This window comes from Sturnira hondurensis, unplaced genomic scaffold (assembly GCF_014824575.4).
Source record: "Sturnira hondurensis isolate 20B ecotype Veracruz unplaced genomic scaffold, ASM1482457v3 Scaffold0020119, whole genome shotgun sequence".
Classification (NCBI taxonomy): Eukaryota; Metazoa; Chordata; class Mammalia; order Chiroptera; family Phyllostomidae; genus Sturnira; species Sturnira hondurensis.
The window spans coordinates 6,384,596-6,523,027 of NW_028092750.1; the positions used below are offsets into that span (position 1 = coordinate 6,384,596).

The 138,432-nt window shown below is 52.4% G+C and overlaps 7 protein-coding genes across 15 annotated transcripts; 1 reads left to right on the forward strand and 6 right to left on the reverse strand.

Annotated features, from left to right (window-relative positions):
• Nucleotides 1–15,364: 15,364 nt before the first annotated feature.
• Nucleotides 15,365–37,788, reverse strand: AP1M1 (adaptor related protein complex 1 subunit mu 1). Its single transcript, XM_037028677.1, has 12 exons — nucleotides 37,621–37,788; nucleotides 32,124–32,280; nucleotides 31,449–31,516; nucleotides 29,689–29,819; nucleotides 28,880–29,027; nucleotides 24,378–24,504; nucleotides 23,445–23,587; nucleotides 22,837–22,908; nucleotides 22,036–22,194; nucleotides 16,886–17,011; nucleotides 16,272–16,347; nucleotides 15,365–16,148 (listed from the first exon to the last, which is right to left on the reverse strand). The coding sequence occupies exons 1-12, from the start codon at nucleotides 37,660–37,662 to the stop codon at nucleotides 16,126–16,128; spliced, it is 1,272 nt and encodes a 423-aa protein (XP_036884572.1). The 5' UTR covers nucleotides 37,663–37,788; the 3' UTR covers nucleotides 15,365–16,125.
• A 1,791-nt stretch (nucleotides 37,789–39,579) lies between these two features.
• FAM32A (family with sequence similarity 32 member A) lies at nucleotides 39,580–45,238 on the reverse strand. Of its 2 annotated transcripts, none has more exons than XM_037028812.1 (5): nucleotides 45,034–45,238; nucleotides 44,772–44,913; nucleotides 41,007–41,060; nucleotides 40,619–40,701; nucleotides 39,580–40,304 (listed from the first exon to the last, which is right to left on the reverse strand). In XM_037028812.1, the coding sequence occupies exons 1-4, from the start codon at nucleotides 45,105–45,107 to the stop codon at nucleotides 40,633–40,635; spliced, it is 339 nt and encodes a 112-aa protein (XP_036884707.1). In that variant the 5' UTR covers nucleotides 45,108–45,238; the 3' UTR covers nucleotides 39,580–40,304; nucleotides 40,619–40,632. The 2 variants fall into 2 exon arrangements, with proteins under 2 accessions (XP_036884707.1, XP_036884705.1); XM_037028810.1 differs by having other exon boundaries at nucleotides 39,580–40,308; nucleotides 45,034–45,236.
• Nucleotides 45,239–46,992: 1,754 nt separating this feature from the next.
• Nucleotides 46,993–52,905, forward strand: CIB3 (calcium and integrin binding family member 3). 2 transcript variants are annotated; one of them, XM_037028927.1, is made up of 6 exons: nucleotides 46,993–47,043; nucleotides 47,249–47,283; nucleotides 48,920–49,031; nucleotides 49,976–50,123; nucleotides 50,992–51,187; nucleotides 52,884–52,905. In XM_037028927.1, exons 1-6 carry the CDS (start codon nucleotides 46,993–46,995, stop codon nucleotides 52,903–52,905), a joined length of 564 nt encoding a protein of 187 aa, XP_036884822.1. The 2 variants fall into 2 exon arrangements, with proteins under 2 accessions (XP_036884822.1, XP_036884823.1); XM_037028928.1 differs by lacking the exons at nucleotides 47,249–47,283; nucleotides 48,920–49,031.
• Nucleotides 52,906–54,428: 1,523 nt separating this feature from the next.
• Nucleotides 54,429–63,968, reverse strand: HSH2D (hematopoietic SH2 domain containing). Of its 4 annotated transcripts, none has more exons than XM_037028877.1 (6): nucleotides 63,384–63,968; nucleotides 60,464–60,613; nucleotides 58,327–58,416; nucleotides 56,956–57,121; nucleotides 56,311–56,445; nucleotides 54,429–55,135 (listed from the first exon to the last, which is right to left on the reverse strand). In XM_037028877.1, exons 2-6 carry the CDS (start codon nucleotides 60,586–60,588, stop codon nucleotides 54,569–54,571), a joined length of 1,083 nt encoding a protein of 360 aa, XP_036884772.1. In that variant the 5' UTR covers nucleotides 60,589–60,613; nucleotides 63,384–63,968; the 3' UTR covers nucleotides 54,429–54,568. The 4 variants fall into 4 exon arrangements, with proteins under 4 accessions (XP_036884772.1, XP_036884773.1, XP_036884771.1 ...); XM_037028878.1 differs by lacking the exon at nucleotides 63,384–63,968 and adding an exon at nucleotides 60,948–60,985 and having other exon boundaries at nucleotides 56,311–56,442; XM_037028876.1 differs by lacking the exon at nucleotides 63,384–63,968 and adding an exon at nucleotides 60,948–60,985.
• A 4,071-nt stretch (nucleotides 63,969–68,039) lies between these two features.
• Nucleotides 68,040–88,958, reverse strand: RAB8A (RAB8A, member RAS oncogene family). The gene is made up of 8 exons (XM_037028698.1): nucleotides 88,789–88,958; nucleotides 84,182–84,242; nucleotides 82,282–82,342; nucleotides 78,660–78,737; nucleotides 77,210–77,299; nucleotides 76,540–76,605; nucleotides 75,009–75,059; nucleotides 68,040–69,428 (listed from the first exon to the last, which is right to left on the reverse strand). The coding sequence occupies exons 1-8, from the start codon at nucleotides 88,910–88,912 to the stop codon at nucleotides 69,336–69,338; spliced, it is 624 nt and encodes a 207-aa protein (XP_036884593.1). The 5' UTR covers nucleotides 88,913–88,958; the 3' UTR covers nucleotides 68,040–69,335.
• Nucleotides 88,959–92,149: 3,191 nt separating this feature from the next.
• On the reverse strand, nucleotides 92,150–113,629 carry TPM4 (tropomyosin 4). 4 transcript variants are annotated; one of them, XM_037028673.1, is made up of 9 exons: nucleotides 113,445–113,628; nucleotides 108,412–108,537; nucleotides 103,772–103,905; nucleotides 101,294–101,411; nucleotides 100,662–100,732; nucleotides 99,653–99,728; nucleotides 97,559–97,621; nucleotides 97,407–97,476; nucleotides 92,150–93,431 (listed from the first exon to the last, which is right to left on the reverse strand). In XM_037028673.1, the coding sequence occupies exons 1-9, from the start codon at nucleotides 113,556–113,558 to the stop codon at nucleotides 93,349–93,351; spliced, it is 855 nt and encodes a 284-aa protein (XP_036884568.1). In that variant the 5' UTR covers nucleotides 113,559–113,628; the 3' UTR covers nucleotides 92,150–93,348. The 4 variants fall into 4 exon arrangements, with proteins under 4 accessions (XP_036884568.1, XP_036884570.1, XP_036884569.1 ...); XM_037028674.1 differs by lacking the exon at nucleotides 92,150–93,431 and adding an exon at nucleotides 96,150–96,406 and having other exon boundaries at nucleotides 113,445–113,629; XM_037028675.1 differs by lacking the exons at nucleotides 108,412–108,537; nucleotides 113,445–113,628 and adding an exon at nucleotides 107,908–108,157.
• A 23,461-nt stretch (nucleotides 113,630–137,090) lies between these two features.
• Nucleotides 137,091–138,053, reverse strand: LOC118975043 (olfactory receptor 2Z1-like). Its single transcript, XM_037028667.1, has one exon. The coding sequence runs from the start codon at nucleotides 138,051–138,053 to the stop codon at nucleotides 137,091–137,093; it is 963 nt and encodes a 320-aa protein (XP_036884562.1).
• Between the last annotated feature and the right edge of the window lie 379 nt (nucleotides 138,054–138,432).

Genomic DNA, 138,432 nt, shown 5'->3' on the forward strand with positions numbered 1-138,432 from the left:
CCCTACTGACGAGAATGCTTGTCCATCTTACTCACTGCCATACCCCCAGCTGAGCCCACAGCAGCTGCATAATTAGTCCGTGTGGATAGGTGTCTGGGCCTGATGGGCAGGCATGTGGTTGGGAGGAGGCTGATTCGGGCTGGGAGGTAGGGGGACCCCCGAGCTGGCATGGAAGAGGAGGTATGAGGAGCTCACTCTCCGGAAGGGCTGGGCAGGCATGGCTCAGGCCTGGGACAGAGCCCTCGGGGACTGCAAGGCGAGGGTTTCACCAGGGCCCCAGGCCTGGTCCGGTCCTGTGTTATAGTTATTCTTTTCCTATTTGCCACCATGGGATTTGGGGAGTTGACGTGTTTTGTATCCAGGTAACTCTTTAAATAAAGACGTTCAGGGAGCTCCATATGCCTGCCCCGCAGCTTTGCAAAAGGTAAATTTTCACAGTACCTTCATCAAATCTAAGGAGCCAGTGCTGGTGCATTTATGAAACCATCACCTGAACGCCAGTTTGTTTGAACGTCACCACCTTTCCGTGATGTCCTCTGTGTGCCCCAGGATTCCACACTGCACTTGGCTCTTTTAAAAGAATGGATTTCATGTATCAGAAACCTGGTCGTGAAACCAGAAAGGCTTGTCTGTGGACCTCTGTGAGGCCGCCCACGGGCAAGAGGTCCTCCAGATCAGGGGCAGGCTGATGGGGATCCAGGGGAGAATTAAGGCCCCGTCTGAGAAGGAATCTCCTGACCCTGAGAGCTGTCTGGGGCAAGAGTCCCAACAGGCTGTCCTGTGGGTAGTGAGCACCCTGTCACTGGGGCATGTAAGGAGGCTCTGTTTGGATCCCTAGAGGAGATTCCATGGGGCTCTCAGCCTGCACAGAGAAGCGGGACAGGATGCCCTCTGACTCCGAACTTCCAGTCCAGGCCTCTGACTCCCATTCGGGGGACAGTGTTTGGAGGTCTTCTGCCGAATTTTCCCGGCAGCCCCCCCACATCCCTCTCTGCCTTCGCATCTGAGGAGCTGAGTTTTCATACTTAGCAAGCGAGTGCCCCCTGAGCCTCCGTGTTTCAGTCTGTGAGACACCGGCTTCCTCTTCACACCCAATCGGATGGCCATCTTCAAAGGGCCAAAAATGAACAAGTGTTGGCAAGGATGTGGAGCTGGAACCCGCCTGTGTTGCCAGTAAGAACGTAAAACTGGCTCAGTAGTCATGCAGAAGCACTTGGCAGTTCCTCAACAGATTCCACACAGAGTTACCCTATGACAGCATCTTCACTCCCAGGTGTAGGCACCGGGGACATTCCAACAGGCATCCGCATGACCACTGGTGCAGTGCCCGTCCGAGAAGCACCGCCATGCGCTGCAACACGGGAACCTCGGAAACTTCCTGCTGGGTGCAGGGATCCTGAACAGGCACATCCACAGAATCCAGGGACGGGAAGCAGACTGCTCGTTTTTGGGGGGGGCGGGGAGGGTGGAGCTGGGGAGTCACTGCCCATGGGGACAAGGTCTCCTTGTGGGGGATAAAATTGTTCTGGAACCAGATAGAGGTGCTGGTTGCACCACACTGCGAGTGTACTAGGTGCCGCTGAATTGTATACTCTAGAATGGTTAAAATGGTAAATTTTATGTTGTGTAAACTTTATCTCAACTTTTAAAAAGTCAGAGCTAGCCTCTGTGATCACATCCTAAGGTAGGGGACTGGAGGTGCACAAATGGTCCCCTCCCCACCCTCTGGCCCAGCGACCAGGGCAAATCCGAGGCCCGGCCCCTCACAGCAGTTCAGAGGAGGGTGGGTGCTGGAAGCCCGTCCAGTCAGGGCAGCTGGGTGTCCATCTGCCTTCCTACCCCACACCCCGATGGGTCTGCCACCCAGGCCAGGGCAGTAAAGGGGGAAGTGGGGCCTTCTGTGGTTCCTAGGCCCCTGGATTTGCATCGACCACTTTTACATAAAATCTTTCCAGGCTGGGCCCAGTGGGCCCTGAAGCCGGCCAAGGGGTAGGGCCGTGCGTGGAGGTGGGGTGGCCTTGCTGGAGGGTGCTGCAACACCCGGCCTAATGCGCTGGTTCCCCTTTTAGAGGAATGTTATCACCACTGGCTTCTTAGAAAGAACCGAAGTGGGGGAGCCTGCCAGGCCCTGTCAGCTCTGGGGGGCTGCCTCTGCCCTGTTTTCTCCTTGTAGGGGTATAGGCCAGAGCCCCATCTCAGGGGGGGCAGGGGGAGGATGGGGAGTCAGAGCGGGGAGACAACAGTGACCATCTAGATAGTGCTTTCTGTGTCCCTGGCTTTCCAAGCGGCATGGTCACCTCCTGGGACTCCCATGAGAGGATACTGGGGTCCCTGTGGTGGCCAGACTGAGGCCAGACTGGTGTCAAGCCCAGGCTGATAAAGCCCCGTTTGAGATAAGGGGAGGGTGGCCTGACATTGTTTGTTCGGGCAACAGATATTTGCTGAGCTCCTCTGGGTGTCAGGGTTGGGACTGGGAACCGAAAACTCAGTGGGGTGACCGGGTGGGCTGGCAGCAAGGTTCCAGATCCATAGGGAGGGGCCGGGCCAGGGAGGCTGGGTGGCCACCGGCCCCTGTGTGGCATGAGGTGGGTGTCCCCTGCCAGTCTCTTCCATCGCTCTCTCTTTTCTGCTTCAGTTTCACCCTTGTGGGCTTGAATTTGCATTATTGAGACATCGTTTTCTTTTTAAAACTTCCACCTTCTGCTCTCTCTGCAGTCTTTTGGTACAGGATGGGGGGGCACCCATGGTCCCCAATAGCAAAGGATTTCATCCTTGGCTTTGGGCTTCTCAGAAGAGCCACCTCTGAAATGCCCCCCGGGCTGGCTACGTGCCCTTAAGCTGCAGGAGGCCCTCTCAGCCTCCCCATTTTACAGGTGAGGACACTGTGAGTTCAGACAGGGATTCGAACGCAGGCTGCCTGCCTGCCCCTTGGACATAAAGACCCTTCCCGCCCTCCGGGCACAGGGGGCATCGGCAAAGAAAGAGCCCCGGAGAGTAAGGCCCGGCTCATGTGGTGTCTCTGCCACCACATGTGGCCCGGCAGCCGGGCCTCACTGGGCCTCACTGGGCCTCAGTTTTTCCTTCTGGCAGATGGGCCAAACGCACTTCACTCGCTCCGTCGTAAACACTGCTGCTGCGACTCCAGTCACCTTCGCATGTGTCCACCCCACGGCGTCAGCCTCTGCTCGGCGGCACCGCTTTTCAGGCTCAATGTGGCCAGTCTCTGCCTCCCCTCCTTTTCCCCTTTGTAAGTGCTTTATTCAAATATAATATATAGACATAACAGCACCTAAATCTACAGCTGGAAAGGTTTTTTGCACCCAAGTAGCCAGCACGCAGATCAAGAAACAGCACCCCGGCCTGCCTCCGTGCCGGAGCTTCCCCGTGGACTCGCTGTTCTGAGCGGACGTCTGAGGACTGATGACTGTGCCTGCGGTGAGGCTGCCGGCCCAGTCGCTGGGCCCGTGTTCACAGAGAGAAAGGTGCAGGCCGCGGAGTGAGGGGCGGTTTCCCTCCCGGTTCTAGGCTGGTCAGAGCAGGTGGGCAGCTGTCGCTGCCACTTTGAAGAGGAGCAGACGGACAGCTGCAGGTTCGGGGAAGACCACTTGGTGTCTACACGACCAGAGTAGTCGTGTGTGTGTGTGTGTGTTGTGAGAGTGTGTGTGTGTGTGTGTGCAAAGGCCAAGTGGTGCCCTGGAAGAAGGTGCTGGTGGCTTTCAGGCATTTAACCTAGAGGAGGACAGATGCAGGCCCCTGTCACCTGTTCCAGATGGCTGGACGGCAGAGCAGGGCAGGATGGGACCTGAGAGAGGCACCAACTTTCACCAGAGTTTCTAGGCAACAGACCAGGCTGCTCCGAATGCTGGTGAGCCCCTCACCAGGGGAGACATGCCAGCCTGCCGTTCCCTTGGCAGCGAGCTGAGCAGGAGCTCATGACTTCGGGCTGTCCCTCCAGGCCTTGCAGAGAGACAGCTGAAGAGGAGGACCGCAGGGGATGGTGGCGGTGCTGAGACCTTTCTCAGAAGGGGAGATGAAAGCCCAAACTGGGCACCGACCTGCCCAAGGTCATTAGGCCAAAACCAGCTTTCCAGGCACAGGCCTGGCTTGGAGCTCCAGCTTTTAGTCAAGTTCAGGTCAGGTTATATCTGGCACGGCCGTTCCCTCTCGCCGGCTGCAGCTGCCTGGGGTGGGGACTGCTGGGCATGCTCCATCACCCGCGTTGGCAAGCGCCCCGCAGGTGCTGGGACCGCCATTTACATAGCCACGCTTGGCCTGCTGTGCTCGGCCCGCTGTCCTGCCCCCGCCTCACTCACCAGGAAAAGGCCAAGGGGCTGAGAGCGGGAGCTGACTCCGAGCCCCAGTGAGCTCTTGAATATTTTTATTTCACTTCTGCGTTTCACTTTTACTGGTCCTGAGTGAAATGTGCCTGTCAGTCCGGCCCCAAGTGATAGTTATTAGGCCCTGGGGGCTCTGTGCTGTGATGACCAGGCTGGGGCAGGGGGACCAGCTGGGCCCGGCTCAAATCCCAAGCCCAGGGCTCGCTGGCCATGTGATCTCTGGAGCCCCTCAGGAGGGGACCCTGGGCCTGGATTCTAATGTGACCCTGCCCCTGGGCCTCAGTTTACCCCTCTGTAAACTGGGAATAAGCACAACCACCGCTTTATAACACCATCTCTCTGACCTAGCACCTGTGTGGGGTCTGGCCAGGTGCTGGTCTGGGGACTTGGTTGGGCTGAGGTTTCGAGGAGTCCAGGAGAGGCCTGGGCCAGTTGTATGTCTTTGAATCTGAGAAACTCGAACTTGTATGATGACCTCATCATAAGGCTGGTTTAAAATGCAGGTTCCTGGGCCCTGCCCAGGGGTGGGAGGAAGGGGAGGGTGGGCCTCTATGTGACAGTAGGTGCCACGCAAGGCCCAGAAACTTCAGGGAAGGCCCTGGGACCCAGGAGTGTGTTTGGAGTCAAGTCCGTGCCCTGGGACAGGACTGGAGAGGGGGCATGGGGAGGGAAGAACTGAGTCGCAGAAAGGTGAAGACACCTTGTCCTGCGTCGCTGCGAGCAGGCGGCTGCATAGGGATTGCGTGGGTGTCCCTCTGCCCTGCTCTGGGCTCCAGGTGCCCCTGTCCCCGCAGCTGCAGGGCCAGCGGGGCTGCAGCGGAACGTGAAGCCTAGGGCTTCCCCCGGGAACAGCTTGGAACTGAGTTGGGGTTTATATAGTGGCTCCCAAAATATCTGGCCATGGATTGGCCAAAGCTGTGGAGGGCGCGGCTGGCCAATGCTGTGGCTTCCTGTCCTGCCAAGCTGTTTCCTGCTGATAGCCAGGCCCAGTGGCCTTATCGGTGACCCTGGGGCTACCGGGAGGACAGCCCCCCTCCACCGGGGGACAGAGTGTTCTGGCCTCAGCAGGGGCTGCAGGGACCACGGTGGGGGTCAGGGTGAGCAGCCTGAGGTGGGCAGTGGGTCATTCAGTGAACATACGAGTTTGGGGAAGGAGCACCCTAGCTGGAGTCCAACTGCTCCAGAGCTCAGCTGTGGCTTTGGGGTGAAATTTCCGCATGATACTGGGGAGTCGGACCCCTCTCAAAGTCACCCTCATTCATCAAGTGGGGAGCAGTAGTGGTGTCTCTATTTCCTTCGACGCCCCCCCTGGCCCCTCAGTCCAGCCCCCGCCCCCCGGAGGCCCAGGTTTGGGGGAGACAGAGCTGGACACAGGTGACCTCTTTAATGCTCTTTAAGCCGTGTGAGCAAAATGTGGAACTTGGTTTAATAAATCAGCGCCGCCTCTCTCCGCCGGCGCCACTTGACTCCCCTGGTTGGGGGGCACAGAAGTGTGTGGTGGACAGAGACCCCTGGGTCAGCGCTCACCGCAGTGCGGCTCACGGCAGCGCGGCTCACGGCAGCCAGAAGGACCGCAGGTCAAAAGCGTGCGGACTGGTGAAGGGCTCACACGCCTGGGCCCATGCACGGGGTGGGGTGCTCCTCGTAAGGAAGGGGTGGAGCACGGACACAGGCCGCGACGTGGGCTGAGGGGAGAAGCCGGGCACAAAGGCCACGTCTGGGCCAAGGCCGTCTGGGTGGAAGGTCCAGGGCAGGCAAGCGCTCAGAGAGGGAAAGCAGACTGGCGGCCCTCGGAGGCTGGGGGACTTGGGAGGCACTGCTGACGGGGACCAGGTCTCCTGCGGGAACCACAACGTTCTGGAACGACGTGTTGGCGGTGGCCGCACGACCTTGTGAACATGCAGAACGCCCCTGAATCGTTCGTTTCAAGGTGTTTCCTATTCATTTTATGTCGTGTGAACTTTTTTAAAAAATGATTTTTTTTAAGTGTGGCGTTTCTTGGAGGTGTTTTTTTAGATTTTTCAATAATGAACGCTGCACTGTTTTCCTATTTTCCTGGCTGGGGGCGGACTGGCTCCCCCCTTACAGGCAGTCGGTGCTGAACAGAAAAGACTGGCCACTGGAGCCGCAGGGCCCCGCCCCTGCTGCAGCGATGACCAGGCTGACCGCTGCTCTAGCCCTCCCAACCTTCCAGACCCCGTCCTGCACACAGCCCCGGGCACCCCCACAGAACCCTCCCTGAGAGGCGAGGGCCATGTGAGGCCATTTCCCAGGTGACAGACACCCAGCAGGCAAGCAGCGGAGCCCAGGGTGCACCCGGCTCCGGCTCCGGCTGGCTCCGGCGCTGCAGGTTCAGAGCTGCCCAGGCCCCTCTGCTGGGTCTGGAGCTGGCGGCCCCTCCCTTCCCGAGTGTGGTAGGAGCTGCCACGTGACCTCAGGCCCCCACACACACCCACTCACGTGGCCGGGCTCCTGCCGCCCGTGGCCTTCTGGGAAGCAGTGCCAGGTGCAACCTGTTTCTCTTGGAAGGGAGCAGAGCCAGGAATGGGATGGGAAATGCTCTCAGTGTGTGAGCAGAGGTGGGGTGGGGGACCGCTATGTGGGAGCCGCGGGGGGGGTGGGGGGGCGGGTGGGAGAATTCTGGGCCAAAGGAGGGGTGGGGGAGGGCTGCAGGCCTGTGGTCTCCGAGCTGGGACAGGCCTGTCCCTGTTGGGTGACAATGGGCATGTCATTTCTGCTTCCCAACCTCGGTTTTCTTTTGTGAAATGGGCTTTATAAGTTGCTGCCTCAGAGCAAACCAGCAGGATGAATGAACCAGTTGAGGGGTTTACCTGACAGGGAGCCCCACTTGTCAGACAGAAATGGGGACAAGGGGGCTGCTTGGGTTCCAGATGGGACAGAAACACTCTGGGTTTAAAAGCAAACACCCAACAGTAGGGCAGTGCCTTAGAAACTGACACTGGGTTCCTGACAGACGAATAAAATGTGCTCCATCCATGCAGCAGAATATTATTCAGGCTTGAAGAGGAAGAATGTTCTGACACTGCTGCAACATGCATGAACCTTGAGGACACGGTGCTCAGTGAGATACAGCAGTCACAACAGGACAGACACCGTGTGATCCCACTCACAGGAGGTCCCTGGCGGGTCAGGTCCACAGAGACAGGAAGTAGATGGAGGGGGCCAGGGGCTGAGGGTGGGGGTGGGGAGTCAGTGCTCAGTGGGGACAGAGGTTCAGTTTAGGAAGGTGAGAAGGTTCTGGAGGTGGATGGTATTATGGTGGCTGCACTACAATGTGAAGGCACTTCAGGCCACTGAATTGCACACTTAAAAGTGGTTAAAAGGTACATACTGTTATCATACCTTAGCACAATAAAAAAAAAAAAAGCCACTGGCCCCGTGGTCCCTCCCAGCAGAGCTGCACTGGGTTCGGGCTGCACTGGAGGGTTTTACTGGGTGTGGCTCCCGCCCTGCCTGCCCGCCCCGCTCCAACTCATCCTACAAAACCCAGTTGTGGTGCCCCTCCTTCAGGCAGCCCTCCCTGATCTCCGGGATAGGTCCTAGCTCTGCCACTGGGCCCTCTAGTTTTCCTCCAGCTTGTCCCTGACATCTTGGAGCTGGGGCGTCCGTGCCTGGCCTCATCAGAGGGTGAGGCTGGGGTGAGGGTCGGGGAGCGGGGCAGCAGCAGGAGGAAGGAAGCCAGGAGACTGAGACCTTTTTCCTCAGTGGCCATTGTTGACTCCCCTTCCTATACCCCCATGCACCCCGAGGAGTCCCCAGTGTAGGGGACAGAGCAGGACACACATCACCATGTGGGCAGGGCTGGGAAGGGGCTCAGGGGCAGAAAGGGACATCTAGCCCTGGCTCAGTGACACTGGGCCCTGATTGGGCCCTAGGAGGGAACTAGGGGTCGGAGGGGAGAAGAGGGCCAGAAAAGCTTGTCCCTTCAAAGGTCAGGCTTCAGGGCAAGTGTGTGCTCATGTGCTGTGTGTGCGTCTCTGTGCGTGTTGGTGTGCATGAGGCACCCATGTGTGTGCACGCATGTTTGCGGCAGTTTTGAGGAACTGAATCCCCTGGTGGGATGTGTTTGTTGCCCAGAGGGTGTGGGAGGGCCCTCCACACCGCCCTCACCCCCAGGGTCACCCCACCCACAGTCCCCCTGTCCCCAAGACTTCTCAGCTCTCTCTGGACACCCCCCAAATCTGTCCTCTCCATGCCTTCCCCCCACCCCCAGTCTTCCTCTGCTCAGCTCACCCCTGTTTCACAACCCCCCCCAGGGGAAGCTGTGAAAACACAAAGCCCTCCATAGTTCCCTACCCACTTCTGGGGGGCCCTGTCTTTATCCTCTCCTACCACCCTGGTCTGGCTCTACAGCCCTCGCTGCCCCCACCCAGCACCCCTCATGCTGTGGGCATGGGCATCACCTCTCGCCCTCACCCCACTGCCCCCAAGGGGAGGGGCTTAGTTGTCCGGTTGAGTCTCTTTCCTGCATGAGAACAGGGCCCTCTAAACAGAAGGTGCATAGTAAATGCTTGCACGAACAAATGAGGACAGGGACAGGGGCTGCAGAGGTTAGAGGAGCCCAACGGGGCAGGGACTCATCTGCTGGTCTGGTCAGGAAACAAATGTGGGGAAGTCACCTAAAGCCGCCTGCTGGCCCCCGACGGTCCTCGGAACATCATGGGCGGGGGGTATGGTACGAGTTGGGTGAAGGGCCACATGCCACATGGGGAGTGGGACCTGTCAGGAGCTAGGCCCACCCAGTGCAGTGGATGAAGTGGCTTTGGTTAGGTGGGTGCAGGAGGGGAGGCACCACCTAACCAAAGCCAAGGGGGTTAGGGGAGGTGGGAGGAAGCGAGATTCAGAAGGTGGGAAGGGCAGGGGTGTCACTGGTCAAGGTGAAGGAGGGGAAGCCTCGATTCCCCTTCTGCGCAGTGGGGCAGCTGGGCCACGCTCAGCAAGGCAGGAGAGTGCCACCACCCCGGGGGAGGAAAATGGAAGGGGCTGGCTCTGTTGGGGACCTCTGGGCTCTGTGGTCATTTCCCGGGAGGCAGGAGGACCTGGAGGCATCCTCAGTTCAAGATCAAGCTGGGAAAGAGGGTTCAGCTGAGAGGATGAAGATGGAGCAAGTGGGAAGGAAACACAGAAGGAGATGGTGGTCCAAAGTCAAGGACAGAAGGCAGAGGCCTGCCAGATGGGACCCTGGTGAGGAGCTTGGCGGTGGGTGCAGTGGTGGGCACGGCGTCCAGTCTGCAGGGGGTTGGGATGTGCATGGACCACAGCCCCCGCAGGAGGGCAGGTGTGGGAGCTAAAGTGGTACCAGCACCTTGGGAGACTGTTCTGTAGAGTCTCCTGAAGCCAAACACAGGTCTCCCTTCCCCTCTAACCCAGACATTCAGCCCCTGGGCATTCACCTGTGAGAGACAAAATGTGCAGTGGGCGTGAGACTTGGGCACGTGTGCCCAGTGCAGCTTTCTCTCTAACACCTATGGACACAGCACAAACGCGCATCACCCAGAGAACTGGGCAAACGAAGGCATTGAAGGCAGCTGTGAAATAGTATACAGCAAGGAAAAAGGATGGAGCCTGTGAGTGAATTGGAAAGGCATGATGCTGAGCAAAAGCAGCCAGATCCTAAACAGAACCCACTGTGATTCTGTTTCCCTGAAGCCCTAGGACAGGAGAAATGGGCGATACTGTTAGCCAGCAGGACCCGGCTCCATCCGAGAGGTGACAGAGGGGAGCTGCCTGGGGCCCGGGGCGGTGTGATGCGTTGACCTGAGCAAGCACAGGGAGAGGACGCGTTAGCCCGCATGCACACTTCAGATCTGAGTATCCAGCTCGTCTCGTTGAATGTTATGTCTCAACCCAAAAGAGAATCTATACAGCCACTAAAACAAAATAAAAAATTTGCCAGTACTTTAAATGCATGAATTCTCTAGCATTAAAAATCTGTTGGTGATGAGGATGTAAACAGAGTGGATGCTGCTCTGAGGTGGGCTGGCAGGGGAGGCTGGGCAGGTGGGGGTCTCTGTGAGTTGGGGTCTGCAGCCGATCGGGGTGGAGCAGGCCGATGGGAGGGCAGGCTGGCAGGGGAAAGTGCTCATCAAAAAGGACGTGCCCGGATTTTGTAGGCACAGATCCTCAGCTTGGCCAAGAGCCATGGTCTTTTAGTCTTACAAAAATCAGCGAAAGCCCTCAAAAAGCTAAACATGTAATTACCATGTGGTCCAGCAATTCCCCCCTAGGTATGGACCTGAAAGGACTGGAGCAAGGCCCCCCACAGACAGGTTCACACTTGTGTTCATAGCGGCATTACTCACAATGGCCTGAAGGGTGACACAGCCCAGACGTCCCTTAATGGTGGCGGGCAATCAAAATGGGGCAATTCCACCAGGGACGTATTACTCGGCCACAGAAAGGAGTAAAGCACCACCCTGGCCGGGGGCCTCCATCGGTTGCAGCATCGTCCAGTGCACCATTGGCTGCAGGTTTTGCCCCCCGTCCAGGGCGCACGCTTGGGTTGCGGGCTTGATCCCCAGTCAGGGTGCGTATGGGAGGCAACTGATAGATGTCTCTCTCATATCAATGTTTCTCTCTGTCTCTCTGCCTTCCTCACTCTGTAAAATCAATAAACGTATTCTGGAACGAGGATTAAAAAAAAAAAAGACTGAAGCCCTGACACAGGCTACAAGGTGGGTGAACCATGAGAATGTGATGCTGAGGGAGAGAAGCCAGACACAGAGGGCCTCATGCAGTCTGGTCCCACTTGTATGAAACGTCCTGAACAGGCAAGTTCACGGGCACAGAAAGCAGACTGGAGGCCAGGGGTTGGGGTAGGGAGTAACTGCTTGTGGGCAATTTCCTCTTTGTGTGATGAAATGTTCTGGAATTAGATAGAAGTAGTGGTTGTGCAATATTGTGAATGCCCTAAACACTGTGAATTGGCTCACTGTAAAAGGTTAGCTATATGTTATGTGAATTTCACTTCATTAAAAAAACAACAGTGAATTGGCAACACCAGGGCCTCTGTATCTTCTAAAAGGATCTTAGCCCTAATTGGTTGACAACAACCTAGAACTTCCTTCTTCAAGGGATGCTTTCTTCTAATAAAATGGCATGCAGAATCCCCATGTGGTCAGAAAAATAGGCCCAGAGAGGGCAAGGAGCCTGCACAAGGTCACACAGCAGGGGGAGCCATTCTGTGGGGCTCAGCCTTGGACAGGGGCTCCCGGGTGAGCCTGGGAGGGGAATCAGCCCAGTTCCCGACTGTTGACTAGGGAGCTGAAAGGCAGTGGGTGGGGGTGCCCTGACTTCCCTTCCCACTAGGCCCCCAGCCTCACCCTGGAGGGCAGCACTAGGTGCCTTTAGCACTGCTCCAGCCTGTCTTTGGGCCTCGGTTTCCCCATGTGTATAGTGTGGGGGCTGTGGGCTCAGGCAGGGGCTGGGCAAGCTGCCATGAGCTGAGGTTCCTGAGTTTGGGAAGGACAGCCTGCCCCTCACTGGCCCTGACTTGGTGGGGATCACAGGCGCCAGCCTGAGACCAGGGTCCTCAGCGGCCCTGCCCACCCTTCATTCGTAACTTCCCTTGCTCCCTCCATGGGGCTAAGAGGGCACAACTGGATGATGGGGTGGGGGGGGGCGCAGGTTTATAACCTACGACCTTTCTAAGAGCTTTCCAGGCCTTGGTTTCCACATCTGTTGGGCGGGCTGCAGTGAGAACCCCAAGGACAGAAACCGCAGGAGTCTAGGGAGCCCCTGTGCTCAGAAAGGCCTCACTGGCCCATCTGTCCCCTGGCCTCAGTCCCTGCAGAAAGGTCCCCAAACGTCGATTTCTGACCCATTGTCACCCCCTGGTGGCCACAACTGGCAGAGCCTCGAGGGTCTATCACCAGATCCCAGTCCTGGTACGGCAGTGCCCTGGACCCTGTGCACACAGCAATAACACACCAGGCACAGGACCCTGGCCTTGTGGGGATTCGAGGCAGGCAGGGCACAGGAAAATGTGAAAGGAAGGACCATTGCATGTCGTGATAAGCTGGGGTGGCTGAGGGAAGATAACATTTGAGCAACTGCAGAGTGTTCCGGGTGAGAATACTCAGGGCAGAGGCAGGAGTGGCTGGAGCAGAGAGAAGCGGGACAAGCGTGCACACCAGAGAGGATCCAGGCCTGTGGGGCTGGGAACGAGCAGTTTACCTGGAGAGCACTGAGGGGCCGTGGTCGGACTTTGAGCGTGGCAGGGACACAATCTGAATTGCAATCTTTTTTTAAAAAGGTATTTTTAGCCCTGGCGTAGCTCATTGGATTGAGCATGGGCCTGCAAACCAAAGGATCGTGGTTTGATTCCCAATCAGGGCACATGCCTGGGTTGCAGGCCATTTCCCAGCAGGGGATGTACAAGAGGCAACCATACACTGATGTTTCTCTCCCTCTCTCCTTCCCTTCCCCTCTAAAGATAAAAAAGATATTTCTATTTATTTATTTTTAGAGAGAGAGGGGGAAGGAGGAAGAGAGAAACAGCAATTGGTTGCCTCTCTCACACGCTCAACTGGGGACCTGGCCTGCAACCCAGGCATGTGCCCTGACTGGGAATCAAACCAGTGACCCTTATGGTTCACAGGCCGGTGCTCAATCCACTGAACCACACAAGCCAGGGCCTGAATTACAATCTTAAGAGCAGTCTTACGCCATCACAAAAACATTGGTGATGATTGAACAAATGTCCCAGTATGCACAGACTGGAAGAAATTAAACTAAATTAGACACGATTAAAGCCCACACCCCCGGGTCAGGCCTGTCCCTCTCCTGCCCCAGAGGACACCACTGTCCAGAGTTTGGAGTTAGACTTTTGTTTATATGACTTTATATTTTATTGCATACTATGTGGCCATAAACAGTGAGAAGTGTTCTCTTACGTGATTTTAAATTTTGTGTAAATAACAGGACAACATCCTCCTGCACTTTGCTCATTTTGTTAACCTGGTTTCTATTTTTTTAGCCCTACTTTATTTTTTAGCTCTGAAAGCTGAGGTACCCCCCCCCCCCCACAGTGTCAAGCACCCGTCTGCAGGGTGCGGCCCCATGTGCTACCTACTGCGATCGCACAAGCCTGGGCAGCACTTCCACCTTGCAGTCCTGACAATCTTAAAAAGTGATCGCATCGATTTACACAATTGCTAGCATCACGACCATTTCCCGAAGCTCCACTGGTTCACGAATATTGGTTTTCTCAGACGTTAGTTTTCCCTGGCCAACCAGATGAGTCTGAAGCAGCATCCAACTGTGATTTTTATTTCCTTAACTATGACAATGTTAAACAGCTTTTCATGTTTACTTGCCAATTGTATTTATTTTTTACTTGCTCCTCACCAAGGGTATGTTTTACTGATTTTAGAGAGGGAGAAACATCCATTGGTTGCCTCCCGTACACGTCCTGACCGGGGATTGAACTCACCACCTTTTGGTGTTTGGGATGGCGCTCCAATCAACTGAGCCATCCAGCTGGGGCTGCTGTTTGTATTTCATCATCTCAGAATTGTTTGCTCACACATTTGGCCCATGTTCTAGAAGGTCCTTTCTTTTTCTGATTTGTAGAAGTTATCTGTATGATTTGGACGGATTTGACTTATGGCAATAGTTCTGTCTGAATGGCATTTTATTCTTTTCTAAATTTGAGTCCTTTGCCTGTCATCACTTAGAGCTTATTTACTGCGTATCACACATCTGGTCAGCCCAACACAAAGGTCTGTGGACTCTCGCCCATACTCCGTGACTTTCTGGATGTGCCCTCACGTGCAGGGCGGCTGCCCCGCGTGAGGACCTTGGAGTCACTGCCATCCAGAGTGTTTCCTAAACACAGGGCCTGGGTGCTGCAGACTGCCTGGGCCATGTGGATCTCAGCGCTCAGCTGGTCCTTTCAAGACGTCTGGGGAGACCCTGCCTCTACCAGCTCTCCAGCCCAGAGAGTAAAAAGCACGGACTCCCAGCATGAGACGGCAGGCGGCTTTCGTCAGTCCGCCTTCCTACTGTGAGTGTAACTACGTGGGGCTCTCCATGGCACTTCACCAAACTCCACAGGCCCTAAGTCCCACCCATCCTGGCCCTTAAATCCAAACTCCTCGGCTCCCAAGAGCACCAGTTCATGCTGCTGCTTTGGTGCCTTCCTTCATTTTAGGCTCCTGTGGATTTCCCCTTCCTTATAGGCTCAGCTGTGCATGTTTACCTTGTTGTATGCATTCCTGTGTATTTACTGTGTCCCTACCAGTCACAGTGCCCCAAGCCTCACTGTGAGCAGGGAGTCTGCTCTGCACTGTGGACAACCCCTCTGCCCCTCAGGGGCACTGGAAGCCGGAACGTGGCCTCTGAGGATGGCAGTGAGAATGGGAGATCAGCCGGGGGACTCTGGAGGGGCAGTCGGGCTACTGTGGGTGAGGGTGTGGGATCACAGGTGCCTGAGTTCGTGACCTGAGCCCTGAGCTGAGCAGTGTGGGGCTGGGAGAAGTGGGAGAAGGAACACAGCACTTACTGGCAAGGGGGTCGGGCCGACGGGGCTACCAGTGTTAGAGGAACAGTGAGCATGAGGGCGGTGCCCACAGAGGGAGAATGAGGCACTCCTGGCCTGTGCACCTGCCACGAGGGCCCTGTCCCAAGACCACCTTGGCAGGTCAGGGGGGCCCAGGAATCTGTCTAGTGAGCTCCCAAGGGATACTGATGCTGCTGGTATGAGGACCACACTGAGAAAGTCCATCGGGAAGGGGACAGACCGGGGGCAAGCCGTTAGCACTCTGCAGGTTGGGGGTGAGAGGAAAAGAACTTGCCTGTGTGCCCCCCAGGAGGGGATGCCCCGGTAGTCCAGTGCCACGGCCCTACTGTCCACTGACTAGTCCCTCCAGCTGGGGAGGGGAGTGGGGGAGAGCCGCTGGGAGCTGGTGACACACCCAAGGCCACACACAGGGTGGTGTGAGCCCTGCACCTGCCTCTGTCACCCTGCAGGCCTGTACCACAGTGTGTTCAAGGGAAGGCAGGCAGAGGGTTTAATTAACGAAATTTAATCTAATTATGACACAGACGCAGACAGGGCAGGGGTGACCAAGCACAGATGCAATGACCTGTGCCCTCTGAGGCCAGCGGCCCTGGCTGCACCCACCTCCGAGTGGGACAAACACTGGTGTGGCTGAGTGACAGACAGCACTGTGTGGCACAGGCTGGCCCTGGGGAGGTGCCTCACCAAAGCTTGTGGGTCCAGGCCAGGAGCCCCCAAGGGGCCAAAGTGCTGGGGTTCTTCCCCAAGTGGAGGGTGCCCACTGTGGAAGGGGGCCAAGGAGGGGGGTCCCGCCCTCACTCAGTGCTGCCTGAAACTTCAGGATGAGGAGCGAGAGCGGACAGCAGGGTTCACGTAAACAGCAACGAAAGAAGAAGACAAAGCGCCAGAGACTCAGAAGCACACGGTCGGCACAAGGGCAGCACCCGGTGAGAGTTCCCAATCTTTGTGGCACCTGGGACTGAGCGGCCTAGAGGCTGCACGAGACCTCTGGTGCGGGGAGGCGACACCTCCTTGCCCCACACTGACTGGGGGCAAAGAGACAGGACATCTGGAAGACGAGCCTCTTCTGGGAGAAGGGGCTTTGAAGACGACAGTGGTGATGGCAGAAAAGGTGTATCTGGAGAAGGGGTCTCCTGGCAGAGCAGGGGCTGTGGCCAGTGTCAGGGTGTCCTCCTTCTGGTGGGCTTGACAGGCCTTCCCATGCTTCCACCGGGTGCTCCTGCACCAGGGTGGGGCACTGAGCCCTCACTGGGTCCGGAGCTGGTAATCTAGGAGATGGGAGGGTGGCATCCATGAGCACCATGCTGGGGACACTCCCTTGGAGGCAGCCACTTGGCCACTGGGGACCCTCTCAGCATCCCACCCCTGGCCCACAGGTGAGCTGCACGTACCTCCATTCTGAGTGATGTATCGGACCCACGGCAGGGCCTGGTAGCCACTCTTTTCAATGATCTTCAGGTAGCGCACCTGGAACACAGGTGCCAGCAACCTGAGCATGCATGCTGCCCCCTCCTGGTGACCCCTAGTCATCCCTCTGGGGCCGGGCAGGGCAGGGCAGGGCAGGGCAGGCTGTGGGAGAGTGGAGCCTCTTTTAATTAAGAGATGGGGCAAAGAGGCCGGATGTGTGCCCCCAGGTGTGGCCTCTACAAGACTCCTGGAGATGCACCCAGGTTTCTCCTCCCCTGGGAGGTTTCCCATGGAGGTAGCCAGGAAGATGGGCCTCACAGGGACACGTTTGTGGACATGGACACAGAGGCTGACTTTGGTGGCTGAGTGAATCTCTGGGCTTGGAGCTGAAGCACAGGGCAGGGTCTGAGTAGATAGCACCTATGAGCCCCTTCCTGCTGGGGCGCGGGCTGCCCAGGGACAGCGCAGGGCTGTGGCAAGCCGACGAGAGCCCTTTTCCAAGCTGGCTGTACTGCTGTGTCACCTCCAACCCTCTGGGCCTGGACTGAGTCCCCGTTGTCCATGTCTGCCCAGTGCCCTAGCAGCCCCGGGCTCGTACCTGGATGCCAGAGGTAGTGAAGTAGGGGATCTCGAACTTGACACTGATTGGGGGCTTGCCCTCCTTGTCTTCAGCCTCCACACTGGGCAGGCCGAAGTGAGCCCGCATGAGGTACTCTTTGCCACCCTGGGGAAGCAGACGGGGTGGGGATGGTCAGGGAAAGGCCCCAGCCCAGGTCGACCAGCAGCTGTCCCTGAAGAACATGGGCCGCCAGCCCGGCCGCCCAGCCCGGCCGCCAAGCCCCCTCCCGTGCGGCTGGCAGAACCTGGCACCCTGCCCCTCTCACACATGTCCGCTACCCGCCAGGCCTCCGGGGCTGCCCCACCAGCCCCAACGGGCAGACTGGAGGCCGAGATGGGCAAACTGCTGAATCCTAAGGATGAAGAGTAAGTCAGTCTCACGAGCTCAGCGTGGAGAAGACTAACTGCTTCAAGACACACGAAACCAACACGCCTGGGAGAGAAGAGCACAGGTGTGGGCTGCCGGGGACAAGAGTCCCAGGGAACGCCCATGTGCCCCGTGTCAGGAGGGCGTCACTGGGCGATGACTCTAGGGGTGGGGCTCAGAGCAGGGAATCTAAGGTAAAAAATGCTACTGGGAGGTTCTAGAAGCAAATGAGTGAATTCCTTTATAACTGGGAATGGAGAAGCCTTTCAAAGCATTACTTGAAAGACACAATAAAAGAAAAAGACTAAAAAACTTGACTACGATAAACAACAATAAAACAAAGAAGCAACCCAGAAAGGTTACACAGCAAAAAAAAACACTAGAAGCAAAGTCAAAAGATAAACACACTGAGAAAAACCATTTTTAACTCACATTTTTAAAAAAGTACTGACCTTGCCCACAAACAAAGAGCCCTTGGGAACTAAGGAGACAATGAGCGAACTGCACAGGGAAACGAGCAGAGGCAGCTGCTGCTACACGAACGCCAACAGCCTGGAGGCCTGAGGAAAGGAACGTCCCCTCGTTTGCAGTGGCAAATGGCTCTGCTGGCGAGGCCTGGGCGGTGCTGACGGCGTCCAAACTGCACACGGGGAACCAGGGAGGTGCCACAAAAGCTCCGAACTGGGTCCCCTCTAAGCCAGCGATTCCATTCCTGGCACGGGCTCTGAAGCCACACTGACAAGTAAACCATGCCCTAGGCCCAGGGTCAACCGTCAGCGCGGTCTCCCTAGAGCCAGAGACGGCAAATAAGTGAAATGCCCTTCAGTGGGGGGTTGGCTGAATAAAGACGGGAAAAGGGCCACCTAGGGGAATACCATGCGGCTGAAAAAAAGAACAAGGAAGATCTTCTTATATAACCATTTCTCCTAAAAGGCTAGGAGGAAAAAAGCAAGAGACAGAACAGTATTTCTCCTCCTTTTGGTAAGAAAAGAGGAGAAATAGTAATGTTCCCATTTATATTTGTTTCTTTGTATCAAAAGACACTTCAGAAGGTTAAGGTGCAAAAGCTTTTCCACAATGGGGGGGCAGGGAAAGGAATGGAGACTTCTGGGTCTCCTCTGTTCCCCACTTTTTAATAGTTTTCACTTTCAAACCACAAAGATCTTACACATTTAAAAACCGAATTAAAAAAGCCAACCCTGAATCAAACTGTGTCAAACTGGTGATGTGGAGAACAATAAGATGGGGAAGGATGTGCGTATGGGTATGTATTCAAGATTATTTTTGCAAAACAAAAATAAAATATCTGGGAATAAACCTAACCAAGGAGGTAAAAAGACCTGTATGCAGAAAACCACACAACACTGAAGAAAGAAATCAAGGAAGACACAAACAAATGGAAACATATACCGTGTTCATGGATTGGAAGAATTAGCATCATCAAAATGTCCATACTACCCAAAGAAATTTACAGATTCAATGCAATACCTATTAAAGTACCAATGGCATATTTCACAGACATAGAACAAACACTTGAAAAATTTATATGGAACCATAAAAGACCCCGAATAGCAGCCGCAATGTTGAGAAAGAAGAACAAAGTAGGAGGGATCACAATACCTGATATCAAACTCTATTACAAGGCCACTGTAATCAAAACAGCCTGGTACTGGCATAAAAACAGGCACATAGACCAATGGAATAGAACAGAGAGCCCAGAAATAAACTCAACTCTCTACAGTCAATTAATATTCAACAAAGGGGGCAATAACATAAAATGGAGTAAAGACAGCCTCTTCAACAAATGGTGTTGGGAGAACTGGACAGCTATGTGCAAAAAAATGAAACTTGAGCACAAACTTACACCACACACCAAAATAAAGTCAAGGTGGATAAAAGACTTAAATATAAGATGTGACACCATTAAAGTCCTAGAAGAGAACACTGGCAGGAAAATCTCAGATATTCCATCCAGCAATATTTTTATTGATACGTCCCCTAGAGCAAGGGACATAAAGGAAAGAATAAACAAATGGGATCTCATGAAAATTAAAAGCTTCTGCATGGCCAAGGAAAACAGTATCAAGATAAAAAGAGAAGCAACTGTTGGGAAAACATATTTGCCAATGATACCTCAGACAAAGGTTTAATCTCCAAAATATACAAAGAACTCACACGACTCCACTCAAAGAAGACGGGCAACCCAATTAAAAAATGGGCAAAGGGCTTGAAGACACTTCTCCAAGGAGGACATACAGAGGATCCAGAGACACATGAAAAGATGCTCAATATTGCTAGCTATCAGAGAGTTGCAAATTAAAACCACAATGAGATACCACTTTACACCAGTCAGAATGGCCATCATAAACAAAGAAACAAACAAGTGTTGGAGAGGTTGTGGGGAAAGGGGGACCCTAGTTCACTGTTGGTAGGATTGCAGACTGGTACAACCACTATGGAAAACAGTATGGAATTTTCTCAGAAAACTAAAAATGGACGTGTCTTTTGACCCAGCAATTCCACTGTTAGGAGTATATCCTAAGAACCCTGAAACACCAATCCAAAAGAACCTATGCACCCCGATGTTCATTGCAGCACAATTTACGATAGCCAAGAGTTGGAAGCAACCTAGATGCCCACTGGTCAATGACTGGATCAAAAAACTATGGTACATTTACACAATGGAATTCTATGCTGCAGAAAGGAAGAAGGAGCTCCTACCCTTTGCAACATCATGGATGGAACTGGAAAGCATTATGCTGAGCGAAATAAGCCAGGAGGTGAAAGACAAATACCATATGATCTCGCCTTTAACAGGACGCTAAACAAGAGAACAAACAAGCAAGCAAAATATGACCAAAGACACTGAAATACAGAACAGGCTGACAGGGTCCAGAGGGGAGAGGGGAGAGAATCACAGGGGAAAAGGGGAAGGACTCACATGAAGAAGTATAAAGGACACATGGACAATAACTAAGGTGGGGGGCGGAAATGGGAGGGAGGCTGGGAGCACAGGGGTGGGGGCAGGGCTGGGAATATAAGACAGAAAACTGTACTTAACAATAATTAAATAAAAAAAAAAACAGTGGAAAAAAAAGATTATTTTTGCAGTTCTTTCTGTTCCTGGGGTGCACTACTTGAAGTAATTCATCTATGTGTGGTGTCCCAACTTGATACACCGGTGAATTCATCTGGCTTTTGACTTTAGGAATCAGTTTTTCCCCATTTTGATTTAATTTTGTTTTATAGTCATGAAAACCACTTTGAAGGTTTCAAAGTCAAATGAAAATTTCAAAGATTAGACTGAAACAAGCCACTGGCTACAAAATCAGGCGCAGCCCCTGCTGGTCGGCTCTGGCCCTTGGCCGCGTGCTCTTCCTCCCCGGCAGCTCACTGTGGGATCATCTCCCAGTCTCCTCTCCCGCTGTGGTTTTGAACGCAAATGCCATTTTAAACAGTGGAAACAGCCGGCAACGCAGGACGGTCATTACCGCCTCTGGGCGATGCTATACTGCTGACAAAACTGACCACTAAGACAACAGCCAGCGGCCCGGACACTGCTTCTGACGCAGGGCTGTGACAGAGAGACCGGAAGGCTTCCACTCCTTGTTCAGAGCGGCCAGCAGGGCCAGCAGAAACGCACAGGCAGGTCAGAGCGAACCGCACCAATAGGCTAACAGCAACCTCATGTNCGGCAGCTCACTGTGGGATCATCTCCCAGTCTCCTCTCCCGCTGTGGTTTTGAACGCAAATGCCATTTTAAACAGTGGAAACAGCCGGCAACGCAGGACGGTCATTACCGCCTCTGGGCGATGCTATACTGCTGACAAAACTGACCACTAAGACAACAGCCAGCGGCCCGGACACTGCTTCTGACACAGGGCTGTGACAGAGAGACCGGAAGGCTTCCACTCCTTGTTCAGAGCGGCCAGCAGGGCCAGCAGAAACGCACAGGCAGGTCAGAGCGAACCACACCAATAGGCTAACAGCAACCTCATGTGGTGGCAGGACTGCAGTCTGTTTCCTCCCCTTCCTTCCCTACATTTTCTGTAACGTAGTTAGTTGTGCGGGAAATCACTAACATAAAAAGAAGTAAGGCACTGGAAAGGCTGCACGCCTAACTTCTTTAACTCACTGGGACCGTCCCCAATCCCCGCTGAGGGCCACAGAGAGAGGAGACTGTGGGGACACAGTGACTGGCTAGGAGCCTGCGTCTCTGAAGCTGGGGAAGATGTAGTTGGTGCGGGCGCACACCCGCCTCCGAAGCTCTCTGGGCACTATCCACGGACACCCACACTGAACACAAGCCAGGCGGGCTCGCCAGTGGGCGGAGCAGGCACAGGGCACAAAGCGCTTCCGGTGCCTGGAGCCGGATTCCTGAAACCCATGCCGCTCGCTCTGGCCTCAAGGCAGCTGGCCCCTCTCTAGGGAAGCTGAGTCCCAGCTGCAGTGCCAGAGAGTGGGAAAGAAGGAAGGAGGGAGGAAGGGGAGACTGCACTGATGCTGAAAAAGTGGTGAGGGGTGCACGAAGCCAAGCCAGCCTCTGCTTGCCCAGAAGGCTCCAGCTTTCCCTCCTGGCCCAGCCAGTTCTTCAGCTCTCTATCCCCTCCCTCCTGACTCCCCAGGAAGCTGCAGGTGGAGATCCTAGCCCTGTACCCCGTCTCAAGGCATGGGGGGTATCCCACTGCTGCCAGGGCAGCACAGGGAGCTGGTGGAAAGTGGGCGGGAGTCTGGAGGGGCACCCCACTGAGAACGGTACGTACTGGGAAGGACTTGATGGACCACACAATCTCGCTGTTTTCAGGGACCCACTTGACGCTCCCCACTGTTGTCTTGAACTTGGGCGAGTCAGCATCATTGGGCACAGGGATATGAATCTCCACGTTGTTGGCTGTTGACCGCCGCTTGAATTGGCTCTTGGCCTGGAGAACAGACCCACATGGTCAAGGTTGTGAAGGGTAAGAGCAAAACGAACCAGCCTCACCCACCTTCCCATGCCCACAAGGGCTGGGTGCCCCTCGGCCCAGCCTGTGGGACACTCCCCCAAGCTGACCACTGCCCACTCTCAGACGCTACCCTCACCTTCTCTGAGCCGAGATTCTCCCTACACTTGACTTTGAAAGTTGTTTCTGCCTTCCTGTTCCCTTGGCCTTTGAGCTTCCCCTTTTCTCCCTCTGGCCCAGCCCAGGCCTGCTGGGACAAGTTTTGTGCCCTCGTGGCTGGCCTGGAACACAGGGGGCTCCCTGAGTGGCAGAGTGCTCCACTTGGCATACGGAAACCTTCCAGATGCCTGGTCAAGGCCGTTGCCAGGGTGGCCACATCCAGTACCTGGGCAGTGTGTCTTCTCTCTGTGCCCCTGGCCCTCTCCCGAATCCGAGCTCAGAGTGAGGCAGCAAGGATGACAGCCACAGGCCAGGCCAGGAGTCACTGAGTGTCATGGACACCCCAGCCTTGCATTAGAACTCTGTGCCAAAAGCCCAGGACAGGCCAAGACACAGGAACACCCCCACCAGGAAAGACTGTCTGCCCCCCAGGCTGACTCTGCCCCCAGAACAAACACGCACCTTGACCATGTACTCGATGCGGCTGTGGGAATGCTTTTCGATCACCGACTCAATCCAAATCAAGGGCTTGACCTGTCGGGAGAGCGGACGTGGCACTCACACCTGGCCATTTTACAGAGCCCCATTTCACAGAGGGGAGCCCGGGGCCCAGGCACAGGGCCGTTCGCCCAGCTGCAAGCCCAGGTGTGAGCTCAACACACTGCTGCCCGGGGCTCTCGGAGGAGCCCACAGTCACACAGGTAAGACTGGAACACAGAGGCCCAGGCAGCAGGGATATACCAAGAGTGTCTATGCCGAGGGTGAAGAAAGAAAAAGAAAAAAAATTCAGCGCACATCATGGGCCCTACTGGTCAGGCTCCTGGGAAGGGGTAGTGGTGCCAAGGGAGCCTGGATCCTCACAGAGCCTGGGCCTTCAAACCCAGGGTTCTTGGAGCCAGGGAGCCCCTGCGCCTACCCTAGGTGTCGCCTCGTGGACGTGAGACTCATCCTGGATAGCAACTGTCCCAACCACAGGCAGGAGGCAGGAACCCACCCCCACCCCGGGGCCTCCATGGCTGCTGCCTGGTGGTGAGCATCAGCCCCACGTGAGAGAAGCCTGGTGCACTCACGTGGGTGTTGAGACGGTAGGACATGAGCTCGAACTCGCCGTCCGGCGGGATGAAGGAGATGGTGCGGTCGTTCTCAAAGCGGGAGAGCCGCACGCACTGGTGGAACTTCACGTCCTCCAGCTCCACTGACTTGCTTTTGCCGCCTGAGGGGAGTTGGGGGTCAGGGCAGGATAGACCTGAGGCCTCCAGTCACTCCCAGCAACACTCCCACTGCCTGGGGCCCACGCCTGGTGGGGTAGAGCTGCCCCCAGATCTGTGAGAACATCTCAGGTCACAAACACCCCCTCCCCATTGCATCCCCTGGTGACTCCACCACCCACCCAGACATGGGGCTCATGCTGAGGGCAGGGCTGGTTGGCCTGGTTCACACTGTCACCAGGCAGGGTGGCTGCTCAGGACATGTTTGTTGAATGACTAACAAACCCAGCTGGAGATGTATGGTGCTGCCTCCGGGCTCACGACGTTGCTGGCCCTTTGTCCCTGGGCCCTCGTCCTGTCTTGGTTTCCCACCCCCACAGAGGGCTGGGCGGGCCAAATGCAGCCCTGGAGGGGAGCTGCTCTGATAGGTTAGTGTCCGAGAGGCCCTGACCTCTGCTGCTGAGGATGTGACCGTACCAGGTGGATGCCGCAGTGTGCAAACCCAAACCCCCAGGATCTGGATCCCTGAGGGCTGCTCTGGCCCTGCCACACCACAGGAGGTCCTACTTCCAGGCCAGGTCCCACCTATTAATTTCAGGTGTCATTTCTAGATACTAATTTATTTTCACCATTGCCTTACAAACGATGTAAAAATATTTCTAAGCCTGTGCTTGAGCCCCACCGTGCTCCCTCACTCAGGTGAATACTTCCTCAGCACTGATTTGAACTCCGGATGAAGTTCCCTGCAGGGTGAGACCGCCCTGTGCCCAGGGCCCCCATGGCCCAGGTACTCACGGCCCGTGTTGTCAAAGAGGACCTTGTCATTGAGGCCCAGACGCAGCTCGGGCATGCCCGAGAGGAACACCCGCATCTTGATGGAACCCACGATCTCACTGCGCAGGACGTTGCCGTTGGCACTGACCTGAGGGGAGGAGGCAGGTGTGAGGGGAGGCCACAGCTCATAGGCCACTGTCCCCCGCTCCTGGATGTTGGGTGACTCCCCCTCCCACGTCCATTTGCAACACCCTCCTCACTGTCCCCTGAGCTGAGGGGGCCGCACCTGTGCCATCCACCCTTCCTGCCTGGGTCAGCAGGGCAGACACTTGTGGGCCCCACCCTCTAGCCCCCAAATCACACAAGCACCTCCTTCAAGGACAAGCCTGGTGACTGGGCCTGGAATGCTGTCGAGGGCTCCCCCATGCACCATGCCCTTGGAGGAGCCCCGAATGCCCCAGGGCAGACCTGGAAGCTTGTCCACGTGGGGCTTGGGGAGGTGCCTGGGCTCCCACCCCTGAGGGCTTGTTGAAGACAGAGCTTCCTGAGCTCTGACCCCTCTGGGCTCCCCAGGACTGTCCTGAAGCTGGATGACCACGGATCTAAAATAGCAATGCACTTACACAGAGAGAATCGCAGCATGCACACAGACCGAAAAGCTTCTCTTGGCCGCCTCACCAGTCTGTGGGGCGGGGCTATGGGCGGAGCAACCCTGTAACTCACAGGCCAAGAAGAAGGCATCTGCGAGCGCTAGTAAAACTCCCAACAGGCTGACAGACACAGTGAGACTGCCCCAGGCGGCTGGCACTGCTCTCCCCAAGTCCGTTTTAGAGAAAAGGCCACTGAGGCAAAAAGGGTGGGGTCACGCACCACAGGAATGGAGCTGCTGGCCAGCAGACGCTGAGACCACAGTCCCAAGCACCACCCCAGAGCTCCACTCTGCACAAAGCCACGTCCACACCAGCAAGCAGTCTGGGGCTGCCTGGGCCACTCCTCAGGGACACCAGCAGCATTCACATGGCGGAAGGCCTGAGCTGCCCATCTCTGCAGCGAAGCAGGAGATTCTGTGCAGTCTTTAACCTCAGGGTCCCAACAGCACCATGTGACATGCCCACACAAAAGCCCTTTGCTCTGATGGGACCAGAGACCTGAGGTGCTGAGTAGACGGAGGCCCGGAGAAAGGCACAAGACAGAAGGCCCTGCAGATTCTGGCTCCATCACCTCCATCACTTGCTACACTCTGGCCACTGGCCTCTCGCTGTCCTCACCTCAGCAGGCAGCTCCCTAACCTCACGTGCCAGCAGTTGCCACCTCTTCTGCCTCTCGCCAGCCCTCACTGCCTGTCTCATCCCCTCTCTAGTAAGGGGCTGTGCAAGCTGCTCCCTTCTGGGCCAGCAGGGGGACAGCACCTGGGGGCAGGAGGCACACGTAGACGCAGGTCCTCACTTTGCAGACTCTGGCTGGCTGCCACTCCCACCTGCCTTACTCCAAGGGCCTTCCGTGCCCCCTGTGACTGTGACTGCCCCTCGCTCCCCTTCTCTAGGGGGCTGTTTCCTCCTTGGGGAGTTGGCACTGCAAAGCCTTCTGTAACACACGTGAAGCTGTGAATGCTGGGAAGGAGGGCCCAGGAAGTGGGGACCAAAAGCCACAGAGCCCATTAGGACAATCTTGGCCCTGTGAACAGCCGTCAGGACAGGCAGGCCTTCCCAGCTGAGGCCTGACAGCTGGCCCAAAGCTGGTGCCTTCTGCAGGGTGGGCACAGAGGAGATGTTTGCCAAGGGACTAGCTGCTTAAGTACACCACTCTGTTCAGATTTCCGGAATCCGGAGGCCGATGTTGACTCGGCAGCCAGCTCTGCAAACACACTTAGGATGAGGCGTTCTAAAGTGCCTGGATGCCTGTACCTGCCTTGTGCTACCTCCGTGCAAGGAGAAACAGGGTTCTTTGGGCACACCCCCCAAAACATCCCCAGAAACCCTCTGAACTCTTCACACTTTCCCACACAGCTGTTTATAAACTGCTCTTGGGATTTGCTTTTCCACCCAGGACACTACAGAGCCAGAGGGACCATGTTTTGGGCTCAACAAATTTAGACCAAGGTCCTCAGGCAGGACAAGAACACAGAGAGGCCACCATCTCGTCCCTTGGCTTAAAAAGTACAAAGGCAAAGAGAGTGACGTTAAGTCCACCAGCAGCATTTCCCTGGGAGGCACTCCCCACAACGCCATGTCTGGGAACTCAGCCTCCAAAACACCACCCAGTGAGGAAGATGTCCAAAACGCATGCCTGAGGACACACAGGCACGCTCACTTCTGCACTGTTTGTCACAGTGAGACTGGGCACACCTGAGTGAACCACATGCCGGGACTGGCCCGGTCCTGCCGGGACTGGCCCGGTCCTCCCGGGCCACCTGAACAGTGGAGGTGGGGCCACCTCTGACGGGGAGACAGGCAGACTGCAAGTGAGGCAGAGTCGGCTGTTCTTCCTCTGCCACCAAATTCAACCACAAAACTTGGGCGAGAGGCGCTGGCAACCACGGGAGACAGGAAAGCCTGGCAGGAGAGTCCAGGAGGAGCCAAGGAGCAGTGTCCCTCCCTCCACTGTGAAATGGACCAACTTAAAGAACTGAAATTTGGAGTTAAAACTATTCTGAGAAAGCAATCTCCAGGTTCAGATCGTTTCACTGGTGAATTCTACCAAATAAAAGGAAAAAATACAATTTGTAATAGCTTCAAAAAATGAAATATTTATGTGTAAATCTAATAGGATGGGGCAAAAACAGGTTTATAGAAAACAGAGTAAATTCTTGTATCATTTATTAATCATTGTATTATTTTCCACACTCACAACTATAAACCTACTTTCCTCCACCCGGTGTATAAAGAAACAGTGTTTCACGGGTTGTGAGACTTCATATACTGAAGATAACAATTCTCCCCCAAACTGAGTAACAATTATTTAACATAATACCAACTCCCAGCAGACTTTTTTGTAGATATAGGGAAGCTGATCCTAAAATGCTATAAAAAGGCACTGAATACTTTTTGGGAAAAGAGAGAGAATGTCGGGGGAGTCACATGATCTGATTTTCAGACTTTAAGTATAAAGTCACAGTTATCAAGATGGTTGGCAAGCAATTCAGTGGAACAGAACAGACGGTCCAGAAACAGTCCTGCACAAATATGGCCGATTGACTTTTGACAAAAATGCAAAAGGAATTCAATAGAGAAACCTTTCAAAAAATGATGTTAGAACAACTTCAAAAAACTGGGCTATGTGCAAAATAAAGAATATAAACCTCACAGCTTATGTGAAATTTAACTCAGAATTGATCACAGACTTAAATGTAAAACTGTGAAGACATAAATTTAGAATCAATATTTAAAAATCAATTAAGCCTTCCCCAAAATTAAAAACTTTTGCTCCGTGAAAAACACTGCCAAGAGAAGGAAAAGACAAGCAACAGAATGGGAGAAAACATTTGCAAATCACATATCTGACAAAAGAATTATATCCCAAACTTTCCACTCTGGAAAATAGCCTGACGGTTTCTCATAGAAGTAAGTATGCACTTACCATAAGACCCAGCAATCCCACTCCTTGGTATTTGCCCTAGAGAAATGAAAACTTCTGCATGCCTGTAAGCCCGCACACAAAACGTTTAAGGCGCTTCTATAGACAAAGGCCAAACACCGGAAACCGCACGATGCCCTTCAGTGGGTGAACGCATAAACACGCTGTGGTTCAGAAGACAAGTAGAAATAAACACAAGAAGAAACAAACTTCTGATAAACACAGCAATGTGGATGAATCTCAAAGGCTGTATGCCGAGTGAAAGAAGCCAGATTCAAAAAGTCACATCCTGTAGGGTTCCACTCATATGACCGCCTCAGAGAGAGAACTACAGTGACACAGGTCCGATCAGTGGTCACCAGGGCCGGAGACCAGCAGGAGGGCGCAACCAGCAGGGGGGCATTCAGGTGACAGCTCCTCAGTGCCCTGACAATGGTGTGAGCGCACAGTCATGTGTGCACCCTAAAATTCACAGGTCACTTCTACCTAATGATAATTTTTTAAAAAACAAAGATACACAAAACAGTAAAACAACAACCCGCCCCTGCAAAAAACCAAGGTGCTGGAGAACCACACCTCATGCTCTCAGGTGTAGAGAAAAAGAACACCTGTTTATGTATCTACAGAAAGAAGTCCTCAAGGACAATGAATTCCTAAGCGAGGCAGGCTTTCTGATTACGGAGTCCTTCACTCCCCAACTTGACATGCTCTCTAAACAAACAAACAAACAAACAAAATAACAGTGTTCCTGTGTTGGTTCTAAGTGAGAAAAGCCCATGAAGACAGAACAAGCTCACACTGCAGGGAGCGGCCAACCAAACCCCGCTGATCTACCACATGGAACCTGAACACTTCTCAGGGCTCTGCTAGTTTTGAAAGACCAGCTGCTTTTACAACAATCATGGAGAAGACATAATTTTTTTTTAAAGTAAATAAAAAAGGAAGCCCACCAAAAGGTTGACAGACTCGATGACATCCAAGAACACCTCGTTCTTCCGGTACTTGATGCCCTCGGACCGCCAGGACACTGCGTTGGTGACAGTGGCTGGGGGCCGCGGGGCCCCGGTTTCCAGCTTGTGGCCTTCCTGAGTGATGTACCTGGGGGACGATGCTCCGTGTTAAGGTGGTCAGGCACTGCCGTTCCTGAAAATAGCCCCTCACTGTAGCAGGTTCCAGAAAAGGCAGGCTCTGGTTTCACCGGTAGCTGTTTAAATTCAGGAATACCTTACAATTTTTAAAAAACCACCAAACTTGTTACAATCAGCACAGAACATCCATTTGGGGGGTCCAAAGAGACGACCGTAAGGAAGAAACCCACTGCTGGTGTGCAGAGGTGGACTGACCACTTGGGAGAGTAACCTGGTGATCCCGCTACTACCTGGGCAGCAGCAGGTATGAGATGTGGGCAAGTTGCTCGGCTTCTGCAAGAGCCCTTTGCTCCCTGTGCGAGCAGGAAACAGCACCTCGGATGGTGATTTGAGCAGATGTCATGTGCTCACACGGGGCCCCGCCCACAGGAAGTGCTTAATCCACGGAGGACACTATGTGAAGGACAGGGTTCCAGATCTCCTCTGTGACAGTGAGAACAAAGGCAGGCGACCAACTCCCTACATCAAGCATTGAGTGCATTGTCGTAGATGGAAAATAAAGATCCGGTGACAGGGAAATGCTCCTGCTACGCAGGGCTGCTGTGTGGGAAAGGATCCCAAACTGCCCACTGATGTGACCCCCACCCAGACCCCCCAGCCTGACCACTCACTCCTGCAGAATCTTGCTGTCTGTGGTCTGGGGGTAGCCGAAGTCCATGAGCTCATCCAGCAGCTCGTAGATGATGACAAAGTTGTCTCGGATGCTCTCCTCCTCCAGCTCCTTGAAGTACTCTGAAAACACCTGGGTGTCGGCAGTGGGGGGAGGCGGATGGGTGAGAGGAAGGACGGAGAAGGCGAAATGCCTGCACAAACCCATCTGCCCTTCACACCCCAAGGCCCAAAGACAACAGCCCTTTTGCCCACAAGCTGCATTTGCCCATTTCCTAGGCATGGTGACATACTATGGACTAGACCTTTGACTCGAGGGCAGCAATGTGGCTGCCTGAGAAGCAGGCAGATGCCCGTGTCCCCATCCCCGTGGTCCACTCTCCTCCCCTGCCTGACAGCAAGCTTCTCTTTAATCCCCACTGTGACTGCCACCCTTGGCCTCTGAGTCAGAGGCGACTCAAGCGAGAGCCCAGAGCCACTGGGGACAGGACAAGTGGTGTTTCTGGACATTTCCTGCCTCCCTGAGCTGCCAGTCCACATAGCTATGCAGGCATATTTATCTTCCCTGTTTCCATAGGAAATAAAAAGGCTCAAGGAAAGAATGCTAAGGGAGGACGTTTCGTCGGCACCAAACGCTAAAGGAAACTCAGCGAAGTAGCGAGAACTGCCAGACCCTCCAGAAAGGAGAACTCTCCCCTCTCCTGTCCCCAGTCCCAGGCCCTGCCTGTGATGCACCACCGCTCCACAGTGCAGGCCTTCTCCTGGCTCTCCTCCCACCCCGCGCCCCTGCCCCTCCACGTCCTCACCACCAGCCCAGGCCCTGGTCCCCAAGGTTTAGCAGAGGTGGCTCCTGAGTTAGGTGCAGAGGGTACCACTGGAGAAGTTTTCCTGGGCCCACCCTGGGCCTGCTGGGCTCGGTTCTCCACTTTCTTCAACCCCCCATTCCAGCTCCAGCCAGGGCCCTCCATTTGTCTTCTGGAAGCTGCAGCAACCTCCTCACTGGCCTCCCTGCTGCCCATTCTTTCTCTACTCAGCAGCAAGAGACGATCTTAACTCGGATCAGGTCTGAGCAGGCTTTGCTTAAAGCGGCCCCCCACCCATCTCTCATGACACTTGGACCAAAGTCTGAACTCACTAGGCCGTGTATGCCACCCCCCATGTCCAGCCCCACCAACCTTGCTGACCTCAGCCCCAAACTCCATCCCTTGCTTCCTGTGTCCTGGGCACACTGGCCTGCCTGAGGTTCTCTGACCATACCTTGTGCGCTCCTGCCCCAGGGCACTTGCATGTGCAGCTCTATCTGCCTATCTCACTGGGCCTGGCGTGTGTCAGCTCTCTCCATGGCTGGCCTCAGCAGGCCTCTACTTTGAGAGCCTCCTGGGAGATTCTGAGCAGAGCCCAGCTCTGCCCTTCTGCTTACCTCACCTCTCGGAGCCCTGACTCTGCTGGCCAGCCTCCAGCCTTCCATGGCCAGCTAGGGGGCATACTTATCCCTTCCGGGCTGGGGGCACCCCTGCCTGCCCTGAGCCCCGCCTTCTCCTGTTCACTTTCCTCTCCTCACTAGGACTTGAGGGGTGGGTGGTTGGGGCAGCTAAGGTTGTCGAATCCTGTACCTGGGACACCTGGAGCTCCCCCAGCCTACTTTCTGGGATTTTGGCCCCAGAACTCCCTGGGGCTGCTGCAGCTCTTGGGTGGCTGGTATGGGGAGGCACACGAGAGCCAGGGTGACCAACACCCTTCCGGGGCCCGTGGCTGGACTCACCTGCACCACCTTATAGAGGAAAGAGAATACCAGTGACACGCATGCATTCTTCTTGGAGGTGGCGACCACTGCATGGCAGCCGCAGTTAAGGAGTGTTCAGAGGCCTGAGCTGCCACTTCACAGACCCTGGAGCTCAGAGCCTCCCCCAGCCCTTCCCTAGCTATTCACTTCCCAACATATTTAAGGTGATATCCTATGAGACCCTGCCATGTGCACTCTAGTGACCACTTGGGCCTCATTCCCACCACACAACCCTTCTCCATGGTCCAGCCACCCACCCTGCAGCTTATGGAATGGGCCTTGCTTTTACTGGTAGAGCCTTCGCTCAGACCTAGCGCTCCTTGGGCCTGACCACTCCTCTGGCTGGCAGATGCCTTGCCTTCCTGCAGGTCTCCTCCAGAACGTCACCTCCTCAGGGAAGCCTTCCTAGATCCCCAGACCAGGTGAGGTCTCCATCACACCCCCTCTTCTTCTAACACCCATCACCCCTGTCCACCTCCCCAGGCAGCAGGGAGCTCCAGGAGAGCAGGGCAGGACTGGGCCTCATGGCCTTGCCACGCCCGGGCCAGCTGTGGGCCAGGGCAGGTGCTGGCGGCTCTCAGCTGCATGTGTGCACATGTGCACAAGTACATGCCCACCAAGGAGTCCCCCGAGGGCTCTCCCAAAAAAGGATACGATACAGATTGTTGTGCTTGATCCACATGAATCGGACGCCCCCGTGGGCCAGGATGGGCGACAGCATCCCCTCCTCCTCCTTCTCCATCAGGATGGGCATGAAGTGCTCCACTTCCGACATGTCCACGTCACCTCGGTAGTTCCGGCAGATGAGCACCTGGGCCGGGGGGGAAGGCAGGGATGGGGCTTTCATTTTGAGTGCCTGGGGGTGATGTGCCACCTTCCCTCACTCAGGGGACCCCAATCACACCTCTGTCAAAGGGCAGAGATGGAGGCCAACTGATTGCCACCCCCAGGGAGTTCCTCAGGAGAGCATTTCCCAAGTGAACTTCTGCAGGGGCCGGTGGGGTTCTTCGCACTCCTGGTGGGAGGGGATGTGGACCACGGGTCCAGGACTGAATTACTCAGGAGATGCCTGGTCCAACAATGCCCCATAGACCCTCACTACAGGCCTCCTAGGAGCCTTTCCCACGATGCCTCGCCCTGCTGTTCTGCCTGGGTCAGGGCACTTGTTTGGGGGTCTGCCAGAAACCCCCTGTGGCCTGGGGAGAAGCCCTTCTCCTGTCTCTCTCTTTCACAGGCAGGGGGTCTGGGTACACGACATCCGGAATGAAGAATGGGACAACCACTTCAGTCAAGTCTGGCAGATCCTCACAAAGCTAAACCAGCTTACAACCCAGCCATTCCTCTCTCGGGTATTTACGTAAGGGAAGTGAAACCGCACTCTCTGTGGGAAGGTTCAGACACGAACATTCATGCAACTTCACTTGCAATGGATCCAGGCTGGAGAGACGCTAATGTCCTTTGGCAGGTGAAGACAGACACAAACCATGTCCACCCACACCATGGGACAGTCCTCAGCCAGGAAAAGAAGTGACCACTGACATGCACCAGCATGAAGGACTCCCAGGGTGACTGAGCCGGTAAGGGAAATCGGACAGGGGAGAGCAGCGTACCCTACATGATTCCACTTGTATAAAATCCTGGGAAGTGGTGACACAAACACATCAGTGGCTACCTGGGGACAAGCTGGACAGAGGGCTGAACAAAGGGGTATGAGGAATATTTAGGGGGTGGCCAACGTGTGCTTATGACTTCCTGGGTACATACCATGACTGCCTCTCAATCTCTAGGCTTTAAATAAGCCAGCTTATAGATCTAAATTATACCTCCCTGAAGGAATAAAGGGTGGTTTGAGGCTTTGCCAGCCTGAGCAAGGCTCTCTTTGGAGATGCCACCTGGAGCTGGTGCCACTCCTGTGGGCCCATGAGGACAGCCAACTACGGGGCTCAGAAACACACTGGGATTGTGGCTGAGCTGACCAACCTGGAAACCGTCTGTGTCAGAGCCCGTTCCAAGCCTGGGGGGTAAGGGAGAGAAGGAGAAAGAACCTTTTCCTTTCCTAGTTTCTCTTTCCTGGCCTATAGGCAACGGACCCTGCGCCCTGTTCCTGCTGAGCCTCAAGCTTCTTAGGGACACAGCATCAGTGGGTGAGCTTTCGGGCCCCTGGACTAAGCCGAGGGACTCCCGTGTATTCCCTTATATACTCCTTGCCAGGAATACAGACTTCGCCACACACTACCCTAGCCATGAAGTAGGACTGTGGTTCTTATAGCGATGGATGTGATGTCTGGAGGTCATCACCTGCCTGAGAACACAGAATGAGCCAAGCCAAGTCAGGATTCCAGCCCCGCAGGGTCTCACCCCGCAGGGTCACTACTGCTGGCTACATACACGGTTTTCTTGGGCTTCCCAAGGCCCACCTTCCAATTTTGGGGGCTGCCACTGGCATGGATCCCTGGGGTCCTCAGAGTGCTCCAAGAGCAGAGGACAATTTTATTGTTCACTCTCACCAGGGATGCACAGAAGTCTGCTCACTTAACGAGTATGCACCACGTGTCCCTCTATGGGGGCACTGTGCTGAGTCTGGGGACACACAGGTGACAAAGGCAAATAGGGTCCCTACACTGGAACACCTGCTTGGAGGACCTAAAGACATCTCTGAAGATGTGATATTCAAACTGAGGCCTGAGGGGACATGTGGGATACAATCAGAGGGGCCAGTGTGACTGAGACCACGAGTGTGGGGGACACAGCTCATGGGGGAACCTGGGAGTACTGGTCAGGTGGGGTGAGGAAAGCCTGCAAGCTGGGTGCCCAATGAGAGGACAAAGGCAGGAGACAGGACAGATTGGCGGAGGCAGGCAACATTGAGTTGACAATCTCCCATCTCTGCTACTGCTCTTAACCCACAATTTCTTTCCCTTAGAGAGAAGTCAGACTAGGTCTTTCCCTGCTGAAACTGCTGCCTACCCCAGCCTCCCCTCACACAGAACAGTCTGCAAGTCTGCCCCCAGCTCTCTGGCTCTTCACAGCCCCTCCAACACCTCTGCATCCGTGCTCCCCCAGCTCACCCTACTCTAGCCATCCTGGCCCCCTTCCTGTTCTCTGAGCAATCCACATCTGCTCCAGCCTCAGGGCCTTTGCACATACATCCCCTCTGCCCAACATGGCCCAGCACGGCTCTTCTCATTTCTCAAGCCTCGGCTCAGATGGCACTTTCTCCAAGAAATCTTTCCTGCTTGCTCTGTCTGAGAGAGCACATTCCACCCCTCTCTACCCCCAACCCTAGTGCACCTTCACCGCCCTTACCACAGCTGCATTATACTGACTACATTTATTCATGTCCTCAATTATTGCCTGTATCTTCTAACCATCCCTGAGAACAGACACCACTTCCAACTAGTTTGCCGCTGTGTCCCACCCTCCAGAACAAGGCCTGGCCTGTGGCAGCTGCTTGGTAAGCATCTGTGCAGTACATGGGGGTGAGGAAAAGGAGGCCAGGACAACGCTCAGGTCTCCCATGTGCACAGTTCCCTGGACAGCGGTGCCACTCACTGAGAGAGAGAGAGAGAGAGAGGGCACGAACGAGCAGGTGGGGGGAGGGGACTAGCAGTTTCTTTCGGTAAATGGCGAGTTTGTGTTTGCTGGGGGACCTCCATGGTGGCCCACACAGGCTGGTGGGTGTCCAGATGAGTGCTCTGGACTACAGTACGAATTTGAGAGTCAGAGGCACACTGGCATGAATCAAAGCCAGCCCAACAAGAGGAGAGCACGAGAGGCGCACCTAGGCCCGAGTCTGAGGGGCAACATCCCAGGGGAGGGCAGGAGAGGAGGGGCCAGCAGCCAGGGAGAGAAACAGCAAAACTGAGCCCAGTGACCTGGAGGCCAGCAGGAGATTGCTGAGGAGGAAGTGGTAGTGGGGTCAGAAGCTACAGAGAAGCAAGAAAAGAGATAAGGGCAGAGAAGTGTCGTGAAGGGCTTTCTGTCAGCTAAGTATGGCCATGCCAGTCTCCTTGGTGGTCAGAGGTTCTGGGGTAGACAGATGTGCCCAGACTGGGAATCAAACCTACAACCCTGCTGGTGCACAGGACAACGTTCCAACCGAGCAACCAGGCCAGGGCCTAGTTGTGAATTTCTTGATGTGCTATGACCTTATTTTGGTTTAAATGCAGTCTACACACGAGACAAACTTTCAAAGCACACACTCTGTGGGGAGTGAAGTAATAAATGACACAATGGCTGCCTCAGGAGCTTCCCACAAGGCAGGACTGACCATGTTTCTCCTAGGCTACCATGTGCTCATGGTGGCTCCTGAGATCAAACTGGCCCTCTTTCCTGTTTGGACATCCTCAACACCCACTGTCCTCCTCATGCCGCCCTCTACTCCAGCACTACCCCAAACTTTTGGGGGCCCACTGCAGCCCATTTGAGCCTATTGTAATGCCTTCTTGCCCATTTGACCACCAGCTGGTCACCTTTCTAGCTCTTCTCAGAAGCACCATAATCATCTCTCCAGCCAAAACTGAGGCTGGGTAGTTGCATTACTCAGGGTCTTGTCCATGCCCTATGGCTAACTGGACCTGACTATCTGGACCTTTGTGATTCTCCTGCCAGATCTCCAGGCCCATGGGTGCAAGTATGGACTGTGGGCCCAGAGTGGTGACGGCACCTGCCTAAGGACACACCACTGAGCTCTGACCTCAGCCATAACTCCACAGTCACAGTGAGATGGTCAGCACGGGGTTTAGTGCATGTTAGGCACTGCTGAAATGTCTGCTGAAGAAACAAGTGAGCTGTGACAGGCAGTCTATAGAACCCCTGGGGAACCAGTTGCTAAGGTGGAAGCAAAAACACATGCTACCAGGACTTAGGGCCCCACCTAGCACTCACCCAGCCTTGGCATACCCCGTGTCTTTCCTTGCCTCTAAGAAGACTGGGGAAGGAAGCCCAGCACTGGGAATCACTGGTTGTTGATTCTGGGTGGCATCCAAGGCAGGAAACCCACTCAAGGAACTCTGGGAAAGTGCTGGGGTGGGGAGTAGGACAGGAAGCAGCAGCCACTTCGACTTCACTTTTCCCTACTTCTGAGTTAACTCCTGCCTGCCTCACCTTGGCGGGACACCCACAGTTCTCTCACTGATTGACCTGGGACTTAAAGTTTAATGTTGTTGGGCCTCTTTTTGTTGCTCCAAGATGCAAGGGGCCAGATATTCCCTTGTCTTCCAACCAGCAGAATAGACTACAGGGAAGCAGCAGACACTTCTAAAAGGATTTGAGAGCCCTCTAAGGAGCTTTCTCAGATACTCCTGGAAAAGGCACCTGGGTCTTAGTTACATCCAACTCCTCCTTCAGGTCTCAGATTTGTCACTCCCTCTAGGGAGCCTTCCCTGACCCCCGGCTGAGGCTGAGTTTCCCTGTTCTACCCTCATTGCAGCACCACTGCAATTTACATTTATTTGAGTTTTTTTGAGATCAGTGTCCCTCTCCCCCAGACTGTGAGCTCCAGAAGAACACTACCTGGCTCTGCTCACCCAAGGCGGCCCAAGGCTTAGCAGCCTGCCTGGCACCTAGGAGGTGCTCCTCAAATTATCAGCTGAATGAACAAATGGTTCTGGGTTCACTCAACTACCATTTCTCTGTGACCAGTGTGACCTTAAGTGGGTTGTGTTACTTCTCCGTGCCTCAGTTTCACCCCTTGTAAAATGGTTATCCCATCACCCACCTCGCCTAATCCCTGTAACTTAATGTCACAACGAACAGTTAATAAACTCATAGAGATTGGCACAGAGAAACAGCCAGATAAACGGAAGCTTGCAGCAGTCCCAGGGGGCGGGTCTCGCCCGAGGACACACTGGTCCCCACACGCCTCACCACCTTTGGCCCAGGGTTGCGCAGCCGCTCTGTTCAAGGTCTGGCTCCAAAGCAGGCTTCAGCTTGCCTTCCCCGCGGCCCACACGGAGGTCTGAGAGCCCGGCTCACAGGAGAAGCGAGATTGGGCAGACCGGTTATCAAGCACCAGGGTTAGACCGATCGGTTTCTTTGCTTAAGACCAGGGTGGGCCCCACTGGGCAGTTACCCAGCAACAGGTTTGGTCCCCAGGGACTAGGTCCTCGCCGGTTGCCTGGCAACGGGGAGGGTGGGGAGCCCTCCGTACCTTGCCTTTCAGGTCCAACACGTAAACGGCACTGGCGGACATGACGGCTGCGGGAAGCCTCGGCAGTGGCCGAGGGTGGTGGCGACCGCAAAAACTGCCGGGCGTTCAGGAAGGCCAGGCACTCCCCGCGACGGTTCGCCTCCACTTCCGGTCCCGGGAGCCGCGCGGGGACCGTTATGTCCGGCCTGGGGAGGGGGCTGCTAGAAATGCGCAGGCGCGGAGTGGAATATGCGCAGGCGCAATACGCCCAAGGAGCCCTTATTTCACACTCCCACCTAAATCATCCCGGAAGTGAGACGCAGAGGGGTGGGGTAGGGCGGAGCAAACTGATAAACTGGCACCTGTCAGCTTGCCTAGCTGGGCGATGAAAACTTGGCAGCTGGGAACTCCGACCTGTGAGCTTAGTTAGGTAGGTAAGAGATCCCCCTGCTGGATCCATGTTGGGCCCAGCCCTATGGAACTATTCTGGTGGGGGAGTCCAGAAAACATGCAGTCGCCAACTGTGATACATTTTACGGGGAGGGGTAAGGTTACTTAGAAAGAGGGCAAACAAATCCTGAGTGGCAATCAAGCCTAATCAACACTCACTGCCTGTCACCTCTTAGTGTCAACATTCGTCAGCGAAAAAGACTGCCTGTTTATTTTCTGCAGTGATCTGAACACCACGCCCCATTGAAGCTGAGCCAAAGGCACGTGTTTTATTTTTGTAGTTAAGTGACCCCTGATTAGTCAATTGAATTGTATCTCACTTGCTTTTATTAACATTTAGGCTGTGGAAAAGTGCCTGCATCCTGTGCCATCCTGAACCATACAGTGCCTTGGTGATCCCAATCACAGCCATTTACTCTCGCTGCCTGCCTCTCAGTCTTGGCCATTTCTCCTTATCTCCCTCTGGGGTTTTGAAAGATGGCTTTTGCAATATGTCCTCTGCTTAGGCAAGGCATTTGTCCCATCCTTGCTTGGGTGGTTGTTCTCCCTGGCCAGGTGGCTCAGGAGGCAGTCTGAAGGCCACAAAGCTACAAGTGGCTTCCCCAGGCCCTGGATGGATCATGAGCTCCCAGCTAGAGGGAGCTTGGAAGGGCAGCCCATGCGGGGCCCTGTAGGGCTCTGCACGCTGCGGCTTCTTCTAAGTACAGGAAAACCCAAGAACACTGGAATAGTTCCTAGTTTGGAAGCAGCTTTACACAAAGCAGCCCACAGAGGCTCTTCACAATCTTAAACATAGACTGGGTGACATGACCTGTGTGGGCCAATGAAAGAGTATGTGGAGAGATCTCAAGGATGAGGTGCCACCTTGAACTTTCTGGTCCCAGGAAAGTCAATGCCGCTATACAAGGGAACTAAACTACACCACATAGAGTAGGATCACCTGGCTGAGCACCAACAGAATCGGGACATCCTGTAATTTTAAGCCACTCCGTTTTGGAGAGGTTTATTGGGCAGGGGAGTTGGAATGTTAATCTTCCACATACTGACTTTTCACAGCACATCATGCTTCAGACCCCAACTTCTAGCTCATGGATAAAAAAAGACCTGCAGGTGCCCTGGCTGGTGTGGTTCAGTGGATTGAGTGCTGGCCTGCGAACCGAAGGGTCACTGGTTTGCTTCCCTGTCAGGGTATATGCCTGGGTTGCAGGCCAGACCCTCAGTAGGGGGTACACAAGAGGCAACCACACATTGGTTTCTCTCCTTCCCTTCTTCTTTCCCTAAAAATAAAGTCTGAAAAAAAATGACCTGCAAGTGCCTTTACACCAGGCAATAGGGGAGGCTGCCCAAAGGAGCCAGTGCTCATGAGTATGTCACCTCTTCGGTGGATTGTGAACCACAGGTGGAAACACGTCATCTTTCTCCAAATTGAGGGCAAGTGGTCGTTTTGCAGTATACACTTTGTATGCAATATATACCAAAGGTAGAGTTTCTAGTGATAAGACAGCCTATAATTTAAAACACTCAGACTTATATTTAATAACTGGTTTGCTTTATTCTCCAGATCACATATGATAGCCACAGTCCAACACTTGCAGATGCTCTTCTGAATCTGTTTTTTTCCATTCTATGTCAACAAAAACTGTTTCTCCCACTCTGATCCTCCTGCAGTAGGGACAAGGTGGGCCCCCAAGACCCTGGCTCTCCAGTACTGGAACCTGGGCCCTCCCCTTGGGCTGCACCCATGTGCCTGTGCTAGGTAGGGCTCTGCCTTGGTCCCATTACCCAGAGGTGTCTTTAGGCCAGGAATGCCAAACAGGTTTCCATGTATGTGCCAACTCTGAATGAACTCCGGGGGCTGCTGGGAAGGCAGGGATGAGGGTAGTGAGGCAGCTGGTATCTGGATTCCATTACAAAGAACACGATACTTGACTGGCAACACCTGCCATGACAATACCTACTAGCCATGTCTGGAATGGGGACACTGGGGGAACAGGGTGCATGCTGGCCACCATCAGCTCAGAAAGGGGCAAGGCATTTGTCCCATCCTTGCTTGGGTGGTTGTTCTCCCTGGCCAGGTGGCTCAGGAGGCAGTCTGAAGGCCACAAAGCTACAAGTGGCTTCCCCAGGCCCTGGATGGATCATGAGCTCCCAGCTAGAGGGAGCTTGGAAGGGCAGCCCATGCGGGGCCCTGTAGGGCTCTGCACGCTGCGGCTTCTTCTTTCTGGAGTCAGTTTCATCCAGGAGAGGATAGGTGGCTGCCTGTCAAAATGAGTTAGATGCAACTTGGGTGTAAAAACACTTCCGTGGCACTTACACAGAAATAACCTTAATCTCTGGATAAACTCTCAATAATTTCAAGTGAAAACTAAAGTGTTCATCTTCAATGTGCTACTGAGAAACTGAAAGAGAGTAAAAGGATGGTCTTAATTTAATCAAGTTCCAGAATGAGAGCACACCGTTCTGATAAAGCAGTCTCAGCAGAAGATTCAAAGGTATATGTAAAAGAATGCTCAAGGCACCAAACATAACCCCAGCTTGGCCTTCTGATCCCCTCAGTGCCACTCCATACCCAGGGCAGGGAGACTACTTCGTCCAGCTGACTTTGGGAATGTCATAGTGCTCCGTGAGTGTGTCCAGGTGTCTGTTGAAGTCCTGGGAAAGCCAAGGAAGAAAAGCCCATGTCATCACAGCACCAAGCAGGGCACTCAGGACATGTGGCACCATCCACCTCCACTTCCCCACATCCTGTTTCCCCTCAGTGAGCCTGTCCTCTCAAAGCCGCCCTGCCAGGCCTCACAGCTGCCTAAACCCTGCCCTCTCCCTTCAGTGACCCCAGGGAAGGTGGGTAAACCCCTCCCCATTGAGGAGCTGCCAACAAGCCCCTCTGCCAGGCTCCAGTCTCTGGGCCCAGCCAGGGCCCACGTGTCTCAACCTCCCCCACTGAGTGTGAGACTTACCTCCACTCTTTGCTTGTGAGTTTTGGACGCTTTCTTCAGGATCCTTTCCATTTGCTAGAGAGAGGAGAGAAATGCAGGTGAGTCACATGCTCGACACAGCCCAGGCCGGCACAGGACGGAAGATGGGAGCCCTGGCTGGCCTGGCTCTGACACCTAGAACAGCTGGAGGTCCCAAGCCCCTCAACTCTACTCAGGCTGGTCCAACAGGGACACTTGGCTACAATACACCCCACTAGAAACCCAGGTCAGCTGCCCTTTGGTCTGAGGGGCAGGAAATGCACCAGTGCCAACTTAGGTAAACTCAGCAAGGAGTTGTACATGTGCTTCCTGCTTCCTTGGGCAACTGACAGATTTCTAATGTTGTAGGAAAAAAAATACCAGATGGGGTTTGAGGAAGGATAAGAAATGAGCAAAGGGCCTGACACCCAGTAGGTACTTAAGTGATGCTTAAGGTATACCCCTGATGCTCAGAGCCAGGAGGGACACGAGATCCACCACCGTTGTGAGTGATTCTAGATTATGCATCCAACAGGCCATGACCTGCCCCACCACTCACTCCCGATACCCAGTGGTATGTGGTAAGGGTTGAGTGTGGGATGCAGAGCCAGGCTGACCTGGGGCTGCACCTGGCTCTACACTTGCCAGCTAGGTGACTGTGGCTGCCCCACTTTGGTGGCCTACCCCTATGCCTGTACGGCTAGGAACGGCGCTGCCTGGTATTCATGGCCTTGTGCAGTTGTCTGCCACACTGACTCTGTACTGGCCCTGTGACTCAGTTTACTTAACAGAATGTAGTGTCAAAACTAGGCTGAAGCCTTAAGAAGACCCAGCATCTTTTGCTTCCCACCCTTGGAAGCCAGCTACCCTGCAGGAAGTCTGATGACCTCATTGAAAAGCAAGGACCTGGCAGATGAAACAATGTGTAGGGAGAGAGGCCATGAGAGGAGCACTGAGACAATGAACACGTGGCAGCAAAACCATCTTGGGTGTTCTGGCCCAGGCAGGCCTCCAGCCCCAGCTGCCATCTGACTGCACCAGACTCATCTAAACAAGGTCGGCAGCCTTCAACCCACAGACCCATGAGCTGCCGCCTGGCTGTGGCTCCCTGTCCCTCCTCTTCTCCTCTGTTGCCTCGTCTTCCTCTGACTCCAGTCAGCTGCCAGCCGGCTGACGCTCCCTCTGAAGTGCCTGCCCTGTCCATCCCTGCCTCTCTTCCTGATGCTGTGAGCCCACGTGAGGCTCGTGTCTCCTCACAGGAGGCTGAACTGACTTCACCAGTTGTCACCAATGCCAGGCCCTTGGAAGGCTCTGCCTTCTCTCCCCCCAGTCCATACACCAAGTTCCAGGATGTCTTTGGTGCTATCACTATCACCATTTCACACACAGAGAAAATAAGGACCAGAGTTCACAAGGGGTGAAGGGCCTGGGGACACCAAGCCCTGACCCCTCCCAACAGGCAGGGGCTCACCCCAAGGGCCCTGCACCCAGGAGCCAGGAGCTGTCCAGCCTTTGTGCTCCCTGTGCTCAATCAAACACCCTCCACGAGGGAATCTGCGATGCCCAGCGGTACCTAGCTTTGCCCATACCTCCCTTCTCTCTCACTTGCCTCACCTCTCTCTCCTGGGTCAAACAAAACCAGCAACAGGACTTTTAGTTTTAAATGCCAACAGCAAAAATTTCCTCTTGACTTTCTACCACCTCCAGTTACAGGCCTGTTTTTCAGTTGCCTCTGACAGTAAATCTCCCAAGAGCCATTTCTAATCCTCCTCTGCCTTTCTCCACCTTCACTCGAATCCAACTTTCTCTTTATTTTGAATTATAGTTGCCATACAATATTACATTTAATGACTCTGTCTTCCTTCTCATTCCAAATGCTAACGAAGGGTTGCAGTGCTCACCGCATGAGACCTCTTGGCAGCATATGACCCCTGATCACTTCCTCCTCCTGGGAACACTTTCTCCACTCGGCTGCTACAAACACACTCTCTCCTGGTATACCTCCTTCCCATGCTCCTCTGCAGTTTCTTCTCTGCCACCCTCTAATCACCAGAGGTTAGACCTTAGGCCTCTTCTCTGCCACTGTCCCTGCTCAGAGGAGTTTGTCCAGTCCCCACAGCAATTACAAATGAACATCTGGGGCCCAGACCTCTCGACAAAACTACAGATTCAGATATCAAAGTATCCATGAGAATTCTCTACTTGAATTTCTAACAAGCACCTCAAATTTAACTTTTCTAAAACTGATGTCTTCCCCCCCCCAATTGATTTTAGACAGATAAAAGGAGAAACACCATTTGTTGTTCTACCCATTGGTTGATTACTGTACGTACCCTGACCAGGGATTGAACCCACAACCTTGGCGTAGTGAGATGATGCTCTAACCAACTGAACTACCCAGACAGGGCTAAAACTAAGGTCTTGATACCTTCCTTTAGAAATCCATTTTACCCACAGTCCTTCCTATCTAAGTGGTACCTTCGTTCACACAGCTTTTGCCAAAATTTTTGGTCATCCTTGATTCTTCTTTCCCAGCCCACATCCAATCCATCAGCTGATCATGCTGTTCTTACTTCAAAATCTATCCCAAACCTGTTATCTTTCACAGCTTCCACTATTACAGCCTGACCTTTTAGTTTGCATTAGCCTCTCCCCTATCTCCCCCCTGCTCCAAGAGTAACATCCCAGCCCAGCTTCCGCCTATGACCTGAGGGAAGGAACTTGAGCGCATTCACTTGCTAAAGCCTCACCACAAAACAATGAGCTAAGGACATCAGCCCCCATTTACAGATGAAGAAACTGAAGTTGGAGGTTAGCCAACTTGCCCCAACGTATTCCACCAACAAATGGTAGAGAGTGGAACCCAGGTCTGTCCTGCCAAAGCCAGTGCATCTTTTTTTCTCTTTTTTTGGTACCAATGAATTAGGCCTGATAGCAATGAGTAAACTTTTTCCTAATGTCACTGGAACAAATCACACAGACCAGGGTTAGTTTCTCAGCCTGGGCACTATTAATGTTTTGGTCAGATCACCCTTTCCTGCAGGGGGCACTGTCTCAGCCACTGCAGGGTGTTCAGCAGCATCCTGGCACTCCACCCAGTAGATGCCAGGAGCACACAGCCTGAGTGTGACAAATAAAATGTCTCCATTGTCAAAAGGTTTCTTGAGAATGTCGGTAGGGGGACAAAACGGCCCTCAGCTGAGAACCACTGACCTAGACCTATTATTCCCTAACACCCAGCATGACAGGCCAAGCTAATCTGCCTAAAGCTAATCCTTCCTACCCCCCACCACCCACATTTATTAAATGTTTAATATTAACTACTTTAACAGAGCTTAAAAATATATATTTGAATCTGCCAACAAAGCTGTCATGGAAACAGACTTTGTGGTACCTACAACAGGGAGCATGGCCATTTAATATCAACAGCTGACATCAACTGAGCATTGACTTTACACCATACCTTAATGGCATGGCCATTAAAAAATGCTTTACTTTCATTTCGAAAGTAAAAAGGACTATCCTGACCCCTACAGATGATAAAGCTGAGGCACGGGCACAGATGAGTTACTGGCCCAACGTCACAGGGCAAATGAGGGGCAGCACCGGAATCCAAACCTGAGCCTACAGCTCTGCCTCCTTTCGGTCACACTTCTAACTCTTCGCGGGGCTATCCGGCTTTCGAGTCTCCCGGCCCTTCCTAAGCACCCACTCCGAGAGACCCAGGCCCAGGGACCGGGGCAGCCCCAGCCTATCCATCCGCCTAACCCGCTTCTCCTGCATCTTCTCGAAAGCCGCCTGGGCGGGGGTCCGCTTGTCCAGGCCGCGCCGCTTCTCCTCCTCGTTCTTTTTGCTCGTTCCCATGGCTTCCAGGAGTTTCGCCTTGTCTTTGTCCTTCTTTGTCTTCTTCCTGGGAGGGTAGACGGCACAGGAATGAAGAGGGAGATGGGTCAGAAAGCAAGAGCCCGGAGTCTGGGAAAGATGGGTTAAGGGGGCGGAAGATGGGTTCCTGCGGGCTCTTGAGACTCACCGCTTGGTCACGCCGAGCTCTGCGACGCCTTTCAGCTTCAAGGGCCCTTTTTGGACCTGCTCGTAGGCCGCCATGGAACCTACCCGCAGCTCAGTAGGTAAATTGCCTCACTTCCTGTTTGAGAACACTATATCCGGCAGAACTCCCGCCTCACTTCGTCTTGATTGGCCGAGCTAGGCGGTGTTCCTGCGCCTTTGGCATCTGACTCGGGCAAAACTTCTGGGTTAAGGGCTGGGGCTGGAGAGCCGGGCTCTACAGCCTCCTTCACATTCTGTTTCCTGACACACTTCCGGCTTTCAAGCCCACTTCCGGTTTCTCTGCTTTTAGGCCCTTCTCCCGGACCAGTGAAGCCAATTTGACAAATCCCATTTCTTAAAACCCAAAGTTTTTTTTGAGTGTTTTGTGTGCACTTGGATATTCTGTTCTCTTTTACTGCCATATTTTGAGGGTTTAATGGGTAATATGCATTTTAAATTGTACTACTGTTGCCCAAATTGTGCAAGGGACTTTAGGAGGGAGGAAGGTAGGGGATGAAGGAGAGAAAAAAGCAAGCATCCCCCCAAACTAAACAAGTCTCGGTGCCTGCATTTCTCACTTCTATCTGCAGGGGGCAGCAAGCGACTGCCCAATTCTCCAGCCCCAGGCTCACCCTTTGGCATTCCAGAATCGAATCTGAGCGCCAAAGGAAAAGGACGGGGGCTGCCAGCTTGTGCCAGCTTCCTCTGGGGGCCGTCCATGACAGAGTCAACTCCTCAGAGAGGGACAGAACAGGCTCAGCTGGAGAAATCTATTCTGCCCCAGCCAACCCAGCAGCTGTGGCGCTCGTCCCTGGCACTTCCGAGGCTTTGTGCCCTGGAGAAAGTGTCCTGATGTCCGTTTCCTCACAAATTGGGGATGATGATAACAACAACTAACATCTTGTGTGAACTTACACGAATCATCTCATTTACTCTCACAGCCACCATATTACTTAGAGTCTAAGTCTTAGACTATCCTGATTTTGTAGGCAGGGAAACTGGGGCACAACTGTACTTCTCTGTTGAGTGTTCCATCTTGGCTTTTATCACCACACTGTGAAACCATCCATTGTAAATGGGTGTAAATACATTTAAGACAGTATTTCTCAATCTTTTTTCTCATTACCATTCCCTTCAAAAGAACAGTCTAACGGAATTTTAACTTAATTTAATGAGAGAAAATACGGATGAATAAGATTTTATCTGGGAGGGTGGAGCTTTGAAAGGCTATAAACCACTGAACTATCTTAAGACTTTTTAGTCCCACCCCAAACCAACTTTTGGCCATTTGTGGGTAATATAGGCCCCATTGATAACTTATATCCCAAGGGGAAAGGGCATATGGGGTGTTTCTCAGGTGGGGCTACTGTGACTAAGACATCCATTACAGGCTTTTGTGTGAACATGAGCTTTCATTTCCCTGGGACTGCCCAAGAGTGCAAGTGCTGGATCATATGACAGGTGTATGTTTTTGGTTGCATTAATGGCCATTAGATCTTCAGAACAACTCTGTGTGGTAGATACTACAGTAATTTGCATGTTATAAAATAAGGCTCAGAGAGGTCAGGTGACTTGCCTGAAGCCACACAGCTAGTGAGTAGAGTCCTGGTATCTGAGTTGGGGTGTGCTTGAAGCCTCTCCACCACCTTGCCTGTCTCTGGAAGGTGTCCCCTCCCCGCAGGCTCACCAGGCAGTGGCAGATGTGGTCTGAGGCTCTGTGACCTTCCACAGCCCTGGTGGCCATGGACATATCTCAGGCTGTTGGCCAAAGAGCTTGGCTGTAACTTGAGTCTCACCCAGGCTGAGGGTGATGGGGCGGGTGGGCAGGTGACAGCCAGGGCAGGGAGATTTTCCCAGACACTGGTGTGTGGCAGCCTGGCAACTGTGTGGCCCTGAGGAGGCTGGGGGCTTCTGGAGCCTGTTCCTGGTGGTGACCTTCGCCATGGGCAACAAGCAGACAGTCTTCACTCATGAGCAGCTGGAAGCATATCAGGTAGGAGTGATGCATGGGGACACACTTGGAAGGTTTGGCAGCCTTGGAATCCTGGCCTGGGGAATGGGGACAGCATTCCTCGGTCCTGGATGCGCAGTCAGCAAGGGTTTCTGTGTGCGGCGTTGGGAAAGATGAGCATGGGGTTCTGGGGAGAGGAAGGCCCCCCTGGGCAGGATCTGGGCCAAGCCAACATCTCTCTCCGCAGGACTGCACCTTCTTCACGAGGAAGGAAATCATGAGGTCAGTCTGGGGGAAGGGGAAGGGAGGAAGACCTGGACACAACTTCCTACACATTGCTGGAGGATGTTTGCGATTTGCCAGGATTCAATGCTTCGTGGCAGAGCGCTAGTGGTCCGGAGACGGAGGCAGAGATGGGGAGGCAGAGAAGTCACATTTGGCGTATTGTCATGCCTCCAGGCCGACAAGCTTGAGCTTTCTTGCAAGGATGGCAGGGAGCCATGAAAAGTGTATGAGCAGGGGGGAGACAGATCAGCATGTTAGAAGGTCCCCTGAGGCCAGTGTGAAGCGGCTGGGACTGGAGGCAGAGAGCCCAGAGGCAGAGTCCGGCTCTGGGCTATGGGATTCCCATCAAGGTGAGTGTGCAAGGAGATGCCCCCAGGCTACCACAAGTCCCTGGTGTGAGTAAGAAGGGCATAGATGGGTACCCTGAGTCATTGATCGGCCCTTGGTGCCATGTCCAGAGGCCCCAACCCAGGAACTTGGAGCTGTGAAACCCAAGCTGGCCAGGGTTCGGCTGCAGAGTGATCGGGGCCGGGGCCCAATTGTATAGGCATGGGACATCCATTATTGATGGGCGCACCTTTCATGAGTGAGCCCCATTGTCTGGGAGAAGACAGTTCACAGGGTCACCCTGGCCATGATGATTGAATTACTGATGGAGAAACTGAGGCTCAGACAGGAGAGGTTGACCCCGGCTTTGCAGATAGGCCAAATCCCAAGAGTTCGAGGGCTGACATTTTGTCCATCCCAAGCTTCTCACTTGTTAGACAGACTAACTGAGGCTCAGAGGGGAGGAGGGACTCACTCAACGCTGTACAGGAACCCAAACTCAGGTTGTTCCCTGAGGGGACCCAAGCAAGGAACTGGGTACTCGTTACTGGATTTGAGATACTCCCTCCTTAAGTTTCTAGTCATCATATGACTTGGGGCCTCCTGTCCCCATGCGGGACAGTCCCTAGAGTCTTGGGGACCTCTGACTCACCAAGGAGGGTCTCTACAAGGCTGCTGTTCTGCGCGCTGCAGTGAAGCTATGGCGTCAGCAGGTGAGCATCAGACTGCTGAGCTGGTCTCCCAGACTAGGTCGTGTGTGTGGCATTTGGGGTTTTCCAAAATGCATTTCAGCCACGCTTTCAAAACATGAACATTGGCTCTGCCCCATTGAGGGAACCTTGCTTCCCATTATGGAGGTGAAGGAAAATGTGAGGATGGGGGTCTTTAGAGGCATGGTCTTAACAGTAGTGTGATGATGTTTAGAATCACAGGTTGGCTCAGATGCTCTAAATGCTTGTTGTGAAATGACCTCACCTGAAGCACACTCCTGCCAGCCCCAGCTACCTGGTGAGCTCCTGCTCACGCTTCAAATTCAAGCACCAATACCTCCTCCTTTGGGAAGTCTTTCTCCCTCCTTGGCTTGCTTTCCTCACTCTGGTCTCCCTGAGCTCTGGGGCACTTTCTCTACCTTGGCTGTGACCCCAGGGAGATAGAGGTGCTTGTGTGCCTGAAGGCTGGGCCCAGGGCTGATGGGGACCCAGCATCTTTCAGTACGGAGTAAGCAGCTGCCAGTGAGAGAGGAGGGTCAAGTCCCCTCCCTCCCATCATCTCCCAAACCTTCCCGGTGTGTCCATCCCTATACCAGGCTCTTCTATCGATACCAGGACCTGGCCCCCCAGCTCGTCCCCCTCGACTATACCAGCTGTCCTGACGTGAGGGTACCCTACGAGCTCATCGGCAGCATGCCTGAGCTGAAGGTATGCTTAGGCTGTGGGGCAGGCAGGGAAAACAGCGTAGCGATGCTGCGTTCCTACGAGGTCAGGGCTGCAACGTTTCCTGCTTTGTGGGTGAGAAAACTGAAGTTCATGGCCACACAGCCAGGAAGTGACACAGGCAGGACTCAAACCCTGGGCTGTAGGGAAGATGCGGTAGGATAATGCAGGCAAAGGGCTTAGCCCAAGGCCTGTTGTGTGGCAAGTACTCAGGGAACTTTAGTTCTTTTCATAGTCAGAGCAGCTGATGCAGGTTCTTCTCAGCTGGATGTTCAGCACGTGGTTTGTGCCTCTGAAGGGGACTTGTGGAGTGAGTGACTGTGTATAGAGACTATTGTATCACAAGGTACAAGAACCTCCTTCAAGAGGGACAAAATAGGTTGGATCACATGAGCAAAAACTCCAGGGGCAGGGCATCAGGTACAGCTGGAACCAGGGGCTCTGAGGATGGGCTTGGGAATCTCCTTCCATCTCTCAGCTCCTCTCAGGAAGAGGCTTCAGTCTCAATCAGCCCTTCTTCTTGAGGTGGTGAAGGGAACCTCCAGAGACCAGATTTCCTCCTGTCAATTCTGCAACCAGCAGAAAGCAGGTCCCTTCACCCCAATTTTTCAAAAAACATCCTGGGGCAGCCTCTGGTCAGCTGGTTAAAATCACATGTCTCTCTCAGAGCCGGTCACAGTTGCCAGGTGAATAGAAATCTGCTTGTCCTCACCCAGGTCGTGTGGCTGCCTCTGTAGTGGAAGTAGGGACAACACCACCCAGACCACTGTGGCAGAGAGTAACGGTGCCTGAAGTCGGGCCTGAGGATCATGGGAGGGAGAGGCTCGGTGGGGGATACCCGGAGGGTCCCAGGAGGTGAGTGCTGAGAGTGAGACCACATGGAGCCTGAGACCCTAGTCAGGGATGGCCTCCCTGCTTCCTGTCCCCAGGACAACCCGTTCCGACAGAGGATTGCCCAGGTCTTCTCTGAGGACGGGGATGGCCACATGACCTTGGACAACTTCCTGGACATGTTTTCTGTGATGAGCGAAATGGCTCCCCGGGACCTCAAAGCCTATTATGCTTTTAAAATCTATGGTGCGTGCAGGGCCCGAGGTGGGGGCTGTGCAGTGGGGGGTGGAAACAAGACCAGCCCCAGGGCCAGGCGCTGCCCTGCTGTCCTGGTATCTCCAAAGGACTTGGAGGCCCAGCGTGGCCCTGTATTCCTCCCACCCCGCACCTCCGGACCTCATCTGCTTGCTCACTCCATTCCAGCCACACTGGCCTTGCTCTTCCACCCACACGCCAAACTCTGCCTCCAGGCCTTTGCCTCTGCTGTATCCTCTGCCCAGAACACCTTTCCCCTGGCTCCTCCTCACCCTGAGGTCTCCGTCAAAAGTAGCCCCCTCCCTGAGTCATTCTCCATCCTGTTTTATTTCTCTCCTAGCATGGAATGATGCTGCTTAATTTCTTGTTCATTGATCTGTTCACTTCTTCCTGACCTCCTCTCTCAGGAGAACCAGGGAAGCAACAGTGTCTATTTAGTTCACCATCTGTCTACTGTGCCTGGCACATAGTGGGTGCTCAGTGAATTCTTCTTGGCTGAATGAATGAAAATGTTTTGCAGTGCCTGGCACACAGTAGGCAATCAATCTATACTTGTTGAGCAGATGAATGAGTCAAAAACAGTTATCATGGTGCCTGGTACATAATAAGTGATCGATAATGAATGAATAAATGAAAATTTACCACAGTGCTCAATAAATACTTGTTGCATGTATAAATGAATGACCTTGTTGCTGCCCAGTTCAAAGAAAGACCCAGCTTTTCTCTGAGGGTCTTGGATTCCCTCCAGTGCCTCAGTTTCCTCCTCTGTAACATGGAGACAAGATGTACCTGTGCTGGCCCAGCCTGCCCACCACCTGCTGTCTGCTTACCCCATGTCCCTGTCCTGCCTCCCGCACAGACTTTAACAATGATGACTACATCTGTATGTGGGACCTGGAACAGACGGTGACCAAGCTGACGCGGGGGGAGCTGAGCGCCGAGGAGGTGACCCTGGTGTGCGAGAAGGTGCTGGATGAGGCCGATGGGGACCACGATGGGCGGCTGTCCCTGGAAGACTTCCAGAACATGATTCTGCGGGCGCCCGACTTCCTCAGGTGACACTCCTTGCCGCCCACTCAGTCCATTTCCCCGTGTGGGGAAGGACCTAAGGGAACTAGTTCATAGACTCCATTTGCGACAGTCCCTTCATTCATTCGTGTGTGATCTTGGGGAACTTCCCCAACCCCCCTGGCTCCAGTCCCTGCATCTTTAAAACAGGGATAATTAGGAACCCCGTGGGCACCTCCTGGGGGTGGTCACAGCGCTTTGGGTGAGTGGATCAAGGATGGACTTTGGCCCTCACTTGCCCAAGCATTTTGCAGCGAGCAGACTGCACAGCTGTGCTTGGCAGCCTGGGCAGAATCAGAGCCCCACTGCAGGGTGGAGGGCAAAGGTTACATGAGTTAGTGCAGGTGGTGGCCTGCCACCTGTTTTTGTACCTCCGGTGAGCTAAGAATAGCTTTTTAAATAGCATTTTTAGCCCTGGCTGGTGTGGCTCAGTGGATTGAGTGCCAGCCTGTAAACTGAAAGGTTGGTTACCAGTTCGATTCCCAGTCAGGGCACATGCCTGGGTTGCAGGCCAGGTCTCTGGTTCGGGCATTTGAAAGGCCCAATCAGTTGTCATTGATGTCTCTCTTGCACTCAGTGTTTCTTTCCCTCTCTCTATCCCTCCCTTCACCTCTCCCTAAAAATAAATAAAATCTTTTTAAAAGCCTTTCTAAAGAAATAAACTGATAAAGCAATGTTGCAAGAGCAAAAAAAAATGCATTTAAAAATATTTTTTAAATTTATTTTTAGAGAGAGGGGAAGGGAAGGAGAGAAGGAGAGAAACATCAATGTGTGGTTGCCTCTTATGTGTCGCCTATTAGGGACCTGGCCCGCAACCCAGGCCTGTGCCCTGACTGGGAATCAAACCCACAACCCTTTGCTTCACAGGCCTGTGCTCAATCCACTGAGCTACACCAGCCAGGAGAAAAATTGCATTTTTAAATGGTTGGGAAAATAATCAAAGAGTAGTGATCCTCCAGGGCACATGAAAGTGATATGAAACTGAAATTTCCGGGTCCACCCGGGGTTTTTGTGGCACATGGCCTTGCCCTTTTGTGCACAGATGGTTGATGGCCGCTTTCGAGCTCCAGGGCAGAGTTAGTCACTGTGCAAATTTGGAAATGTCAACTATTTGGTGCTTTCCAGGGAAAAAGCTGTTTGGCCCCTGAGTTAGCACATGGAATGAATTTAGAGCCGTGCCTGGCCCATGGTAGGTGCTCAGTACCTGTGCCCTGGTTACTACTGGTGGTGTCCCTCCCGCACAGGGCGCCCCCTTTCTCTGCCCTGGATCAGCAGGCGTGGTCTCCTGGCAGGTGGACACATGAATAATGGCAGTGGGATGGTGGCACCCTTTTGGTGTGTCCTGCTCTCAGACCTCAGTACAGCCCCTGTGAAGGAGGGACAGCTGTCATCTCCATTTCACAGGGGAGTAAACAGAGGGGGGCAGCCGCCAGAAGGGGCAGCCGCCTCTCCCTGAGAGCCCTACAGCAAGTCCGGATGTAAACTGATTCGAAGATGTGCCCCCACCCGGGTCGGGGTGGGGTCCTGAGGGCTACAGCCTGGGGCTTCCTGAGGGGACTCCATCTTCCCATGGGATTCCTGGCCTGCTAGGGGACTCCCAACAGGAGGGTCAGGGAGGGAGGTGCTGGAGGGCCACCCCCTCTCCCGCCTGATGACACTGATTCGTTTCCTCTCTGCACACAGCACCTTCCACATCCGAATCTGAGGACCCCCTGCAGGAGGAGCCAGGCCGGAGGAGGGCAGGGTGACCCCTCACCCCACTGTAGACTCTGGACCCTGGGAATAAATACATGTCACTGAGTCACACTTTCTGGGATGAGACATTTCTGCCTTCAATTTGGTGGGTGGGAGGAAGGAGACCTAGTGTCATCTGTGCTCTCCCTGTGTGCTCCTGGGTGTGGCCACGCCCTCTCTGGGCCACCAGCTCCCTGACCTGACTCTACAAGGCAGACCCTGACTGCAAGATCTTGCGGCCTTGCTGTGGGTGTTGGTGAGCAGAGACAAGTGTGCAGATGAGGCCTATGTTGCCCCAATCCAGGGCCCCCCAAGGCCAAACCCTATCCTGGCCGCTTGAGTCCCCTTTTTCCTCAACTCCTGAATTCCTCAAAAGGACTGAAGGTTTAAGCCTCGCTTATTTATTCAAGCTGCCAGGAGAGGCCTCTGAGGGAGTGGCAGGGACGTTGCTTACTGAGCTGGCGCAGCACGCGACAGTTTGTGAAGCACTGGCCCCTCTGCAGTCCCATTGCATGCCTATGACACCCCCACAGCACTGGCCGAGGACCAGTCTCACTTCATCCGGAGGGAAGAGGGACTGGCCCAAGGCCACACCTCAGTCATCTGCAGAGGCGGCCTTGAGCCCAGGCCCAGCTCACTCCAGACCCCAGACCCCTATAAACCCCTACAGACCCCAGACCCCAAATCCCCTATGTGGATTTGGGAGCCCCACACCCACTCCACCCGTGGTCACCCAGGGGCCCATCTACGGCCCCAGTCAGTCCAAAGAGTAGTCATTTCAAAAGGGCGACTGAAAGCAGCCCCAAGAGCCTTCTCGGACACCCCCAGTGCGTGGCATTTCTAGAGAGCCCACTTCCGCACTACACCTCCACCAAAAGCACCTACTGTGCACCTAAGCCACAGGATTTATGCACATCCTCTTGCCTCATCCTGACTAGTAGGGGCTACTTTCTCCCCATTTTCCAGATGAAGAAACAGGCTCGAGGAGGTCTAGTGACACGCCAAAATCACACAGCCTTGCTACTCCCAGCCCGGAGCCCACCCCAACCATGGCCAAGGGCTGCCTCTCCCTTTTTGAAACAAAGGACACACTTGCTTCTCCTGAAGCTGGCATTGGTGTCCGGAGTGCCCCCTGAGCACCAAGCCCACCACAAGTCTCCCCTCCCTCATTTGTATGAGAACCCGGGACGAAGGTGTGGCCAGGACTCAGAGTTGAGTCTGGGTGTGGGGAAAGTAGGGAGAGGACTCCAAACGGAGTGACTTCTGATCCTGGCACTGACATGCAGTAGCCTGGTGACTTTGGCCGTGCCTCCCTCCTCTCTCAACCTCACTCTTCTTGAAAACATGCAGAAGATGCCTACCTGATGGGCCTGCTCAGTGGCGTGAAAGAAACAGTGAATGCTGAGGATCTGGCGTGGGGCTGGCACACAGTAGGTGCTCCAGACCCTTACCATAACTGACTGTTATTATTACTCCAATAACCAGGTCACCTCATTGGCATGTGCAGGACCAGAACTAAGCAACGTCTTTATTACATTTCTCAGGTCCCGAGGGCTGGTGTGTAGAAAGCAAGGGGTCCACGAGTGAGCAGCCCCCCGGCAGCAATGGTCCCAGAGCCAGGGCAAACCTCTTCTCTAGCAGAACCCGGGGGCGAAGGGTGGTGGTGGGCGGTACTCTTCGGGGAGACAGTCCTCCTGGGGCTCAGCCAAGTCCCTCAGCTCCGATTTGGACAATTGTGAGGACAGGGCCCTCACTATTGGTTGGTGCCAACTCCCGGTTCTCGGGGTCACATTACTCCAGCTGGTTGACCTTGAGGCCCCCCTGGAGGACTTGTCTCTGTCTCTTGGAGCCTGGGGTTGTGAGGGGCTTGCGAGCGATGTGGCCACCAAGGGGTCTGTGTAGGTGTGACTGTCCCAGACCCCAACATCCACCTGGACCCCTGAGCTGTGAGTCACCTCTGATCGCTTGGAGTCCTGGAGCAGCGACGAGCTCACGGCTGCCAGGTGGGACTTCAGCTGCTGCTGGACCCTCTTACCCGTCTGGGGCAGTGCCTTGAGGTTCCTCCAGAGTTTCTGACAGGCCTCGTCGAGAGGGGCTTTTGGGGGACAGGAGGCGGCAGCTCCCTCTGTGGGCACTCTGCACACATCTGCAGATGGCGTCCTTCCCTTTCGCTGATGGAGCAGGGCCAGCTTTGCAGAGACCTAAAACCAAGAGCAGGTGAGACCCGTGTCAGCACACCCAACCAGCACTCTAAATGCGCCTCGGACTTGGGATCTGGTGTCCATCCAGACACCCTGGGGCTGAGAAATGACCCCGTAGGATCCTCCAAACCTAACCCCGTGCCCCATCCTTCCCTTCTCAGGAGACGGCTGCCCTTGCTCCTCCAGGAGCCTTTTCTGTAAAGGACCAGGGAGAACATACTTCTCCCTCTGCGGGCTGTACAGTCTGTCTCCTCACTCAGCTCCGCTGTTGTCGAGTGGGCCTGGTTCCATTCAAACTTTATGGATGTGGAAATCCGAGTTTCATCTGATTTTCACAAGCCATGAAACAGTATTTTTCTCAACTATTCAAAAACGTGAATGCCATGCTTAGTTCACAGGCCATACAAAAACAGGCAGTGAACAAATATGGCCCTCAGGCCATGGTTTGCTGATCCCTGACCTTTTGCTGTTCAGGCCAAGTGTGTGGCAGATGCTGTTGATGGCCCACCCATGTCCCCTTTGTCCCCAGCTCCACTCCCAAATGCTGGCACCAGGAGCTCTGCCTTGGGGACTTGTCTGGCCACCAGTGCCCACTGTGTCCACCAAGCACACCAGAAGTGCCAGAGAATCAGAGTCTCCCAGGAACGGTGCTGGATCAATGACTGATGGAACTTGGAGGTAAATACCCAAGCTCCCTCACTCATAAGTGGTGATAACTGAGGGGAGCAGCAGACAGGAAACGTGAAACCCCATAAATAAACAAGAGTTTTCGAATTTCGAGGAGAGCTCTGTTGCAAATAAATAGGATGATGTGATGGAGAAGGTGCTTAAGGAATACTTTAGGTCTGGAGATGGGAGAGAGAGCCCTGAAGAAGGACTGATGGAAGAAGCCAGTCATGGGGAGCTTGGGAGCGGAGCTTACAGCACAGCTGTGCAAAGGCCCTGAAGTTAGCCCGGTGTGGGATGGCAGAGGCGCTGAAGCTGGGCTGGTGAAGGACAGAAGAGGAACAGAGGTGGTAGTCAGCATTTTAATCTTGGTGGGAAATCACTGGAAGGTATTAAACTTGGAGCTGCAGGATCTAATCTTCATTCTAGAAAGTCTCCTCTTGCAGCTGTTGGCTGCCTCTACTCTGAACCCTCCCCCAGGTTGGAGGTACCAGCTTTCAGTCACATACCTCTTTGGGTGCAGCCTCTGGATGGGAGGAAACATTCTGATGCTCACTGGGACCAGGGGCGGGGCTGGCAGCTTCCTCAGCCAGTGCATTGTAGTGAAGGAAGAGATCCTCGTAATCCACGTTTGCTGGATCCTTCTGTGGGACAGAGGTGACCTGCAGCTCAGCCCCAAGGAGGGGCACCAGGATGGGGATGAGGCCCCTGGACCCTCGCAGTTGTGGCCCAGGAGCGCTGTACCCACAAACCTCGTAGTGAAGCATGCCCCTTTCACAGCCGCTTGAGGGCCTACGCCCCACCCACAACAATTTCACGTGGGCCTCGGCCACACCCACGCACCCTTATAAGGAGACTGGCTCCTCCCACAACAGTTTCTGAGGGTTTAGGCCCTGCTGACTGAGGTTTATCAGAAAATAAGCTATTCCTATAGATCAGCTATGGTTATACCTTTGTAAAAACCCTTGTAACGAAGCCTTGTAAAAAATCAGCCTGGGGGCAACTAGGACCAGGAGGGGTTGGGACTGTGGGGTGACAGGGACCATGAAAGGACAGAATCACGAGGCTGAAGGGGACTGGTGGGAGCACAATGCGTCTGGGGGGCTTGGCCCCTGGGAGGAACAGCTACAGCCCAGCTGGGTCCCGACCCTCACCTGCCCACAGGGCTGCTTCAGCAACTCCCCGTGTGGCCGCATCGGCTGCTGTTGGTAGAAGGCGACCAGGGCATCCAGCGAGGCATGGGTGCTGTCCTCCCCAGGGATTAGAAAGCTCCCGCTGTCCAAGAGCTTCACCATAAAGTGGCGGTAGCAGTTTTGGGCTCTGCGGAGACAAGGCCAAGGCTGAGGCATCCCCTCACCCCATGGCCCCCCCAGTCCTCCAACGGGCAGCACTATGGGTGCGGTCTGACTGCCGGGATCCCATGCAAGCTTCTCCTCTCGTTAGCCATGGGACACTTGGCAGGTGACTAGCAATGCTGTGCCTCAGTTTCCCCATCTATAACATGGGGCTAGGGAGGTGAAACAAACTACCGCAGGAAAAGCTTAGCTTTGTGCCTGGCTAGGGGTAAATGACCGATAGAAATGGTATTGAAAATTGAATCAGGCTTCAGCCCGAAGCTGTCGTTGCCGGGCACACAGTTCCCTTAAAGAATGAGTGCGTTTATTAATGGCCTACTATGTAGTTACTATATATTCTTTTTAATCCTCACCAGAGAACATTTTTTCATTGCTTTTATAAAGAGAAGAAGCAAGAGAGGAAGGGAGAGAGGGAAACATTGATTGGTTGCTTCTTGCCTTCTATACTTGCCTGGACCAGGAATCAAACTCACAACTTAGGTATATGCCTTGACTGGGAATCAAATCTCCAACCAACTGAGCTGCACCAGCCAGGGCAGTGCTTACCATGTATTTTAATCCTCACATCAAGACAATTAATTTTAGCATTTCTACGTTAGAGATGAAGACTTTGAGGGAGGAACAGAAAGGTTGAGTAACTTGTCCAAGGTCATAGAGCATGTAAGTAGCAAAACTGAGCCTTGGACTGTGCAACTCAGTCCCAAGTTTTCTCACTGTGGGTAATTCTGTGAGGGAGCCACTGGGTTTTCTTGTATTCTTTTGGCCCAAAATCCTTTTGAAAAATAGTTTGTGCCACTGAATCCACTCACTGGGACACCAGATCAGGCTTTGAGGCCTCAAGTTCCCAACCCTGCCCTGGGTTCCCAGCACGTCCTCGTGAGTGGAGTCAGAGAGTTGCCAGTTAGGTGGTGGAAGGGAGGTGGGTGGTTGCGGAAAGGGCAGTAGCCACTCTCAGGCCCCCAGCAGCTCCTGTTCTCAGACACACAGTCTTAGTTACCACCCGACCTAAGCCTGCTGATTACAGCCAGACCTGCAGCTGCTCACTTTTCAGCCAGCTCTGTCCAGAACTTTGTATCAGTTGCTGAGACTTGTGGTATAAAACACCCCTCACACCTCCAAGGAAGCCTGGAAGCCTTCTCCCCCTGCCCTGTCCCCTAGCCCCAGCCTTACTTGTAGGACAGCGTGTAGCCCACATGGCTGTGACTGACCCTGATCAGGAAGGATCCCAGTGGCTGTGACTCCAGCAAGCTCTCCGCCTCCCTGGAAGGACACACACAGGAGGGAGACAGCTGAGGCCCAGCCACCCATTGTATGCCCAGACCCCCGGTGTTCCAGTCAACCCAGGTCTGAACAAACAACCTAAAACATGTTTTTCCCTTGGTTGTTTCAGAACTTGGAATATTCATGGACAGGATGTTGCCCGAAAGGTGCCAGAAGGCCTCTGATGACCTTGACCCCAGGCCAGACCCAACATCTCCCACAGCCCCTGACTGTCTTCCCAGTGCCTGGAATTCCCCCCAGGAAGGCACCTTTGGGTGGATCCAGGCATGACAGGTAACAGAGCAGGAGCTGGCCCCAGATGCGTTTGAGACCAAAGCCCAACTCTGCTGTTCATTCACTGCGTGCGCCTTGAGGAGGGTCAGTCCCTTTCTGACCTCGGCTTCCCGAAGGGGCAGAAAACCCCCACCCCCAGGCCAATGTGAGGACAGATGAAATGTGTGCAATGTGAGAACTTCCACCTCGTACATGCTTTCCAAATGTTCACTAGTAGTTCAGTTGGCCCTTGAACAACCCAGTTGAACTGCCAAGTCCAAGTGGGTATTTTCAGTAAGTGTACAAACCGGCCCTCTGTGCAGTGTTTTTTCTCTGAGGTTGGGAATCGTGGGTGTGGAGGGCCAACTCTCTGCATTGTCCTATGCCATCTCATAGAGGGGACCTGAGCAGATTCTGGTGTCCGTGGGGGGTCCCGGAGGCAACTCCCATGGATGCTGAGGAATGACAGTAACCAAGTTTTTGAGAAGTCAGGTTACATAAGGATTTAGAGTCGGCACCCTAAAGTCGCATTATTGAAGGGTCAACTACATCACTATCATTTACTATCATTATTACTACTATTTTCTGGGGTTCTCAGTAAGGTGACCTTCTATGGGGAGCCTCTGGACATGTTGTCCAGTGCAGAGGCCACTGACCACATGTGGCAACTGAGCACTTACAGTGTGGTCTGAATCTAGATGTGCTTTTAGCATGTGGCACACACCATATTCTAAAGACTCAGTACACAGCACAGGAAGTACAGTCAGCAAATTCCAACAACCAGATGTGGCATCAGACGGGACGACTAGACTTCCTGGGACCAGCACCCTGTCCGTTATACAAATGTCTAATCACCATGTTGTACATCGCAAACTAGCATAATATGGCATGTGAACTGTAACTGAACATTTTTATTGTAAAATTTTTTAAAGTAATAAAAAAAGAAAGACAGTATAAATAGAAGAATATATATACTGTCTCATGAATAATTTTTTTGTACTAATTACTTGTTGGAATGATAGTATCATCGATGTACTGGGTTAAGTACTGTAATCTTTTAGTTATGGGGTGATGCTCAACCAACTGAGCCACACGAGCCAGGGCAAATAAAAAATGTGATTAAAATTAATACTACCTGTTTCTTTTTGCTTCTTTTAATATAGCTAGTAAAAATGTTTAAATTGCAATGCATGGCTCATATCATGTTTTATTGGCGCACCTCCAAACTCAGAAACCATACCCAATTCTGCCTCTCTGTGGTTTTGCAATGTTCTCTCGGTTTCCTGAATGCCAAGGGTGGCCATAAATGTTCCTTTCTCCATTTATTTAGAGCCACACCCTGGGGTGACTAAGTAGGCAAGTTTGTTCATCTTAGAGCTCAGTCTGATGTAGAAAGGGCATATTAGCTATATATCTGATGGATTGAGAGTGGCTATTTGGGGCACTGTGTTAAGAAGGATTCTGAGGCTGTACCCTGCTATCGCTGATCAGTGATGACTGGCCTGGTGGGGGCCAGGGCTCTGCCAGGTCCCTGGCAGTTCTGGCCTGGTGGCCATTTGTATAGAGAAAGCCAAGGTCCAGAGAGGGAAAATAACATGCCCAAGGGCACACAGCAAGTCCATAGAGGAGACAAGCCAAGCCAGAAGCTCCAAGACTCTTTTCATCCTCTTAACTCAGGTGAGCTATGCCCAGAATTCCACAGAGGAAAGCTGCCCAGGGCAGGGACAAAGAAAGAGGGTGAAAGGCAGGGTGGGAGGTTTGGGTGCGTCCTCACTGTCTGGAGATGGCACCATGGAACCACGAAGGGACTCCTTCTCGGGCCAGCTGGCCCACCTGTGTGTGCACGAACCAGTCCATTCGAGGGGGCAGCGGCGGGGGCAGCTTTCTGGTCTCTGTCATGGCTTCCTCCGAGGGAAGGTGTCACCTGGGGACAGGAAGGAGGAGAGAGTCATGCCTGGCCCACCTCCCATCTTTATCCTATTCTTGCAGCTATGGTGCCTCCTCTTTGGAGAAGTCCTCTAGGCTGGACAGAGAATCGGGCCTGAAACTGGCTTATGTTTCCTGAGCACCTACTATGTGCCAGCACTTTATGTACATTCACTTATTCACTCCTCCTAAAAAATCCTCCAAGGATAATAAAAGAATAAAAAGGAAGTAATCATAATAAAAGGAAAGCCCCGACTAGTGTGGCTCAGTTGGTCAGGCATCGTTAGGCAAAGTGAAAGGTCACTGGTTTAGTTCCCGGTCAGAGCAGGTGCCTGGGTTGTGGGTGTGGTTTCTGGTCAGGAAACATGCAAGAGTCAACCGATCAGTGTTTCTCTCCTACACCGATGTTTCTCTCCATCTCTTTCTCCCATCCTCCTCCCCTCTCTAAAAATAAATGAATAAATTTTTAAAAAAATAGGATAAAATGAAAAGCAAAAATCCTCATATTTTATTTTCCTTTATCCTTATTATTTCATTACTGCTAGTGTGGGAAAGTTTCCTTTATAGATATAGATATATGTACTGAATATATATATATATATTCAGTTCTTAAGTTTAAGAACTGAATTTATTCAAATACTAAGTAGCTACCCATGTCCGTGGAGGGATGTGGTGCCGGCAAAAGGATGAGTGGATGAATGAAATAGTGGACACTCAGTGGGCACCATAAAGGGTCGCCATGGTACATTAAACACCACAGAGATGTGGGCTCAACAGTAGCTTCTGCCACCAATGTCACCAGCACATTGGATAGCACAGTTATGATGTGACAGGTACAAGGTAATTCACAGTCATTCTCAACAGTTTTAAGCTCAGGTACCACTGGACTCTGTGAGCTAACGACACAGAGCTGGAAAACAGAGGGAAAAAACAGCACTGATTTGCAAAACCGCTACTAAATCAGTGTAAATCCAGTGAAAGTGCTGTGCCATGCTGGGTTGACCCCTCAAACTCACCCTAATTCTGTCCCCAAACTGGCCCCGCCTCTCAACTGGCCCCGGGCTAACCCTTCCATCCTGCAGAAGGTCACTGTCACCAGGCTGTCTCCACAGACAGGGGCCCCACTGACCAACCCAGTCAAGGTTGACTTTCTCCTACCAGAGGCAGGTGGTGAGAACACCCCTCCAGGGAGCGGCCCAAAGGAATTCTGGGCAAGTGAAATTAAATATATTAAGAAATGTTTAGCCCTGGATGGTGTGGCTTAGTTGACTGGAGCGTCATCCCGTGAACGAAAGGTCACAGGTTCGAGTCCCCGTCAGGGCATACCCCCGAGTTGCACTTCAGTCCCAGGAAGAGGCGCGTGCCAGAGGAAATCAATCAAAGTTTCTCTCCCTCTCTTTCTTCCCCTTCTCTAAAATCAATAAGCGTGTTAAAAAAGAAAGAAATGTTTGATGAGGCAGAGTTACAAAGCTGTTCAGAGCCTGGAATCAGAGCCTGGATTCAAATCTACTTAGATGCTGTGTGGTCTCGGGCACATCAGCCCAACCTCTCAGTGCTCGTATTCTCAACTACACTTTGGGGAGACGGTGATATTTACCTGGTGTCGCATAAGCCCTGATCGTGTGTGTTTTTCTTTTCTGTAATGCAAGCGTCTGATTTTAGCTTTGATTGCTAAGGCATGTTTCCAGGGTGGCAGTTTCCGGTCAACATTGCTGGCCACATGACTGAAGAGCCAGGCTGCCTTCTCCCACTGAGGCACCTTTGTCTGAGATCTTGGCCAATTTCCATTATTGACCATTGGGGCTACTTGCCCACGTGAACACTTGCTCTCTCTACCTTCAGCCCTGGTGTGTGGTCCCTGATGTGTTGTAAATTTCCAGGTCTTTAAGTAATAAATAAACCTTTATTTTTTATTAAGATTCCTCATAATTATTGCTGAAACACATCTCAAAATCATAATAAGAATCACAAGGGGTGGGCCAGCCACAGCACTGGTGTTGATCGGCAGAGATCAACACAGGACACGAGTATGCACACTAAACACACGTGGGTCCGGTAGCAACCCCACATGGGGGACCTCCTTGTTTTTTCTTGTATCTGGGAGACCTCCTACTTATCCTTTGAAACCCAGCAAAAATACCTCCTCCTCCATGCAGCTTTCCTGCCTCATCCCCTCAACAAAACCCTGGCACGCTCCCATGTCCCCTACCGTCCTCGTAGCTCTTGCCTCTGGCCTAGACCTGCCTCATGGGGCCAGAGTGTCTACTGTCTCCCCAATATTAGGGTCTCCCAGGGTCTGGGCTCAGGGCTAGAGATGGATTCTTTTGGATTTTTTCTGGGTCCCCAGCATCACCTGGAGCTGGGTGGGTCCAGGGTATGTACTGATGATTAGTTTAGTGATGGATGAAGTTATACTGAGTTTCAAGTTCCTGACCCTGGCATCGGGGCCCGCCCACCTGCTAACCCCGTGTTCCAGCCCTACCAGCATCCCTGCTTTACCCCAAACTGACCAAGTTCTCTTTCCCCTCCACACATTTGCCCAGACGGTTCTTTGCCAGAAATGCCCTTTCCCCAACTCCAACACCGTTTTCCAGTGGTCATCTCAGAAAATTCCTCCTTTGTCTCTGGTCTCCCCAGCTCCATCCCTCCCTCTGGTCCAACCCCAGGCTCTGTCTTCTAGACTCTCACAGGCCCCAGCCTCACCCAGCCTGGGACAGGCACAGAGGTGGCCATGTGGTTGACTAAGGACTCCCATCCAGGGAACGTACCTGGGAGGCCCCTGGGTGGCTGTTGCCCTCGTTGTGGTTGTGCCTGAGCCGTGCCTGCAGGAGCCTGGGTTTCGATTTAGGGCCCACACGTCAGCAGGGCCAGGCGGGGCCACACCCCGGTAGTTCCTGTTTCCTCAAGCAGGTGAGCCCCGGGGCAGGACCAGGACAACCCCCATGGACCTCCATCTGTGCTCCAACAAAGCTGCTGGGCTGCAGGTGAAGGTGTGCCCTTGCTCCACCCAGACCAGGACAAGCCTTTACTGAGTGCCAGTTGTGAGCTAGATTCTCAGGGGACAGAGAAGACCCCAAGAGAGGCCCAAGCCCCATCCTCCCGGTAGCTACAATCTAGTGAGCAATGAAAAAGCATAAGAAATTATTAATGTTGTTTCAAAGCAAACAGCAGGTAAGGTAACAGGGACTGAAGTTGCAAAAACCCCCAGAGGGGGCCTAGTCTGGAGAAAGTGGCACCTGGGGGCAGGGGGAGACAGCTCCATGGGCTGGGGAGCTGAAGAAAGAGTGAAAGATGCCTTAGGTAGAGGGAGCCACAGAGACCTAGGGCCAGAGGCAGGATGGAGCCTGGACAGGCAGAGCCTCACTGGGCACACAGGGTCACATTAAGAGTTCTGTTAGCCCTGGCTGGTGTAGCTCAGTGGATTGAGCGCTGGCCTGAGAAGCAGAGGGTTGCTGGTTTGATCCCCAGTCAGGACACATGCCTGGGTTGCAGGCCAGGTTCCCCGGTGTGGGGAGCTGTGGGAGGCAGCCACACATTGATGTTTTTCTCCCTCCCTTCCTCTCTGTCTGAAAATAAATAAAATCTTTTTAAAAAAGAGTTCTGTTAAAAAAAAACGTTTAAAATTATATTTTATGACTGAATCGGCCTCATTATTATACATTCATTATTATTGTACTACTTTTTTTCTGAGTTAAAAAAAAAAAGCGAAACCATTTTCGGGGCCCCTACACACTTTGTGGGCTCTGAGTATGGGAACCTGTGCCCAACAAATCAGCCAACCCAGATGTGTGCTGGCTGCCCCAACTCCTCCTCCCAGCGCACAGGCAAAACCGTTTTCTCCTCCTCTTTCAATGGCCCAGATCCTCAAGGCTGAGCTGCAGGGGGTGGGGGCAGCCTCCCTGTGGGCCTATCGCTCTGGCCCAGCTGGTTTAGGCAGCCTGATTGCAGGCTCAAGCTGGGTACCCCACCACTTCCTGCGCCAAAGGGGGTAGGGGGTTGCCCTGAGTCTGCAAATCAACAGCCCCAAGCAAGAAACACAAGGAGTCCCTTTCTCACTCACCCACTGTGTGGCCTTAGGTGAATTTCCCAACCTCTCTGGGTCTCAGTTTCTGCATCTGTAAGTCACATGATAACAGCCCTCCTTAGTCACGTGATGGTGATCAGCGAGACAAACTTCAGGCAGATAGCAGGGGCTTGGTTAAGAGTAATGACATCAGGACTCCTCACTGTGACTGAATCTGAGCTCCAGGCCTCGAGCTCCAGGTCTCCCAGGCTGGGCTATGTTGGGCAGCTCACTTGACCTCTCTGATCCTTCATGCCCTCTATAACCCAGTGAGCCTGCTCCTCGCCTCCACGATGAGGAGCAATACCTTTGCGGAGTAGAGCAGAGTGCCCAGCCAGCCCCTGTCGGTTAGAAAGCCTGGCCATTGGGGTATCATTTGCACGGAGTTCAGTCTCCAGGAACATGGGGCCTATCAGTCCACCTCCAGCCCAGCACCCTGAGGCCCCACCACAGAGGGCCCCACCCTGACTGCCCAGATCTGCTTGGCGGATGTGGTCTCCCACAAACTAACGGCCTCCCCTGAGCATGTCGCAACAGAATCACTCCCCACCCCTCGGTGACCACAGTCCTGAGGGAACCTGTGAATGGAGAGGTGGCCCCCAGAGGCCCCCCTCCCCGCTTCGACACAGGAGCCTCAGAGGGTGATTGGGATATTCACAGCCCCATGTGGGGTGGATGCCCATCTGGGTCAGTGATCACAGTGCTGTTTCGCCATGGATGTTGGGTTGGGGAAGTCAGGCTAGTGGAACTTCCGTGCTGAGTGGGAGGCAAGGATTGGCCACGAGAAGTGAGTCCCATAGATGCTACGATGATGAGGTGGGAGGAGAGGGGGAAATGAGGGGCCTCTCTGTGGAGGCCGTCCTGGCTGGTCATGACCTGATGGATGAGTAAGTGGTACAGATTTTAGGGGACTGCCAGACCGAGGGTGCAGCACATGCGAAGGCAATGGGACCTATAGGAGAACGTTCTGCATGGCATGGGCCCAGCTCCCACTTGGAAAGGCCTGTGAAAAGTGAGGTCTGGTACACAGGACCCACACCCACAGATAGGTTCTCCCGTGGGGAATCAGGCCTGCATGGTACCTAGGCTGCTTTGAGACTTGCTTTTTGCTAAAACTCCCTCACCCTGAATTGAGGCAGCAAACGTTTACTGCACATCTTTAAAGTAACTTCCTAAAATCTACGCTAAACTTTCCAAGGACAAGTGTAACCAGTTCAACCACTTTTCCCTTTACATTTGCCAATATCCTTCTTTTCCGATATAATTAGCAACATCCTCTCCTTTGTTTTCTGTAAAAAGTAACCACCTAAAGCAAACCTGTGCATAGTAAATGAGGACCATCCTCAATGTAATGTGCCCAGAAGAGCAATAAAAGTTATCAAGGCAGGGATCTGGGTGCTCTCCCCTTGAGTGAGTGGCTGTGTGCCGTCCCTTTTCCTCCACAGGACTCGGCAGTCCGTGTGAGTTTGCCTCGTATCTCATCCACAACGCCGAGGACACTGCAGGCCGGTGACCGCATCAGGGGCCACAGTGAGCTTAGGGTATAGCAGGAGAGTAAAGCAGTGCAGGGCTGGGGTGAGGTGAGCCAGGGGAGGATGGCAGAGAAAAGGGAAGAGGTGGGCAGGGCCACAGCATGCAGGAGCTTGTGGCCCATGGTAGAAGTTGAGTTGGGGGGTGACACCATTTGATTTTTATTTCTTCTTTTTTTATTGATTCCAGAGACAGAGAAACATTGATTCCTTGTTCCATTATTTATGCCTTCATTGGTTGATTCTTGTATGTTACCTGGGTGGGGATCAAACCCACAACCTTGGTGTATTAGGATGATGCTCTAACCGAGTTGCCCGGCCAGGGCTGGCTCCTATTTCTTGAGAATACTTCGACAACAGACTGAAGGACAAAGGGGGCAGGCTGGGACAGAGGTCCAGCGGGTACTGGCTCCAATGTGGGAATGGGGGAGGTTACAGGGCACATTTCTTGGCTACTGTTGGGGTCCCCAAGACCACCCCCAGGTCAGTGGTTCACTGGGACCACTGATACAGGGCATATCTTTTTGGCTGTGTAACGTGTATGGTGACCAGACATCTGAATTGGAGTAGACAGCAGGCAGGTGAACGTGGGAGTCTGGAGCGTAGACTGGGGTTTGGGCAGGGTCTGGGGTGTAGAAGTCACCAGCAGGTCTGAAGACGTGCTGGCCAGACTGGCCCTTGACTGGCATTCAGGAACCTGGCTGGTAAAGCTCCCCAGCTGAAGTAGAACCTTCCCTCTGTGACAGGTGGCTCACGGCTATGCCTAAATGTTTGTGTTGTATAAATGACGTGGTTTAGCTAATGCCTGCTTTCTTCCCAAGCTGCTAAAATTGTGGTACACGCTAGGCAGAGGTGCTTACATAACTAGCCCAAATAAAACCCTGGGTGCTGGGCCCTGACCAGGTAGCTCAGTTGGTTAGAGTGTCATCCTGATATGGTGAGGCTGCAGGTTGACCCCTGGTCAGGGCACATACAAGAATCAACCAACGAATACATAAATAAGTGGAATAACTCTATCAATGTTCCTTTCTTTCTCTCCCTTCCTCTCTAAAATCAATTAAGAAAACCCCCAAACACATAAAAACCCTGTGTGCCCTGGGCAAACACTTTGTGTAACTCGTCACAGCTTGGTGATGGAGGAATTGTGACCCCGCGCGCAGAGGACCCTGAAGTCTGCACCTGGTCCCCTCTGGACGCGGCTCCGCGCCCTCTTCCTGAGCTCATTCCCCTTTGTGTCCTCTGGCTGCAGCACACTAGCTATGTGCTGAGTCCCAGTGAACCACTGACCTGGGGGTGGTCTTGGGACTCCAACAGTAGAAGGAACCCACTGGGGCCAGTCGAGAGAAGAGACAGGAGACAGCCCAGCCATGTGCCAGAAGCCAGAGGTCACAGGACCTCAGAGGTGGGGGAGGGCAGTGCTCCCGAGAGGTGAGAAAGGGGTCTCAGAGCTGAGCATGTAACATGGCACATGGAATCCAACAGAGACCATGCGAGAATCTGCTGGCATCGTGGGGCCGAACCCTGACCAAGCAGGTTCTGCATGGGATGTGGTACGCCCAGTGTTGCTGAGAGCCAGGTCCTGTTCTCCTGAGGGGTGGAGGCAGGGCTAGGTAACTTAATTTTCCAATTCAGTCTCTTGATAACTGTCATCTCCTCTGAGCCTGGGGTACTCACCGCCTCTTCTTTGACCCTGTCCAGACCTGAGGCCCTGGCTGGCCTGGACTATCTTAAGTCACAGGCACTCTACGAACTCGCTAGCCCACGCCTGGCCTGTGTCTACCTGCTGGTTAACTGTGGACATAAAAACCTGTGACCTTTAAAATGAGTTTTAATTAATTGCTATCCTTTGTGCATTTATTGATGTAAACAGCATGTTAAGAGATTCCCGGGAACAGCAGACTATGGCTGGTACATTGGTTTTTAATTCAAAAAAGAAATTATGATGCCAACAACTTAGGTGGACAGCAGCTTAGGCTGGGGTCAGGGTAAGAAAAAGAAATACAATAGTGACACCCCTCAGATCTGATGACCTGGTCTCAATTGTGTACTCTCCATGGGAAGGCAGAGCTGTCAAAACAGAACCAATGACGGAAATTGAAAAACAGCCCAGACAGTTCTGTGCTCAGTCTGTGGCCAGAGATGCTTCATGCTCTTGGCCACATCCAGACACAGGTGCACACGCGTCCCTGGTTGCCTGGGTCTGCTGCTGGCATTCAAAGATGGAATCACTTCACAGCACTACAGATCTGGAAAAATAAAAATCTCAGCTAGAAAGAACATCTGATTTGGAGAATGAGGGAGGACGCAGAGCAGTGGGGGCTGTTGGTGGCTGCCAGGCGGGCCTCCGACCATGAGTGGATGGTGTGTGGTTGCGTTTCTAGGGTCACTCGTGGGATGCCCAGTGTCCCCTTGGTCATCAGACGGGGACTGCCGAGAGGCCTGCTGACCGTGCCCAAGGCCTGGGGGACTGCAGACAGAGGCCTGGCTGGGCACAGGGAAGGCCCCTCCACGCCTCCCTCCTTCTGAATGCTTTACACAGGATTTCCTTAATTTGTGCTTCCCTTTGGTTTGAGAGTCAAAAAGAGGGCGGGAGGAAAAGGAAACGTAACAGTGTTTGTCACTTGTCCACTACAGAGGAAGGCGACAGTGGGTGTCGGATGTGTTGGCAGGCACTCCCTGGGCCTGGGTGGGGATGCCTCGCTGAGGGGGGTGCGGTGCAGCACTCCTGGGACCATCACTGGCCTTCGGGGACCCCGCTTCTGCGGTGGGAGATGTGGACAGGCTCTGTGGTGGGATCCTAGTTATGTCACGCCCCAGACGGACACCCACCACGCCGGTCACCGCTGACGGTCACGTTGTCTCCATCCTTCTCTCCAGATACACAATGTGTGGGCCAGTTTGGCGGTTGTCACAGGAAAAATAGCAAATTCTTAACTTATTCCATCTCCAAAGTTGAAAAAGATCAGATAGTTACTAAAATAAACAATTTCTCAATTGTGTTCTGGTGGCCCTGGGCCCGGTGGCCGCAATAGGGGCATTGGAGGGGGAGGGCCCCAGCTGAGTGAGGGATCACTCAGGGCAGGCACAGTCAGCTCGGCCGAGCAAGGCTCAGAGTAAGGCGGCGTTCCTCACAGAAGAACACATCGGAAAAAGCTGGTCTTCTTCTGCTGGTCCGGTGTGATTTTGACTCCCTGGTTGCTCCCCTGGGGGCTGTTGCCTTCCTGAAACCACAAGGGGTTTTATGAGGCTATGGCTCAGCACTAGCGCTGTGCCTCGTACCCAACCAGCCCCCTGCAAGTCCACCTGTCCCCTCCCACCCGTCATCCACCCACCCACCCATCAGTGAATCTGTCCCCCTCCAACCACTCATCCATCCATCTTGCTTCTTCCTTCCCCTTCAAACTAACCACCCGTCTATTCCCTTCCTTCCATCCATCCATCTGCTTTCTATCAACTCTACCTCTGTCCATTCCCTTCCACCCATCTATCCATCCAGCCACCCCTTCCTGTCATCCATCTACTGAACCGTCGCTCCCAAATGACAATTCATCTTTCACAAACCTACACCAACCCTCCCAACCTATCCAGCTTCCAATTACTCATTCACCCACCAACCACAACGCCTTCCCACTTACTCACCCATCTCACTCTTTCCCTATGTCCTTCTCTCCCTTCACCCACACTTCCCTCCTTCTACCCCTACCAGTGAGGCAGCCCAGGGGCAGCAGATTCTGTCCCTGGGAATTTGGGGGTGTGGGGCACTTAATGCAAGGTGCCAACACCACTCACACCTAGACGGTCTCCGTGTCTCTGCGCTAAGGCTCTGGCCTACCACTTCTCCCCCGATCCACCTCCCACTCTGCTGTGGGTGATACAGACCAGAAATCCTAACTCTGTGTCCACTCAAGCCTTGCTGAAAACATACCAGCGCCCCTGTTATCAGAGACGCTGCCCCCAATCTGTCATCCTGCATTCCAGGCCTCTGGGATCTGGCCCCTGCCAACTCTGGGAACGGAAATCCTATTTTCTCCATCACTCTGTTTGGAAAGGTCCAGCCCCTTTTTCTTTGACTAATTCTTTGCCATCTTTCAACTCTTAGGCAAAACCTGAATTTACTTAATAGTAACTCTTGAATGAGTTAGGCACTCTTGTGTCAGGCACTCTTGTGGGCACTGGGCTCGCACTGGCGAACAAGAGCCCCCTGCCTTGGGAAGTTCCCACTGTATGGGGGGACAGAAATTATGCAGGAAAACAAGAAAGTGATTTTCCACCATGGTGAGGAATGAGAAAGGCAGGCCAAGGGGTGGGGGCGTGCTCTGCTGAAGACGGCAGAGACCTTGCAGAGTGAGGAGGTGACACCTGGGACAGTTCACTGTATGGTCAGCAAAATAACGGCCCCCAAAGATGTCTGCATCCTGATCCCTGGACCCTGTGGGTATGACACCTGACAGGACAAGAGGGTCTTTGCAGATGCAACTAAGGTGAAAAGGGGAGAGCAAGCTGGATCACCCAAGCGAGCCTCTGTAATCCCATGAATGTTCAAATGCAGAGGGACCTCAGCTGTGGTCCAAGAAAGAGGTGATAAAGCAGGGCCAGAGAGACGCTGAGAGGCTGGCTTTGAAGATGGACGAAGTGGTTCTAAGGCTGGGGATGCAGTGCCCTGTAGAAGCTGCTGGGCAAGGAAATGGCTTCTCCCCTGGAGCCCCCAGAGATGCATTCAGCCCTGCTGATATTCCGATCTGAGCCCACTGAGACCCACTGCAGACGCCTGACCTCCAGGACACACAGATAAGGAACATGTGTGGTGTGAGCTTCGAAGTCTGTTAAGGGAATTTGTTACGGCAGCCCTAGGAAACTAATAATGGGGGTGTACTCCAGGTAGAGGGGAAGGAAAGCCCAAATAAACACGGGGTGCTCCAAGAACAAGAAAAGGGCCCTGGCTGGTGTAGCTCAGTGGATTGAGCACGGGCTGTGAACCAAAGGGTCGCCGGTTCAATTTCCCAATCAGGACACATGCCTGGGTTGTGGGCCAAGCTCCCAATAGAGGATACACAAGAGGCAACCACACACTGATATTTCTCTCCCTCTCTTTCCCTTCCCCCCTCTCTAAAAATAAATAAACAAACCCTTAAAAAATAAAGCTGACATCACATCTTTAAAAAAAAAAGGAACAAGACTTCCGGCCAAGATGGAGGCATAGGTGGAAACACTGTGCCCCCTCCCACAACTAAATTTAAAGACAGCAAAGTTTTAAAAACAAAAACGCAGCCAAAACAGTGAAAATTGAACTGTATGGAAGTCCGACAACAACAAACCACTCAGCCAGATGGGTAAGAGGGGCAGAGTCGGCGGCGGAGTCGGGTCAGGCTGGAAAGACCGTTTGGTCCAACCGACCCAGGAGTGGAGGCGGAGGTAGTTGGTGGATCCCAGGCGTGGGGTGGGGACAGGCGGACCCAGTGAAGGTGCAAGGCGGCTGGCTGACTGCGGTCACACATTCTCAAGCAGATAAACCAAGCGAAGGAGCAAACAGTGAGACAGACCCTACAGGCTAGGGCCCCAGCAACGGGAATTAGAGCCTGAAAGCACCAACTGGAAAGACTTTCTTGGGGTCGAGGGGCTGGGAGAGGCTCCCAGGCTCACAGAGAGTTCATTGGAGAGACCCACAGGGTCCTAGAGAGTACACAGGCCCACACACCCGGGAACCAGCACCAGAGGGGCCCAATTTGCTTGTGAGAAGCCGCAGAGGGGACAGAAATCTGGAAGAGAGTGGAGCAAAGCGCCATTTTTGCCCCCTCTCTGACCCTGCCCCCACATACAGCGTCACAGCCCAGTGACTGGGTCACCGGCCCTGGTGAACACTTAAGGCTCTGCCCCTCAAACACAACAGGTGCGAAGAGACCAAGCATTATGACTCAAGAACAGGTCAAAGCCCCAGAGCCTATAATTCTAAGTGACCAAGAAACAGTCAGCCTTTCAGATGCACAATTCAAAACACTGGTGATCAGGATGCTCACAGAATTGGTTGATTTTAGTCACAAATTAGAGGAACATATGAAGGCTAAACTGATTAAAATGAGGGAAATGCATAGGACACCAATAGTGATGGAAAGGAAACTGGGACTCAAATCAAGGGAGTGGGCCAGAAGGAAGAAAGAAACAACCAAACAGAAAAGGAAGAAACAAGAATTGAAAAAATGAGGAGAGGCTTAGGAATCTTCAGGACATCTTTAAATGTTCCAACATCCGAATTATAGGGGTACCAGCAGGGGAAGAGGAACAGCCACAAGTGGAAAACTTACTTGAACAAATAATAAAGGTCTGGCAAAGGAAACAGACTTCCAGGAAGTCCAGGAAGCTCACAGAGTCCCAAAGAAGTTGGACCCAAGAAGGAACACGCCGAGGCACATCATAATTACATTAGCCAAGATTAAAATGAAGGAGAGATTTCTAGAAGCAGCAAGAGATAAGGGGAGAGTCACCTACAAAGGAGTGCCCATCAGACTGTCAGCTGATTTTTCAAAAGAGACCTCACAGGTAACAAGGGGCTGGAAAGAAGTATTCCAAGTCATGAAATCCAAGGACCTACATCCAAGACTGCTCTATCCAGCAAAGCTTTCATTTAGAATGGAAGGGCAGATAAAGTGCTTCTCGGATAAGGTCAAATTCAAGGAGTTTATCATCACCAAGCCCTTATTATATGAAATGTTAAAGGGACTTACCTAAGAAGATAAAAAATATGAACAGTGAAAGGATAGCAACTCACAGTTATTAACAACCACACCTAAAACAAAAGCAAACTAAGAGGACAGCTAGCCCGGGAGCAGAAACATAGAAATGGAGATCACATGGAGGGTTAGCAACAGGGGAATGGGAGGAGGAGAAGGGGGGAGAAGGTACAGAGAATAAGTAGCATAGATGGTAGGTAGAAAATAGACGGGGGGAGGGCAGGAATACTACGGGAAATATAGAATCTAAAGAACTTGTGACATATTGACATGAACGAAAGGGGGGATTGGTGGGGGAGGGGTGTGCAGGGTGGAGGGGAGTGAAGGGGGGAATGGGACAACTATAATGGCATAATCAATAAAATATATTTTAAAAAAATAAAAAGAAAGAAAAAAAGGAACAAGAAAAGGCCCGCATGACTGGCACACAGCGGGCACCAGGGAAACCAGAGGGTGACGAGGTGAAGCGTGTGGCAGCAGCCAGAGCACGAGGCCCGGCCTGCGCGGCGTGGGGAGCCTGCTCTCAGTGCAGGGAGCAGCACCGGGTCGGGCAGAGGGGCAGAATGCCAGGGGTCTGGGAGTGGGGTGGGCACCGGCAGAGGCCGGCTTTCTGTGCAACTTTCAAGAGGAAGACGTGGGTGGGCAGAGCTGGCTGTATCAGTAATGAAAAAGATAAACATGAACTTGCAACTGGTAGATAAACAAGTCCTGGGGAGTCTAATGAACAGCACTGTAATTAGAGTCAACAATACTATATTGTAAACTTCAGAGTTGCTAAGAAACTAGACCTTAATTGTTCTCAACACAAAAAAGAAATAATAATTATGTGATGTGATAGAGGTGTAAGCTAACACTATCAGGATAATATTACAATACATTCAAGTATCAAGCTAACATTATACACCTCACATTTACCCAATGTTGTATGTTAGGCATAAGACAGATATAAAATGGTATGGGGCTGTAACGCTAAAAATAAACACAAAGGAGGCAGGAAATGGGCAGAAATTTAACTGTCGGTGATTTGCAATCCATTCAGAGAAGTCGCAGGGACCACATGCCCTAGCAGGACATGGCGCGTTCCGAAGGTCATCAACGGGCCAGCACCAGGGGCCTGGGCAGTGCCACTGTGACACTGAGCCCTGCCACCAGTGGGCAGAAGCAAGTCGGAACGATCGTTAAGAAGGAAAACTGTACCACTGTACTCATGGGAAAAGAAAATCACAGTTGTGAAGAAAATCTCTGTAAGAAAAGTACATTGCTTTGCATGGACTGTTTTCTGTTTTGGCCAAAGAGCTGCTATTTAATCCACCTTGTGCCTTAAGATTCAACTCCCAGTATCTGAGAATTATGAAAGTACACCCGTTTTAAATCGGGCGGGACCTATTTGAGCGGCGTTTTGTGCAGTATAAGTATGTGCTGTGCGCTCTCAGTGACGAGACCTGAATCAGCCACAAGCAGGGCTGTGGAGCAGCAGCACCTGGCGGGAAGCGCGGCCACCGGGACGGGACCCCCACACAGCACTCACGGCAGCACCGAGGCACCAACACACCCGAAGTGACCACACCAGCACTGATTATGCTGACTGTTAAGAACTAGGAAATGCTTGTGGGGTGAGCAAAAAAGCCAGAAATAAAGGAAGGGTAATGGGATGTGTTCAGACAGGACTTCCTGGAGGTCCCAGAGCCCTGGGGCCCCCAAAGGTCATAGATCATCACAACCTGAAGAATCTGGGGCTGGCAGGGGAATAAAGGCTATCAATCTACCAGACTTGTCAGGACGGGTGGATGGAAAAGGCCATGTGTCCCCTGCTAGCCACTGCACGCAGCAGGAAGGGCCTTGCCTGCCTGGACAAAGCCTGGAGCTGAGCAGCTCTGGGACCCAGAGGAAGAACACAGTGCGTGGAACGTCTGGGAGCCACACCCGCTGCCTCGGCCACACCTGCTGCCTCTCCCCCCTTCCCAGCCACGCCCAACTAGGCCTGGCTGAAAGGACGGAGCTGCCCGGGGCTGAGTCACACCACTGAGGCAGGTTCCAATAGGGAACCATTCAGGGCTCAAAAGGGCACAAACTCACCAATTTTTTGTCCATTTTTGCTTTGATGTCTCTGGCGAGAGTGAAGAATGCCTGTGGAATAAGCACGTTGTTAAAACCCAGTTGGCAGGAAGCAGATGGGAGCTTGCTGGTTCCGGGGCACCACTATGGAATGGGAATGGTGGGACAGTGGGGCAGCTGTTGCACCTGTCCAGCCCCATCTCCTATTCCCACCTGCCAAGACCACCACCTCTCCTGAGCCGATGACCCTGGGAGGTGGATCACCCTTGATAGGTCAGGGAGGAAACCGAGGCTCGGAGGGACCGAGTGACTGGTCCCAAGGTGTCCGGAGGTTAACTGATCAATCTGGGAGGATCCTGCAGGAGAACCTGTCCTTGACTCCCGTGCCCTGCCTGCCTGCTTTGCTGCTTTTCTGATGGTCAGGGGCAAAGCAGAGAGGAAGTCAAACAGCTCTTTTGGCCAGCAAGCTTCATTTTGGGTCCTGGCCTGACAAGAGGCCTGGAAGGGCTGGGATGGGGCAAAAGGGTTGTCTTCCAGGGATGGCAAAGGCTCAAGCTGGCTGCTGCCTCTGTTGTAGCCTCCTAACCCCTTCTCCCTTCCCTCATCTGATCTGTCAATGATCACTTATAAGCCACAGTCTAGCCTCCGGGCCTCAGACAGAGAAGACTTGGCCTCAGCACCTGTACTTGAGGGGCTCCTGCTTTGGTGGGAGGGGTGGAGCCTCAGAAAACACCTGTGACATGGAAGTTCTGTCATGGAAGAAGGGATTAGGGGTGCTGGGGATCCAAAGCGGTGGGCCTAAGGGTCTGGGGAAGGCAGAGGCTTCTTCCTTGGAGAAGGGTCACTTGGGCCCGGCCCTGATGGAAAAGAGGGTGCGAGGTAAGGGGCCATAAGTGAAGGCTGGCAGTTGGCCTGGGATTGAGACGGAGTAGTGGGCAAGGCCTGATCTGTGGGCTGCACACATGGCTGGGGGCTGCTAGGGAGGGCTTTCCAGGCTGGGCTTGGGGGGCTGAGGTTGGGAGTGATGTAGACGATCCGTTTTCAAAAGATCACTGGGGTGGTAGGACGAAGGGGAAGGCAGGTCAACTGCAAGGCTGGCATTGTCTGTGGAGAGGAGAGGATGGCCTGGGCCAAGGTTTGGCCAGGGCTCCATACTCCATCTGGGCTTGTACTGGGACCTGTCTGTGTGAGTAGCATGGCCCAGAGCATCTACTCAAGACTGGGCCTGGGTACCAGCCAGCTAGGACTCTCTGAGCCTCAGTTTCACCATCTACAAAGCCCTGTCTGCTTCCCAGGGCTCCCAAGAGCCAGTGCGATACTGTCCTAGGTGCCCAGCTGGGACCTGCACCTGCTGACACCAGAACACGTGGGAAGAGGGGGAAAAAGTAATAGTCTAGGGTTGGCTGGGCACATCAAGGGGCCTGGCACATGGCCCTGCCCATGAAGCGCCTCTTGGACAATGGCCAACACAGTAGCCCACAGTCTATAGCCAGACTCCCTGGAGGTTGTAGCCTGACCCTCAGCTTCAAGGGACTGGTGCTGTGGGACTCACGTTCTCCACATTGATGTTGGCTTTTGCACTGGTCTCCATGAACTTGATGCCATAGTCCAGGGCCAGCTGTGAGGAAGGGAGACACATATACACACACACAGGTCAGCTACCAGATGCCCCTGACCCCCAGGAAGCACCCTAAGCGGGGAACAGCAATGGGAGGATGAGCTGGGGGCTGTGGGTTTGCTCCCTAGAGTCACCAGTGGACAGCAGGTGGTGACTATCCCTGGCAGGAGAGCAAAGGAGGCCTGGCTCAAACTATGGCTCCATCCTCTGCTCCCTGTGGCCTCAATGGGTCCCCATGAGACACCATGTAGGAACACGCCCAGCCTAAAAGCCCTCACTGCTCCCAGTCTGAGCCTCAAGCCTAGCTGGGTGTGTGCTCTTTATACTCTCTTTCCACGGCATGGGCCCCACCAGGCCGACCAACTCATCCCCTTTTGCCTGGCAAAGTCCTATGTCCTGGACCCCAACCCCCAATCTGGCACAAGCAAAGATGGTAGGCCACCCTATGCTCATGAATATTCTGAGTTTAGCAAGCAACTGGGGAGCTTGTGCTGGAATCCATGCAGGGAAGGGCTGGAATCCATGCAGGGAACCCCCAAATCCCAAAGTCCCTCTGCCCTGAGGTGCCTGGCAGTGCAACGCCGAAGCCAGTCACCACACCCACCTTCTCTCCCCGTTCCTTGGACACTTGTCTCTTCTCATTCACGTCACACTTGTTCCCAAGTATCATCTTTTCGACATCTGCAGAGGCATGCTGGGGGAGAGACAGGCAGGAGGTGAGAGGTGCCGTTAGACTGGCTCACAGACCGACATGTGGCCTGACCCCTGAAAAAGAGTGGTGGGGTCAGGACTTCGAGGCATACTCTTGTGCAGATGACAAGCTGAAACTCAGAGAGGATGACTGGCCTGTCCCATCTCACCCAGCCAATGCCAGGGCGAAGCACAGGGTTCTGGCTGCTTCTCTGACCATGGCTGCTGAGGGAGGCCTCTCTATGGACTCCATCAGCCAGGCTCCCGTGTCTGTCCCTGGTTCCGATGGGTCTCTAGGAGGTACCACCACTCACCACCCTCTCCCTCCCAGGCTCCTCTGCTGGGAGCCCCAGCTGCTGCTCTGGGAGCTTCTGCCTCACTCCAGCTCACCTTCTCTGGGCTCTGGAACTGGGCCGTGCCGGGGGTGGTGCAGCCCTGGGTGCTTTGCTATCACTTGGCATTCCCTTAAGTCTGACCTCACACCTGAAAACGGCACCTCTGTCCCATTTTCTACCCCCTCCTCAGCCCAGTGGCCCTGGCTTCCCGAAGGCCTGAGGCACTGGAGAGGACCCTATTCTCGCTGCAGCTCAGACCTGATCTCACTCGAATGCCCAACAGAGCTCCCTGCTTAACGTCCTGCCAAATGGAAGGCACTCTCGCCGGTGGGAGCTTCCACAGAGACCACCACGAGCGTGGGCAGCTCTTTCTTCTCAGCCAGGCGCCGCCACTGATGGCAGATGTGAGTTGATGGGGAGGGGGCCCAGTGCAGCTGCTTGTCACCAGCAGTGAGTGACCTTCTGCGGTGGCTGTCCTGGAGGGGAAAGTCCTCAGGCCCACGTCCCACCTGGTGAGTCATCAAAAGCTGAGGCACCTTTGTCCAAGGCTTTGGAGATAAACTCTTTGGGGAGCGGGAAGGTGACAACACTGGCTTTGGGACACAGCGCTGGGGCTGGCCTGAGCGTGGGCAGCTCACACCCACCCTGCTGTGGCTCAAAGTACACCTGATACAGCTTCTCACCACACCCTCCAAAGACAAGGAACACCAATTTCAGAACCTTTTCTAGAAAGCACCAAATGCTCACAGTGACTAAGGGCTCAGGTATGGCACTCCTCTTACGGTGAAGACACCGCCACACCAAACAGCCTGGGTGGGGAGATGGGCTCTCAAGACACTGTGACCAGGCCTAGGCCAGTGTGGTCTCCAGGGCCAACAGCCTGGGCTCTAGTTCCCCCTCTGGACAAGTTCCTTGTGGGTGTCTCTGTGCCTCAGTAACCCCATCTGTAAATCAGGGGGTTCCAGGGTGAGAATAGAGGAGAGGGCCAGTGGGAAGTTTCCATTTGTGGATGGGCCCCTCAAGCCTTACCTCCTCAATGTTCCGAATCCAGTTCCGGATGTTGTCAAAGGACTTCTCATTGGTGATGTCATAGACCAGCATGATGCCCTGAGGGGGGAGACAGAGGTACACTCTGGACAAGCTGTGAGCTCTATGAGGGGATAGCCCGCAAAGGGGGTGCAGCAGGGACCCTGGCATGACACCCTTCCCCACAACTCCCTCCTCTCTTCCTCTGCTAGGCCCCAGAACCAGCCTATCCCTGGTCTCCCAGGCTCTAGTCCTGACCTCTCAGTCACTAGGGTGACCCTTCACCCCACAGAGCAGACCCCACCAATCCTATGCTCACAAACGACCTTGCTGACTCCTCACTGCAGGCAGGGTAAGATGTCCCGCAGCTCCCCACCCCATACAGTGTTCCATGGCCCGGGGCCCTCTGGGCCTGCTCCCGCACGCCAACCCTCCGCTGTGCTTGTCTTCCTCCACACCCTCACTCTCCCCCCGCCCTAGCCCAATTCACCCTCCATGTTCAGTCAGTGTAGCCTTCTCTGGGCACCCTATGCTACCCTGTAATGGCACCTCCTATGGGCATTGCAGAGAGATCGCCCTGAAGCCTCACAGGCCCGGGTCAGGTGGTCCCAACATCCCCACTGAGCAGACGGGGAACCCGAGGATGTGGGGTAACAGGGCTAGGTCCCTGTCTCTGGTCCCACAAGAGTAAAGGCATAACTGGGGTCTGACCCCTAGGTGGCCTGATCCTGACTCCCTCATGTCTTCCAGCAACCCCACCAGAGTGGGGGCTGCAAGCGCAGGGCCAGCAGCACTGAGGCCTGGGGGTTCCTTAACCAGTGTGTGGGGCCTGAGTGCAGGCCATGGGTCCCCAAAGGGCTGCAGAGTAACCCTAGCTACTCCCGAGCCTCTGATTTCACCATCACTGCAAGGGGCAAATGGCCCGATTTTTTAGGGGGGAAACTAAGGTACAGAGAGAAATGACCTTCAAGATTCAAGAACAGGTGGGGCTAACTCTGAGGCAGCTGATGACACCAGCTCCTATGAGGAACCTCTCTGGGTCCTCAGAACCAAGCAACACTCAGGGCCACCTTTGGTTGGTCCCCATGTGGCCCCGGACACCCTGAGGGTGCCCATGGCAAACCAGCCTGTGGTGCCGTGGCAGTCCCCCCGTGCAGTTCCGCACCCGGCCCACCCAGGTCCAGCTTTCCCCACCCCCTCACACTACCCACTGCCAGGGCTCAGTTCTGCATCCACAACCTCTGGAGTGGCCAAGATGCTGTCTCTGAGGCCGCATGAATTTGCAGCATAAGAACTTGAGCTGTGTGTACTGGGTGGAGAACCTCCGGGGCGAGGGTGTGACAACACCACAGAGACAGGACAGAAAAGCCACAGCAATTCCAAACCCCCACTGTGACCTCAGGGATATGCACAGTGGCCTCACATCCAGCCACAGCCCCTCAGAAACACCATCCAGAGCCCTAATTCAGGGTCTCCTGGGGGTCTGAATGGAGACCACTGCCGGGAGGTCTCAGAGGAGGTTTCAGTGGACTTGGTGTCTGCCTCACCCCGGCCAAGGCCAGTATGAGCTGTCCCCCATGGAAGACATGGGGACAGACTCTGTGAGTTGAGCATAGTAGGGGTCTCTGCCCAGCAGCTGTACTCCGGCCATCAGGGGCAAGAATGCCACAGGGCTGTGAGGCCTTTTCACCCCTTCACCCAGGGACTGGCTGCTGTGGAAGCTGAGAGGCCTCACTGCCACCACTACGTTGGTACTACGCACTGAGATTCCAAGGTCCTGGATTTTTACCTATAGGGCAGGGGGTGAAGAGGGCAGTGGATAGAGCTCTCTATCAGAAAACAGGAGAAGTACCTGGAAAACATGGTGTCACCCTATTCCAGGACCCCCCAAAACTCCCCTTGGGGCACCCAGTGACCATTTTCTTGGCCCCTGTCTGGTCAGAGCTTCCCATAACTGTGTGTAAGCTCAAAATGGGACACCAGACAGCCAATGCTCCCATTCTTGAGACCTCATGGTCTAGCACCACACAGACAGAGAGCAAGATGGGGCAGTGATGGTGGCAATTGTTCTCTGCACCGTCCTGTGAGGTTACTGCCGGCCATACAGTGCTGGGGCACCCACAGTGTGGCCAGTGAGACTGTGGAGCTGCATCTCCTATTTTAACAAACTTGAATTCAAACAGCCACACATAGCTAGTGGCTTCTGTATGGGTTAGTGCAGGTCTAGGAGGGTCACTAGTGGCCCTTAGGGCTGGACAGAGACTTCTTACAGATGGCCCCCAAAGAAAAGTCCAGCCTGGTCAGGGGTGGGCTGAAGGTGTGGGCAAGGGAGACAGCCTGCCAGGACTGGCCCAGCCACGTGCTCTCTGCACGACTCAAGCCGGACATGCAATGGCACCAAGCCTCAGCTTCCCCACCTGTGTAATGGAGACAGCTGTGGCACCCACACTTCAAGGAGTCAGGGAATTATGGCTGAACTCAGCCCACTGCCAGGCACAGGAAAGGCCTCTGTGACGGGGGAAGGTGGCGGTGCTCTTTCAGCCTACATAAGGACAGAGCCTACCTGAAGCCACACAGCAGAAGCTCCCCCAGGACCCCAGTGCCCTGAGGTCCCTGCCTCACTAGAGTACAGCAAGGTGAGGGGAAAATTAGAAAATTAATTTTAATGAGGATAGCTAAGGTTGCAATCCTTGTACTTGAGTTTCTATTGTTTCAGATGCTGTGTGGGACACTCTAAATACTTAATGCTTCCATTCATCTCTGTAGTCCGCAGCATTTCCCAGGCTCCCACCGCATACTCAGCACAGTCCTGGGCACAGGGCATTTGGCAGTTTCGGAGACCTGGCCCTGCCCTCATGGAGTTATGGCCCAAAGAAAGACACTGGAGTCTCTGCAGTTAAATGACAGGATGCACCATTGGAAAGGGCATGGAAATGGGGAGATGGCCATCTATCCTCCCAGCTGCCTGGGACATAGTCTTGTCCTCATTCCATTTTGCAATTAAGGAAATGGAGCTCAGAGGGTGACCCGGGGCGCTGAGCCAGGTCCGGGGATCTACGTCTGTTCCCTCTGGCCCAAGTGCCCTGCTTTGTACATGCCTCACGTATCCATGACCTGCTCAGAGCCCTCATGGGTAGGACTCTGGCCTATTCAGGTCAAGCCTGGCCTGGAGAAGGCACTCAGTAAACATATTTGAGGGATGATGAACCAGTCTTCTAATCACGTCACCCCACACTGGGCCCAGGCAATGAAGGTAACGGCCAACGGCCCAGAGCAAGCCAGCTTTTGGACCATCTTCAAGTTTCCGGCAGCAAATTCCATAGACTGACGTGGGCCAAGTGAACACTAAATGTTGAGGCTTGCCATCTCTGATTTCGCTGACCTCACCTGGGAGAACCGGCTTCCTGCGTCTTCCTTCGTTCCCAAAGAATTAGGTTTCCTAACACCCTGATTGTCTCTGAAGCAAGAAGCACATGGGGGAGGGGCACCCAGCCACTTCCTAAAACTAACCCGGGACCAAGGACCACTGAGGAGCAAAGCATGGAGCTCCTCAGGAACGGCCAGGTTTTGGTATCCAAGCAGTGACTTTCACCTTGACTTAAAAACAATAAACACCAACCCATACCATTGCGCCCCTGTAGTAGGCCGTTGTGATCGTCCGAAACCGTTCCTGGCCAGCTGTGTCCCTAAAGATAAGAAGGGATATCAGTGATGCTGTCACAATGGGAACAAAGGGCATTTCCCAGGGATGGACGCCTGGCTTTCTCCCGGGTCAACTGATTCCCGGTCCTGCTGTGGGCAGCACTCCCTATTCTCCTCATTCTTACAGAAGAGGCAACTGTGGCTTAGATGGGTTAAGAACCTGCTGATGTCTCTCAGTGGGGTGGGGGGAAGGTGGTGGGGAGACGGCAGAGCCACCTCTCCTGCACCTGTTTCCTGGGGATTTCACCCGAGTTTCTAGGTCACAGAAGAGCTATAACTGGATATTATCTGGGACCACAACTCTGAAAGGGGCTAGTCACGTGGCATGGAAACCCAGCCTTCACTGGTGGGCTGAGCCAGGTGACCTCAATGGGGACACAGGAAGCACTTCTATACCACCTCAGTGGAGGCCTTGGAGAAAGTCTTTTCTCATCAGAATGGAGGAGATACCTGGGCAAGACAGGCCTGTGCCCAGCTCACCTCCGCAGGGAGGGTATTCAGTGCTTGGCTTAAAGGTCGATTTAACAGATCAGAGGCAGAGCCAGGACAATCTTTTGTCTCTGGGCCCAAGGATGCTCCTGTGACTGCACCCAGCACCCCGGGAGGGCTCTGCAGGCCTAGACTCAGCCTCCTGTGGAGCTAAGCTGACTTTCTGATGCCAACAGCAGGCAACATTTGTGGTTAATCATTTTGTTTTCAACCATGGCCTCGTCTAGAAGTTTTAAGAAAGTCACTAACTCTGTTGAGATTGCTAAGAACAGAAGCAAGATAATAGGAGGAAAGGGGAGCAAAACTCTGCTTGCTGGTACTATGACACTTGGGCCCCAAGGCTGCTGGGGAGCACAGTTCTAAGCAGGGCCTGTAACTGACAAGGCAGCTAGACCTCACAGGCATGGAAACTGAGCCCTCACATTAGGCCTCATCCAGATCTGGGTTCTGAAATCAGACTCAAAGGTGACCACCACTGAAGTCCAGGGGGTCTGTGGCACAAGCTGGGGTGATGCTCATGCCCTCAGGTTTGAGGATGAGGGGGATCAAGCTGCAGCCGGAAGGGAGCGGCTTTACAGTCCAGCACATAACACTCCCTCCCACCTACCCATAGGCACTCTCCTGGACTGAACGGATGGTGCCACCCTATAAAAAAATGACTTAATTTTTCTCAGGGCTCATACTTCCCTGCAAGTGATGTGGCTGCAAGGGTTTCCTCTACCTGAGGTCAGCCTGAGCTCCCAGAGAATGGGCTGCAGACCAGCATCAGTGCCAAGGGCTCACATTTCTCTAATTTTACGCGGCACAAAATTCAGGTCCAGGTGAGTAGAATGGAAATGAGTCTCATCTCACCATTGGGCCACATCTCAGCTTATTTTTGGTTCTCAGCTTATTTTGGGATTTCAGATCTACATATTAGGAAGTGAGGCCTGGGCTGCCCCAGGAGAGAAAAAGAGGAAGTGGCATAGACCTTCCTCAGTGAGCTGATGGGCTCAGAAGGAAATGCTGGTCGGGGCGTCTCGCCTTCCTGGCAGCATCCAGCACTGCTGGGCACAGAGGGCTCTCTCCAAGCCCAACGGGAGCAGTCCACTCCGAAACCCAGACCAGACTGTGCCCACAATGAAACGCTGAGCTAATGGGCCTTGTAGCTACACCCCCAGATGGTGATGACACAGATGCTGAGCCCTAGCAGCCAGCAGAGCACAGTTCGTGAGGCTTCTAAAGGAAGTGTCTAGGCTGGGCACAGGGAGATGGAGGCTGTGCTCATAGGGAGTGGGAGGGGATACCAGGGGCTTCGCTAGTAGTGTTTTCTGGGTAAAGGCAATGACTCTTACCATATCTGTAGTTTAATTCTCTTGCCATCGAGCTCTATGGTCCTAATTTTAAAGTCAATTCCTGAAAGAAAAAAGGAAAAAAGGCACATCACTGTCAGCCCATTTCCCAGGTTGCGTCTGAGGTGGGTGCTGCCAGTCTGTCAGGGAACAGCCGCACAGCTAGCGCTGGGCACGCAGGATCACGAACTCCTTTCAACAAATCGGGAGGCACCTGGAGAACTTTCTCCTCTCAGGGAAGGGGCAGCTGAGGTTCAGAGGGTGGATAAGTGTCGCCCGGAGTGAATCTGGCAGCTGGCAGGGATGGAAGGGCAAAGCTAGGTAGCTCAGATGCCAACGCCTTGCTTTCTTCCCTCCCCCAACAGGCAACCTCGAGGACTGGGGCCTGCAAATCCTTTGTAGGCCAGACACCCACACTTCCCACCACCCTGCCCTTGGCCCTCCAAGCACTCCGGGCAATGGGCCCCAAGATGCTGCCGATACAAGAAGGCCTCGAACCTTTGCACACACTGTTCCTGCTCTGCGGTGGTCCCCACCCTGCCCACCTATCAGCCTGGCAAACTTTTTTCTCCTTTGAGAGCCACTTTAAGATCACCTCCCAGGAAGCTTTCCTGACTCTGCCCTCCTCTATCCCACCTGTCCCTTTCCCCATGACCAGGGAGACCTCTCGGCCTCCTCTGCTGCTCTCTGGGCTCCTGCCATTGCGCCTTTAGTCCCTTCCCTGGCTTCTGAAAACACAAACTCAACCACATCACAAAGCTAACCTCTGCTCCAAACCTTCCAGTGGGTTTGCCAATAAGTAAGTGGATAAATGAAATGTGGTCCATGCACCCAGCAGAATATTACTCGGCTATGAAAAGGAATGAAAAACTGACACACAGAAAGGAGATTAGCAGGTGCCAGGGCTGTGAGGGGAACGAGGAGTTGGGGGGTAGGGTGGTGGTATGAGTAAGGTTTGGGGTTTCTTTTTGGCATTATGAATTGTCCTAGAGTCAATGGTGGTGATGGTTGTACAACTCTGGGAAACCAGTAAAAGCCACCAAATTATACACTTTAAAGGGGTGAGCTATATGGTTTGTGAATTGTATCTCAATAAAACCATTATAAAATACCAAAACACCTTCCCACCATGCCCTTGGCACCAGAATAAAGTGAAACAGTTGCCTGTCTAACCTGGTCTCCCCTTGGCACCCACAGCTCACGTCCTCCTCTCCAGCCACATCTTGGCCACGCCGCCCACGTAGCCGTTTCCTAACCATCTCGAGCATACACTGGCCTCAGGCTTTGAAACTTGCTCTTCCCTCCTTTGGAATGGTCTTTCCTTCCATGCTCACCTGGCTTTTCCCCCCTCTCTTCACTCAGATCCCTGCTCAAGTTGCCTTCTCTGGGGAGCCTTCCCGACCACCCTCACTCTCTCTCCACTAACTGCTTTTCTTCTTTACTCACTTACCCCTGACATTGTGTATTTGCTTATTTGCTCTTCGAACATCAGGAACAAAACCTGCCTTTACCGAATGGCCTGTGTGAAGGGAAATGGTCAAACCCAGCCGATGCCTCTGGGAGTTTGTTCTAAATCTCTGCCTGCGAGGCCTCGAGGCTCAGGCCTGAATGACCTGAACCCTCAGAAGCCACTCTGGTGATGCTAATCCCATCCCTGCACACCTCAGGATCTGTTCTGGGGACCACACAGAATATAAGCTTGTACTTGAATTGTGCCCATAAATCATAAGCTCCAGGAAGGGAGGGAGTCAAAAGTTGTATGGCCACCTGTCCAGTGACAGCCTGGCAGGGACTGAATATGTACTTCCTAGAAACCCAGTCCGGCACACACACCTTGACTACAGGCCTTGTGACAGTTCTGCTTCCCGCAGATTCATCTGAGTCACCTCTCCAGCTGCCATAAGGAGGCGGACACCTGGCATGCAGCAGGCGTCAGGGAAAGATGGCTGAATGAAAGAATTAAGAGTAATGGAATCTACATAGTGCTGCCTGGTTTACACAGCACCTTCCCCTATGCCACCTGCTTCCATGAAGAAATGAATGAACAGGGTCCTGGGGGGGTGGGGGGTGGGGCTGAGCCAGGTTGGGAAGAACTAATTCCGGTAGCCACAGGGCCAAGTTCACACACTACAATCGATGAAGCTATAAGAACAGGGTTTGGCAAAATGTAATCTAGGCTGCAAATGAACAGCCACTTAATCCCTGACCTATAAAGAACACCCAGAGGTATACTCCGTGCCAATGGAGAATCCCTTTATGCATTAAGTTGCATTTCAAGACTAAGTGGCCCAGTAACACTCCTTCCTAAAAAATCTACTTCCCTATCACAGATGCACCAGGACTTATGGAATCAATAAGTACCATTTAGTCCTGGCTGCAGTGGCTCAGTGGATTGAGTGCCAGCCTGCAAACCAAAGGGTCACCTGTTGGATTCCCAGTCAGGGCACATGCCTGGATTGCAGCCTGGGTCTCCAGTTGGGGGTGTGCAAGAGGTAACCACACACTGATGTTTCTCTCCTTCTCTTTCCCGCTCCCTTCCCCTCTGTCTAAAAATAAATGAGCATAATCTTTAAAAAAATAAAAAAGCACCACTCAATCAGCAGAGCCCCACATCACTCTGCCCTATTCTCCTCCTGAGTTTTATTAACACATCAAATTTAATTACGAAGTGTAAACTTTACAAGGCCTAAGAATTATGAGGCTGTAACTGTGACCTGTACTCAAGGTCAGAGTAAATGAAACATTTCTAGAAGACACAGACTAGCAGGAAGGCAAAAAGAGAGTGGAAGAGAGATCCTGGGTTCAGGTGCCACTTCTTCCTTCTTAGGTAACCTTGCCCAAGTCACGGTATCTTCCACAAGTGGAGGCCAGCTTCTCAGAGCCCTGAAGTGCCAGCATGGATTTTGTGGTCAAGAATCAGAAATCAAACAAAAAACCCACCTCTGAACTGATTTTACTAGTGCTTGCGCTGAACAGGAAGTTTCTGATACTGGGAAACTGAGATCAGTTAAGAGTGACCCACTGCCTGCCAGGTGTTAACATCACTTCCTGATTGGTAGGGGCACAAGGGTTATCCCAAAACTTGACCTTGGAGTGGAGGAGGGGAGGAATCAGAAACACCTGTGCCCTGGGGAGGCCTGCTTTCACTACAGGAACCATTCTGCTTCCCCCTGATCGCCCAGGGCAGTGGAGATACCCTCCTACTCATTGAACAGTTCTGATCTTCAGTCACCCAGGACACTAAGCAAGGTGGAGAGCCTTCTAAACGGAAGAAACAGGCTCAGAAAGGTGGACTGTTCAAGAGTGAACAACAGCTGGAAATCAGGCATGAAGCTATCCTCCACTTTGCACCTGGCACCTAATTATTTTGTAGAGTGCAGCTCCTGAAGCACAGCAATGAACAACTAATTGTGGGGTTCAGGTGATAACTTGATTGGGTTCAAGTTACACAGGCCTAAGGCAGAGCTTGTTCCCTAAGTTTTCTCCATTCAGAAACAATTCCTGGGCTTGGCAACTGTTCTACTTCCCCAGTGCACAGCAAGGCTCTAGGTCAAAACCTTTCATGTGGGCGATAGCCGTCTCTGTGGCACGGGGAGAAGTCAGCTCCACTTCTGTGACTGTCGGAACTGAAAGGCAACGAGCTAATTCTTGTTCAACCACAAGGTGAGCTACCCTTGTAGGAAACGCTGTTCTGCAAAGTGACAACTGGTGTCCTGGGCTTAGTGATAGGGAAGTCAGAGCTATCTGTGGCAGCGGCTGATTTTGGTTTCTCATTGAAGCTTTTATATAGCATCTCCCCATGGATGACAGGTCCCAGGGAAGGCAGCTGTCACTTGCCACTACTGTGACCAAATGAGATAGAAGGCTTGGCAGGAAAGGCTCTGGACTCCCTCTCACCACTCCTCCTAGAAGAAATTCACCCATGAGAAGGAAGGGGCTTAACTCCTGTGAATTCCAATGGAAAGAGCAGAAGAGAGCTGGGTTAGAGTCCTGACTCCAAGGTGGATCAGCTGTGCCAGTTTTGTCCTCAAACATACATGGATTCAAATCCCATCTCTGCCACCTGCAGACTATGACCTTGCGCAGCTCCCAACCCTCCCTGAGCTTCAAATTCCTCATCTGCGAGATGGGCTCATAACAGACCTAACACATAGGACTGGAGAGTGTGATAATGAACCTATATAGCGCCTGACACACACTAAATTCTTAATAAGGTCAGATGTCACTGGCCCTTTTCTACGGCTAACTCCCCATGCCTCAGTTTCACTTCTGCAAGACAGAGACCCTAAAGAACAACTTCAAGAACTGCTGTGAGGACCGAACGAGATAAGCGGCACCAAGTCCCCAACCCAGAACATACATTCCTTGAAGAGCGGGCTGAGAGTTGGGGCCTCAGTCTCCGCATCTGCAAAACGGGCACTTGGTCCCCCCCACCCCGGCCCAGGAAGCTCCGAAAGGCGGCGGAGATCGCTGTTCTTGCCCCGCTTCGACCACCTGGACCCTCTTAGATTCCTGGATCCGTCCGGCCCGGCGCTCCCTCAACCCTAGCCTCTCAAGGGCGCGCCCAAGCCCGGCCTCCGGCGACCCCGACCGCTCCCCGGCCCCGTTACCTATGGTGGAGATGAAAGTGGAGTTGAAGGCGTCCTCGGAGAAGCGGAACAGGACACAGGTCTTCCCCACCCCCGAGTCCCCGATCAGCAGCAGCTTGAACAGGTAATCGTAGGTCTTCGCCATATTACACTCTCTCCCCGACGGGAAGTGCGGCCAGTGCCTCGCCACTGGCCGCTGGCCCCGTCCATCAACGCCCAGTCCTCTTCCTATTGGCTTCCAGCCTGCCGCGCGTCACTGCGACTGATGCCCGCCCCCGAGCCCCGCCCGTCGCGAGGAGACGTGGGGAAGGGGCGAGCGGGCGCGAAGCCGGAAGCGACCCGAGAGCGCCGCTCATTGGCCAACGCTCAGGCCAGGGCGGGCTGCGATTGGCCAGAGGTGAAGAGTCGAGGGTCTTCAAATGAAGACCAGGGCAAGGGGCGTGGCACCCCGTGTCCCCGCTTTCTTTCCCGGACTCTAGGGAGTCCCAGCCTCGTTCCTGGAGGGGAGGAAGAGCGCTTGGAGCTGCGCCAACCGCTCCACGCCCCCGCAAGTCGAGGGCGGGGTAATCTTGCGCACGCGCGACGGGGAAACCGTTAGACGCCAGCAGAGGGCGTAGGAGCGTGGGGTCTCTGGCTCCCGCCTTCGTAGCCTGCGCAGGCTCTCTAGGCGCCTAGGAGAGCGCGGGAAGGCGCCGAGGCTCGGGAGGCTCGGGCGGCTCGGGCGGCTCGGGCGGCAGGATTTGGAGGCTTGTTCGGCCAGGAGAATCCGCAGAGGAGAGTAGAGAGGCAACCCCAAGGCGTGCTCCGGTATCTCGGCGATAGCACCAGGACCTCTTTAAAGAGCCCAAGCCTTTGCCGCCTGAGCGAACGGGGACAATTCAGGACCTCCCTCGGACCTTATTAGAAGCTGTCCAGGGTACTCTGCCTCCAGTTTTTACCCTAGAGCTTCGCCCGCCCCAACCTAGTCAGCCTTCTGGGGCTCAGCACCAGCCCAGTGGGTTAGTATACTGAGACTTCCAGGTAGTATTTAGGAACGTTGGTTCTGTGCCTGCCGGTGGTGGAAACAGTAAAAAAAAAAAAAAAAAAAAAAGAAGAAGAAGAAGAAGAAAAAAACCCACCCAAGACCCCCAACGAAAATGTTTAATCCCCATCCTAACCCACTGAGGTAGAAATTACTGTTTAACGACATTTTATGGTGAGAAAACAGGCCAAAGAGGCTAAGTGACTCTCTCAGGCCCCCAATTGGGCAAGTTGGGTTTTGGATTCCCATCCACCCACCAGCTTGAGGCCGAGAAGCTTCTTGATCGCTAGGGTTTTCTGCTTCTCAGAGATGGTCCAAATTTCCTGCATGGGCTCACCGATTCGTTTCACTCTGGGCATCAGAAAGCCAAACAGGACCTTTCAAGAGCCGGCCTCAGGCCCTTGCACTTTAGTTCATTTTGTTAATCTTGTCTAGGAAAAGCTGCAACCAAAGCCACAGACCACTGTGTAGGCTTCAGCCCTGCCCCCCATGGTATTTGATGCTATTGACTCCAGAAATTCTTTTTCTTGCCATTTTCCCCATTTTATATGCTTGTTTCTTCATCTGCCACCTACACCTCCTCTTCTCTGGGTGCTGCTTCTCAAACTCCCTTGCAGTCTTTAGGGGAGTTTCTACTTGTTCCTTGTCTGTGTGCTTCACGGTTCTTCGTATCTGTTTGCAGTTTCTGGGTGACCTCACTCACTCCCCCTGTGGCTTCTAGTATCTCTCCACACTGTTGATTCTCACTTAGAGACTCCATAGCCCAGCCATCTCTCCGTGTCCAACTGCTTTCTCAATATGTGCCACTGGACTGGCCAGTCATTCCAATTCAGCATTTCCAAAACTGACCTCATCTCACACTAGCTTATCTTGAATTACCTTCCAGTGGAAACCCAAGTTGTCTTTGAGACTTTCATTCCACCCATCCTGGTTCTCAGAGGTTCTAAGCAGCTACTGAATCTTGCTCTTCTGTCCCAATCGCCCCTCAGATCGTCACATCTCCCATGGGTCTCCCCAGTCATCTTCTAATCCACATTCTACCTTGCAGTGTGCTCATTCTAAAACTCACCCAATATCCACCCGTGGCTGGTGGGCAAGCTCCTCCACACAACCAGATCCTAACTGCACCCTGTGTTCCACCCATACTTCATGGACTGGGAACTCCCCAAGAGCTGAGACAGGCCAGTTTATAAACACTGAGCACTTAAGTGCTGGGGCACAAGGATGACTAAAATAATACCCTGATTAGACTACAGCCCAAGGCAGTAGGGCAAGGGAGAACAAACTTGTCTAGTAGTGGTAGGGCACTTGGAGGAGGGCAGTTGTATTTTATCAACATTCTCATCTACCATTGAAACAATGTCAGTGTCAGCTAGATGCGGAACAGCAGGAAACATTTTCAGTTGTACTTGGTAACAGAAATGTTTGCATACTGCATCCGTGTTTTAAAGCAGGGGTGTCAAACACATTTTCACCAGGGCCCACATCAGCCTCACAGTTGCCTTCGAAGGACCGAATGTAATTTTAGGACTGTATAAATGTAACTACTCCTAAACTGTTAAGGAGTTGAAATGACATTCGGCCCTTTGAAGGTAACTGCTGGGCTGATGTGGCCCCTGGTGAAAATGAGTTTGACACCCCTGTTTTAAAGGCTTTCACTTCTTTTTCATTCCCTTGCCCTCTTCCTCAAGATCTGATCTTGAGGCAAATACCAAAGCAATTCAGGTAGTTAAACTGCAGTCATCTTTGACACTTTCTTAAGTTTCCTGCCATCCAGTGTGCTAAATCTTAAGATTACATCTTTCAGATCACTTCTTCCTTCTTATTCCATGACAGGTACTACAATACAAACATCTTTCTAACTGGTCTCCCTGCCTCTAGTCTATCCTGTTTAGTCCTTCCTGGAAATAAATGCTAAGTGGATTTCAGTGGCTCTCCACTCCTGACCAAATCAAGTCCAGGCTGTCAGCAAGGTGGATCCAGCCTACCTACCAGCTTTCCCATTCCTCTCCTTTGTATAAGCAACACACAGACAGACAACCTTTCCTGGGCAGGCCTGTGCTCTCCTAACTCAAGCAACAGGGACTCTCTTTCCTGCTCCAGCCTATCTATGAAAATCCTACTCACTCTTCACAGCCTGGCTCAGGGCTGAAGATAACAAAGGATAGGAGCATTTGAGTTACTGAGCCAACGTGTTCTCACTGTAATAAAGAGATTATAATCCGCGTATCATCAAATCGTGGTGTAAAGCCAATAAATAAAATTTGCTGAGTTCATGGTACAATTATCTCGCCATCCCATTCATTTATTGAACCAAAATGTTTTATATGTCCCCACACATTCTAAAATTCACACAAATTATACTTTATGTAAAAATTTATTTGACCAAAATGTAGAAAAAGTGATACCATTACATATGATACAGTTGCAAGAATCTAAATGAGAAGTGTGGACTTTATTCCATTGCACAGTTTGCTAGTGTACCTCCTGGGTAGTGTGACGCGCAATAAATAGGAGTGAGGGGCAGAGGAGCTGGGTAAACTAGAAGCAGGGCGATTTTTAGTTGGAACTGTAAACTTGAGTTGCCCCCGACACTGCTGGGGAATAAGGAATGTTTCGGCTGAGATGTTAACTGAAAAAACGAAAGTACAACAAAGCCGAACGTGCAGCCCTGTCTATAAAATACTCCATATCCAGTTGAATCAGGAGTTTCCTGGTCTTTTAGTAACTTGGTCCTGACAAAGGCATTAAAGTCCTAGATAAGTAAATCTTCAATTTACCATTCCCTAAAGTAAGAGAGATGAAGTCAGGCCAGTTACTTCACCTCCACGGCCAGAGAGGCCCCTCTGCTTAACATTCAAGGGAAAAATGCTCTTGCTGTTTGTTGATGGCTAGCAGTCTTTTTGATACGGCTTCCTGGGCAGGACTGAATCCTACCATATTCATTCCTGCTGAGTGGGCGCCCTCATGTCGGAGTCAATGTCATGGCTATTTCTCAAGCATTCCCAAGTTGACTGTTCAGAGGATGTTTGTTCTGCACGGTAGAGTGTGGAAAAGGGAATGCTTAGGTTAATCTATCTATGGGTATGGCTTCCCACAATAGCCCCACGCCCTTTCTCTGCTCTGGATGGAAAATGTCCACTGCTTTAGTGTGCCGGTCCCTGGCCTCCTGTAGTGCGTGCAAGGGTGGCCCAGAAGTTCTGCTCTTCGACCTTTCACCCTGACCAGTGACTAGATGTTCAAGTCTGTGTTTTTAAAGCGTGGGTTTGCCTAATCTGCCAGGAACCAAATGCCTTCGGTCTGTTCAATAAGAAACACCCTGCCTAGCTTAGAATCAAAATGCAATGTAAGAATAAAAATAGAGCTGAAAAATCTGGTGCCATTTGGGGGAAAAGGGGAAGGAATTAGATTAAACTGGTGCTCAAAGCTTCTCCGATACAAATATTTGGTCAGATATTCATAATTTGCACAGATGCGGTAACAAAAGAAACTTCTTACAAGAGAAGAGAAAGACACGGAGGTCTAGAGCTTCTGTTGGAACAAGACTCTTCTGTACTTGGTTATATACAGTTAAGTTCGTTTAGTGTCTGATCCAGTGTCTGATGTAAGCCCACGTTCTCTTCTTTGGCCTGGGCAAGTTTTTCTGGTGAGGATTAAGAGTGGGAGAAAAAGAAATTAATAAGCATCTTTGTTAAAGGTAGGGGAAAAATGGTTTCTTAAAATCTATACTGTCAGAGCAGAAATCATAGCAGAGAAAGGACTTTGCATTTTAATTATAACAGGACATCATGGAATAATAAAGCTCAAGAACCAAATCTGGGAGTCGGATCGGACTGCCGGATTAAAACACAGGGTGTTCAGTTAGATCTGAATTCCAGATAAACAGTAAGTTTTTTAGTATTCGCATATCCCAAATGCTGCATGAGATATACTTATGCCAAAAAATTATTCACTGCCCATCTGAAATTCGAATTTAACTGAGCGTCCTGCATTTTAATCTGCTATATCTGGCAACCCTCAAGTCAGAACACCTAGATTAAGCCCCGGCTGTACCATTTAACCTTTCTAGGTCTCAGTCTCCCCATCTGTCAAATGGGGGTAGCAATACCACTGTGAGTTACTCTGAGATATGAGAAATGCTTCAGAACTTAGAAAGTGTTACACAAACCTAAGATTTTAGTCCTAAATATGTATGGGTGATTCAATACATTCCACCCTTAAAGGCCAGTTCATTAGTCCTTGAGCTTTTGGGAGGAAAATATAGCCCTGTAACCCATCTTTCCTTTGGAGCTTCTGAGAATGGCTGAACTTCCAAGTATAATTGTGTTACTGTATCTATGTGTTCACAGTGATGCAGTCAAACCCAGGCATATGCAACGTGACTGAAATTGGAGCCAGACTGCGGGTGTGTTATTAAGTGATTGAGCTGATGAAACACATTTTTTAAACAAAGTTAAGATGCCATTCAGAACTATGCGTGACGGAAGACAAGGGAGAACTGGTTTGCCATGAGTGATGGCTGATAAGGGACTAGGCCAAGACTCATTAAAATACTGAAGGGAAGCAAAATGCCCATAAAATGTGATAGGATCAGCATGGAAATTTCCAGAAAGGAAATAAAGTGCACAAGACGGCAGCCTTTCAAATACAACTATGGCACTTTCATCCAATGAGGCACTTCAAAACCACACCACTCTGACTGGCGAGGGTCCCCCCAGAGATCAAGCAGTGAGCCAGGCCTATCCGGTATGGAAGGATGTGTGGTAATCGAATGTCCACTACTGAGTGAAACCATTTCTAACTAAGATACCATTTTTATTTTGCAGAAAAGGGAAGCAGGCTGTTCAAGGCCACACAGCTAATGTGGCAGAACTAGAATCTGAACCCAGGGTCCCCACCTACAAACCCTGACCTCACTTCGCCTTGCCACCGGATTCCTGGCATCTGTTTTGTGATAGGCTTGAGATAAAATAACCTTCCTGGAAAGTGTTACTGTAATTGCCCTTGAGACCCGCAAAGGGTCCACAGGTAGTAGGTGATCTGCACAGCCCCACACCCTGTCCATGAGGCTCTACTGAGGTGCTTAGTGAGACAGAATGATGGGAGAGGCAGGGCTACAGCTATTTCATAGGGTGGAGGCTACAAATGGCCGGAAAGTCCCAGGAACAAATGCACAGAGAGAGCATGCAAAACACACCCACCCCCACACAGAGGGGATGTGTGGCAACGTGTGACGGGAGTGGTTTATGCAGGAGTTCCTGGTGAACGGCAATTAGAAACAGGGAGACGCTCAGGGTTGTTTATGGGAGAAGTATTTTGGACCAATGACTATAAGAAAAATCGGGACAGAGGTGCCCACCTGAATCAAATAGGACGAGGAATAACAAACTATAGGGACCCCAAACTGATGCTAGTTGGAGACTTTCATGATATTTTCAGGTTCAAGGGGCAGTCTGGAAGAAGTAGCAGGATATCGACAGGTCAGAGTTACGAGGGCAGTCTGAGGTAGTGGTGGTGGAGGGCAGGGAAAGACTGAATAGACTTTGAAATTTGGACTCTCTCGGAAAAATCTATGAGGTTTCACTCACTATAAATGTGGCCTTTTAATACCCGCAGGCTAATGTTATGAGCTCTTCCTCAACCAAGATGAGGTTCCTGGTTCTAGTAACTCAGGTGCGAGGGGAGGCAGATGTTAGTGTCTCAGGCAACTTTGTCTGGAGCTCAGGTAGGGTCCTTCCTTTCTTTGTCACTCCAGCAGTTTCCACTCGCTCTCCCCACTAGTGGGATGCTCTGTAATTCCTTGCAGGGTAGTTTCCTAAGGGCAAGGTATAGAGGAGAGCCTCACACGGGCACTTCCTCCCAGGGAACTTCCTCCCGGGACCGGGAGCTGGAGAGATGGCTTGTGAACAAGGAACACGGAGGGAACCCCAGGCACCGCTCTCAGAGTAGGGCAGAAACAAACGCAGAAAGGAATGAAGAGACCAAAATGCCATGGCCGCTGTTTGAATCCGTAGAGCCAACCCCATTCAAGGGTACCCTCTTTTTAGACACAAGCTTGCTGGTTTCTGCAAATTCTGCTGATTCTGTGAAGCTCCTTAAGAGGGTGGATGAATTTCCACTCCAAACAATTTCTGTTTGAGGAAAAACAGCTACCGGCATGCAGATACAGTTAGCTAACCCCGAGTCTGCGAGCTTGTGCCAAGCTGGCTTTTGTTTTCACGTCATCAGCAGAGAATCATGTGGGCACAATTTTCTTTCTGAAATGAGCTCTTCATGTGGACCACCCACTTTCGGTTGCTGCCACAGTCAAGAGCGTCGTGGCTACTACGGCTCAAAAGCGGCAAGTGGAAATGAGAATAGAAGGGTCGCCTGTCTTTATTAAGGGCACACGGTCACAGACACAGCAGAAGGCAGCCTGAAGGATCAAACCGGAGGAGGAAAGGGGGGGCTTGTAGAAGCCCATAGGAGTGCAGGCAGCACAGTGAGAAGGCAGACGGTCAGTACTGCTAGGGCAGAGGGCAGCCACTGCTGCCTCTCAGAGAGAGGTCATGTCGTTGAGAGCATGGTCCAGCTCCTCGCTGATAGCTTTGTACTTGAGCTTCTGAGCATACAGCTCGTCTAGAGGGTAGATGTCCCCAGGGAGAGAGTTCAGAAGAGGTACAGGGGACAGAGCACGAGGGTCGGAATGGTGTGCCACAGGCGAGCAATGAGAGAAAGAAAAAAAAGTGAGAAAAGAAAGCATGAACTAGGAGGAAGTTGTGGCATATGGAAAACAAACAAGAAAACAAAAGATCGACAGAGGGATTTCTAAGTAGTTTGAGATTGTGCAGGGAATCAGTTAGAACGCACCATTGAAAGACTGGTGGCCAGAAACGCAGAGCTTCTCCTCACCAGTCTCCTGCCCTGGGTTGTTCCTGACTTTCAGTGATGTCACCTGGTTCACATTTTGGAAGGGGAGCATTCCCTGGATGTGGAAACCTCACTTCCCAAACCGAACTCGGGACGCATGGTATGCATTTTGCACCCTTTCTGGGCGAAGGAGGCAGCCTGGGAGATTCTGTCTGAACCCCAAGATCTGGAAGTCCCAAATTATCTCACGAAGGACACAGAACTTTTTTTAAAAGTTGGAACTCCACAAGAAGTTCTGGGATCTGTGGGCATCAGGCTTGCAGACTAGAGTCTTTATTTAGTCTCTACATTCTCTGTATTTCCGTTTTCTCATACAGTGATAAGCTCTGAGCTCTCTGGGAGAGAGCTTCTGTAAAAATGCAAGGCATCTAGAAAATGCAAGGCACCTCTCAGAAATGAGGAAATGGAAGAAAATTCTAAGGATTTCTTCTTTTTTTTTTTTTAAATTAGCCATATTTGGGTCTTTGTACTCACATGTGGAGCTAATTAACTAGAGGTATTTCATTTCTCGAAAATGGCAACCCACGTCTGAATTTGATTTGCACTATTGATTCTAGTGCTCCAGACCTCCAGAAGTGACATCACTCTTCACTTGACTCCCTAAATTGAACACAGCCCGGCTCGGCCCCTGCACAGACTTCCCCCAACTCTCTGTGGATGTCTCAGGTAGGGGAGGCAGAACATACATAATCAGATGGTAATTTCATACCTTCCAGGTCATCAATGGTCTTTTCCAGTTTGGCAACTGTTCTCTCTGCAAATTCGGCACGGGTCTCAGCCTAAAGAGAAAGACTGGAGTCACTGTGGCTGCCTTACCACCAGCCCCTGGACAGACACAACCTGCTGGGTGTGATCGCTCACCTCTTTCAGTTTGTCGGACAGAAGTTTAATTTCTTCTTCATACTTGTCCTCCTTTTCAGAATACTGTGGGAGAAACCAAAACACTGCTTTTAAAAGGAGAGAAAAAAAGGATAAAGAACGCCCATCCCCTGTTCCTTGGAGTCAAGTGTGTGCTTGAACACACCTAAGCAGCAGAGTGGAAGCGGACTCCTTTCCAGGCAGAACTGAGTACCAAACTCAGACACCCTGTGGGAGACTACTCTGGGATGGTGCTGAGCTGGTAACTTGAGACACAGTGTGAGGAAGTTGGAGCCAATGACTGAATGGAAATGCCCGCTGTCCAAGGCCCTTCAGGCCTGCATTTCCAACCTCATTTCCCACCAACCTCCCCAAGGGGCCGCCGCCTTTTCCTCCACAGTTTTGCGTTCTCTCTAGTCTCCCAGCTCTTGCCTATCACATTCCTAAGGATGGAATGTTCCTCTCATTATCACCTGTTAGAAATCATGTGTCTTTCGAGACTTGACTCAGATTAACATTAGCTAATATTTATCAACTGCTTGCTATGTTGCTAGATCGCCTCAATCCCATTTTTCAGATGAGTAAACAGGCAATTTGTCTAGGGTCACACGGCTAGCAAGTGCCCCAGCCAGGGATGGAACTTGACTCTGGAATTTGAGCTCCTGGCCATCATCATATTCTATAGCCCTTTAAAAAATTTTTTTTATCATTGTTCAATGAGTTGTCCCCTTTCTTTCCCCATTGCTCTCCCCTGCCCTGCCCGCCCCCACCTCCCACATTCAATCCCCTGCCATTGTCCTTGTTCATGGGTCCTTTTATGCATGTTCCTTGATTTGACCCTTCCCCTTCTCTCCCCAGTTTTCCCTCTCCCCACCCCCACCTCTGCTCACTGTCAGATTGTTCTTTATTTCTATGTCTCTGGTTCTATTTTGTTTGTTTTGTTGATTAGGTTCCACTGGTAAGTGAGATCATATGGTATTTGTCCTTCGCCTCCTGTCTACAGCTTTTTTAAGGTGTCACTACCTTGTGACACCTTTCCCAACCTTACAAGGTCCCTCTGTCCCTGTTATCTTGTCAGTTTCCTCACTCGACTCTGAGCCCTCACAGGAGTGGAGGCCACGTGGGCACTGCAGCATCTGTCCCGTGGCCTCAGGCAGCACTTGGCCTGCACACCTGGACTGTATGTATTCAGCACATATCCTGGTATCAAATACATACCGAGCACAGGATAGGACTAATGATATAGCTGTAAAGAAGTCAGATATGGACCCTGTCCTTAAAGTTCACAATCTAGTAAGGAAGGCATGCAATTAATTGAGTTATCATGATAAATGAGATCGACCATTGTGATAGGAAAAGACATAGGTAGGGCCATGAAGCCAAGAAGCACCTAACCTAGATAAGCAATCAGGGCAGGCTTCTCGGAAGAAGTGCTATTTAAGCAGAGGCCTAAAGGATGAACGGGAGGTTATCAAGCAAAAAGCAAAGGAAAGGCCAACCTGGCGGAATGGACAACAGGTTTAAAGAACTTGAGGTGATGAGAGAACACGGAATGTTTGGGAAATGGAGGTTCAGTGTCACTGGAGGGCAGTGGGAGGGGGACAAGGAGGGAGGGATGAGGACGGGGAACTCAGTGGGTGGGCAGAGGAAGACTGTATGTTGCTCCTCGTGCGATTCCACCCTGTAGGGACCGCTCTGGATACTGTTTCAGCCTAAAAAGCCCAATTCCGCCTCTGACATCTGCTGTTCAATCCTCGAGAAGGTATCTCTGGAAGAACCGAGGGGTTCAAGTGGGGCAGGGGCTCTGTGTTTACAGGATGATGCTCGGCTCTCCCTAGAGGAGGCTGAGCAGGTATCAATCTCACACCCTATCTCCACCTCCTAAGAAGTGGAGACAAGAGATGGTGGCGAGCCCCATGGAAGAGGGACACGCAGTCACCAGATCTCTTTCTATGGGGAGAACCCAGCTGCTGAGCTCTGCAGCTGCTGGTAGTGAATACAGGTCAGATCCCTGAGAGCCTGGCATGCTCCTGGGCACCTTGGGGAAGGAAAGAACAAGTCCAGCCAATCACCCTCCAACTAAAGCCAACCACCAACCTTTTCAGAGGCAGCCTCCAGGGACTTCAGGTTGTTGGTGACATTCTTGAGTTCTTCCTCCAGGTCACCACATTTTCTACACAAAGATAAAGGATGTTTGTGTCATCCCCTACAGAAGGCAATTCCCCTAAAAGCAGTCTTCCTGAGGAGGAATCCACACATGCCCGGAGGCTCCACAAGGAATGCGGGGAAAAGGTTAATGGCTTTTCCTGAGCTGGAGCACTGTGTACTTAGCAAAACCCCCTCGTGCCTGGCAAAGGCGCGGCAGGCAGACCGTGCAGCCTGGGGAAGGTCTGTGCAGCGCTCCTGGGCTCCCGCCAAGGCTGAGGCAACAGGGACTGTGGAATCCGTGATTGATGAGGCTGCCCCCGGAAGGTGTAAGGACGAGATGGAGAGCGGGAGGCTGGGGGACAGCAACTGACCAGCAGTGGGAGTTTACACCGAACCCCCCAGGAAGCATGCCCAGAATGGGCTTGTGGAACCAGACCCGTCTGAGCGCTGCAGGGTGCTCCGTGGAGCTGGAGGGCCCAGGGGAGAGGATTTGGGGGTTTTGGGAGCTTTCAGGATTCTGATCAAGCTTCTCACGCCCCCCACCCTGCCTGCCCCAGAATGCATCATGGCCAAATAATGACTTCAGGAGCAAAGCATTTAAACACTGAGGCGAGGTGGGGGCTGACCTGTTGGTCAGCTTTCTGCTAAGAAAGCACTGCCCAGTGAGACATTCTCTCTGGGAGAATGAGGCTTCTGGGCTTCTCTACTACCAGCTCTCTCACCTCTGTTTCCTAATACCTTTGCGGGAGGAGTCAAGACATGGGCAGCAAGGACAAAGGGCTGCCACCTCTCTGTCAGCCACAGAGCAAGGAGGGACTGAGCAACAAGTCCCAGATGCCCATCCACTTGAGTGGAGGCCCTGGTTGGTGTTGGCCAAAAGCCATCCCTCTGGCTCTGAACCAAAAGCTGAGCTGCCTGCTGCCCCCCGACCCCAGCTCAGCCCTGCCCCTCCACTCACAGTTCTGACACCTCAGCACGCTCCTCTGCCCTCTCCAGCTCGCCCTCCAGGATGACCAACTTCCGAGCTACCTGCAGAGACAGAAAGGATGGTGGGAGACTGACCCCAACAGCCACACCTAGTAGGGTGCGCTCTCAGTGCACACTGTGAGGCCACACCCAGACTGTCTGCCACCAAGGGGCTTTCTGCTGCTCCTTTAACTCTGTCCTGGAGGCCATCAACACGCTCTCCCTTGGGTCCCAGGAGAGAGGCAGACGAGAGGGGAAGGAAGAGCTAAGACCATGGAGGCAAGCAGAAGGGGCACTGAGCTTCCATTGTCTGAAGGCCCACAGCTGGGGACCACGATTCCCAGTTTTAGCCAAACTGCACTCAAATACCCAGCTGCGGGACAAACAGTGATCTGGTCAGTTGATTTCCCCAAGTCAGACAAGCGTCACAGAATTCCCCAGGACCTTTCGGCATTGTGGAAGACACAGTTCCCAGCCAAGTGTGTCTCTGGAAAAACAGATGTGGATACAGATGGACAGCTGACCTACCCGAGAGCTTCCTTTGGGCGGTCCCAGGATCTCCCTATCACACATCCACTTCCTCCCCACTTCCTGCCACCACTGCCATCTGCCAGCCCCACTCACCTCCTCATATTTGCGGTCAGCCTCCTCTGCGATGTGCTTGGCCTCCTTGAGTTGCAGCTCCTGGATCTCCATCTTCTCCTCGTCTTTCATGGCCCGGTTTTCTATCACCTTCATTCCTCTGCAAGGAGCAACCTGGTCATTACCGCCCCATCACATACCTCCACGCGCCTGCTCGCCTAAGCACTGCTCAGACATCTGCCAAGAACCAGACTCCAAAGAGGAAACCGTGGAGCTGCTCACATGCACTTTTTTACCTTCACTGAACGCCGGACACTGTTCTAAGTGCCTTAAACGTAAAACCACCCCACAAAGTAGCAGGCACATCGTCCCCATTCACAGAGGAAGTGACTTGCTCAAGGTTATATAACTAGTAAGTGCAGAGCTGAGCCTCAAGCCTGGTGGTCTGGCTCCGGAGTCCGTGCTCCCAATCCTAAACCACCTCTCCCTAGTGACAGGGCATACTTCTATTCCAACTGTTACCACAATGTGATCAGAGGTGCGCGCCTGTCTGCATGGGAAAGCTGAGTCCTGCAGCGGTGGGAGAGGTGGCGTGTGTGTGTCACAGACGACTTTCCAGAAGACAGTCCACACGTGAATGAGGAGGGGAAAGGTATTCCTCAGTGGGGGCACTCACTGTATGGAAAAAGCCCTAGAGAAATGACACAACGCAGCAGGAGGTCGGGGTGGCCAGACTGTAGGCTGGGCACTTGAAATACATGCTAAGGGTTTTAAGCTAAGGGGACAGGAAACCACTGGAAGGTTTTAAAAACAGGAGTGAGTAGAAATCGGGACGATGAAGGGATTGCAGTGGGAAGTTCAGGTAAGAGCTGGATACCAACAAGGTGAGGGATAAGGAAAATGATCCCTCCTAGGGAGAGCAGGAAGTCCCCATGACTCAGTTGGCTGACCACGAAATGAGCTCCCTCTGGCCTGCACTGCTTGGACTGATCCAGGTTAAGTTCAGCACCTCCAGCCTGGCTGGTGTGGCTCAGTGGATTGAGCGTGGGCCTGGGAACCAAAGCGTCGCTGGCTCAATTCCCAGCCAGGGCACCTGCCTGGGTTGTGGGCCAGGTCCCCAGTGGGGGTCACGTGAGAGGCATAATCGACATGTCTAGTGCCTGCCCAGAGCCAAGGAGCACATACTTCTGTTGTCTAATAAACACCTCCACTTGGGCTGTCACTGCCATTCCCAGCTGTCGCAACACCCTGCACACCTGTACAAGGACTCAAGATCAGCAGGTAAGTGAGCATGGAAAACCCACTGCAGTCCTGGAGAGATGAAGTGACCTGCCCTGGGCCAAACAGCAAGTGGTGGCAGGACCTGAACCTAGACCCTCCAGATCCCAAGTATAGAATTCCGTTTACCAAAAACATCAGTCTCTAACATCAGTGTCACCAAAGGCTCCTGGTGACGTGATACAAGTGAGGGGCAATTCTAGGCTTGTAGGGTTTGCCCTGGGGGCGTCTTGAAATGGACACATCCAGCCAGGCCGATCTGACAGTGCACTCAGACAGCAGCGGATCCAGGCCCCACCACAAGACCCTGTGATGGAACCCTCACACCTCCTGTGGCCCCCCTCCCTCTAAGTGGCTGAAGCAGAGCCTGCCCTGGGATCTGAACCTCAGCATGGGCTGTTCCACTGCACGGGAAGAAACTTCCTGCTTGGGCAACTCCCAGAGTACACCTCCAAGGGCCCGGTTAGTTGCCCCCACCCGCCCCGGTTGGTTTCTAGTTTCTGGTTTTGGTCACCACAGCACAATCAGGAATAACTCCTCTGGAAAACCACGGCGGAGGGGTCAAGTGAGAATTCTGGTGGAATCGTGTGCTAGGCACACACGACCACTGGCCTGGCCCACACGGTCGCCACCCAAGGAACCCACTTACAGCACAGAGGTGGCTGCTTCTGTGAATCACACAATCTGCAAGAATTGTGCCAGAAAACTGCCACACTCCAGAAGACGGAGCACCCAGGAGCCAGAAATGCAGGGCTCATGCCACGAGGGTGAGGAGCACTGTCAGCGGCAAGTTCGTGCGCGTCCCTGACGTGCTGCTGTAGCCGTCCAGTAGCCCAGAGCCTGCACGACTGCACTGTCCACAATGATCTATGCATGGCCCGTCCCGCGTTTTTACTCGCTTCCTTCTCACATCAGCCTGGCAACTGATGTCTTGAAAACATGAATGAGACACACAGCAGCCTCAGCCTCTGCAAACTGACCACTACTACAGACATACTTGCAGTTATATCTGCCCCCTCTTTGTTCTCCCTTCCGCTGCTGGAGGGAGTTTTTCTCCGTCACCACCCCAACGACAAACACCTCTATATACAGTGTGACGGCTTTCAAGGCGCTGTCACAAGTACATATCTGCGCATGTTCATGTTGTGTGATCGCACCCACTCGTGCCCCAGTTCCGTGAGGCCATCCACGCAGATCTCCACGTCCCAGAAGCCATCGCCAGCGCTGGGTTCGTATCCTTACCTCTCACTCTCATCAGCAGCCTTTTCTGCTTCCTCTAGCTTCTGCAGGGCTGTGGCCAGTCGTTCCTGAGCCCTGTCCAACTCCTCCTCAACGAGCTGGATGCGTCGATTGAGAGCTGCCACATCCCCTTCAGCCTGGGGAGGTCAGAGGTGCGGCCAGGTTAGGAGGTAACAGGCCAGCAGTGGAAGCCCCACTCACACAGTGCCCTCCCCTCAGCTAACACCACCCCCCGACCCCAGAGCCCACCCAGGAATCCAGGCAGCGAGGAATCCACACTTTTCCGGAGAATGTGAATTTTCTATGTGATCTTTCCCGAAAACGTAGGGGAACACCTGCCACTCAGCAGGGACAGTGTGTGTCCCAGTGTAGGATGGGTAGTCAAGGAACAAGTATCCCGTACACTGGGAGAGGACAGTGCTAGCCTCTGTGTGTGTGGGATTCCTAGAATATGAGGCCACTGGGGACCCAGTTCACCCTATCACACAATCAGGTCTGTTCCCGGTTACTTCAATGGCAAGGTAATGCAAGAATACAGCACCCTCAGTTAAATCCTGGCTGTCCACTCAGGGGAAGAAGGCAGCCCAGATGGAACATCACCCTTAAGTAAGTCTGGCCAGGAGATGATGGGACAAAAATATAGGAAAGAAATCTTGGCATGGAGAAGACACTTGAACAGTGCTGCTGGCTTTTCCGGGAGTTTCCCCAAGGAAACATGGCGGGGGTGTGCCTAAAAGAACTCCAGGATCAGAAAGTGTTGGCTTGCTTTGCCAATTTGTAGCCACGTGGCGTGGCGTTAGGCTGGCTGCCTCACGGCTCTGAGCCTTCCTATCCTATCCTAGTCCTCCCTGCCTTGTTCCTCCACTCTGCTGTGAGGACTGTCGCCGCAGGGCGAGGCAGTGTACCGGGCACCTGGCGAGTCCCACTAAAGGGCAGCTCCAACAGGCATGATTTCACCTCATTTAATCCGCGTGTGATTCATCCATTTTACAGAGGGGAAAACAGAGAGGCCCCGCTAGGTGAAGGAGTTCTGTTCAGTGCCACAGAATCAGTAAGGAATGGCCTCTTGTGCACCCGTCCAGGGTTCTTCCTTTGCTCAGCCTGTGCCCTGAACCTCAAAGGTTGAGGGGGGGCTCCAAGGCCAGCCACACTCAAGAAGGGCTATTGAGAGTGGGTACAAACAGGGCTCAACCGAGGGGAGACGTGAAGGCTCAGGTAAAGCCACACCAGCATCATAACATCAAGAAAAATACATCCCAGGCTGTAAAAACCCGTGGGAAACTACTCCCTCCCCTGCTCCTTTACACAGCAAACATCTGGGGTGATACAGTGCGGCCAGAGCTGCCTGCAAAACAGAGAACGGAGCAACTTCTCTCAGCTCAAGCTCGAGCAGCAGAGGCAGGGGAAGCTCCCGCAGTTGCTTCCCACGGCAGCCTCCTCTGAAACATCAGTTTGGAGACTCCATTAAAAACCACTGACGAACTCTGTCAAGAAATGTCACCCACTCCTCCTAATGAGTGCCTTTCATTCTTTCCAAATGACATGAACCTTAACTCCTTCAGCAGCTGGGGCAGGAACTGAATTACCTCTTCCCAATGCGTTTTAAGTACATTCACAACATTGTACAACCAACACCACTATGTAATTCCAGAACATTTTCGTCACTCCGTTAAGAAATCCTATATCCATGAGCAGCCAAGGAATTGATTTTTAAGATCATACAGAGGTGCCTGATTTAAGAGTTGTCTTTGGCCCTGGCTGGCGTAGCTCAGTGGATTGAGCCTGGGCCTGCGAACCAAAGGATCACAGTACGATTCCCCGTCAGGGCACATGCCTGGGTTGCAGGCCAGTTCCCAGCAGAAGACGCCCAAGAGGCAGCCAAACATTGTTTCTCTTCCTCTTTCCTTCCCTTCCTCTCTAAAGAAAAGAAATAAAATCTTCAAAAAAAAGTTTTCTTTGAAAAAAAGACCAAGCAGCTCCTTATGTCAGGGATTCTGAATCCTGAAAACCACGATTTGGGCACATTTTCAACTATCTGGAATTCAAAGAGTTGTGAGATGCATTCATCTATTTGGATACATACATATACATATATATGTATGTATTTTTGAAAAACTGCTAGTCACTGCTAGTCATCTTGGGCTCCACCCCTTCCTGCAATCAAAGCTTCTACACTCTACAAAGGATTTCCCTTATAAGGTAAAAGAGGCTTGCTAGATACATGTGGCCAAGGAACAGGAAGACGTCGGTTAATCACACAAAAATCTAAATGAAACCAGCTGTTGGAGGCAGCCCCAGAAGTCTGCCACACGCCGGCCCTTGGCTTTATCTACAGGCTATCTACAGGCGACTGAGAAAGGGCTCCCGCCCCGCCCCAACCGGGCCCCATTCCTTTTGCCCAGGAACTTTCTTCAAGCTTTTCCCCTCCCGACCCAGAGAAGCATGCTTTGAAAAGCAAACTTTTTAAGATATGTACAACTTTCAAAAAAATCCTTCTTCCCGAATGGACTGTCCCACTCCTGCCTTGGCTTGTGGCTAAGGGCCATTTTTAAGCAGAAGTAATTGTCCTCCAGTGAGATGACTTGGGATGAGATCAGAGGGAGGATTACGGCGGTTCCGTGTGCGAAAGAGGCCAAACCGGCTACTGTGGGAGGCTTCCAGCACTAAAGGCTGCCACTCAGGCCAACCCGGGGCAGTCTGGGGCTCAACACCCACAGGCAGTTCCACCTTCCCCACCTCTGGGGTCTCCGCCCTGAGTGCCAACATTCCAGCTTTCGGGGTCCCTCAGCTTCCACCCCCTCCCTCAACTTTTTGGCCTTTGAGTCTTTCCACCACCGGGTGTCCTGTCCCAGAAAATTCTAATTTATTCTGTAAGACTCAGCTCAACCTCCATTTTGAAGCTGGATGGCCTCCTCCCTGCCACGATCCCAGAAAGAACAGACACCACTAAAATGCAAATCAGCCTTGTGTGTCCTTTCCCCTCATCCCCATTAGACTGTGAGCTCTTTTGGGGGTAGAGCGGGGCGGGGACCAGGAATCGAGCACCTACTATGTGCCAAATGCACGCAGAGAGGTTCTACTCCTGCGAGGCTCCAAACTACCCTAGGGAGTCGCCATTATCATCACTCCTACTCTACAGACGGGGAGACTCTCTCCTAAGGGTCTCTCCTAAGTACCCAGTGGTAGGAGATGGAAGTAGAATCCAGAGCTCTCCCCATCCCCAGGGGTTGCCACCATCTGTCCCGTCCCGAGGGACAGTCAGGGGATAGAGAGGGTGGCAAGGCCCTCTCTTCATTCAGCCCCATTATCTGCCCCAGGCCCTGTGACAAGCAGCAGAGGTACACAGATCGATCGCGGGTCTAGGGCCCCGTGCTAACATTCCAAGATCATCTGGAAAAGGCAGGGTTCCTCTGGAGGCCCTGGTTCCCGCAGGGACCAGCTGGGCAACGAAAGGCCGAGGGCTCGGGGCTGAACTTCCGCCCCTTGCCGGGAGCAGACACGTCGCTGCCGCGCCCCTGGGAACAGCTGGGAAAGTTCAGCGGGAGCCAGGAAGCCTCAGAAGAGCAGAGAAAGTGCTACGCAACCTCCCCCCAAGTCCAACCTCAGACAATGGGAGCTCGTTCCCACTCTCACTTCCCGCTTCTAGGTGCAGCCGTGGGTATCCACCCCCCCACCCTTCGGACCCCGAGGCCAGCCCGAATCCGAAGGCTGAGTGGTGCCTCCACCCTACTCCGGGATCGCAGGAGCACTAGGCCCCATCCCCCCATTTCCCGCTCCGCCGGCCCCTCCCGACTCGGCTTCGGCGCTCCTTCCCCAGCCCTAGGCCCGGGAAGGAGGAGGGTGGCGAAGAAAAGGGTCTCAGCAGCCAGCCCCCTGGCGTGGGTGGAGGGCGGGGGCGTTGGCGGGTCTGCGATCGGGAGCGGCCAGGCTCCAGGGCGCGAAGGCGGGCAAATCGGAGGGCGGCGGGAGGCGGACAGCCGCTGCGGTGGTGAGCCGGTGGGCGGGAGCGCGGGAAGCGTGAGGCGCTGGGAGAAGGGAAGAAAGGAGGGAGCTCGGGGCGAGCTGGGAAGCGGGGAGCCGGGGAGTACTCCGGGCGGGGGACGCGCAGGCCGGAGCGGGGGCCCGGGAGCGGCTCTCACTTTCTCGCGCCGCTCGCGCTCGCCGTCCAGTTCCCGCTGCAGGCCCTGCGCGCGGTCCTCCGCCTCGTCCGCCTGCTGCTGCAGCGCCTGGATCTTGCGTTTCACCGCCTCCAGGGAGTTGAGGCCGGCCATGGCGCGGAGGCGCGGGGGCGCACGCAGCGGGCGCTTGGCTTGGCTGGACTCGGCTTCAGCAAAAGCTGCAGCAGCCGCGCCCCAGCCCCCGAGCCTTTGCTTTCGCGGGTGCCGCCCCCGCCCCTCCCCGCCCCTGGCCGGGCCGCCGTCGGGGCGATGAGGTCACCCGGCCCGGCCGCCGACGTCAGCACCGCTGGGGGAGGGCCTGACGTCGGCACCGCTGGCCGCAGCTGCTGGAAAGTGCCCCTTTTCGGGACTTATTTGGAGAAAGCACAGGGAGGCACCGCCTCCCCTTCCTCCTCCTCTTCCTCCCTCCCTGCCCAGGGCTCCTGCCCGGCCCTGCCTCCGGCGGCCGCATTCCTGCGCACGTACGTCCGAGGCCTTCTTCTCGGTCAGCTCCAGCTTCTCTTGTGCGTCCTTCAGGTTCTCTGAGTATTTGTCCAGTTCATCCTCCGTCCCCTTCAGTTTCTTCTGAAGATGCGTCAGCTCCTCCTCCAGCTGGGGACAGAGTGGGGAACGTGTCAGTCTGGGGGCCATGTCCCGTGGCAGGGGCTCCCCCCCCCCATTCACAAGAGTCCTCTGCCTCTCTGGGCCTGTTTCCTCATCTGTAAAACAGGAGATAACAATACTATGCACCACTCAATGAATGCTATGTGTGAATATAATGTTCACATCTTTCCTTGTCCTGGGACCAGATGTGCTTATCTTTTTGAGGGTCCCTCAATACTCTTGGGGACTCTAGTACAGCTTTGGAGAAACTGGCTTGTCTCCCAGATTCACACATTCAGTTTGCATCCCTGTTTCAGGGGTGCAGCCTCCCCGTGATCTGGGGTACTGAAAGGGGGAGTCTCATACTGTAGGCCTGAACTGTCCCTGTCTCCAGCTGATCCCCCTCTAGTTCTGCACACCCCACCCCACCCCCCCAGCCAGGGAACCTGAGTGTATGTTTGTCCTCCCCCTGCCTAGAACCTGTCATGGCTCCCCATTACCCCAAAGAGTGGTTCTCACACTGCCTCACAAAAACACCCTGAAAAAGTTGAAGGGCTCAGACACCCCACCACTCCTGGACTTTGGGGTTTGGCTAGAAGAGTGCTACCCTTCAAAGGCCACTTTATTCTGAAGCGCAGGTGGAATCTTTTCAATTCTTAGGCATCTCGATCGTGTTCATTTTAATAAAAATGTCCCCTGCATTTCCCAAATTTTGAGTCACCCTTGTTTCTCCTGAGAGTCTTGGCCCCCTCCCTATGCCCCCATTTGAGGAGCTCAGGTCTATGGGATAGAAACCACACAGCCCACCTCTCCATCTCTGCCCCCAGCACACCAGTCAATGGCCAGCTCTGGAAACCATCTCTACCGACCCCAGGTGGCCCCTCCCCCTCGTCCTACTTCTGGGCCGTGTGGTTAGTGCGGCTCCTGCTTTGATTTGACTTATACCTTTGGTAGTTTGACTCCTGATTCTGTCCATGCTCCCAGGGGGCTGCCCTGGCCGGCCCACCCCCCTTCCTCCTCCTGTGGTCTCTTCACAGCGGGAAGCCCAAAGCAGCAGACTAGCTTTCCCCAGGCCACAGAGCACAGGAATCGAACCCACTTCTAGCCAGGGCCTCATGCCTGGCCTGCTTCCCTGCATCCCTCTGACTTCCTTCTCTTCCTTCCTGAACAGTCTGTTGTAAAAGCTGCTGTGCCTACAGCTTTTAGATCAAGCTACGACTCTGATCTGGGTTACATGTTCATTCTCAAGGTGTGCAAAGTGTGGGAATGTGTGTGTGTGCAAATTCTTAAAAAGGCCCCTGTCCCAAGGTGAGTGGGGAGGGGGTTAGGGGTTAGAGGATCAGAGGAGGGAGAGGGTGGCAGCAGCTCAGGCCTAAATCAGAGTCTGTGGGCGTGACCTCTACCTCTAGGCAAGGAGCCCAGAAGCCTGACTCCAAGCCTCAGTTCTGCGACCCCTGCCCCCTTTTCTAACCTCAGTTTCCTCTTCTGCAAAATGGAAGCCTTGACATGGTGGTATCCAAGTGCCCCCGACAGCTACAAAGATGATTGGGGTTTTGATGACTTCCTCTGGGGAAGTTTGGACAGTGGGTGGGCACTGGCATAAAGTGGGCAGGGGCTATGAAGCGTTAAGAATGTGCCAGGCCTGTTACTGACAGCGAGTATTATAGAAGGGTAAACTGAGACCCCCAAGGAGGAAGGAGATTGCCCAAGGTCATACAGATGGGGGATTTGAACCCTTGTCAGACTGACTCCAAGCTGGTTTGCTGACCACTGGGCTGTACTGTGCCTGCTGCTCAGCACACCCTCCTCCCACTGACCTTCCACACCCAGTGCCAAAGCCCCTTCTCTGGGTGGTTTGTCCTATTCTGGGCAGAGCCCTTGCCACTCCCTTGGACCCTCCAGTCCCTGTCCCTCCATGGCCTAGCCCTACCATGGAGACAGGGGCGTCCCTCTACATCTGGCTCCATCTCCCCCAGCCTGGGGCTCCTTGGGAGTCAGGCCTGAGGCTAATAAGGTCACTCTGCCTCCGCATCACCCAGCAGGGGGCTGGGCACTCAACACGGAATCCTGGAGGAAGTTCTCAGAATGAATCAACGACTCAACCCCAAACCCTTTTGTGGTTGGAGTTGGTATAAAAAATAAATACGACTGACACTAATCGGTTCCTTTCCCTCTGGAATCCACACACAAAGCATGGGCTGGTGTGTAGTACCTTGCTGGGAGGGCAGGGGCTTGGGAGGTCTCGGACAAGTCACTTCCTTCTCTGGGCCTCCGTTTACCTGGCTGTAAAACAGCTGGGAAGGTCATGGACTGCACACCTTAGTCCCCATGAATAGGGGCTTCAGGCAGGGCTGAGTCAGGATGTGGGGTCAAAGGCCAGTTGTGGCGGATGTCACTGCCCTGGGAGAGGAGCGGGCAGGAAGCAGGCAGGCTGGGCCTCTTCGTCCCATTTCCACTTTCAAAAGATAGGGGTGGGGGTGGGGAGTTAGGAGGAGCCTGGAATGGGGACTTTGCTGTAGGGTCCCCAAAGGCCAGGCTGGTCCAGAGACCCACACTCTCTGGCCTCCTCTGAAGCATAGGGTACTCTGGGTAAGTTGAGTCTCTCGTCGCCTCCTGCCTCTGCTCCAGGGTAGGACTGGCCATTGGCCCTGTGGGGCTCTGGCTTTTGCTCTGGACCTCTGGGGCCTTAGGTTTTATGCCCAGCCACTGGAAGCATCATTTGCCCCCATTTTTCAGATCAGAACATGGAGGGCTCAGAGGGGCACAGCAATGTGCCCTGGGTCACAAAGCTAGATGATCTAGCCTGGATTTGCGCACAGGTCTACCCCAGTGGGACGCCTTGAGGGGAGAGAGAAAGAAGAAACAAAATGAAAATCCAGGTAGAAAACCTGGCCTTGCCTCCTTGGCCACAAGCTTCCTGGGGGCTTTGAGGAGCCTTGCCTTTTGAACTTGAGTCTGCCTTGGTAGAGCATACTATATCAGTCATTCACGCCTTAGTGAAAATTAGAGGCATAAAGTTGCTTTTATCTGCTAAGCCCCGAACCGTGAGGGCTGCATGATGGATGGAAGCAGGCAGCTCAGGGACAGCACAGGATGGGTGTCTGTGTTTGTTAGGGAGGGGCACAGGGAAGGAGGAGGGACTTTTGTGACAGGGAGGGCTGAGTTGGAGCAGACCAGTGTAGATGTGTCACAGCCCCAGGATGGAGGGGGAGGGAGGAGCTCAAAGGGGAAGTAGGGAGGGGCAGGAAACAGCCCTGCATTTATCGAACATTTACTTTGTGCTGGGTGCCATGACAAGGGATCTACCTACGTAGGCACCACAAGGGAGGTAGCACCGTCTCTTCCCCATTTCACACACAAGGACACCAAGGCACAGAGAGAGGTAAAGACCTTTGCTCCAGGGTGCTCAGTGACCAAAGCTGCAAACAGGGCCAGTCTGAGCTCAGCCTGGCTTTACTTGCCAGGCTCTCCTTGCCGGGGATAGGCAGGGCTGGGCACTTGGTGTCACCATCTTGGGCAGCTCCTGGGGCTTATTTGAGACCTTGCCACTCCTGAGAGCTTGGCAATTGACTCCCGGACAAAGATGAGCCCTGTTGGGGGCAGGGCACCACAGAAGGGGCATAACCCCCTTCTTTCCTCCTATAGCTGCTCTGGCCACTTAGACCCCTACGACTGACTGACTTCAGCCCGGCCTCAAGCCATGGCCTTGGGACCGCCCAGCCCAGGCTCTGCCATTGCCTCTCCAATAACTACCTGATGTACCCATATTGCTGGAGCCTACTGGGACTCTCATCCCCAAAGCTGTCAGTCCAGGACCTCTGCCTGCCACAGACAGCCTGCCTTGCCCTGCCGAGTTCCCAGCAGGGACAGCAGGCACCCCAGACAAGCAGAGCCTCAATGAGATTCTCAAATCTCCACTCACCTCGGTCTCCAAGCCTTCCTTTACTTGCCAGGGAAATGGGGAAATGGACCTCTGGGGACCTGGGTTCCATGCCCAGCCATTGGAAGGCATCCTTTGCCTCACCCAGCTTCCCCTGCAGCCAGTCACAGCCAGCCCCACCTCACACCCATTCCTGGCCACCCTTCCAGGGCAGTCACCAGTGTGGGCCCATAGGCTCACAGTCACACAGGCACAGGGTCACCCACCCCCACACATACACAAGCCTTGAACTGCCACCCTCACCTTAACAGACACACACACACACACACACACACCAACAGAAAGAGTAACCCCCACCAAGCACATAAGGGCCAACCTCAGTACAGTTACCTGGACACACACACACACACCCTGGCACTCGCATATTCCATTAGTCATGCCAACTTTTGTACAAACACACAGAGCCAGCCTCTCCCCCATACACACAACTGCACACAGATACCACCATTCACACTTAGACTCACAAACACATCCACACTTTTTCATACTTGCTTTCCAACTGCTCCATGCTCATACCTCTCTTTGCACACTCTCATTTTCACAGCGATCACATCCCTCCACACTCCAGAATACATACACAACTTGTGCACACACAGAAATGTTCAAACACACGTACACACAGTGTCCCACAACCATCCCATCCAGTACATATACACCCACACTGACAGAGCCACCCCAACACACCTACACACACCCTTAACGTTTGCACACACACATCCAGCACGCACAAACGTCCCTTCTTACTCACTTGGCTCCCACTGGCCCTGTTGGGTGTGTCCTGTCACTCCTCTCTTAGCCCAGGGTCCCCTCCGGGAAGACCCCGATAGCCTACTCTTTCCTGACGGGAGCATCACCCCCTTCCCCTTACCGACCTCCAGGTACCAAGGTCCCCGAGAACCCGGCCCTCAGCCTCCCTCTTCGCCAGCTTGGAGAGGGCGCTGGGCAGGCTCCTGCGGCCCTGCGGCCAGCCCCTCACCTGCTTGCACTTCTCCTCAGCAGCTTTCTTGTCCGACTCAGCCTGCTCGGCTCGGTCGATGGCGTTCTCCTTGTCCAGTTTCAGCATTTGCATCTTCTTCTTGATGGCCTCCATGGCTGGTGGGAGGGGTGAGGTGGCAGGGTCTGTGGCGGGGTCTGTGGCTGGGACGGAGTGAACAGCCGGGTGGAGTGGAGGCCCTTATAGCCTCCCCAGGGGGTGCCGCCCTGCTTGGGCGCGTCTTGGAGGAGGCCCAAGCCCAGGCTGGCCGGGCCAGCCACCACTTGCTCTCTCAGGAGGACTTGGCCAGCGTACCAGTCGCCTGCAGCCCATACCTTATTTGGACCTAGGATTTCCTCAAAGAAAAAAAAAAAGGCCCGACCTGTTTCCATTTTTAACATGGTGACACAGGTCCCTTGTGAACATGGGGGCACAGTGCTGGCCCAGGAGGGTCCCCGGTGGCCTGCTGCTTGGCCTCAATTTCCCCATCTGTGGTTGGGAGGGCTGAAGAGGGCTTGGGGGTGGGTGCGGAGTGGACTGGGAAGGCTCCTGCTCTCCCTTCCCCTCCCCTCTGGGGACTGTCCCCAGGAATTGGGGTCAGGCACCCATCCCATCTCCTGCTGATGCCCCAAGGGTCCTCCCTGGGTCACTCCCACCTCTTTCTGGAGGGTCTTTGTCTCCTCATCTTCTCCCTCCATCTCTGTTTCTCTCTATTGTTCTGTCTCTGCCTTTCTCTCTCTTTTTGTCATTGTGTCTGTCTCTGTGTCTGAGTCTATCTCCACGTCCTTCCCTCTATCTCCCTATCTCTTCGTCTCTCCCATTCTCCCTGCATCTTTATGTCTCTCTCCCTCTCTCTGTCTTCTCCATGTCTCCCTCTCTCTGTTATCTACCTTGCCGCCCGTGGATCCAACTCACCCGAGCGAAATGGACTCCAGCTGTCTTTCCCTCAGAAGCTCTCAGAGGTCAAGGCAGTCCCAGATCAGAGCCTGATGCCCTCCCTCCCCAGCTCAGAATCCGCGGTGGCTCGGCAGCACCCACAGGAACAGGAGACCTTGGCCCCTTAGCCTCTCCCTCAGGACTCCTGCCCAACCCCCACCCCACCCCTGCCTACCGCCCACTCTCCCCAACTCAGAGAGCAGAGCTCCCAGGCCAGGCTGCCATCTCCTACTCCCAGGCCTTGGCACCTGTGGTCCCCTCTGCCCACTGTGCCTTCCTTCTGTCCTCCAGGAACTGGGGCAGGATTCACTGCCTTTGGAAAGATTTGTTTGCTGATTCATTCACGTGACAAACACAGAGAACCTCTCACAGGTTGAGCCCCAGTAGCACATGCTCAGAATGTGGGAGCTATTACCTTTATTGTTATTATATGAGCGTCACTTTTGGGCTGAGTCGTTTTGGAGAAGGCCTGTGCCTTTGTCTTGCCTGTGGGCCCCTGAGCACCTGGCACCCAGAAGATTACAAAATCCTCATTAATGAAAATAAACAATCCCCTCTATACACTCACACTGTCTCTCTTACATACACTTCTTTAACTAAAAAACTTCTAATTATCCTTCAAAACCCAGATTGGATGACTCCTCCTCCAGGAAGCCTTCCTGAACAGACCCCTGAACTCCCAGGCTAGCACCAAGACTTCTGTGTGGGATGGAGACTTCTGTGTTTCCTGCCCAGAGTCGCAGAGGGAGTGGGATAAAGACTGGGCAGCAGCCAGCACCTCTGGGGCACTCAGGGGTCAGGCCAAGATCCAGAGTTCTCAGCTCCCTCGTCCCCATCCTGATTCCTTCACTGCCTCTTAGGTTAGCTCCCTTCTCTCCATCATGGTTAGAACTCCTCCACCCGAAGGTATTGGGGCCAAAATGGTAGCAAACAGAACATTCTGTTGCACCTTTCATGCTCTGAGGACATTGATTTCTCCCCATGTTGGGGAGCGAAGGAGGCCCAGCCCCAACCCTTCTCCATCTCTTCTCCAACCCACTGCCCGCGTCCTGGCTGCGTGGAGTCCAGGGGCAGGTCAGGGACTACTGTTCGCTGAGTGCCCACCCCGGGCCGAGAGTGGTTCTCAGCACTCGACTCGAAGCATCTCTCTTCGGTCTCCCTGAACCCTGAGGCAGGGGGTTGTTTTTATTCTCATTTTATAGAGGAGGAAGTTGAGGTCCAGAGTGACCCACCTAGGGTCACCCAGCTTAGGAGAGGCAGAGCTGGAACCTGACCCAGCTGATTCTAGAACAGAGCTGGAGAGAGGTTCTAACCCACGCTCCCCATTCCCCGACAGTCTGCAGCTGAGTCATCAGAGGTCAGCTCCCTCCGCCCCTGCTGCGCCTGGGAGACCCTGAGACTGGCCTCAGCGCAGGTGGGGTGGCTAATTCCAGGTCTGACACCACAGCTCGAAAAGGGAGCCCTCCCTGTGGAGATGTCTGCTTGCACCGTGGCCTTGTAGGGCAGACCCTTGTCCTTGGACCGGCCTCTTGCTCAGGGAGCTCCCAGAGGTGGAATCTGATGCCTGGGAGGGGAGAGGGGAGCTAGGAATGGCCTTAGAGGCCAGCTGCGCCATCCCACTCCTGCCCAGAGTCTTGGGACCGGAGTTATGTGCTCTCCGTGTACCTGCCTCATGGATACTCTAGGAGTCCTGGCCAGGCCTGAAGGGTCATCCGGGGTTCCTGGCCCCTGGGGGCCCTGGCGCAGCTGTCCAGGCTGTGTGGCCTGGGGCACCAGGCAGGTGGAGGCTGCTGTTTATAGCTTGGATGGAGTAAGCTCCCTTGCTGCACCATATCTTTTTAACTGGGGGCTTCTGAGGACCAGAGCAGGGGAACAGAACTCCTCATTTCCATCCTGGCCACCTCACAGCTAGGAGACTTGAGGCCATTTACTGAGCATCTACTGTATGCCAGGCACTTGGGGGCGGGCTTTGAAGACACAAGGATGAACATGACTCAGACCGTGTGGAGAGATGCCCAATACCTGCAAATGGTTGCAAACTTCACTAGGGTAGGTAGGACCAACTGCTGTCTGAGGTTGGGCTCCCAGAGAAGCAGACTCTGAGACAAGAATTCTGGGGCAAGTAATTTATTTGGGAGGTAGCCCAAGGAGACCTGGGTAGTGGCTGGGAGGTGGGACAGAGAAAGGAAACTTGAAACTTCTGAAACTTCTTGGAACCTCCTGAAACTTCAGTAAAGAAGCCAGGTGTTACCACTCTGGACAAGTTGGGCGCATTCCCGATGAGACCTCTGGGAGGCAGCAGAGAGCACACTCTTCAGAGTCGTCAGAGCTATTTATTCACCAATCCCCATCCTCCTTCCTGGAAGGCTGCTCCCTGGTTGGGCGGCAGGGGAGGGAGCAGTTGCTCATTCGCCAGCACTTCCGGCCTATCTTTGCACCGGCCGCACCAGCTTCAGCAGCTGGATAAGGACTACCATCCCCAAACATGCAGTTGCTGGAAGAAGGAACCCTGGGTAAGAGTGGGGTGGGTTGGGGAACACTGTGGAATAAAAATGTTAGTGGGGTATCCAACACGGAGACCTGATGAGCCTTGGGTGGAAATCAGGGAAGGCTTCCCGGAGGAGATAGCAATTGAAGGGAAATCTGAAGGAGAACTGAAAGGTGTGATGGGAGTGGTGGAGATGGGTGTTACATATTTGAAGACCACGGGCGGGAGGGGCTGAGTGTACCTTGGGTGAGGCTGCAAAGATCAGATGGCAGAGGAGGGTAGGAGGTGCCCTTCTCCCCACACACCGTGTTTCTCTTGGAGTTTGGGGCATGCAGAGAGCCAGTGGGCCAGGATTTTTACTAAGTGAATTTACCAAGTAAATTTACTTTAGTAAATTTACTAAGTACTGGAAGGAAAGAGCAAAGATGTTCTCAGGTTGCACCCTATGGAGTCTTGCTCATTGAATAATAACGTGATAATCAAAAGGACCCAGAGTGTGCGCTGAGCAGGTCACATGGGGGGAGTGGGGGTGGGGTGGGAGGGTTCAGTCTCCCTTTACCCAGCCCCTTGTGCAGTAAGTACTTGGAGGTCCCCAGGTGGGAGGTTGCTCCCCAAGGCCACACAGCTGGCACGTGGCAAAGGCAGAGTTTGAACCTGAGTCCATTTCAGATTCCCTGGAATCGGAAACCACAACTCCAGCCCTGCAGCCTCGTTTATTAAGTCAGTGTAGGGAGGAGGGAGAAAGAACCTTGGTGCCCTCCCCAAATTCTCTGAGATAGATTCCAAGGGAACTGTGTGGGTTACACAGCTTGCCCACAAATGTGGTAAAACAGGCATGACCACAAGCTTGGCAGCATCGTCATCATAATTAATAATAATTACAGTTAACACGGACATGGCCCTCAATCCGCCTGCACTCTCCTAAGTGCCTTGCATATATAAGCCCATATATTAATTTTCACAATAACCCTATAGATAGGGGCTTTTATTATTCTTACTTTACAGGAGAAGCTGGAACAGAGACGTCAAGTACTTGCCGAAGGTCACAGAGTTATAAAGTGGCAGAACCAAGACTTGAACCCAGGCTATCTGACGCTACAATCTACATGCTAAACCATTACACTGAACCCTGAACAGCCTCATATGCTTGACTTCCAGCCCAAGTTACCCTCATGGATGATAGCCCCTGCCCACTGGATGCCACTATTGGGAGACGATTCTCCCTGAGCTTCTGGTATTTTCATTTAACTCACAAGCAGAAGCGTGGACAGCTTTTTGTACTGGCTATATTTTCAAGGATGTTTGAACAGCAAACAGCTGTGAAAGGTAGAGAGAGTTTCTTCCTGTGGGGCAGAGGGCAACTTGATTGCTGTCCATATAACAAAGATCAACTCCTCCTCGGAGATAAAGGGAGAGTGGGCTTGTTTGCAGTCTACTCGAGACAAGCCTGAGGTTTCTAAGCTTGGATTTCCTCAGCTGGGGTGCAAATCCAGTGCCCATCCAGGGCCAATCTGGGTTGGCCTGCAGCATCCCTGTGGGACTTGGAAGGAACAGGCGGGCCCGAACACGCTGCCCGCCACATTGTAATGAAATCGTTTGTCTTTGACCCTGGAATCTCGTATTTTCTGCCAGCATCGGTCAAACTGTGGCAGGTTAATGTATCCCCTTGAAAGCCAGGAAACTCCCAGGCCCTTTATAGTCCCTGACATCCATTTGCTCTCTCTGTGATGCCACCTGTCACCAAGGTGTATCTCTTGGGATTCTGGACTTAGCCTGTTTAGGTCCCACCTCGGCTGCTGCCTTCCTGACCTGGTGCCGACTGGAGTGAAGGTGATGCTGCAGCCTGAAGAACCCATCATGGTTGGAAGGAATTGATTTGGAAACCAGAGACACCGATATTCAAGCCCCACTTTGGCATAAGCTTCAGATGAAGCTCCCTGTAAGAAAAGACCCCAAATGTAAAGGCTCAAAAGTCATACAATTTTGCAAAGTGAACTGATTGTTGCTCTAGCAATATAGTTCCTTTGAAAAGCTTAGTGGGCATCTCGTCTAGGTGCTTCTAGTAGTTTCATTGCTAGGAAGGACATCCATTTTTTAAAATTTAATTAATTTATTTTTAGAGAGAGGGGAAGGGAGGGACAAAGAGAGGGAGAAAACATTGATGTGTGAGAGACACATCAATCAGTTGCCTCTCATGCACCTCCAGCTGGGGACCTGGCCTGCAACCCAGGCCTGTGCCCTGACTGGGAATCGAACCGGTGACCTTTCAGTTTGCAGGCTGACACTCAATCCACTGAGCCACACCAGCCAGGGAAAATGTTCTTTTCTAGCCAGAGTTCTCATGTTTATTTAATTTGATGCATTTGCTTCTTCAACGTACCTCCATCTTTGCCACTCCTAGTTAATGGACATCTGAAACAATAGCCTTCAGTGAGAAGCAAGATTTCTATTTATACTGTTTTGGGAAACAGGAAGCTGTTGGCTCTTCCTGTCTTTTGATGTGTCTGACTCCAAAAAATGGCCAGTTCTTGCCCAAGCCACTTCATTCTCACAATTGCTTGCAACAAGCAGCAAGGAGCAGCCAAACTCATGGTGACATTCTAGCTCTTTCCAAGCACTTCCAGAAGCACAGGCTCCATAGACACATGATCTACCTCTCAGACTATCACAGGTGATGGTATTTCAAACGCTGTTCTTTGGCATAACAAGGGTCACCAGCCTTCTAGCCTGAAATGCATGGGCCCTACCACCAGTCCACTCAGCTGGTGCAACTGACTTTTCGTTTTTGTGGTGGCAGCACCCACTTCTGGTTCCAGTTTCTGTAGCAGGATAAACAGCTTGCTTGCTGTATTAGTTTCCTAGGCCTTCTGTGACAAACTACCACAAATGGGGTGGCTTGAATGATGGGAACTTATTTTCTCAGGGTCCTGGACACCAGAAGTCTGAAATCGAGGTGTCTGCAGGTTGGTTCCTGCTGGGACAGGATGCTGTTTGTTTCCTGCTGTACCTTCAGCGCTGAAAAGAGTGCCTAAAACTAACACAGGCTCACTAAGTAGCTGTTGGAGGGGTGAAGTCACCAATGAATGAACCAAGAACGATATGAAGGGAATATCTAAGATTGGGGCCAGGCGGAGAAATCCAGGCTGGGGACCCTGTAGACTGACACAGACCTCCAGTGCTGTGGTCACTCACTGAAAACTCTTCTGGCCGACAAGGGCCCCAAGGTGCCCTTCGTGTTGCTGTTGCGTTGGCTGTAGATGGAGGGGTTCGGCATCGCTGCAGCAGCCTTGTGGGAGGACGTGGGGCTGAAATAAGCCCCAGGGAGCGACCCGTAGAACAGTGACACCACAGAGAGACGAGAGCTACAGGCGGAAAAGCCTCTGCTTGCCGCTGGTGGATGGGACCCTCAGGATGACAGCAAAGATGTGTGTGTAAGAGTCCAACATGCCACTAGGGGGTGATGGTGGGCAGGGTGCCACGAAGTGTCCTGCTGAGAAAGGAGTCAGAGCAGGCCAGCTTCAGCAGAGAGCTGAGGTCACACAAGAAATGGGGCACCTGATTGTGGGGGCAGAATGAGAGGCGGGTTAGTAATACCATGTGGGTCAGGACATTTCTGAAGGCTGCGGTCCAGGATGCCACCACTAAGAGGCCGCAGAGCTGCACTACTACAGATGTGGCACAGTACAGAGGGTGACAGCTGGCTGCATAGTGGTTCTAGGACCTGGTAGTCAGCAGGAAGCTGTCAATGCCAGCAAATCAGATGAAGAAGAACATTTGGGTCAGGCAGCCAGCGTTTGAGGGATCTCTTTGTGTCCTGATAGGTGGTTGGCCAGTGTACTGGCGATACACAAAGACCCATATAGCCAGGGAGAAGTGCATGGGTGTGTGGAGCTGGGCGTCAGTGGCAATGGCCAGGATCATGCGTAGGTTCCCCAGCTCAGGAAGAAAGTTCATGCTCAGGAACAGTATAAACAGCAGGTGCTGTTGCTCGGGGTTTTCTGAGAAGCCCTGGAGAAGGAACTCAGAGACCCAGGTGAGGCTTGCCTTCCCACTGCCGTCCTGGGTGAATCAGAGAGCTGTCCGTGGTCCTGGCAGAGGCCAGCCGCCCCTGCCCCCCATCAGTTCAGGCATTCATCAATTCCCCCCACTTTCTCTTGCAACAGGACCTGTCCCCCCACCCATCATTTCCATCAGTGAACACACCACTCATTGAATACATCCCACCTGCAAGATGTCACCTGCAGCTTGGTGCACAGTTCCTGGGTACACTGACCATTTCTTACCATCACCACCCATCTCTATTACCCAGGGATTTACCTGGACACAGGAACAGGCTCAGCTCAAACATGGGGTAACAAGGAAGTGCTGAGAGTTGACACCCCAGAGTGACCTTCGGACAGTGAGGACAGGGCTTAGCGGGTGGCTGTCCTGGCCTCACCACTCCTGAGTGAGGCCATTCTGGGTTGTGTTCCACAAGCTCCCAGAGATCTCTAGAGGGATTGCCCCTTCGATGACCAGAGCACAAATCTACTCATTCACAGCTTTCTTTCCAAAATGTTCATTAGGTCTCCTGGGATTATCGTCTCAATAAACTATTTGCATTCAAGTCCTTGACTCAGACCTGCTTTGGGGAGAACCTAAAGACACAGGATTCCAAAATTCTTTCATCTGTGAAAGAATCTCTTCACTCCAAATACCCCTCCAGCTACTGTCCCCTTGCTCGATCCGTTGGTCCTCCAATACTCCTCAAAACGTTGCCTGTCCTCGCCTGTCAAGAGCAGCCATGCCCTCCTCTTGTGAATCCAAAGCTGGCGTACAGACAGTGTGCACCAGGACAATTGTCGCGTTGCTGAAATGCAGAAATATTTGGCACAGGCTAGAAAATACCTTTATAGCCCTTCCCAAGAATAGTGAAATTCACAATAGAACTGCAATGTAAACTCAACATTTTAAGCTAATTGTTGTTGAGTGTGGCAACAAGCTTTGACACACTGGGGACACCTGGGGAACATTTACAAACCTTTTTGCCAGCCTGCCTCTTGTCAGTGTGAGCAGCATGGCTGTGCGAGTGTGCACGGCTCTGGCTTATAGGAGAGGTGCCAGTCCATCCTTCCCCTCAGCTTCCCAGGTTGGCTCTGGCTTTAAGTGGTTCAGATTTACTTTGGTTTTTATTCTTTGTGCATTGCAGTTTTTGTGTAAGTGGCAAACGTGCAGTGTTTTCAATGATAAAACCAAAAGTTTATAATAAAACATTAAAAGAAAGTATCCAGAATGGAAAGGCAACCAAGCTTGGGTAAGCTTTTTGATGTTCCTGTTAAGCATCATTTTCCCTCAGATCTGCTGTATTTGTGGGAAAACAGGAGAAATGATATTGCTGGCAAATTGCAGCCCCGGAGCCTCTGATACTTGCGGAAGTCAGAGCAACCTGGAACGGTGCTGCGACTGTGCGGGGCTCTCGGTTAAGTGGAACAGTTAGTTTACAGTGTGGGAATAAAAAGTTTTAAAAATAAAAATACGGGTAGTTTAGGGTATAAGGAAATAGATATTGGACGCAAATGGTGTTCACTAAAGTTGGAAAGGCTGATAGTTAAATATTTCATCTGAATGACAATCATGTTTTATTCACTTGGGCTCAAATAAAGAAAATTTGTAATAGTCAATGAGGAAAAATGAAAAGGACACCATTAGTCAATGTCACACTAAAAAGCATGCAAATAATAAAAAGGTTCTGGAAATAATTTGTTTTATGTCATAGAGTGTTGGAGCAGACAAAAAGCATTTAGAAAGTAACAAGACTTTCATAACACACTAATGTACGCTTTAAAATAATGGAGACTTTTCAGGACTCCGGCCAAGATGGAGGTGTAGGTGGATACACTTTGCCTCCTCGCACAACTGAAAGAACAACAAATTTAAAAACAAAAAAACCAGAATGTCCAGAAAATCAAATTCTAAGGAAGTCCAACTACCAAGGAGTTAAGGAAGAAATATTCATCCCGACTGGTAGGAGGAGTAGAGACGGGCAGCCAGGGTGGGGAGGACGCACAGCAGGGCAACTGACCAGGTGGGTGAGGGAGCAGCTGGCAGACCGGTTGGTCCCACATTTGCACGTAGGTAAGTTGGGATTGAGACAGACTGGGGGAGTGAGACAGACTGCCCAACCCAGGGTTCCAGCGTGGGTAAACTAAAGCCTCAAAACATCTGGCTGTAAAAACCCGTGGGGGTTGTGCTGGTGGGAGAAACTCCCAGCCTAACCCAGCTTTGTTGCATAGGAGAGTTTGTTGGAGAGACCCACAGGGTCCTAGAATGTATACAAGCCCACCCACCCAGGAATCAAGGGCCAAATTTGCTGATAGGTAGTGGGGGAAGTGACTGAAAAGGGGCAAGAGCCGAGCCAGAGACATAGTTCCCTTTCTGACCCCTCCATCACATACAGGAAAGTGGGTTGCCCCCGCCCCTGACAAGCGAACACCTAAGGCTCTGCCCCTTACAACGTTAGACGTAACAGCTGTGCCAAGACAAAGAAACATGGCCCAAATGAAAGAACAGATCAACTCCAGAAAGAGAACTAAGCAACAAGGAGATAACCAACCTATCAGATGCACAGTTTAAAACATGGTAATCAGGATGCTCGCAAAAATGATTAAGTACAGACACAAAATAGAGGAAGAAGTGAAGGCTATGCAAAGTGAGACAAAAAAAAAATATACAGGGAGCCAACAATGAAGGGAAGGAAATTGGGACACAAATCACAATCAGAACAGAATAAAAAAGCAAGAATTTTAAAAAATGAGGAGAGGCTTAGGAACCTCCAGAACAACTTTAAACGTTCCAACATCTGAATCCTAGGAGTGCCAGAAGGAGAAGAGGAAGACCAAGAAATTGAAAACTTATTTTAAAAAATAATGAAGGAAAACTTTCCCGATCTGGCAAAGGAAATAGACTTCCAGGAAGTCCACGAAGCTCAGAGAGCCCCAAAGAAGTTGGACCCAAGGAAGCACACACCAAGGCACATCATAATTCTATTACCCAACATTAAAGATAAGGAGAGAATCTTAAAAGCAGCAAGAGAAAAGGAGACAGCTACCTACAAAGGAATTTCCATAAGACTATCAGCTGATTTCTCAAAAGAAGCCTTACAGGCAAGAAGAGGCTGGAAAAAAGTATTCAAAGTCATGAAAGGCGAGGACCTACATTCAAGATTACTCTATCCAGCAAAGCTTTAATTTAGAATGGAAGGACAGATAAAGTGCTTCTCAGATAAGGTCGAGTTAAAGGAGTTTGTCATCACCAAGCCCTTATTATATGAAATGTTAAAGGGACTTATCTAAGAAAAAGAAGAACACAACTATGAGCGGTAAAGTGACTACAAACTCACAACTATCAACAACCAAAACTAAAAAAAATCAGAAACCACCTAAGCAAACAACTAGAACAGGAACAGAATGACAGAAATAGAGATCACATGGACGGTTATTAGCGAGGAGCAGGTGGGGAAAATGGGGAAAAGGTACAGGGAATAAGAAGTATAATTCGTAGGTAGAAAGTAGATAGGAGGTGGTTAAGAAGAGTATAGGAAATGGAGAAGCCAAGGAACTTATATGTATAACCTATGGACACGAACTAAGTGGAGGATTGCTGGAGGGAGATGGGATGCAGGGTGGAGGGGGATAAAGGGGAGGAAAAATGGCACAACTGTAATAGCATAATCAATAAGATATACTTAAAATGCAAAAAAATAACTGAGACTGTTCAGGTATGAAATCACAGAATGTGAAAAAATGCGATCTTGATGCGGGCATGACGTCACCGTCAGACCTGCAGACGAGCTCTCGGCCAAACTCCTCGGTGGAAAAGGCGCCGTGATCTCTGGGAAGCCACGGAAGTCAATAAAAACTTCAACATGATTCATGAAACTTCAACAGTGTCACTGAGATTGTTTCCATAATTTAGTTAGAAAGTGAAATCCAAGACTTGGAAGGCAGTTTAAGATCTGTTGTTATTCACACGAGACTATAATTTATTTCAGAACGACATCTGAAATAAATCTGGAAAGAGTAAAAAATAGAATTCAATTTATTGAATCGGAAACCCAATCAAATGCCATTTGTGATGTTTTGGTGGTGGTTTAGAAATGTCATTTCAGTGAAAAGATGTTTAAATGAAGACTTTCTTGGATGTTGTACTGATATAATGTAAGTCTAAGGTTCAGGCACAATGCACAAAACTCTCTGATGCTTTAATTTGGTATCATACTTGTTCCATTGTTAGCTTATCTCCAATGATTTAAAAAGATGTAATTCAAAGGAAACCCTTTAAACATTTCTTGAAAACTTTATATGTGTCCCTATGCATCCAATACACAGGATATCAACGAGACCTGTACCCCATGTTCACACAGCATTATTCACAGTGGCCAAGACCCGGAACAACCCGGGTGAGGGCAGTGGATAAACGGATGGAGAAAGTCTGGGGTACTCACACCACCAAAAAGAAGGACATCCTGCCCTTCGTGCCAACATGGATGGGCCTTGAGGGCCTCATGCAAAGTGAGACAAGTCAGACAGAAAGAAAAATGGTATCACATATATGTGGAATGTTAAAAGCAAAAAAAGCACGAAAAAATCCGAATCGTGCCAAGCCTAGCTCCCGCTCGTCTCTCCAGTCTCCAGCCTCACCTGGCTGCCCGCTGCAGTGCAGATCTCTCCTCCCAGACGGGTCCTGCCTCTGGGCCTCCGCACCCGTGGCCGCTCTACCTCGCACGCTCTTCCCCGGGGCTGCTCTCCAGCTTTCGAAGACCCACCTCCAACCCTTCCCTCTCCTATAGCTCCATCCCTGGTGGCCGCTGGGTCCTCTCCCCTCCTAGGGCTGTGTTGTCTGGACTCGGACAGGAACCGCTGTGGGGTTCGTCTGCCTGCTGCCCAGTTGCTCTCCTCTGCCTGGGGAGCCTGCACCCCCAGGCTCACCGCTGATGGAGCATCTTCAGTGATACATTCCCCAGGCTGAGGATGGGAAATCTCACACCGTGAGAGAGACAGGGTCCCCTCCTGACCTGGCAGAGGACCTGGTCCTGAAGGTGCACGTCCTGAAGGGCATTTGGAAAGGGAAGTGTCACGGTAGGGGCACGCCCATCGGGGTGACCCTGGCACTCGCTGGTGCCTCTGTAGTCACGGAATGGAGGATACGTGGAACCGGTCACACCCGCCCGCCCGGCGAGTCGGAGAGCGTCATGCTGGGCAGAGGGAAAGCAGCTGTAGAAGGAGGTGCACAAAATAATGCCACGTCTGCACATTTAAAAAAACGCAACACAGTTTTGTATGTTGTGTGTGGCTAGGCCCCTGTAGAAAAGTAAACATGTGCATGGGAGTGACGAACACTTGAGGTAGGGAGTTGGTTATCTCGGAGAGAGGAAGGGAGGAGGGGAGGCGGAGGAAGAGCGAGAGGGAGGGGACAGGAGAGGACAGGAGGCAGGCGGAGACAGGAAAAGGGCAGCATGGGAGTAGGGAGACCTGCGCGGGAGGCTGACTTCTGTAGCCCAGTGATGAATACGAGTGTGTTCCAGTTTAATTATGATTTCTGCTCACGCACGCACACGCACGCGCGCGCACACGCACACCACGGTCCCCACCTACTTTTAAGGAGCTCACCGGGAGAAGACCAGATGGATGAGCAAGTCAATGATGGACTCCACACCCATTCTCTGGTTGAGGTCACTGTGTCGCTTGAGCTCTCATCCTGAAGGTCCAGACATACCTCTTGGGTGCCCCACCTTTGCTGGATTCCCAAGCCCCCCACAGACCCTGGGTCCAACCCAGTTTAGTGTCTGCCCTGGTCCTGTTCTTCATCCGCGACCGAGCTCAGCGCCGGCCCTGCTGTCCGCCCAGACACCTGGGCCAGAGAAGCAGGCGGCCAGGCCTCCTGCCCCGCTCACCACGCCCTGCCTGCCGGTTTTACCCAGCCTCTCTGTCTTCTTTCTGGCCCCTTCTCTCCTTCTAGCGCCCCACCAGATTCTCACCTTGCTGCTCTTAGACTTCATACCTGCCCTTTCTCTGGCCTCTTTGACCCTAGCTCGCTCTTTTAGTCCAGGCCGCGCAGCAGCCACGGCCGAGGTGGTGAGATGACCGGCCTCTCCACTGCTTAAACCGCCTCACTGTCTCCCTGCTGCCTTGATTCCTGCCTGCTTCCTGTGTGCCTGCCACCGTGAGGAAGAGGCTGACGTGCCTCGTGAGGTAACCCTCTAAGGCAGGCAGGGTTCCTTCCATTTATAGGATGAAGAGGTGAGAACCGCCAACTACCCAGGATCTCAGTCTCTCTTGTTCTGAAGCTTTTAAGACTCTTCGGTGAAAGACCCAGGAGGTGGAACCTCCTAGCAGGGTTCACACGCACTGGGCATTTCCTATCTTTGTGTTTTATTTTCCATTGTACAGACAAATGAACTGAGGCCCAGAGAAGCAAAGTCACTTCCCTGTGGTCACACAGCAAGGCCTGAGCATGCTGATTTTGTTCCCTGCCTCCCTCTGTCCCCACTCACCTGTGGAAGGTGTCCTCGAAGGCTGTAAGGCTGTCTGGCGGGAAGTGAGCCAGCTTACTAATAGCATAATCAATAAGATATACTTAAAATGCAAAAAAATAACTGAGACTGTTCAGGTATAAAATCACAGAATGTGAAAAAAATGCAATCTTGATGCGGGCATGACGTCACCGTCAGACCTGCAGATGCGCCCTCGGCCAAACTCCTCAGTGGAAAAGACGCCATGATCTCTGGGAAGCCACGTAAGTCAATAAAAACTTCAACAGGATTCATGAAGCTTCAACAGTGTCACTGAGATTGTTTCCACAATTTAGTTAGAAAGTGAAATTCAAGTCTTCGAAGTCTTTTGCTCCCCCCGCTGTTGCTGGGGGACCACGCTGGGTCCGGCCTGCCCGCCCCCCCCAACCCCCCCCCAACCCCAGCCATCCCCCCAGAGGGAACACCAGGGCCTGGCAGAGTCCAGTTCACCATCCAGCCTTGCAGCTCGGGGTCAGTCCCTCTTGTCCTGTTAGGGCACCTGCTAATTGTCCACCCCACTGTTCTGTCCTGTTGGGCTCGCATCTTCAGGGACAAGGCGACTGCAGCTCATTCTGGGCTCTTCCCTCCACTCCTGAGCCCGGAGTGGTGGGGGCTCTGGGCTTCTCTGGGGGGCTCCCCGCGGTGAGGCCTGGGCGAGAGGAATTTCCTCCCCCTCTGCCAGACCTGCCAGCGGCTGGGTGTCTGTGGCTCTTCACTACTGGAACAACGGCCTCATTTTTTAAAAATTGAGGTGAGATTCACGTAAAATAAATGAACCATTTTAAAGTGAGGCATTTAGTACGCTTACAAGGATGCACAACCTCTATCTAGTTCCTGAACATTTTCATCAGTCCAAAATAACACTCTGTCCCCACTATCGGTCGCTTCCCATTTCCCCTCTCCCCCCGACCTCTGGCAGCTGCCAGTTGGCTTCCTGTGTCTACGGATTTGCCTGTTCTGGGCATTTTGTACAAATGGGACCGTGCACTGCTCAGCCTTTTGTGTCTGGCTTCTTCCATTCGGCGTAGTGTTTTCAGGATGTACCCACATTGTAGCCTGTGTCAGAGCCTCAGCCTTTTCATGGCTGAGCCACGTTCCACTGCATGGATGGACCACCTCCGGTTTATCCATTCAGTCTTTGATGGCCTTCGGGCTGTGTCCACCTCTTGGTGGTCGTGAGCAGAGCTGTTACGAGCACTGGCGTGCCAGTTTCCGCCTGCGTCCCTATGTTCAGTTCTTTAGGGCACAGCCCTGGGAGCGGGATGCCGGGTCAGGCAGCAGTCCTGCGTTTAGCTTTTTTTTTTTTAACATTTTTTAAAAAAGTTTATTTATTTTAATTGTTGTTCAAGTACAGTTTTCTGTCTCCCATCCCAGCTCACCACCCCAGGGCTCCCCCCACCTCCCTCCCACTTCCACCCCCCTTAGTTGTTGTCCGTGTGTCCTTTATGCTTGTTCCTGTCTATGTTTAGCTTTCTGAGGAACTGCCAAACTCTCCCCCACGGCAGCTGCACCATCCGACATTCCCACCAGCAATACACAAGGGTTTGCATTTCGACACGTCCTCAACCCTCGTTATCATGTGCCTTTGGGTGGTATCTCAATGTCTTTTCACATTTTGAAGATGTGTTACAATACATACAACATAACATTTACCATCTCAACCATTACTAAGTGTCCCGTTCAGGAGCACTGAGCACATTCACACTGTCGTGCCACCACCACCACCGCCACCATCCGTTTCCGGGTCTCTCTGCATCCGGGGAACTGGCAGTCTGTCCCCATTAAATACTAACTCCCTGTCACCCCTCCCTGGCCCCTGGCTGCCTCCATTTCACTTTCTTTCTGTCTTTGTGATCTCGACTGCTCTAAGTACCTGCTATGAGTGAATGCACATAGCATCTGTCCTTTGTGACTGGCTTATTTCACTCAGCACAATGCCCTCCAGGTTCATCCGCATTGTGGCTTGTGTCGGATTTCCTTCCCCTTTGAGGCTGAATAATATTCCATTGTGTGCACACACCATGTTTTGCTTATTCATTAATAAACATTTGGTTTGCTTCCATGTTTTAGCTGTTGTGAATTATGCTGTTAGGATCAGGGGTACGGAGACATCTTTTCAAGACTCTGCTTTCAATTCTTTGGGGGTCTACCCAGAGGTGAAATTGCTGGGACCCCTGGTCATTCTATTTTTAACTTGTTTAGGAACCTGGATACCATGTCTCACAGCGGCTGCATTGATTTCCGGGCCCACCTGTAGCACACAAGCATTTGAGGTTCTGCACGTCCTCACCAGCCCTCGTCCTCTTTTTCTAAGGTGGGTGGGTGGGTGGGTGCGGGGCTCCGTCTCGCGTTTCCATGCGCACTTCCCCGATGAGTGATGTTTGAGCACCACTCAGAATATTTTGACCTTGCACACCTGCTGGTAAAATGTGCGTGTGCATACACTTCTGCTGCACAGACATTTATCTTAAAACTAAATAGTACACCGCTGTCGTAACGGTGATAAATTGTTATAAAATGTCTCTACATTGAAATTAAAAAAGGGACACTATCAGGACAAAATAAACTCTTGGTTGTTTGAAGCCACCCTAATGATAACACTGGTGCTTGGAGGTACCCAGGGGGAAAATTCATGGCTGAGGGTCCTGGACAGGAATGCTTATCACGAATAGGCTTTTGACAATTGAACAACGTTTGGTCATTTCTCATCACGAGCCCTTTCTCTGTCCCTGTTTTTCCCCCTCGTGACGCAGCCAACACAGCCCATTTCAGAGGCCAAGGGGTCCCCACCAGCACTCTCTGGTTGGCACTGTGGTCATCTTGTGTACTTTTATGTCGCAGGTTTATTTTTGATGATAGGTTGAGAGAAAAATGAACAATACAATCAGTGGATCTACTCACCTTGGCACGTGGGGGCTCCATTTGATGTGCCAAGCACATCAAAATAGAATGAAAGCTAAAAAGTCGACCTAGTGAAACAGAAAAAATTAGCAAAGTACATGTTCTTTTTATTTGAAAAATGATGAATTTTGAAGCAATTGGAGAGCCATGTAGAAGCTGTGAACAGTACGGTCCCATGAGCCCTTCACTCAGCCTCCCCAATAAACCACCTTACAACTACATAAAAGATGGATAATTATATATTACATAATGTATCTATGTAATTATATATTTTATGTTTATATATGATCATTATACATAATTATACATTTGTACTCTAATTTTAAAAAACAGCACCTTGACTTTGGTATAATACTGTTGACAAAAAACCTTACTTGGCGTTCAGCGATCTTGCGTGCACGCCACTGCTCTGAAGTGCTCTCCCACATTCTGCTGCCTGCACAGATTCACGCAGTTGCCGCCACAATCAGGAAACAGCTGTTCCATCTCCCCAGAGAAACCCCCTGCTGCTGCCCCTCTGAGTCACCCCTTCCCTAACCCTTGTAACCCTTCATCCGAGCAGCACAGCTCCGACCCGTCATTCTGAGAACGTGAGGTAAATCACACCCTCAGGTGCACTGCCTTTTGAGGCTGGCTGCTCATACTCAGCACGATACTCTTGAGAACCTTCCATTTGTCTGTGTCCATAGTTCATTCCCTTTCACTGCTGAGTATCATTCCACTGGATGGATGAACCACTGCTTTGCTTTGTTTTGTTTTAGACATTTTGTAGTTGAAGGAATTTAGGTTGTTTCCAGGTTTAGGCTGGAAACATGTTTCCATTTCCCCAGGGGAAATACCCAGGAATGAGTTTGCTGGTTCCTATGAAGTGTGAGTTTAACTTATAAGAAACTGGCAACCCATTTTCCAGAGTGGCCACACTGTTTCCTTGCCCCCACTACTAACCTGTGAGATTCCTGCTCGCTCTGCACCCTTGACTGCAGCGGCGTTGTCAGAGTTTCAATTTTAGCTGTTCTGGTAAGTGTGTCACAATATTGCATCCTGGCTTTAATTTGCATTTCCCTAGTGGTTAATGATGTCGTACATCTCTTCATTTGCATCTTTGTCATCTGTATATCCTTTTGGTGAGGTGTTCAGATGTTCAAGTCTTTTCTTCATTCTCTAACCTCTTTAAAAGATTTTGGAAGAAAAATGAACATGAATGGCCCTGGCTGGTGTGGTTCAGTGGACTGAGTGCTAGCCTGCAAACCAAAGGGTTGGTGGTTTGATTCCCAGTCAGGGCACATGACTGGCTTGCACGCCAGGTCCCCAGTTGGGGGCGTATGAGAGGCAACCACACATTGATGTTTCTCGCCCTCTTTTTCTCCCTCCCTTCTCCTCTCTCTAAAAATAAATAAACAACATCTTTTAAAAAATGAATGTAAATGTAAGTTTTTCCATTTTCTCCCTACATGAAGTGCTGCTATGGCAAAATTCCTCTGTGTGTGTGTGTGTTTGTGTGTAAGCACCCTTCCCGTTGCAGTCTGTGTGAATGGCGCCCCCCTGAGGTTAGTGCCACACACTACTTTCTCCACCGGTTTCCTAGCAGTGCTGTCCGATTCTCCCTGGAACAACTTGCCTGCCCTGCCTGCCCTACTTCGACAGTAGCTGATGCAGGTCCATTCTCTTGTTGTGGGATGTACTCCAGCCTCACCTGCTTGGCATCAGGACCATTTACAACATGGCTTCAGCTGACCTTGCCAGTCCCCTCTACAGTTAGTTCCCATACCCTCTCTCTCCTAAAATCATGCTTTCTCAGGCTTCAGGACCTCCATATATGCAGTCTTTCTGCTAGGAGTGCCCCCAGCCCTCCAGACTAATGATTCCTCACACTGCTCTCCAGGCCAGGGCCAAAACTCTTCTTTTCTCCTAGACATTTCTCTTTCTCTGCTCACCAACCCCAGGACCCTGGTTTTGGCCATCGCTAAACATTTGGGCCAGCAGTATCTGTGTCCAGCTCTGTGCGCCCACCACAACTGGAACTTCTCAAGGGAAGGGTCTTGAATGGAGCTTTCTCTGCTTTCCCAGTGCTACTCAGCATAGGGCTGGGCGCACTGAGCTGGCAGAAGGACAGGCACTGTCATCAAAACAATAACCAGGGGTTTCCAAGAGGACCTTGTGACCCAGTATTCACATTTTTGTAAGGGGATCATATGAATTTTGAATTGAGTGGAAAGACTGTACAAGAACAGATCTACAAGCTCATGAACCTCTTCCTTCCTTCCTTCCTTCCTTCCTTCTTTCCTTCCTTCCTTCCTTCCTTCCTCCATTTGTTATTGAGCATCTACTATGTGCCAAGCCCTAGGCCAGGTGAAGAAAACATCTCACCCCTCACCCAGCTCACGGCTGAGTAGAAAAGACAGGCAAAAGTTTGTATTTGCACATTTTACAAGTTTATGGTTATAATGTAACGTGAGCTCTGAAGCATGTGATGCTATGAGAGAGGGCCATGGGGACCCAATCTGTGGTCAGAGAAGACTTCACTGAAGAGGTGGCTCTGAGATGAGACATGAAGAATGAGTAGGAATTTAGTTGGCCACAGTGGTAAGGGAAGGGAGTCAGGCCAAAGGAACAGCAGTTTTGAAGGCAAGAGGCTGTCTGGGGCACCCTGGGCACCAGCACCCATGGGACCCTGCCCTGCCTCATGGCAAACATGTTCAAAAGCATCATCATTACATCTGTTTCTTCCTCTGCTTAAAAAGTAGAAAAAATGGTTGAGCATGGGCCTGTGAAGCAAAGGGTCGCTGGTTCGATTCCCAGTCAGGGCACATGCCTGGGTTGCAGGCGGGGTCCCCAGTAGGGGACACATGAGAAGCAACCACACATTGATGTTTCTCTCCCTCTCTTTCTCCTTCCCTTCCCCCTCTCTAAAAATAAATAAATAAAATATTTTTTAAAAGTAGAAAGAATGTCATACTTTTTCTTTTAAAATTATTTAGGTGGTATGAAAAACTTGTTTACTTATTGTGCATCTCCAGGAATTCTTGCAAATGGAGGACATGTAACCCAGTTAACTTTTCAATGTAATGGGGTTTTGGGGAAATGTTATGCCAACAATGAATGAAGTTGATGTCATGTTGGCCTATGAAGAAATTTCATTAGAAAGTTTTAATGTTGATTTAACACACTTCTTTTTATATTTTCAAACATTAGATTTGCTTTTAATTTTTTTCCTGGTCTTGAACAACCTCTTAGAAAACCTACTGGTGCGGCGATATACCAGCGCCCCACAGCGTCCAAACTGGGAAACACACCCTGCGGGCATGTAGATCAAACCCAACTTGGGGCTGCGGGGCGGGGGCGGGGGGGAATCAATTTAAAGCCATCGTTGGCCTCCCAAATCCTCCTCCTCTCCTCTCACAGTTGTCCTATCTCCAAGAAACCCAAGTTCCAATTAGAAAGAAGTGCTCTTCTCCCCCGATACAACATTCCTTTTACACACTTCTCTGCCTTTGTACCCAAAGTTCCCTCTTCATTCTTTTATTTATTTTGCCATTACTCCTATTCTTCAGAGGAAGACTTTGAGGCACAGGGAGGTCAAATTGCTCAGGTCTTCTTGGTCCCAAAGGCCACTTTTGTTAAGCATTTTGATATTGGAGCCAATACAGCTTACATATATGAAGACTTTCTGGTCCTATTTATACAGCTAATATGAAGACAAAGAGTCAGGGCTCAGAGAGGCAAAGTCACTTGCCCAATGTCACAAAGCACGTTTGGTTGACTCCAGAACTCTTTGTCTTACCTTTTGCATCCACCTGTTTACCTCTCTCCCCACTTATCTGGCAGGGGAGCTGTGGTGTCAGGCACTAAGCTCAGGATGCCTCTACAGTTCTGCTTTCTGGACCTGGATGTATCTGTTGAGTGGTAAGCTGGGTTGTGTGGAGAATGGGGTCTGAGGCTTCAAGTGATAGGAAGGTAGGTATGCAGTCCCTCAGGAAGGAACTTGAGTGCTTATATCCTAGTCCCTGAGTACCTTGTTAGAGACCCAGATGACAAATAATTGTCTGCCCTAGGTGGAATCGCTGCTGGGTGTGACCTCTTGAGGAAAGCAAGCAGCATTCATCAGTTCTTTCTTTTTCTTTTTCGTCCGCTTCTACTGATCCCAGGGTAGTGAGAGATGCGGATCTCTGAGTCACTTACCCTGAGGAGAACTTTCCTCAAAAGTCGTACAATGGCAGCATTCCCATGGCAAAATTTGCCTTTGGAGAATCTTGGCACCGACCTACCTGATTTTGAAACGCTAGCGCCCCCTAGGTATTGGTTTGGAATACATTCACAGGACAGTTAAGGTTTAATGGGAATGAAATGAATTCATCTATAACACACACACATATATATATATATATGCTCTGCATATTTAAATATTTATATATAAAGATATATATTTGTAATGTGTATATATTATAAACATATAAAAAGATATGTCTATCTTCTTAATGAATTGACCTCATCATTATGGAATGTTCTTTACCTCTGATAACTACCCTTACTTTCGAGTGTGCTTTGTATGGTATTAATACAATAGTCCTTTTTATCTGCAGTTTCCCTTTCTGTTTTAGTTACCCTTCGACAACCACAGCCCAAACATATTAAATGGAGAATTCCAGAAATAAACAATCCATACCTTTTAAATTATGCGCCATGCTGAGTAGTGAGGGCGATGAAATCTTGCTCCATCCGGCTCCGTCCCTCTCAGAATGAGAATCATTCCTTTGTCCACGTATCTACCCTGTATACACCACACACCAATTATTTTCTTTATTTCTTTTAACCCTCACCAGAAGACGAGCTTATTGATTTTTAGAGGGGGGGAAGGAGGAGGGAGAGAGAGAGAAACATCAATGTGAGAGAGAAACATCAACTGGTTGCCTCTTGCATGCACCCCAAGTCGGAACCCAAGCAGCAGCCTAGGCATGTGCCCTGGCTGGGGATCAAACTCATAACCTTTTGGTCTATGGGATAATGCTCCAGCCAACTGAGCTTCACCATCTAGGGCACACCAGCTTTTTTATGGTTAGTATTTTCATGATTTGCTCTGCATACTTTTTACAAGGAACCCATAGTCGAGGAAATTTGAACATCTAATAAACTTATGAAAAGATGTGTGTCCTCACTAAAAATCAGTGATATATTAAAAGTAATACAATCAAGAAATATAATTTTCCTCCAGAAAACTAACAAAAATGTGAAGTTTTATCATTCAAAATGTTGGTGACGTGTTTGGGAAAGTGAAAACTCCCATATCTGGGTAGCAATCTTTGCAGGGTAATTTGGGAATATCTATTAAATGAAAAACGTGCACACGTTAAGATGAAGCAGTTCATCTTCTAGACATCTCAACTGTGTGTGCGAAGGAAGAAGGCGGGAGAGGTGGGTGGTCCGGGCCAGGGTGATGGTGTAGACGAGGGGAGAGGAGGGGTGGCAGGCTCTTCATTTTCCCCACTGAATGCAACTTAAAGCCTTTCACTCTTCCTGCCACGTCCATGAAATGTCTAAAAAATAAAACCAGCTGGCTCTGGCTGATGGGGCGCAGCTGGCTGGAGCACTATCCGGTACCAGAAGGTTTCAGGTTCAATTCCTGGTCAGGGCACATACCTGGGATCAGTCTCCCATCTGGGTGCCTTTGGTTCCCCATCCAGGAGCACGTGGTCCCCGGTCCAGGTGTGTGGGAGAGGCAATCAACTGATGATTCTCTCTAGCATTGCTCTTTAGCCCTTCCTCTCTCTCTCTCTCTCTCTCAGAGTAATTTTAAAATGTCCTTGGGTGAAGATTTTTTTTAAAATGCTGTGAACCAGAGGATCGCGGTTCAATTCCCAGTCAGGGCACATGCCTGGGTTGCAGACCAGTTCCCTGCAGGCCAACTCCCAGGAGGGGACCCACGAAAGACAACCATACATTGATGTTTCTCTCCCTCTCTTTCCCCTCTAAAGATAAATAAATAAATTTTAAAAAATGCTTAGGGTGGCATGCCAACTGAGCCTTTGTATGAATAGAAATGGCTGTGATTCTTAACCCGAAGATTCATTAGATAAACATCTCTGCAAAGATAAAGAACAAGGATAGATCACTCCCCTGGAAATGCTCACTTGAGTAGTCTTAACTCTTGTTCCAATTGATGCTGATAACAGAAGCTTACAAATGGCAACATCTAATATGAATCATACATCACCCTGACGAATCATTCAAGAGTGACCAGTCTGCTCTGTGGTGACTAAGACAGCAAAAGTAACACATGCTTGGGCTGTCAGATCAGGGGCATCTCTGGTGACAGTCTTCCACTTTTGTAAAACCCAAATGTGACTCAGACAAAGACACTGCTAAGAACCAGCACAAGCAGGGATTGTCTGAGTGTCAGTGCTGGGGCACCACTCCCTGAGTCCTCCTTCTTGCTTGGATTTTGAGGATTGGATCTAAAACACTTCACTCCCTGTGCAGGAAAGTATAAGAATGACTGTAAGGCCCGACACTACCAGGTGGCCAAAATATCCATGAGCTGCGACCCATCTCTGATGTCGGATTGTCCTTCTTATAGGAAAAATTTCCTTCTGCTTAAGACTAAATAACCCACCCCCTCCTACTTCTCAAGTGACTGAGATCACTACGTTTTTGTCCTACCAATCCACAACAGAAAATGTGAGTCCCGGAGGAGGAAGGGAGCTGACTGCTGCATGCCTTGCCCCCATGGACTGCAAATGAAAGAAAGGTCTTAGATGTAAAGGAGGGTCCCCTGGGCAACTCAGCATCCCCTGTAGGGTCTTCTCTTTGGTCTGAAACCATTTCTGCCAAGGACCTTGAGCAAAGCCACTCGAACTTCTTGGTTCCTCAGACTGTAGATGAGCGGGTTGAGCGTGGGGGTGACGAGACTGTAGAAGAGGGAGACCACGTTGTCCTGCTGGGGGCTGTGGTATGTTCCTGGCACCATGTACATGAACACGGCTGCCCCATAAAAAAGCCCCACCACAGTGATGTGCGAGGAACAGGTGGTGAAGGCCTTGTGTCGGGCCTCCTCCGAGCGCATGCGGAGAACGGCCCCCAACACGTGGCCGTAGGAGGTGGCGATGAGGGACAGGGGCAGCAGCAAGATCAGCACCCCCGAGATGGACAGCGCCAACTCGTAGGCAGAGGTGTCTGCGCAGGAGAGCTTCAGCAGAGCGGGCAGCTCACAGAAGAAGTGGTCCACGATGCGGGAGGCACAGTAGGGGAAGTGCAGAGTGATGGAGGTCTGCACGGAGGCCACAAGTACACCTGACGTCCAGGAGGTGCCCACCATGAGCAGGCACACCTGACGTCTCATGAGCACAGGATAATGGAGGGGGTGGCACACAGCAACATAGCGGTCATAAGACATAAGAGACAGCAGGACGCCCTCAGCGACACCCAACAACATCAGGAAGAACATCTGAGCTGCACAGCCCCCAAAAGAGATGGAACTCTCTCCCTGGAGGAAGTCAGCCGCCATCTTGGGGATGGTGACCAGGGGGAAACCAACATCCAACAGGGAGAGTTGGCTGAGCAGAAAGTACATGGGTGTGTGGAGCCGGGAGTTTGTCTGGATCAGGAAGAGCAGGATGGCATTGCCCAGAAGGCCCATGGTGAATATGGCAGCCACGAGGGAAAATAGGACCATATGTGGCCCTGAGTGGCTGAAGAGCCCCATGAGAGTGAAGTCCGAGGTCATTGATTGATTTGATTCCCCCATCCTCTGGGAGGCATCATTCATCTGTAGAGAGAACTGAATATTTGGGAAGGAGTCTCAGTGCGGGGTAGCTTCACCTTATGGGCCAACTGCAACCATTAGAAAGGGGCTGCTGGAGTCTCCTGAGAAGGGTGATAAGCACATTCAGTCTCAGTAGAAAAAAAGTACCATGATTAATTCATGATGCCCGACCCAGTCAGGAGATGGAAAACAGCAAAACAATGCCCTGCTCTTCCCATTTCTTTGTAAAATTCTTGCCTTCACCCTCCAGAAAAGCACTATTCATTAATACTTGCAGTTAAACTGTGAGTCCCCAGGCCACAGAGTGCAAATCAGCCCCAGTGGAATATTGGAACACACGTCGTTCCAGACACCCTGGGGA

Excerpts from the sequence above, each read along its gene's own strand:
- AP1M1 (XM_037028677.1), bottom strand. The coding sequence starts at position 37,662 with ATGTCCGCCAGTGCCGTTTACGTGTTGGACCTGAAAGGCAAG. Across the intron at positions 32,281-37,620 it reads TGTTGGACCTGAAAGGCAAG|GTGCTCATCTGCCGGAACTA; the intron begins GTACGGAGGGCT and ends CCCCCGGCCCAG. Across the intron at positions 22,195-22,836 it reads GCATCGAGTACATGGTCAAG|GCCAAGAGCCAATTCAAGCG; the intron begins GTGCGTGTTTGT and ends TCTGTTCTCCAG.
- FAM32A (XM_037028812.1), bottom strand. The coding sequence starts at position 45,107 with ATGGCGGCCTACGAGCAGGTCCAAAAAGGGCCCTTGAAGCTGAAAGGC. Across the intron at positions 41,061-44,771 it reads AGAAGATGCAGGAGAAGCGG|CAAATGGAAAGGATCCTGAA; the intron begins GTTAGGCGGATG and ends TCCTCTCTCTAG. Across the intron at positions 40,702-41,006 it reads CTCACAAGCAAAGAGTGGAG|GACTTCAACAGACACCTGGA; the intron begins GTAAGTCTCACA and ends TGGCTTTCCCAG.
- CIB3 (XM_037028927.1), top strand. The coding sequence starts at position 46,993 with ATGGGCAACAAGCAGACAGTCTTCACTCATGAGCAGCTGGAAGCATAT. Across the intron at positions 47,044-47,248 it reads AGCAGCTGGAAGCATATCAG|GACTGCACCTTCTTCACGAG; the intron begins GTAGGAGTGATG and ends CTCTCTCCGCAG. Across the intron at positions 50,124-50,991 it reads TTATGCTTTTAAAATCTATG|ACTTTAACAATGATGACTAC; the intron begins GTGCGTGCAGGG and ends CCTCCCGCACAG.
- HSH2D (XM_037028877.1), bottom strand. The coding sequence starts at position 60,588 with ATGACAGAGACCAGAAAGCTGCCCCCGCCGCTGCCCCCTCGAATGGAC. Across the intron at positions 57,122-58,326 it reads GGCTACACGCTGTCCTACAA|AGCCCAAAACTGCTACCGCC; the intron begins GTAAGGCTGGGG and ends TTGTCTCCGCAG. Across the intron at positions 55,136-56,310 it reads CAGAGGCTGCACCCAAAGAG|GTCTCTGCAAAGCTGGCCCT; the intron begins GTATGTGACTGA and ends TCTTGGTTTTAG.
- RAB8A (XM_037028698.1), bottom strand. The coding sequence starts at position 88,912 with ATGGCGAAGACCTACGATTACCTGTTCAAGCTGCTGCTGATCGGGGAC. Across the intron at positions 77,300-78,659 it reads GGATTCGGAACATTGAGGAG|CATGCCTCTGCAGATGTCGA; the intron begins GTAAGGCTTGAG and ends TCTCTCCCCCAG. Across the intron at positions 75,060-76,539 it reads CCAACATCAATGTGGAGAAC|GCATTCTTCACTCTCGCCAG; the intron begins GTGAGTCCCACA and ends CTTATTCCACAG.
- TPM4 (XM_037028673.1), bottom strand. The coding sequence starts at position 113,558 with ATGGAGGCCATCAAGAAGAAGATGCAAATGCTGAAACTGGACAAGGAG. Across the intron at positions 103,906-108,411 it reads CCGAGAAGAAGGCCTCGGAC|GCTGAAGGGGATGTGGCAGC; the intron begins GTACGTGCGCAG and ends TGACCTCCCCAG. Across the intron at positions 99,729-100,661 it reads CGTGCTGAGGTGTCAGAACT|AAAATGTGGTGACCTGGAGG; the intron begins GTGAGTGGAGGG and ends ATCTTTGTGTAG.
- LOC118975043 (XM_037028667.1), bottom strand. The coding sequence starts at position 138,053 with ATGGGGGAATCAAATCAATCAATGACCTCGGACTTCACTCTCATGGGG.